Source organism: Lontra canadensis, unplaced genomic scaffold (assembly GCF_010015895.1).
Source record: "Lontra canadensis isolate GAN:19392208 unplaced genomic scaffold, GSC_riverotter_1.0 scaffold117, whole genome shotgun sequence".
Lineage (NCBI taxonomy): Eukaryota > Metazoa > Chordata > Mammalia > Carnivora > Mustelidae > Lontra > Lontra canadensis.
This window is the reverse complement of record NW_022631111.1, coordinates 1970877-2091462: the sequence shown is the minus strand read 5'-3', so window position 1 is coordinate 2091462 and position 120586 is coordinate 1970877. Positions and strand designations below refer to the sequence as shown.

Sequence of the window (120586 nt, the reverse complement as noted above, 5' to 3'; positions counted from 1 at the left end):
CATAAATACAGTATCTTTCTCTTTCTGGACAATGTAGTCTCCTAAAGTGATTCCTTGGAAACTCAGCAGCCATCAGAGGCCAGGAGGGGCCTGAGCATGAAGGTAAAGCTGGTGAGCAGGAGGCAGGGAAGATTCTGGACATGGATGATATCATCTCACCTCTGCTTGCCTGGTGCCCACATCCCATTTTCTCTTTTTTTCAACTGAAAACATTATGACATATAATGATAGATCTCTCTCCCTCTCTTTTTTAAGATTTTATTTATTTATTTGAGAGAGGGTGAGAGAGCAAGCAGGGGAGGGGAGGGGAGGGGCAGAAGGATAGGGAGGAAGGAGGCAGGAAGGGGAGAGGGTGAGAGCAGGGGGAGAAGCAGGCTCCCAGCTGAGCAGGGAGCCCAACACAGGGCTCAATCCCTGTGATCATGACCTGAGCTGAAGGCAGATGCTCAACCAACTGAGCCACCCAGGTGCCCCAACATACAATGATTTCTAAACACTCCTCCAAGTGTGAAATGTTGCACAGGAGCTTGTTAGAAATGCAGAATTTCAGTTCATCCCAGAACTACTGAATCAGAACCTGCATATTGATAAGATACCCCGGAGATTCACAGACACATTAAAGTTTAAGAATCACTGTACCAATGCCCTACAACTACAGTTGTTTTCAATGATCAATTATTTAACCAATTCGTTTATGTATTTCGCATTTATTTTACTGAGAGTTTTCGGCGAGCAGAATACAAAGGTATTGCAGCCTCTGCCAAACTAAATCCATGAAATGGGTGTGAAAACAGGCACAGAAACTCTAAACTATAAGCATCAGCTTCAGAAGCAATGGGGAACAGATAATTTCCTTGCTTAAAACTCCTCGATGTCTTCACACTGTATGGAAAAGAAAATGTAAAATCCTTATCACAGAAAAGAAAAATGTTTGCAAGGCTCTCTAAGATGTTACTTATGACCTTCTCTCTCCACCTTCTCCTTGCTTCTTTGCTGCACACTACCATCTCCCCAACCCCTCCCCCCACCCTGTGTGCTCCACCCCTCCACCCCACCACATCCCCTTTGCCTGGTGTGGTGGGTTAAAGCAGGCTGAAAATTCTGACACTCCTCTCATGGGGTCCCTATACCCTCCCCTTGAATGTGGGTGAGTCTGGGTCTGCTTTATCTGCCCAATCCAGTCCTGCCTGAATCTCTGATCCCAACGTTCATGAGAAATAATAAAATGGTTGTGATTTCAAGCCTACAAGCTTTGGGATAGATATAGCTACAGTGATAAATAACGAGAAACTTGGCTAATTCCTACTCAGCCTAAGGATCTCTTCTTTGGAAGAGATCTTCTTTGGGGCTTTCCCTGGCTCCCCTTTCTAAATCAGGCCCTACCCCACCATCTTCTCTCCCCGCACTGGGTTCTCTCCCTTCAATGCGCTTCCGCAGAACGTGGTTCTAGACCAATGGGGCTGACCTTTACTGAACTATCAGTTCTTCACTGAACTATCCGTTTAGTAGAGGATGACTTGTTCATCACTGTATGCTCATCACCTTGTATACTGCCTGGCACATGGTAGAACTTCCAAGACAGTTGTAGGATAAAGTCGTTAATGAGTTATGCCAAGTGAGATCTAAATTTATATACAGGTATACATGTATGTGTGTGTGTATGTATAGAATTGGAATACGGACAATATATTCATATGGTTCAAAATCTGAAAAGTAAAAAAACTCCCTCCTACCCCTGTCCTTAATCACCAGGTTTCCTTTCCCAGAGGCAACCTATGTTGCTAAATTCTTTTTTTTTTTAAGACTTATTTATTTATTTTGAGAGAGTGAGAGTATGTGCACACATGGCAGCAAGGCTGAGGAGTGGAAGGAGAGAGAGAATCTTGATCTCATGACCCTGAGATCATGACCTGAGCCGAAGCCAAAAGTTGGACTCTTAACGAAGAGTCCCTTGGGCACCCACCAGATTCTTATTTGTCTTTTAGTAATATATTACACATACACAAGCCATTATACGTATGCTTGCATTTATAAGAAGTTCACCCCCTGTTTAAAAGCCCAAATAAGGATGCCTGGGTGGTTCAGTCAGTTAAGTGTCTAACTCTTGATTTTGGTTTAGGTCATGATCGTAGGGTCATAAGATTGAGCCCCATGTTGGGCCCCATGCTCAGCAGGAAGTCTGCCTGAGATTCTCTCTCTCTCCCTCTGCTGCTCTTCCACCTCTAAAATAAGTAAATAATTCTTAAAAAATAAGTAAATTAAAAATAAAAGCCCCAATAGCTCACCCTTCTATTTCCTCTTTTCTTCCACTTAAAAATATATCTGCATAATCATTCCATATTTGTGCATGAAGTATTCTCCTCATTCTTTCTTTTCTTAAAGATTTTATTTTATTTTTTTAAAGTAATCTCTACATCCAACATGGGGCTTGAACTTAACAATCTTGAGATCAAGAGTCACGTGCTCTACTGATTGAGCCAGCCAGGCACCCCCTTCCTTGTTGTTCTTTTCCAGCTGCAGAAATTCTATAACTCTGTAATCAGTTTGCTATTATTGAATATTGAGGTTGTTCCTGATCTTCTGCTATATAAACAATGTTGTAATGATTTATATAAGTGCACGTGCCATTCCTATAATCTTGTACATACCTTCATTCATAGGCATGTGAATATATCTATAGGAAAAGTCCCCAGAGTAGAAGTGTTAGGTCAGAGGGTCTGTGTGTTTGTAATACTGATTAACTATTGAGGTTGCCCTCAATGGCCTTTGCCTTAATTTTACTCCTACTTATAATGTATCAAAGGACTGGTTTCCTTATGACCTCACTACCAGAATATATTATAAAACCTTTATGTTTTTGTCAGTCCAGTGGGTGAAGAGTAGTTTTTCAGTATGGTTTTGTTTTGTAGCTCTCTAATGATAAGTAAAACTGAGTATGCTTTCATATATTTACAAGACATTTATGTTGCCTATTCTGCAAGTTCATGTCCTTTACTCATTTCCCATACGGTTCTTGATTTTTTTCTTATTGAATCACTGGAGTACTTTCTGTATTACAGTCTTTTGTTGCAAAAAGTTTCCTTAGCTTATCATTTGACTTTGCTCTTAATGGTTTTTGTCTTTTAGGATTTTAAAGAAATATTATGTTGTATTCATTGTGTATTGCTCCATAAAAAAGTACCTAAAACTTAGTAACTTAGAATTATAATCCTTTGCTCTTTCATGGTTTTTGTGGGAAGGGAATTCAGACAGGGCACAGCAGAGATGGCTTGTAGACCCAAAAGCTGGGAGGTGGACTTGTCTGAAGGCATCATTTGGTGGTTGATGCTAAAGCTGTCCGCTGGGGACCTAGATGAGTCTCTGGGCCAAAATACCCACCGGTCTCCTGGACTTTCTCCCAAAATGTTCACTAGATCCAAAGACAAGTTGGAGAGAGGAGAGAGTCAGGCATAAGCTAGCTTTATGACCTAGCCTTGAAAGTTGTGCAGGACCACTTCCAACCTCATTCTATTGGTTGAGGCCATTCACAGATCCACTCAGGTATGGACATCTGGGTGGCTCAATTGGTTAAGCACCCAACTCTTGATCTCAGCTCAGGTCTTAATCTCAGGGTTGGACTGGCCTGCCCTTGGCCCCTGCATAGACTTGTAGGGGCAGGCCACTCCAAGATGGGCCACTCTGGCATGAAGATTATTTTGATTTAAAAAGCAAACAATCAATACCCAGCAGATCTAGGAAAAGCTCTTTATCTTCCCCTCCTACTCCCTGAAAAGAATGTAGATAGAGGAACTGGTCCAGGAAGGGAGCTTATCACCATAGAGAACTACATTATACTATGAACTAGGTATGGCACGCAGGGAGGGACCCAGCAAGGCCTGTTTGATCAAAGTCCTCTGGGTCCCCTTGTTTTTGAGGGGCCCAGCAAACATTTGTTTACTAAGAATTTACTTTTTCATCTTCCTGTGAATTGCTTTTCTCCCCTTTGAAGTCCTTGACCCCTACCCCCCTTCTTAGTTCAGAATGACATATATAACTTATTTCACCTGTCTTAGGAATTTCTTGTCTGTGTGGATTCCCCAAATACGTGATATTAAATTGGACTCTCTCCCGTTCATCTGTCTCGTGTCCACTAGATTCTTAGTCCAGCTAGAAGAACCTCGACAGGCAGAGTAAATTCTTCCTCCCCAGCAGACTCCACCTCTCAATGGAGAAGTGTCAGTATCTTAAGAGAGTACCACATTCTCTGTTCTCTGGCACTGACTATGCATGGGAGGGTATAGAACTGCTATAACCATCTTGCTATCAGCCTGAGCTTATTCAACTCAAGGGAAGACTGCGCCAAGAGACCCATGCACAAACAGAACCTGAACCATGCATGAGTCCACCTTGAACTATGCTGTCTCTGGACTCTCAGTCACGTGAGCCACTCTTCATCCCTATCACTACCTCAGCCAATTTGAGCTGGTTTGTCCATTACCTGGAGCCAAATGCATTTGAAGTTGTCTATGCAGGCCATTTAATTGCACTGATTTTTTTTTCAACCTTGTGATAATGCTGAAAGATGGATATTATTTACCCCATTACACAGAAGAGGGTGTTAGCCCTGGAGGGCTTAGGTAACTGCCCAAGGTCGCATGGCAAATTGATGCCTAAGTCAGGATTTGAATCCAGGTTTGTTTGCTGCCAGCATTCTTTTCTGTATGCCAAGCCAAACTGCCTAATCAGGCAGAAATGTGGGGGCCTCTGGGAGATCGGGGTACACCTGATCTTTCTTTGTTCCCTCCAGTGAAGATAAGGCCTTGGGAACACTGGCAACATTGTCTTTCAGATAGTTTTATTTGCTCTCCTTTATTTGATCTGTCTTAATGATAATATTTCATATAAATATTTAAAAGGATGCTGACAAATGGAGGAGGAAAATAAGAAAAGTAAAGGAAAAATTGCTTTCCTAAGAGAGCCAGCCTACATTTCCAGAGTGTAAACAGTGAGCTGGACCATAAAAACCTCATTAAAATGTCAGTGTTATACCTTTGTACTTCAGCACTGAATAGGAAATCATGCTTGCCCCATTATTTATGGCTCATCAATAATACATTAGCTGGGTTCCAGAAAAGCTCACATTCAAGAGAGGACAGACCTCTTTGTTTGGTTTATTGAGTAGCTGAAGGGGCAGAGCAAGTTCATTTCATTGGTGTGGTCATATGGTGAAGGTCTTAAACCCGGAGACCCAGGGACAGCCAATTCCTCACTCCCAATGCTGTCCTCCACCCCTATCCCCAAATCAGTCCTTCTGTTCAAAAGTTACTTTCCCTGGAGAAGCCTTCCTTATGTGTATGCCAGGGGACATTGTTACAGGTGACAGAAATAGATTTAAGTGACAGAAATAGATTACAAGTGACAGAATGAATTCAAAAGTAAAAAAGTTAAAATTGTGTCTATCTACCTACCTATTTTCTATCAAGGGAGGCTTCAGTCACAGCTGCATCTAGGTGCCAGAGATGGTGTTAGGATCTTGTCTTTCTTAGTCTCTTGTTCTCCACTCCATGTTGGTTTCATTCTCAACCAGGACTCTTCATGATGTGGGAGGGCTGCCATCTTGCTGCTAGCTTAGTATAATGCTCACGCATAGGTTTTAGTGGTGCCACTCTTATTGGCGTAGCATCAATCATGTGCCCATCCCTGAACCAATTACTGTATTAGCTGGTGGTGAGGCCTCTCCTCTCCTAGGTCTGGGTCATGTGCTCATCCTGGGGTTGCTGTTGGTAAAAACCTCACCCAAGCCACAAGTTCTGAGAGTAGGGGAGGGGAAGGGAAGATCCTTGTACCAGAAGAAGGGGGAATGGAGGCTGGCCAGACACACCGACAGATGTCTATTAGATCGAACCTTATAAAATTATCAATATTGAAATATATTTTACCTATGAGAATGGTGACCTCATACATTAACCCGCAAGGTTGAGTCTGGTCCCTCGGCACAGGCTCCCATAGAATGTATCATAGTTTACAATCTCGTCCACCATACATTCCGTAGTTGCTCACTTCAGCCCACCAATTGGTCTGTTAACTGTGGGGTTATATAAATTTCAGAAGCCTTGACCACCAGCCTCCATCATCTTGCTGGGCCTCCTGAAAGGGGTTGCAATTAAAGTACCCCAGGCTTTGTGTAAGGGGCTGAGATCGCCACGGGCAATTGCCCTAGGCTTCCATCATTCTGGCAGGGCCACCAGAAACAGAATAGGCACTCAATGAATATTCATTGAATGACTGTGCTTAATTAGTTCTCTAACAAGTGTTTATTGCTCCTGGAAAAATGCAAAAAACTGATTTCATGTTGGAGAAGTAATTGAAAATAAAATCTCTAGTCAAGCAGGTGAATCTTCGCCACCAAAGGAAGAAAAGAATGACTCGGTTTTATTATTAAACGTTAAACCAGCCTGAGATGTACATCACTGACAAACCACAAAAGAGATGGCAAAGACAAATAGAAATCTCACCCTTTTATAGAGCCAGGCACATGCAATCCCTTACACACACAAGTTAATTGTCTTTACCCAAAGGGAAAATAAGACTTCTCCTATCTTTTTGACAAGTAGGAAATTACAACTTGGAGCCAAGTGTCTGTGCTAACCTCCCACAGTGACAGAGAGCTGGGGCATCCCCGAGCCTTGGTATCCGTTTTCACAGACATAGATCCACTGCCTTCAAGAAAACCATTCCCAGATTCAAAACTGGTAATAGGTTCATTTTGCTTTTAAAAACATTTACATACATCTCAAAGAGACAGAGGTGATTTCTAATTACCAGTTTTCTAAAGGAAGTGCTAAAAAAGAAGGAAGAAGAGAAAAGATCTCTTTCCCTTCAGGCACCAGAGATTTTTCAAGTTTAGCTTTTGCGGGATTGTATTGCAGGGGAGGAAAAACTTTTTACCCCTACCCTTCAGAGTTCAATGGCTGAAGCTTGCAAATCAATCTGATAGAAGACAGGTTAACAAAAGCGAAAGCAGTTGTAATGACCTGCTAATCCACTGGAATTTCACAAGGAAATGAAATTTGGGGAGGTGGTCAGATGATTGAAGTATAGATACTATTTTAGGTTAAACAAAGGAACTAGAGGGTTGGGGGCTTCTGGGCTGGGGAAGCAAGTTATGGGAAGGGGAGAGGGAAAATGTATGATGAATAAGGTTTGTCTTGTTATGCGGGTGTCTCTCAGGTGATAGGAGTTGTCTTGGGGCATAACTCTCTTCCAGGTACAGACTTTTTTTTAGCAAGTGAAAATTTCCTTTATAAATGTAAATTTTCTTTACAAAAAAGCGTATTTATACTTTATCATTAGGCAATCGGAAAGGGGTTGGAAAAGAGCTTTTCCTATGGCTGGTAGTTCTCAACAGCTTTTTCGACTCAAAATAATCCTTACACCAAAATGGCATATTTGAGGTCACACATTCTGGTACCCATCAGAGTTATGCCTCACTGGGGTGATAAGAATATCTATATGAAACCAATGGAGAACAAGTTACCCTGGAACCAAATAGAGGATCTTCCATCCTCAGGGTAATTTCTAAACTACTGTCATGAAAAGGTGAACTTGCGTTTGGGGTGTTCATAACTTAGGTTTGTATGTCCCACTCTACATGCAGGGGTAATAGGAGAAAAGGATTAGAATCAAGACGTAGATAGAAAGTCATCAAAATCAAAGAGATGGGGCACTCGAGTGGTTCAGTTGGTTAAGTGTTTGACTCTTGATTTCAGCTCAGGTCATTATCTCAAGATCCTGGAACCGAGCCCTGGGTTGGGCTCCCAATCACAGGGAGTCTGCTTGAGATTCTCTTGTTCCCTCTGTCCCCCACTCCCACTCTCTCTCTAATTGGTAAATAAATCTTAAAAAAAAAAAGAGAGAGAGACGGAGAGATGGCCCCTCTCCATCACTCATGGGGGTTATAATGAAGTTTAGAGAGTGTATACTTTGGTATTTCCCCCCAATGATCAAAATGGTATTTATGGTTTTACACGCTCTTCCAGAATCTTCTCATTCTCTCATCAGGAGGTTGAGTCTATGCTGCCTTCCCTTGATCTGGGCAGGCTTTTGTCTGGATGTCAGTGAACCCTCTTGCTCAACTATAGACCCCAGCAGTTATAACCAGAAATAGTCAAGACCCCTTAACTCAGCTCTAACTTAAAACCATTGTGCTTATTTCTTATCGCACTTTCTTGAGGCATTGACAAGATATTTTGCAATAACTGGAATATTTCAGTCGCCAGAGCAAAAAAGCCCTCATAACAATGGAATACCTAGAAGACCACATCCCACACTACCCCTTCCCCACCATGATCGTGGGTTGAACACATATCAACCCTCACCTATGACCACTGCTCTCTGCCAGCTCTGTTGCATGCACTTCCCCCCCACCCCCCGCCATAAGCTCTCTCTGTAAGACTCTAGATGTCCATCTTGATGTGGAGAACAAAGGCAAAAGAATAGTAGATAAAATTACATTTCCTTATAACCCGCAGCCCATGGACAAATACTTGAGATAGGCAGAGTAGGACCTTCCTCCAGAAACTCCTAACTGTCTTAATGTTAATACCTTGCTACAGGAAAACAACCTTAGCTTGACAATAGCCAGGTCTCCAGGATCCTGTAAAGTCTTCTTTCACGTATGAAAGTCCTTTTGGAAACTTCCTTTGTCTCCCAGCTTAAAAGCCTATAATCAGTTGCTCCTTAAAATCCCAGAGCAGCTCTTTCTGATCACGGGTTCTGTCCCTGTGCTTTAATAAAACACTTTTTTGCACCGAAAACATCTCAAGGATTCTTTCTTGACAGTTTGCTCCCGTACTCAAACATCAGATCCCATCACATCTTGTGGGCTGGGAAGACCGGTTGTTAAGAATTGAGCAAGCCACCTCCCTGCACTGCAGGCAGTCAAAATAAATGTCTCCCTTTCTCTTTTCCAAACCCTCATCTCTGGAGTTATTGGCTCCTCTTGCACACAAGTTTATCTTGAGTTGGTTGAGAAGCAATGTGGGCAAACCCAGCCAGGAGCTCTCTCCTTTCAATCAATTTGTCCGCCCATCTTGTGATCTTCCCCAACAGCGTCCACTCCCCCCACACCCCGACCCCACCAGTTGGCAGTGGAGCCTGCCAGGGCTCACCAGTTCCTTTTCTGAGTTAGTGACAATGATAGATTGGCAATGTAGGCAATACAAAGCAAGAGAAGCAGCCCTGGGGGATTTCCAGGGCTGGGTCATCAATCACAACATCAATCACAACACAAAAGTTTCCTACTCGATCTTGGGATGCACACCTTTGGGATCATGAGCCTCTAGGAAGCTGCCTGTCACTGAGACCAGGTGGAGAAAGCACACAGACACAGCAGGAGATACCTGAGGAGCCCCAGCTGCTCCAGCCCCAGCCATGCGACCAAGCGCATCTCAAGGTAACTCTGGTCCTAGCCACAGTCTGACTGTAACCTTGGGAGAGACTTAATTTTTTTTCAAGATTTATTGATTTATTTGAGAGGGGATGAAGGAAGGTGCAGAGGGAGAGCGAGAGAGAGTCCTAAGAAGAATTCCTGCTGAGCACGCAGCCCTACTGGGGTTCAATCCCATGACCCTGAGATCTAAACCTGAGCCAGGTTGCTTGCTGCTTGCTGCTTTACAAACTGAGCCCCTGAACTCCCCCTGGGAGACACTTTGAATAAGCACTGTCTGGCTGAGGGCAGTCAACCCCCAGAGCTGTGAAATGATAATAAATACTTGCTGTGGTTTTCCATCACTAAAGTTGGGGGTGATGCGTGGGGGATGGAAACAATTCAGGGCTGGGGATCAGAAGACCAGAGTTCTGGTACCAGCAAGGCAACCTCCCAAATGTGGGATTTTGAGCTACAGCTTCATCACATCTCAGTGTCTTCATCTGTTCAATGGGTGTAATATTTCCAAGTGGGGTTATTCTCCTTTTGCCTCCTCCCTCCCAAACCCATTTTCTCCCTTCTTCGTCTGACAGGTAAAGTGTTTGGATAGTTCCTCTCTCTCATCTGTCTGCCTTGTCTCTGACATTGGGTTGTGTTCAACCAATGAAAGACATAGCCAGGAGATCAGTGGACAGGAGAAGGGAGGTGGGGGTATTTATGGTACCACTTGACCCCTTGTCAGGGCCATAGCCTTGACAGTGGCTGCTTCCCTTTATGGTTAAGTTCCGACGGTGACTCCAGGAAAGCTCTTGACAACTTTTGGGACACTGCTTTCTCTCCTTGCCCCTTGTTAAGGAAAACATTATTCTGACACTTGCTAAAATGGTAAGGAAGACTTTGTTCAAGACTGTTACTCTGGGGGTATTGCAACAGTGAAGAAAAACCCAGCTCAGCTTGGAACACAACAAGGACCAGTGGAGATTTATGGCCAAGGAGCAGGGTGATGGGGACAGGGGACAGAAAATCATTAAGAGGAGACATCAAGGGGCACCTGGGTGGCTCAGTGGGTTAAGGCCTCTGCCTTTGGCCCAGGTCATGATCTCAAGGTCCTGGGATCGAGCCCTGTATCGGGCTCTCTGCTCAGCAGGGAGCCTGCTTCCTCCTCTCTCTCTCTGTGTCTCTCTCTGCCTGCCTCTCTGTCTATTTGTGATCTGTCTGTCAAATAAATAAATAAAAATCTTTAAAAAAAATAAAAAGAGGAGACATCAAGGGTGGGAGATTCTTGCTAGCAGGACTTAGCAGGATTCTTGCAGAAGGCAGGCCAGGATTGAGACACCAGAGGTGGGAGATGAGGAACTTAATCAGAAATCAAGGATGGTCATCTATCAAGAGATGGAAGGGGGAAAAAAATAGAGTTGGAGGGATTCTCACTAAGCTGAGGATGGTGGGACTCTTGCTGAGACTGGGCTGGGCAGGCCAGAGACAGAGGGGTCCTGGCCTAGAAGAGAAGAGGGCTCTGAGGAGTTGAGCTCAAGTTTCATCAAAGAGTTTTTGCCATCCTTTTCAGGTTCGTCATTGCTAGTCCCTGGCACCTCACTGTTCCTTGTTGGTTCCCTTAACCTTTCCCACACCCCCGAACCTCAATGATTCTTTCATTAAACACTCTTCAGTGAAACCACCTGTGCAAAGTGTTCTCCCTCTCCTGCCAGGTTATGGCTGCTGGTCCTGCCACCCCCACAGGGCTGTTTTAAGGGTCAAATAAGATGATGCGTACCAAACACTTTGGAAGCTGGAGGGTAATAAAGTCATCTTCATAATGGAAAGGAATCCTAGTACAGTGCAAAAGATAAAGGCAGAGGCTTTGCCCTCAGTCCTGGGTTCAAATCCTGCCCCTGCCCCCTTGTTAGCTGTGTTATTGGAGGTGAGTACTTATCTTCCCTAAGCCGTGAGTTCCCATCTCATTGATCAAGGAAAGTAAACATCGCTCATACAATCCTGGAGGACTAGCTATGGTAACACACTCTAAATGCCTAAAAGGTTCTCCAGCTAGCACCTGGCAGGTGCTAACTACCTTGTTAATTCCCTCCCTCTTTCCTTCCACCCCTATTATGAAACTGTTTTCTCAGATAGGTTTTCTAAGGCCACTAACTGCATCGGTGGCTTGTAAATGGGCTTCTCATGAAACACTTCAGACCCTTTTCTCAACGCTCTGAGAGGCAGAGCCTCCCATGTAAGGAAGAATGGCGTGCCACAGGCCAGAATTTATTAAATGTCCAGAACAAATGTGGTTCTGCTATTTCACCGGAGATCATGAGGCTCTGGTACAGAGCACAGATTCCATTTTTGTATTGTTTTCTTGACATTTCTTCCTATCAAAAAAGCAATACACACAGTGGTTACAGAAAATATTTGAGCAACACGAAGTCTATACAGTAAAAATGGCAAGTCCCCATGGCATGCGTTTCTGATGTACATTTAGGGAGCAACAACATTCTTTCCAGCCTGAGTCTTGAACCATTTAAGAAATAAGCTCAGTGGGTTAAGCCTCTGCCTTCGGCTCAGGTCATGATCTCAGGGTCCTGGGATCGAGCCCCGCTTTGGGCTCTCTGCTCAGCAGGGAGCCTGTTTCCCCCACCCCCGCCTGCCTCTCTGCCTACTTGTGATCTCTGTCTGTCAAATAAATAAATAAAATCTTAAAAAAAAAAAAAAAAAAGAAAGAAGCTCAAGACAGATAAGGTCAAATATCACTTTCATGAGCGATAAAGCTGATCTTGGAGTATGCGTTTATACCTGTGGGCAAGCGGGTTTTCTGAAACTGAACTGCAGAATTACTTAGACCACCTTGTCACTGGTGATACTGGATGAACATAGGCAGAGCCTTGACCAGCCTTGACCTGGGGAGGATGATCCACTTATAGGCTTTCTGCAGGTGGGGGAGCTATCAAAGGAAAGGTCTGGGCAGGATGCAGAACCTCATGCCAGTCCTTACCCCAAATGCGTGAGTCACATAGAGCTCTCCCCACCTCTGCATGTGTGTGTGTGTGTGATAGGGGGAGGGCCTGAATGAGGGGGTACAGAAAGGTCAGGAGGATTATACTAATGGCTGCACTCAGGGAGGAAAGAAACATCAAGGGTGGGGCAGTGTGTTCCCTTTCCACAGACATCACCTCCTATTCTCCACTACCATACTCGTGCTTCCACAAACATCCTTACACATAGTGCATTGAGTCTTTGGGTGAGTATTTCCGCAGCAGAAGTTCTTACAAAGGAGTTCATGTTCATATATACTTTAGGCTGATATATCCTGGGCATTGACTGTGGACTTGAGAGCTGAAAGCAGTTTTTCCCCCTTTTATTTTTGCTGCGATCTGCCAACCTTACCTTATCAATAGCCTCTTCAGGCAAAGAAGGCTGCTAAGGGCTAGAATATGTTGCTTTGAGAGCAAGTTAGCTTTAAAAAATAATAATATTGTGGTGCCTGGGTGGCTCAGTGTGTTAAAGCCTCTGCCCTCAGCTCGGGTCATGGTCTCAGGGTCCTGGGATCGAGCCCCACATCAGGCTCTCTGCTTGGCGGGGAGCCTGCTTCCCCCTCTCTCTCTGTCTGCCTCTCTACCTGCTTGATCTCTCTCTCTCTGTGTCAAATAAATAAAGTCTTTTAAAAATAATAATAATATTAATAAAATAAAATAAAGGGTAGATTAGGCATCTGACCAGAGGTCAGGCACAGAAAATCAGGGTATCAGGGTTAGCCAGGCTTTCCCATCTGACCTTTTGAGTTCTGGGGACCCAGCAGCATCATTGACCATCCTGCACCCTCAGTGCCCTTTTCTGTCAAGCAGGCATAATGTCCCTAAGGGGATTGGGGGGAGCTCAAGTGGCTGATGTGTACTTAAAGTGTTGGGTCCCCAATGTTGGGTCCGCCAATAATGGGTCTGTGATTAAAGGAGCGAGACTGATACAAAGCGAAGGTCAAGCAAAACTTTATTTCGCGCCAAGCATCAAGGACGCACCTCTTACAAGAGAGGACGACCTCTCTCTGTTTCACAGGCTAACTTTTATAGAGCAAAGGCCATGGGGTTGGGCCTGGCCACACACAGGTGGCCAATGAGATTGTAACACACAGAGAAAGCTGCACAGTCATGTTAGGTCACACAGAAGTGACCAATTGAATTACAATTTACCCTAGTAGACATTTGAACCAGCCTATCACCTTGGTCAGAATTGGCACCCAAAAGGTGCCCAAAGGGCAGGGCCCATACTCCTTGGTAGCTAAGAGACAGTTTGGGCCCCCACTGATTGAATACCTCCACCTGACCTGGCCCACCCTTGTATTTGGACTTTGTTACGTGGGGCTGGTTTTTAAGTAAGTTCCCCCGGGGGGGGGGGGGGGGGGGGGGGGGGGGGTTGGCTTAGGCAGGGTCAATTTAAGTTCTACAGCATAAACAACAAAATGGGAGTTCAACCAGGGTGGGGCCGCTCTGGCTAAATAGGCCCTTACAAAAGTGCGGGGAGAAAGGTCAAGATGGAAGAGCCAAGAGGAAAGGAATGGGCACAAAAACAGAGAAAGAAAAAATTGGGTCTGTAAGAGCCACTTAAGGGTACCTTGTACTGAGAGGCTAAAAGCCAGCGTCCAAGTCCTCGGGCACTCAGAGTAGGGAGACCTGCCTGAGGACACCAGGAGCACAAAGCCTCCAGGGGTTCATCTTCAGTGCAGCCCCCCCAAAACGCCTGGGTGTCCCACAGGATCCACCTGGGTCTCACCTGATCATTCACACCGCCTTGTGCGATGGCACGCATGGGAATGAAAATTTTCTAGAATGAGCGGGTATGACTTTAATAATGAAACACAAAATGAAAATTGGAGATGGAGTGCCACGTCGCTGTGCCCCCCGATAAATGCCAAGGCATTTACGGAGCAACCTCTATGTCTGCAGGGCCCTGGCACAACCTTCTTTTAACCTGAATGTGGGTATCAATAGAGGCGAGACGCGAAAGGTGTCATCCGTCGCTCATCCGCGGGCAGCCAGGGTGAGGCAGAGCTGCCCCGGAACTTAGCGCCCTTTCCGGACTCCGGGGTGTTGCAGCATTGAAGCTAAGGCAGCGTGCCCTCTCCTGGTCCCCTCCGCCCGGGGGCTGAGCCTGCGGGAGCCGGCTGCGGCCCCCCCTCCGCGCCCTCCCTCCTCCTCCTCCTTCTCCTCCCCTGCGCTCCTGGCGCGCTGTCCCCCTGCCAGACGGGGCCGGGTGGAGGAGCGCCGGCAGCGCCGCGCGTCCTTATCCATGGGCTGGGCGGCTTAGCGCGCCGCCACCTCTTCCGAGGAGGAGCAGTCCTGGGGCTCACCGCGGGTCGGGTGACCCACCCATGGCTCCTCCGGACGCGGCGACCGGCCGGGGCGCGGGACCCCGCGGAGGGCGCTGAGCTCCAAGGCCGCGGGGTGCGCACAGGTGGGCGGCCGTCGAGGCGCCCCTCGGGGAGCGCGCCGGGCACCATGCGTCCCCGCTTGCTGCTGTGGCCGCCGCCACCGCTGCTGCTACTGCTGGCCTGCGCTGCGCACACGGTGAGTACCGCTCCCCTCCGCGGGTCCCACGCGAGGTGGGCGTGGGGGAGTCCCCAGATCTTCCGCCGAGCAAGGGGAACTCTTACACCCCGTTGCCCCCCCCGCCCCCAGGATCATCTCTATCAGCTCCTCGCCATATAGCCTCGCCCCCAGAGTAAAACAGCAAGTGCGTAGGGCAAAGGGAGTCCTAAGATAAACGCCATCCCTTCCTTCAGGCTGTGCCTCGACGGAAACACTGGAGACGCCCCGGGCAGAGCCCATTGTGCGCTGGGCACTCTGCCTCAATTATTTCATTGAAACCTCCTGATCGGCTGTCCGGGTTGATATTGTCACCCCCTCTCTTTATGAACTAGGAAACAGAGACTCTAAGAGACCAAAAAATCTTGCCCTAGGGAAAATTGATTGGAACCCAGGTCTGTCGGTCCCAAAGCCTTGACATTTTCTCTCTCTCTCTCTCTCTCTCTCACACACACACACACACACACACACACACACACACACGGTCTGCAGAAAAGAAAACCTCAGAAAGCTCTGGCTGGAACATCTCGGGTCTGTCTATGGTGGGACCGTTTGCAGCTCCCTCCCTCCCCTTTGGGATCTGGCTCCCTAATGTCTGAATGTCTGGGGGCTCCAGGGAGGAGCTGGAAAAGAAGAGAAAGGCAGAGGGGGTGGCTTGTTTTCCTTTCCCACTGGAACTCCTTGGAATCCAGGGCCTCTCCCACTGGGATCTGTGAATGAGTGGCTGCACCCAGACAGCCAGGATGGAAGGAATAGGGAGGGGGTGGTGGTGTGGGAAGTGTGCGTGTGTGGAGGGGGGGATGCAAATTCCAGAACCACTTCTTCCCACCAGCATTCCAAACTGGCCCTCAAGGCCTCTGTCCCAAGAACCCCAAGAAAAGTGCTTGGGGACCCAATTCAGAGTCTCCAGTCTCTGTCCTGGGTGAGTCCTTCCTGGTGTCCAATGACCTTGCCTTCCTGTAGTCCTCTCCTGGTTGATTATAAGAAAAATGTTCCCTCCCAGAGCTAATGGGAGTGTTGATACTCACAGCTTGGTGACATTCTAGCAGCTATAGTTTGGAAAAGTAGAATTTAGGACCCTCATTCCCAGGTCCCTTGTAACCCTGGAGCCTCTTCTCACCAGTGGCAGGGCCTGGTGGTTGGAAGATGCTAGAACAATAGTACCCACTCACTAATCTGAACTCCCAGTGTGGGGAAATGCCACCCAGGACACTGGGGACAGTTCAAAGCCTCTGGGTATGTTGTTACTCAGTGCCCAGGGATGGGAGAGCTAATAGTTTCCTCCTTATCACCTTTCCCTCTCCTTCCTAATTAAGTATTTGTAGTAACCCTGAGGTTGTCAGAAGAAATCACCAGGTGGCTTGGCCTCAGGACTGAGATTGTACCTACATTTTTAGTCTCAGGGGGACCCCAGGTTATGTCAATAATAAGCAGAGGGGGAAATGAGAGCTTTCACTTGGTGTGAGTCTTCAGTGTGCCTTGGAAGGCTTCTTCCTGATCCTCTGGTTCAATTCCCTTGTTTTACAGATGAGCAGATTGAGACCCACAGAGAAAAGAGAGCTGCCCTGAGCCAGCAAGTTAGCAGCGGAGCTGGGGCTAGAACCCAGATCTCTTGATCCTGGTCACCCAGGGCACTCTCCCTTACGTTCTTGGTCTTTACATGTCATTTTCATACACTCATGTCCTGCCTTGTATTATCACAAGATGGTTTTCCTGTGTCTAAGTCTCCATCCTCTGGGTATTTTATGGGCTTATCCAGACTTGAGTTCTTATGCTTCTTGGCAAGAACTCTTTTAATAAATAAGAATAGAACTGACCTACTTTGGTTGGAGTATTTCCCAGCCTTTGAAACCCTGTTTACCTTCTGTTTCTTTGACTCAAACACTTGATTTGGAGATTTAAGGACATTTGAACAATTTTTTATTCATTCGGTTCCCCCATTGAATGAGGTTATAGGCATCTTCCTAACGAGGCATCATTAGGCCAAATTGCTTATTACTGCTACCCAGCCTACCCCCTTGCCTTTCCACACAGTGAAGTGTCAGGAAGGTCACTTGTCAATGGAAACCAGAAAGTGACTATGGCTGAAGGGGCCAGTTTTCTGAGACCTCCATAGGAAACGTGGATCACGCCTCCCTTTGCTGTCCCACTCCCATGAATCTCATGAGGACCTTTAATTGGAACAAGATCAAGATTACTCACCAGCACATCTGTCCCTGTCCTGCTCCCCAGTACGCACACTTTGAGATGTTGTCTCATTCATCCTCTCTCCCTAGAGCCTGTCACAGTGTAAGGAGGAGCTCAGTGAGCATGTGTTGGTTGAATGAATGAATGAAATGATGACATCCCAAAGGAGTGTCCTAAACTGGGGCACTTCCATACAGTGCCAAGTAATAAACAAGGACATCTTGAAGGCAAGTTGCTTAGAAAATTGTACATAAGTGTATCAGGCCAATGCAAAACAGTCACTCAAGGTAGGGCTTTTTAAAATCCTTGGCAGCTGGCAAACCGCCAGCTTGATAACCTTAGTGAATTAAATGGGGTGGAGAGGGCTGCCTTTTCCTTCAAGTGAGGTTTCTTAACTTTGACACTGTAACCCCGGATATTAAATCTGGGCTTTCATCAAGGGGTGCCAGGAAGGGAGCTCGGCCCTCCCTCAGCATAGAGAAAGCCATAGGGAAGAAATAATAGGGATACGGAAGAGAGGGGAATCACAGATTTCTTTGTCATGGGGGACTTTCCCGTGAATTGTGTACCATCTAGCACCATCCCTGGCCTTTGCCCACTAGAAGCCAGTAGCACTTCTCCATGTCGTGCCCACAGAAAAATGTCTCTAGACGTTGCGGAACTCCCCCGGTCAAGAACCACTGTCTTAAAGCTTGTCCTGTGTCAGGGGAAAGGCACAAGCAGAACTAGCAATAGTGGTTTATTGCATGTGGGATTCAGGACCATGGGTTTGGTGACAGGGAATCGGAGCCAAGATACCCGATGAACACCCACTTGCAGACAAAATGGCTTGTGCAACAATGGGCTTGATCTTCTCCAGCCTCCTTCTCGCTTTCCCTCCTCTCTCTGTCCTGTCTCAGTGGATGGCTCAGAGACAGAAAAAGTCCTGGCTTGGAGGAATAGCCCATGATGCTCCTGCTTCCAGGGGCTGACAAGCTCTGTGACAACCGGAAGCAGAATTTCAGGAAGACCAGCAAGGGTCACCTGAGGAGCTGGCTATGGACAACTCTTCAGAGGAGGCTCTCTGGGATTTTTTTGAAAGAATTTATTTATTTATTTGACAGAGGTAGAGCGAGCGCACAAGCAGGGGGAATCGCAGGCAGAGGAAGAGGGAGAAGCAGGCTCCCCTCTGAGTGGAGAGCCTGACTCGGGTCTCGATCCCAGGACCCTGGGATCATGACCTGAGTCAAAAGCAGACACTTAACCCACTGAGCTACCCAGGCCCCCCTGGGATTTTTTATATTCCTGAAAAATCATCTTCTCTTTTTCTGGGGAAATATTTGTGGATTTCTTTTGGAATTGTTACTATCTCTAAGATAAATGTGAATGATGAGGAAGATGATAAGGACTTCCTTTATCCAGCACTCCCGTCACCAGATACTCAGCCAAGTCCTTGCCCGCAGCATCCAGCTTTATTCTCATAACCCTCATTGTGCAGAAGAAGCAGCGGAGAGTCAGAGAGGTGAAGCCATTAATCAGGGCCGCCCGCCCAGACGCCCAGATATGGTGTGAGGACACAACTCCGGGATTCCTAACCAGCACCGGCATCTCCCAGAAGAGGCCTGCGCTGGTCTCTATCCCCAAGGGGCTGTCACAAAATTCTCTCCCAATTCACTCTCAAAGTGACATTCATTTCTGTTTAATTTAATCAATTTACAAAGATGAATTACACCAGCATTTTATTAAAGGGGCCAGAGATGAGCTTGAGGTCACAAAATCAATCAACCAGGTGGTGCACTTCCCAGACTCTTTAGGGAGCTTCTTCTCTTAGCTTTGGCATCATCTTTCAGTGGTCCCATGGAGTCCGCCTCTCCACCTGGTCTCCTGCCCTATGGCTTCCTCTAGCTGGCTGCAGGGAGGAGGGAGGGCGGAGCTCTCTTCCTAGAACCCGTCCTTTTTTTTTTTTTTTAAGATTATTTATTTATTTGACAGAAAACACAAGTAGCCAGAGAGGCAGACAGAGAGAGAGGAGGAAGCAGGCTCCCCGCCAAGCAGAGAGCCCAACGTGTGACTCAATCCCATGACCCTGAGATCATGACCCCAGTCGAAGGCAGAGGCTTAACCCCCTGAGCCACCCAGGCGCCCCCTGGCACCCGTCTTTGAAAGCCCCTACTTCATAACCAGGGTGAGAGGGACACCACCACAGTGGCGCTCTCCAGTGTCCCGCGACTTGCTCCTCGCTTCCCTGCCTTTATTTAGCAAGCCGAGGTTTCTCCCCACTGACCTTCACTCGGGCATTGGGACAACCTGCAGCCCAAGATAAAACCCACAACACTCAGATCCTATCTACTTGCTTACATTACAAACAGGGCTGCTCAGCCTTCCTGTGGACTCCAGAAAATAATAATATCCTGAGGCCCAGTCAGCCTCAACATTCCATGTCCAGAAGATTCCAAGGGGCATTTGGGGAAGGGACATCTCTGCGTGGCCATGTCCTGAAGTCCCAGCACACCATGTCCAGCATTCCCAAGTTTTCCTGTCTTTTCTAGAATCCTCTGGATGTCCAGCATCGATCCCTCACTGGTGGGCTCTCCCTGATATCTATGTTCCTGACCTCACCAACCCCTCTTTCATTTTCAATAGACAAGCTTGTCTCTTATTTCCTGAGAGTCAGAGAATGAACTTCCTCCGACCAACAAACATCTGGTTCTTATAGACGTATCTAAATTGCACCCTCCTGGGACATCTGGGCAGCTCAGTCTTAACCTGTCTGCCTTCAGCTCAGATCATGATCCGGATCCAGCCCCTCATCGGGCTCCTGCTCAGCAGGGAGCCTGTTTCTCCCTCTTCCTCTGCTGTTCCCCCTGCTTATGCTCTCTTTCTCTAAAATAAATAAGTAAAATCTTAAAAAAAAATTGTACCCTCCTGTTCCCTTCCTTCCCATCTGTGTCACTCAGCTCTGGCTACTGTAACAAAGTACCACAGACTGGGAGGCTCAAACAACAGACATTTATTTTCTCACAGTTGTAGAGACTGGATGTCCCAGATCAAGAGCCGGCAGAGTTGGTTTTGGTGAGGGCTCTCTTCCTGTTTTGTCCTCACTTGACCTCTCCTCTGAGCGGGTGCATAGAGACAGAGTGTGAGCTCTCCATTGTCTCTTCTTATAAGGACACTAATCCTGTCAGATCAGGGGCCCATCCTTATGTCTGTGTTTAAACTTCCTTACCACCCTCCAGGCCCAATCTACAAATACAGCCCCATGGACGATAGGGTTTCAGCATAGGATTTTGGGGAGTGGGAGTGGGGCACAGACATTCAATCCCTAGTATCATCGGAGTGGAAGAGAGGCACTTCTCTGGCTAGTCTGGCCAGTCCCTGCACCTGTGCTCCCAATCCTTCCACTCCAATCCACAAGGATTCCTGTCCTGAGAGGACACAGCCATTGTGCCCAGTCTTTACCATTTTCCACTAACTGCCTTTCCCCACCAGCTGGTCAACTTGCCCAGGTCTGTCCAGCCCAGGTGGTGTACTCTGGGCCTCCCGGCCGCAGTTCCATCTCTGCCCCTGACGGCCAGGTTCTTGGAAGAAGCATCCATCATGCCTGCCTCCACCTTCTCTGATTTCTCAGCCCACCACCACCCACCCCACCACGCACTGAAATCCATCTCCTGTGTAACTTTCATTTTGCTGTCTTCATTATACCCTTTCTGCTCTGGTCCAACCTAAAGGGACCACACGATTTATGAGAGAGATGGGAGGTTGTAAATCATGATGCTGAGACTGCAGGCGTACACCTGACAGTCTTTGGCAAAGTGGGCGCGGGACCCTGGCGTCTCGAGACATCTGGTGTGGGACCCTCCTTCCCACCCCTCACTCTCTTGGCTTCTGCTCTTCACAGGTTTGCAGTCGCCATTTGCACTCTGTCTTCTCGGTCCTGGAAGGATCTCCTGCCCAGGCTTGTCCTTGCTCTCCTCACTCTTACTGTGTGATCTCCCTCAGCAGTCCTATCCTGTCATAAATCCAGCCTTCCAGACTCATCTTACCCCAGCTCCCAAGACCTCTTCTCTTTTCCTTGTTTTTCCTGTTCTTGAAACTAGGGAGGCACCCAGACCAGCCTCATGGGAGTCACACTGTCCTCTGCCCTCACCCTGACATTCAATCCACTGCCCACTGCTGGAGAATCTGCTTGCCCACTGTCACATCCAGGCCCTTTTCTTTATGGGATGTTCTGGTACTGCTGTTCTCGGTCAAGTGATTCTCACTTCTTCCCAAAGTGCTGGAGTCACCTCCTGGAGGGTCGGTCCCTTGCTTCCAATTTTGGTCCATTGCCATCTGGCCGCTGCCTTCCTTGTGTACTTCAACAGTTGGCCTCTCTGGACCCCTCAGGCCAGGAGCTTCAAGAGCAGCAACTATGTCCCATCTTCGTGTCCCCAGGGATGAATCAATTGCTGGGTATAGAGTAAGTGCCCAATAAATATTTGATGAAATTTTGCCTTTTGAGCTGTTTTTTGGACAATGTGTTTCCTCTTCTTAGTTCTTCTTGTCTACACTAGCTAGTATCACAGCTCTTTTTATTTCCCTCTTGAAGCAATTTCTTTCCAGTCTAAGTTGGCAGGCAAGTAATTATATCATAAAGTGTGATTGGCAGAGTGACGTTGATTTTCTTCACCTTTTTCAGAATTCAAAAGATTTTTATTTTATCTCTTCCCAGATTTTACCTTTTCAGATTCAAGAGTCCAAAGTTAAACTAGCAGAACTCTCTCTTGACATCTTTCTTCTCTCATTTTGTGTAATTATTCTCTCTCTCTGCAGTCTGAAGCTTTCTGAAGGATAGAATATAGCTGCCCCACAGAGTACGTGCTTTAGGAATGGGAGAGATTGACCTTACTCCCCCTTACAATACCAAATATCCAAGAGAGGCAAGCACATTGTCCCAACTTGGTTTTTCTCCAAAGGTCTGATCATTGAGATGAGACCTCACAGCACACTTCAGGGCAAAGGGGTCTTCTCAGAGAGGAATTGTTGGCTAACAGGTTGAGCAGACACTTCAAAATATGTCTACCATCTGAAAAGAAAATCCCCCAAAGAAGGGGATGGTGGGCTAATCACAGAATCATGAAGCAACAGGTATGAACTTGGACACTGTAGGGACTACCTGTAGTGTAGTGTAGTGAACTTGGTTGAGTGGACAGTTGACCAGGGGACCAAGGTCAATGCTGAAGTATCAAAGAGTGATACTTGTACAGAGACACTACTAGATACACAGTCTTAGAAAGCTTACAACTTAAGTGCCTTACTTAAAAAGAATTACTGTAGGTCATGCCTAGCAAAGGCAAAACTGAGTCTAAAATATGGGATACAGGGGTACCTGGCTGGCTTGGGTTAGTAGAGCATGTCACTCTTGATCTGAGGGTTATGAGTTCAAGACCCACATTGGGTATGGAGTCTACTTAAAAAAATTAAGATAAAAAAAATAAAATATGGGATACAAAAAAGTGGAATTTGTCCAGGATGGCCAGGAACAGATCAGTTCCATGGTTCTGAAACAGAGAGGTTTTAGTCCAGAAAGTCAAAGGACTCTTTGAAGTCAGTTCCAGAAAGCTCCTTGGCAGAGCTGCTCTATTCAGAACCATGGAGTCCAACCATGCTCTGCAACTGATAAGGTGAAGGCCTATGAATTTTGTGATTAACAAGAAAAAAGAGAGCTAATTGAAAATTCCAGGAAAAGACAAAAGGTATATGAAAAATTTCATGATACAAGTATTCCTTTTAAAGTTTGACATAATTGCAGCAATATTTTTAAAACTCCAGATATAAAGATGGCCTGGACTCAAAATTGGAAACTGAAGAGGAAAAGTCCTGTAATGTGTGTTTTTGTGTCGTTAATTACAATAATAAAGAAAAATACCATTTAGCAAAGTTCTTTTTTCTTACACTCCCTTAGGGAATTTAGGAGGAATACATATCTTTAACTGTACTTTTGTCCGAGGTGCCTTTTTTAATACCAAGCAGCATTCCGTTCTTGGTACCAACGATTTTGGGATTTTCTGCTCAAAATATTTCACTTATGGTGCTAAATATATGTGGTTTTTCCTCACATTGACAGCCAATCCTCCAACCCTGCAGACACTAGCTGGGTGTTCTAAAATTCAGTTCAGTTCCGGGGCACCTGGGTGGCTCAGTGGATTAAGCATTTGTCTTCAGCTCAGGTCATAATTCCAGAGTCCCTGGGTTGAGTCCTGGCATGGCATCTCCAGATTGGGATTGAAGCCTGATGTTGGTGGGAAGTTTGCTTCTCCCTATCCTTCTGTGCCTTCCCTAGCTCATGTGCTCTCTCTCTCTCAAATAAATAAATAAAATCTTTAAAAAAAAATCAAATTCAAGTCAGTTCTGACTCTACCCACCTGGAATCAGCAGAGACCCCATGGGTTAAGGACACAGTCCACAAGACTGCTCCTACTTTAAATGCTGAATCACGAGCCCGGGTCACCCATACTTCTGGCTGATCAGCTGTACGTTGAGGGTTCCCATGACCTCCTCCTTCGATTCGGTAATTTGCTAGAAAGGCTCACAGGACTCGGGAAAGTATTTTATTTGCCATTACTGGTTTATTATAAAGGCCACAGCTCAGGGACAGCCAAGTGGAAGAGATGCAGAGGGTGAGGAAGGGGGAACATGGATGCTCTCCAAACTTCTTGTGTAGGATATTTATGTAGGTTTCATGACAGGGGCACGATTGACAAAATCACTGACCATTGGTGACTTACTCAGTCTTTGCCCTCTCTCCCATCTCCTGTGGTCAGAAGGGCAGTTGGAAGTTCCGATCTCTCACCACATGGTTGGTCTTTCTGGTAACCAGCCGCCATATCTAGGGCCCCCAGCCGCCAGTCATCTTATCAGCATATACAAAGTCACTCCTCACTTTGGAGATCTCAAGGGTCTTAGAGGCTCTTGTATTAGAAACTGAGGCGTAAGACCCAATATTATAACAAAAGATGCTTCTCTCACCCCTAATGCTCAGGAAATTGCAAGGGTTTTAGGAGCACTATGCCAGGAACCAGAGATGAACACCAAATATACATTTCTATTATATTTGAGTGTTACATTAGGACGTGTAAATGTTACATTAGGACAGTTTCAAATGACAAATTAACCTCAGGTGTTTATCTACTCTGTCCCTGGGAGCATCCTTAATGTGCTAGTAAAGGAATCACAAAGGTATAAACCCACAAAGTCAAAGGGAACAAGACGAGACCACAATGAAGCAGAGATAAATCTTGGGGAATGTACAGCGAATGAAGTAGAGGTAGCAGTGGGGGGGGGGAATACCAACCTACATGTGTTTGCCAGGAAGAGGGGGATTGATGACCAGTGGTCCCATTGGACTGCAGAGCCCTGGAAAGGCTCTGAGCATGGAAGAGAAATATAGGTCCCGACTGTGGGGACCCACTCAGCCTGATTATTTATTGTACAGCAAAGGCCACTAACTGTTCATGCTCACTGTGGTTCTAAGGATCCCATTAGTGCTTCAGTCTTAACTATGGCATTGAGCACAGCACAGGCACCATAGCCAAAGGGACTGTGATGGTAGCCACACTGGAGGAGAGCTCAGCATTAATGAATAGATTTGTGGAATCCTTATGTTGTGCACCTGAAACTAATGTAGTGGTGAGTGTCAACCATACTTCAATCATATACATGCACACATATATGTTATATATATTATATACATATATATCACATACGATAATATGTGTGGGTGTGTGTGTGTATCTATGTGTATATACATATATACATATGGCACTGAGAAAGTCCTCCAATGTGAAAGCAAACAGAAGGAAAAGAGGAAATATCCACCATGCAGAGAGGAGAAAAAGGTCACATGGTTACAGTTAATGTCCTGAAATACAATCCTTTAAAAAGGATGCCAGATGTAGGGGCACCGGGGTGGCTCTGGCGGTTAAGTGTCTGACTCTTGACTTCAGCTCAAGTCACGATCTTGGGGTCCTGGGATTCAGCCCCGCATCAGTCTCCACGCTCAGTAGGGAGTTTGCCCGAGTCTGTCTCCCTTTCTCTTTCTCCCTCCCGTTGTTCGTGCTCTCTCTCTCTTAAAAAAAATAAATAAATCTAACTTTAATTAAAAAAAAAAAAAGGATGCCAGATCTAAGAATAAAGAATGTGGGAAAGAGGGTGTTAGAGAAAAGGAATCACCAGAGAATAAGAAAAGCTGTGTAGAAATTAAGTGTATGATGACAAAACATTTATTAGGAAACTCAACAGGTGATGTTAAGGAGGTACCTCCGAAAAAGAGCATCTGATACAAGGGTAGGAGAGTAGAGAAAGGTGAAAAGATTAGATGGTCAATCTGGGTTGTCCACTATTCAAATAATATGAATTCTAGGAAGATGGAATAGAGACGATGAAGGGAGGAACTAACAAAATAAATCAATAACATTTAAAAAATTCCCAGACATGAAGAACACAAATCTTCAAATAGAAATGTCCCCTGAGTATCTAACCAATGAATAAAAAAAGAAGCATTTCCGCAAGGAATTTAAAAGCAACTAAAAAGAAAAGTCCTGAGTATTTCTACAGAGAAAACAGAAGTCACGTACAAAAGGCTTTGAAGCCCAATTGGATTTCTTACCGATATTGGAAGAGAGAAGGAGAAATGCCTTCAAAACGTGGAAGGAAATTTCTTTTCAACCCAGAATTCTCTGCCAAATTTGATTAATTATCAGATTAATAAAAGCTTGTTCATTCCTGCCGAGATTTCAAACTTTATCTCCCACACATGCTTTTGTAGGAAGTAACTAGAGACTGTGCTTCTGCAAAACAAGGAAGCGAAGCAAGGAAAAAGACGTGAAATCTATGAAAGTGAAGACTAGTTAGAAAAGTGGGGAGGGGTGCCTGGGTGGCTCAGTGGGTTAAGCCTCTGCCTTCGGCTCAGGTCATGGTCTCAGGATCCTGGGATGGAGCCCCGCATGGGGCTCTCTGCTCAGCAGGGAGCCTGCTTTCCCCCTCTCTCTCTGCCTGCCCCTCTGCCTACTTGTGATCTCTTTCTCTCTCTGGGTCAAATAAATAAGTAAAATCTTAAAAAAAAAAAAAAAAAAGAGTGGAGGAGAGGGTACCCCAAACCACAGCCAGGCATCAGGCCCAGATTGGAGCGAGAGGAACCAGGGCCGGCAGAGAGGTCCCTAGAGGTAAAACAAATAAAACTGTTGATAGATGTCTCTTGAAGCAGTCAGAGCACTTAGAAAAATTAGCCATATGTAGAGAGAACACTAATCAAATGAAAAAAACAAAGTAATTATTGACCTCAGGAAAAACAAAATGTACGAGAAGAGACATAATCATTTTACATGGCTAGACTTAGCAGTGAACGATATATCACAGTCAAAACAAGACATTATAAATATAGACCATTTATTTAACTAAAAATTAAATCAAATATTAAAATTCAAATTAAATATACATATATAAATATAAATTAAAAACTAAATATATGGGAGACAGAATGAATGTCCTATGTATGTAGGAAGATTTAAAAACATCTAAATCTTTGTCTTCCATAACAGAGAGTTTTAAATAGTGTCTCTGATGAACAGACCAAGAAGTAGCAGTGTAAGAATATAATTTTAAAATATGGAGGGTGCCTGGCTGGCTCAGTCAGAGAAGCATGTGACTCTTGATCTTGGGGTCATGAGTTTGAGCCCCACGCTGGGTGCAGAGATTACTTTAAGAAAATCTTAAAAACAATATGGAGATAAAAACCAAATGAACCGCTAAAGAGTTGAAAATGGTTGCCTCTGGAAAGTAGGTAAAGCTTAGGGAAGGAAACTGCTATTTTTCATGACAAATTCCTTGGTTCTAGTACAAGTAAAAGATAGAAAAAACACATATACACAAATTTGAACTTTTTAACTGTTTAAAGGTATCTTTTGAGGACTAGTAGCTCTTGTTTTAAGGACAATGTTAGCAGTTCTTTCATCTTCATTTGTTTCTCCCTGAATTCTATTTATTTATTTATCTATCTATTTATTTATAAAAATTTTGTTTCTTTATTTTAGAAAGGGACAGCGAGACCACAGAGGGGAAAGGCAGAGAAAGAGGGAGAGAGAATGCCAAGCAGACTCCATGAAGAGCTCGGAGCCCGACTTTGGGCTCCATCTCAGGACCCTGAGATCATGACCTGAGCCAAAACAAAGAGTTGGACACTTAAATGACTGAGCCACCCAGGTGCCCCTCTCCTGTGAATTTTAAGTAAAATTATGTTTAATAATCATATAGAAATATACATATAAATACACATGTAGCTTCTCCTTCCCTTCTCTAGGTTAATTTAGATCATAAGGGGGCTTGTTTTCCATTTATTCTCCCTCCAGTGCCTCTACTGGGTGGTTGCTCCATTGAACACAGTCCTCCCAGCCTCTCCCAGCAACCCCAAGGGCTTCTTTTCTCTTCTTTTTTTTTCTTTTTAAAAGATTTTATTTATTTGTCAGAAAGAGAGAGAGCACAAGCATGCAGAGTGGCAGGCAGAGGCAGAGAGAGAAGCAGGCTTCCTGCTGAGCAAGGAGCCCGATGTGGGGCTCGCTCCCAGGATCCTGGGATCATGATTGGAGCCGAAGGCAGCCGCTTAACTGACTGAGCCATCCACAGGTTCCCCGAGGGCCCCTTTTCTTAACTGCAGTTCACCGTCTGGAGCCATGGGCTCAGTCCTTTCAGTAGAATGCTGCTGCTGGCATGCCACTACAACACAGAATTATTTTGGTTTATTACATTTTAATGGAAGGATCGGGGTAAAAGAAATGTGGAATGAGTCACTTCACACCCACCAGGATGGCTGTTACTAAAACAAAATATAAAAATAGGGGCTCCTGTTTGGCTCAGTCAGTAGAACGTGTGACTCTTGATTTCAGGGTCCTGAGTTCGAGCCCCACATTGAGTGTAGAACCTACTTTAAAAACATATGAAGTAAAACAGGGGTACCTGGGTAGCGGGGCTGGTTAAATCTCTGACTCTTGATTTCAGTTCAGGTCATGATCTCAAGGTCGTGAGACCGAGCTCCATGTTGGGCTCTGCAATCAGCGTGGAGTCTGTTTCAGATTCTTTCCCTTCCCTCTTCCTGTCCTTCTGCTCCTCCTCTCTCTCATTAAATAAATAAATAAATAAATAAATAAAGTCTTTTTAAAAATATAAAGTAAAACAAAAGAATAACAAGGGTTGATGAAGATGTGGAGAAAACGAAACCCCTGTGTATTGCTAGTGGGAATGGTGCAGTAAAATGGTGCAGCTGTTGTGGAAAACCCTTAAGTGGTTCCTAAAAAAGTAAACATAGAATTACCACATGAGCAAGCAGCTCTGTCTCTGGTTATCCACCCATAAGAATCAAAAGCAGGGACTCAGATATTTGCACACCCATGTTCATGGCGGCATTATTTACAATAGACAAGAGGTGGAAGAGACGCGAGTGTCCATCAGCAGAGGAATGGAAGAACAAGACGTGGTGTATACACCCAATTGAATATTATTCAGCCTGACAAAGGAATGCTATTCTGATAGATGCTACAACATGGATGAATCTTGAAAACACAGTAAGGGAAGTTAACCAGACATGGAACACATACCACGATTCCACTTACATGAAATACCTTCAATAAGCAAATTTGTAGAGTCAGAAAGTAGACCAGAGGTCATCATGGAAGGAGGGAAATGGGTAGTTCTTGCTTAATGGGTACAGAGCTCCTGGTGCAATGTTGAAAAAGTTTGGGAAATAGTGATGATGGTTGCACAACGTTGTCAATGTATTTAATGCCACTGAACTGTACACTTAAACGCAGCTAAAGCACTAAATTTTATGTTATGTATATTCTACACTGATTTAGAAAAAGGAAACGTAGGGTAAGAAGAAAAAGTTTAACTGTCCTCTGATTATTATTTTTTCTGTAGTCCAAGGGGAAAACACCAAGGAAGCTGAACTTTTCTTGGAGAGATATTCCCAGCCCTCTCATTTCTAACCTTCCTCCATTTTTTCAAGAGTCCTCTCTGCAGCAGTGACTCTTTCTTGAATCCCACAGTGCAAATCGCCACCTCTTGGGGGGAACTTCACTCCCTAAATGGCACACTTCACTCCCTAAATGCTGCCCTAGAATCTGTTTCCTACCCTGTGTCAGTCAGCTATGCTGCATAACAATCATAAACATCTCAGTAGTATAGAGCAATAGGTGTTTATTTCCCTCTTTGTTTGCAAGGGAGCTAAGGTTTGATTGATCCAGCTGGCTTGGCTCCAGCCCCCAGGGTTAGGTTCAAGTCTGCTGCATGTGTATTATTCATTCTTCCAAGACCAGCAGGGTACCCCAGGTGGCAGAAAGGCAAGAGAGCAAGCATATCTGTGCAAACATATTTCAAGCTTCTCTTCATATCACATCTACCTAGCATCCCAGTGCCAGTCACATGGCCAAGCCCACACGAGGAAGTATACTCCATCCGCCATGAGGTCATACGTATAAACTCCCATAGGGAATTGAGACCAATGATTCTAATTAGGATAATGCCTCTTTCCTTGTCCTTGGCAGTAAATCTCCAAAGTCTGTTATGAGTTGTGTTGTCTATATTAATACCAAAAGGATGCTGTGGCATGTAGAAGTTCACCAGTGCAGTCCAGGATGGAATTTGTCCTCTGAATCTGGCAGGGGAGTCAAGCCTGAAGTGTTGCCCTCCTCCCCATGATTGAATATGGCTTATCACCGTATCCACACATGAAAGAGGGAAGCGTGTTCCTTTCCTTTTAAAGGCAAAAGATAGCATTTGTACATGTATCTTTTGCTCTAATCCATTGCTAGAACCTAGTCATGTGGGCACGCATTAGTTGCAGGGAAATTGGAAACTCCAGTCTCCAGATGGGCAACCATATGCCCAGTTAAATTCTGATTGCAGTGGAGGAAGGGAAGAATAATTATTAAGGAGACAAAGAGCCGTCTCTGCCAGAGAGGTTATAGCTGGAGGTAGGAATGGGAATGGAGACATGGAATGAAGTGTCTACCTTTCTCTATATTTACATATTGTTTTAAAAATTTTCTGTAATTTTCATAATACTTTCATGTATTCTCTTCAAGGTTTCCTCTGAAAATATGGTACATCGTACATCCTTACAATCATACTATGTATACAACTTTGTGTCATGCTCTTCTCATTTAATATCTTGGTGTCAACATCAATAGTCTATACTGCTGAATAGTCTTCTGAATTATCATGGCTGAAACTATCACATTGAATGTAATTTCAAGATTATAGTATTATATGGGTGCCTGAGTGGCTCAGTTGGCTAAGCGTCTGCCTTCAGCTCAAGACATGATGTCAGGGTCCTGGGATTGAGCCCTGCATTGGGCCCTCTGCTCAGCGGGGAGTCTGCATCTCCCTCTGCCTCTCTCCCTGGCTTTGCTCTCTCTCTCTCTTGCTCACTCTCTCTCTCTCTCCCAAATAAATAAAATCTTTAAAAAAAAAGATTATAGTGTTATATATCATGTTGAATGTTAGTTGAGTGTTCCCTTGGGTATTTAGATTGTCGCTTTTCAAGATTTATACTTTTAATTTTGAGATACTCATAGACCATAAGAAATAATAAGAAAAACTCCCCCCTTCATAGCCTTTTGTCAATTTCTCCCAGTGATAAAATCTTACAAAACTATAGGTAGTACGGTATTAAAACCCCAACACTGACACTGATACAGTCAAGATACAGAACATTTCTATGACCCCAGGGATCTTTCACAGTGCCTTCTTACAGTCACAGCCACTTCCCTCCCACTCCTACCCATTCCTTAATTTTGATAACCGCTAATCTGCTGTTTATATAACTTCATCATTTCAAGAGTTACATAGACAGAATCATACAGTATGGTAGGTAACCTTTTGGGATTGGCTTTTTTTTCCTTTTTTTTTTTTTTTAAGATTTTATTTATCTGACACAGATCACAAGTAGGCAGAGAGGCAGGCAGAGAGAGAGGGGGAAGCAGGCTCCCTGCTGAGCAGAGAGCTCGATGCGGGGTTCGATCACAGGACCCCAAGACCATGACCTGAGCTGAAGGAAGAGGCCCAACCCACTGAGCCCCCCAGGTGCCCCAGGACTGACTTTTTTCATTCAGCGTACTTCCTTGGAGATTCACCTAGGTTGGCCCATGTATCAATAGTTTGTTCCTTTTTATTGCTGAGTGGAGTTTCATACTACGGTTTCACCATCATTTGTTCAATTATTCACACTGGAAGACATCTGGATTGTTTCAGTCTGGGGCTGTTATGAATAAAGCTGCTATAAATAAATATTCATGTACAGATTTTTGCATGAATATAAGTTTTCATTTTCCTGGATAAAGGCCTAGGAGTGCAATGGCTGGGTCATATAAAGGTTGCATATTTAGCTTTTGTAAAAATACTGCCGACCTGTTTTCCAGAGTGGTTATATCATTTTACATTCCGATCAGCAATGTATGCATGATCTAATTTCTCTACAACCTCACCAACATCTGTTGTTACTATTTTTAAAATTTAAGCTATTATGATAGACTTATAGTGATAACACATTGTGGTTTCAACTTGCGTTCACTTAATAGCTAATAATTTTGAAAACCATTTCATGTGCTTATTTACCATTTGTATGTTGTCTGTGAAATGTCTCTTCATTTCATGTCTTTTACTTATGTCTAACTAGATTTTTTGTTTGTTTACGGTTGAGTTTTGAATGTTTTTATAAATTCTAGATACCTGTCCTTTCTTGAATATGCATCTGCAAATATTTTCTCCCAGTCTGTAACTCGTCCTTTCATCTTCTTAATATGGTATTTCATGAAACGGAAGTGTTTTTAATTTTTAATGAAGTCCAATTTATCCATTTTTCCTTTTATGGGATTGTGCTTCTGCTGTCCTGGATAACCCTGAAAATCTGTTTATTTTCTTTCTTTCTGGATTATTCAATTTTTTTTTAAATTTTACTTTTTACTGAAGCTCCAACATGGGGCTTGAACTCACAACCCTAAGATCAAAAGTCATATGCTCTGCCAACTAAGCCAGCCAGGTGCCTTGAAACTTGTTCATTTTTATTTTTGGTTTATTCTCCGTGTTGTTCAGATTGAGAGATTTGTACTGCCCTGTCTTCTACCTCAGTGACTCTTTCCTCTGTATGTCCCCCCCAATGCCACCACCATTCTGCTGAGCCCTTCTACTGAGCTTTTTACCTCAGTTATTGTCTTTTTCAGTTGTAATATTTACATTTTATTTTTTGATATCTTCTACTTCTTTGCTGAGACTTTCTCTTTTGGCTGAGGTTTATATCTCTACATTTGTTTCAAGTATACTTCTAATGGCTCACTGAAGCATTTTTATGTTGGCTGCTTTACAGTCTTTTTCACATTGTTTCAGATCCCTGTCTTTTCAGTGTTGGCATCAGTGGATCACCCCTTTTCATTCAGTTTGACATTTTCCTGGTTCTTAATATGATGAGTGATCTTTGACTGAAAGCAGGACATTTTGTATTGCTGTTAGATTGCATCTTATTTAAACCTGCCTTAGTTGGCTTTTCCCAATGGGGGAAGGGGGTGGGTGCTGCCCCATTTCTGACAGGTGTAAGTAGACTTCCAGCTGCCCCATTCTGCCTTACTGGACACTGGCAAGGAAGAGAGGATCTTCCCTTACTGCTGAGTGAGGGGTGGGAGTATCAGCTTCCCACATGATCTTATAACACAGCAGTGGATGGAGTCTTATCACCATTGCTGGTGGTGAAAATTGTGAGTGCCCACTAGGCCCCCCTCTGTATTTAGAAAAACTTCTTTTAGCCATTCTTTGAGGGTAGGGTGCTGCAATGAATTATTTTAGTTTTTCTTATCCTTTAAGAATGTCTTGATTTGGGACCCTGGGAGGCTCAGTCCTTAAGCGGCTGCCTTCTGCTCAGGTCATGATCTCGGAGTCCTGGGATCAAGTCCTGCATCGGGCTCCCTGCTCAGTGGGAAGCCTGCTTCTCCCTCTCCCACTCCTCCTGCTTTTGTTCCCTCTCTTGCTATGTTTATCTCTGTCCAACAAATAAAATCTTTTAAATTAAAAAAAATGTCTCGATTTCCCTTTCATTTCTGAAGATATCTTTTACTGAGTATAGGATTCTGGGTTGACCATTCTTTTCGTTCAGCACCTGAGACAGCACCCCACTGGGGAATGGGAGGAGCACCTCATTACTTCTGGATTAGGGTGGAAGTTCAGTTTCTACTAACATCATGGGCTGGGGGGACCTTTGCTAGCGCACAGCAGGGATGAATTTTCAGCTCCCTGCTTGGCCATCTGTGCCACCACCTTGGCAGGGAGGTTGGGGACCGGTTTCACAGCCCAGGGAAGGCAGGAGTCCTGGCTCCCCAGCTGACCACAGTTTTTTCTGTGGTGTTTGGCTGTTGTGGGGCAGTTGTTGTCTATATGTTTTCTGTCTTGCTACCTTCCCTCCTTCCTGGTCCTTGGCTTGAGAGAGCAGGCTTTTACGGGGGGGAGGGGGGTTTGGTCTGCCTCTGGCTGCATTTTCTTATTGCTAACTTATTCAGCTTTAGTAATGGGTTATACAAAGAGAAAAGAAACTTTAGGGAACTCATCACTTCCTTGAGTCAGGAGGTCTTTAGCCACTTTGCCTTCTTTCCACCTTCCAGAATCTTTTTATGCTTGTTTTGTATATGATGTCCAGGATTTCTTGTTGTACTTAACGGGAGTAATAGAAAAAAGGTACATGTACTACATCTTCCTGAAAGCTGAAGTTTATCTCTTTGTTTCTACTAAATGTAAAGCTGCAATAGAATCTTTCTATATAAAGCTTTTCCCATAAGGGGTGAATTCCTAGAAGTGAAGTCAGTTGGCCAAAGGGTATGAACATTTTTGTGACACTTAATACATGATGACATTTAAAAGATTGTACCTGCTCACACTACCTCCAGCAGTCACTCACATTTTTAAGGGTAATGTTAGTTTCAAAGTGGCACTGAACAGAATGTGTGCCTACTTGAGATCCTTGGTGAACTAAAGGCAGCCTGGAAACCTGTAGGTGGATTTTTCCACTGAAACTCTTCTACTGCCTCTGCCAAAAAGCCAGAGGCTGCTGGTGATGATGAGCTTCAGCAAGGACTGGGCAGAGCCCCACAAGGGGACAAGAGCATGAGTATATGGGGCTTCCTGCTGGTTCTCCTAACAATGACTGTTTTCTTAGGGAAGCCACTTCCCTAAATATAAGAGTCATCAAAACAATGCTATGAAGTCATTTGTTATGTTGTCAGGTGTGAGATGGAAATGTAGGGGAGATGACTGGGGAAGGAATGAGCACAGTATGATTTTAATGCTGGGTGGGCACAGGTGTTCCTATGGTAGCTTTGTTGCAGATGATCACAGGCTCTGGGCCAGGGGATGTGATGTGTGTGTTTCATGGGCATTACAGACCCAGTCGCTTGGTATCAGGGAGTAGCTGGAGTAGAGCATTTGCTGACAGCTGATAGATATATATTTTTTTTTCCCGAGAGAGAGTGCCAAGAGGGGGTAGGGGGTCGGGCAGAGGGGGTGAGAATCTCATGCAGATTCCAAGCTCAGCACGGAGTCTGACACAGGGCTCCATCTCATGACCCTGAGATCATGAACTGAGCCAAAATAAAAAGTTAGATGCTTACCCTACTGAGCCACCCAGGCACCCTGCAGATAGATACTTTCTGACTGCATTAGTGAAGAGTGTGGAAGACCCAAAATAAGAGATAATCAGATAATTTATGTTTGTCTTTGGAATCATTGGAAGACAGTGCTACCTTAGCTGCCCTTCTTTGGCCAGATCTTTTGTTGATTTGTGCCATTTTAGAGCATGGCCTTGTCCCCAGGGACTTCTCTCCCTGCTCCATTATGTTGACATTTCCACCTGCAAAGCACTGGTGCAAGGTCGACAGGAGCATATAAAAGCTGGCCTTTGACTTCTTGGAAGGCTGGTCTCTGAAATCAGGAACCCTGGGTGTCAGCCTTTGGTCACATGCCCTAACCACAATGGGTTTCAGTTGCCTTTCCTGGGTCTCTTTACAGAGTTATTTTGAGGATTAAATAAGGTAATAATGTGTGTGAAAAGACTCTAATATTAAAATTCCATACTCTGTAGAAAGTAAAGTAGGAGTCTAATTCATTGATCTTTTCACTTGTTCTTTTGTTCATTCATTCATTCATTTACCCAATCACTCACATATTTATCAAGTGTTAGGCATGAATAAAAGAAGCGAGCCATGTTCTGGAAATCTACTCTAGGAAGAGCTGGGAAGCCAGGACTGTGTGCTAACCCTTCCTGTCCAACTCCTCTGTCCATCGCTGTCTGCCTGGGGTGGCCATAGATGCTCTTCTAGGGAACTGGGACATAGACAAGCATAGCTTTCAAAGACCTTCAAACCAAAACCAAACTTGCCAAACCTGAGAAATAAACACTGTTGGAACAAATGAAGTCTTACAGACTAATAATGGTAAGATGCCCAGAAAGCAAGTAACTCACTGGGCTCAGGACTCTTGGGAAACCTAAGAGCAAGATTTTCAGTGGACAAGCTGCATTGTGTTTGAGTGTCCTGGCTGTCCCAGCCCTGGTCTGAATTCTCTTCGAGGAGTGGCTGCCTCCACCTCACTGTGAGGAGCTCCTTCCTGGCATGGATTTTGTTTTCCTCATTTTGAATCCCCACTGTTTGGCCCCATTCTCATGCACAGAAAGTCTTTTTGTGGTACACAGTAGTTAGGGGCCGTGATGAGCAATCTGGGTTTTGGACTTGCAGGTGGGTGCCCTCCCTGGATTGTGTGATGTGATGCGGGTGCTGCAAGAGGAACAGGACCAGTGCCTACAGGAACTCTCTGAAGAGAATCCAGGAGACCTGGGCACAGAGCAGCCAGGCCCAGGTATGTGACCCACATAGTCCATGCTTGGACTAGTCCCACTAATCCCGCTAGGGTAAGGGAGACTGGGCTGGTTGGGGATGGAGGGAGCTAGACCAGCTGTATTCATTCAGATAATCACCTGATGGGTTGGAGAGGGCCTGGAATGATCCCAATGAGCAGTTGACACATACCCAAAAAGCCAGATCATCACCACTCACTGTTCCTCGGGGTTTGTGGATATAGTCTGTGTTTTTAAGGCAGTGTACCTCTTATCCATTCTCTCACCTCCTCTGCCAGTTTGATGAGTGAGGTAGTCACAGAGTCAGCAAGGGGTCAGAAAAACCTGGGGTCCAATGTTGGCTTCCACTCACTGGCTGTGTAACCACGGACAAGTTATTTAACCTGCTGAGACTCGGGTTCTTGATCTACATAATGGAGGTGATAATATCTACTTTGGGATTATAATGATGAAATGATAAAGTGTGTTAGGTACTGTTTAATTCTTAAATATTATTCATTTAAACATTATTATTAATCATTTAAAAATAACATTAATTTGATATTTAAATGTTAATTTTATTTTTATGCTGCTTTTTAACTCCCCCCCCATCTAAGGATAAGGAGGCATGTAACATTAAGAAAAGAATCCATTACAGGTATTCAAACAAAGACTTGTACACACGTATTCACAGTGCCACTAGTCTCAATAGCCAAGAGGCAGAAACAACCCAAGTGTCCATCAGCTGATGAATGGGTAAGGAAATGTAGTCTATACACACAATGGAACATTACTCAGTCTTAAAAATAAATGAAGTACTGATACATGCTACAACATGTATGAATCTTGAAAACATGTTGAGTGATGAAAGCTAGTTACAAAAGGCCATGAATGGCATGATTCCATTTATATGAGATATCCAGAACAGGCAAATCTATACAGACAGAAATTAGATGGGTAGCCCCCAGGGGGCAAGGGGAGAGAGAATGGAGAGTAATTCGTAGCTGTTCCCTTTTGGTGTGGTGAAAATATCTTAGATTCAGATGGAGGTGAGGGTTGATGATACTCTGTACCAAATTCCACTGAATCGTACACTTTAGAATGGATAATGGCTAATTGTATGTTATTTGAATTTTTAAATAGACTTTATTTTTAGAACAATTTGCTGCAAAATGGAGCAGAAAGTGTAGAGTTCCCATATACTCTCTCCTCCCTACCCAAACATGACTTCCCCCACGAACGTCCTTTAACAGAGTGATACACTAGTTATAATTGATGAACCTACATTGATCAACATTACCACCCAAAGTCATGGTTTACATTAGGATTTGCTCTTGGTGTGCAGTCTGTAGGTTTTGACAAATGTATAATGACGTGTGTCCACCATTATAGTATTGGACAGAGTAGTTTCTGTGCCCTAGAAATCCTCTGTGTGCTACCTATTCATCCCTCTCTCTCTTCCCAAACCCTGGGCAGTTGCAGGATTATATGGTAATTCTATTCTTAATTTTTTATTTTTTCAGGGTCTGGCATACTGCTTTTTTCCATAGTGATTTTCCTATTTCACATTCTCACCAGCACATGAGTTCTAATTTCTCCACATCTTCACCAACAGTTGCTATTTTGTTGTTTGTTTGTTTGTTTGTTTGTTTTTTATAGTAGTCATCCAAATGAGTGTTAGGTGATAACTCATTGTGGTTTTGATCACATTTCACTGATAATGCGTGATGTTGAGCATCTTTTCATGTACCTGTCGGTCATTTGTACGTCTTCTTTGGAGAAATGTCTATTGAAGTCTTTTGCCCATTTAAAAATAGCGGTGTTTACAATTTTTGCTGTTGAATTTAGGAGTTCTTTGTATATTCTGGATCTTACCCCCTTTTCACCTCTATGATTTGTAAATAATCTCTCCTCTTATATAGGTTGCCTTTTCATTCTGTTAATTGTTTCCTTTGATGAACAGAAGTTTTTGAGTTTGATAAAGTGCAATTCATCTATTTTTTACTTTTGTTTTCTGTGCTTTTGATGTCATATCCAATAAATCATTGCTAAATTGAATCTCACAAAGCTCTTCCCATATATTTTATCCTAAGATTTTTATAATTTTAGCTCTTACATTTAGGTCCTCGGTCCATTTTGAGTTCCTTTTTGTTTATGGTGTCCATCTTCATTCTTTCATATGTGGATATCCAGTTTTTTCAATACCACAGGTTGAAAACCTTTTTTCCGTTGAATGATTGTGACACTGTTGTCAAAAATCATTTAACCATATATATGAGGGTTTATTTCTGAGTTCTCTATTCTTTTCCGTTGGTCTATATGCCTTTCTGTCAGCGCCACACTGTTTGTTTTGGTTACTGTAGTTTTGTAGTAAGTTTGAAATCAGAAAGCATGAGACTTCCTACTTTGTTCCTTCAAGATTGATTTGGCTATTTCCAGGTTTCTTGAGATTCCATATGAATTTTGGGAAGGATTTTTCCATTTCTGCAAATAATGCTATTGGGATTTTGATAAGGGTTGCATTGAATCTATAGGTTGCTTTGCATAATATCAACATCTTAACAATATTAAGTCATCTGATCTATGAACACAACACGTCTTTCTTTTTATTTGTGTCTTTAATTTCTTTTAGCAACATTTTTTCATTTTTAGCATGCAAGTCTTTAACTTCATTGATTGGGTCTATCCCTGAGTGTTTTGTTTTCCTATGCTATTGTAAATTGATTCATTTCTCTTTTCTTTTTTTAAAATTTAACTTATTTATTGGAGAGCAAGAGGGAGCACACAAACAGGGAGAGTGGTAGAGGGAGAGGGAGAAGCAGGCTCCCTGTTGAGCAGAGAGCCAGACATGGGGCTTGATACCAGAACCCCAAGATCATGACCCGAGCCAAAGGCAGATGCCCAACCACCAAGCTACCCAGGCACTCCTTGATTCATTTCTTAATTTCCTTTTCAGGTTGTTCCTCATTAGTGTATAGGAATACAACTAATTTTTGTGTGTTGACTTTGTGTCTATCCTGCAACTTTGCTGAGACCATTTGTTAGCTCAACAGGTTTTGTTTTTTTTTTTTTTTTTTGAATATTTAGGATTTTCTACATATAAGAGTATGTTGTCTGTGAACAGAGATCATTTTACGTCTTCCTTTGGATTTGGATGCCTTTTATTTCCTTTTTTTGTCTAATTGCTATGACTAGGACTTCCAGGACTACTCTGTACACCCATGATGATAGCAGCCATCCTTGCCTTGTTCTTCATCTTACATGAAAAGCTTTCTGTCTTTCACCAAAGAGTATAATAGTCACTGTGGGCTTTTCACATATGGCTTTTATTATGTTGAGGTAGTTTCCTTCTATTCCTAGTTTGTTAGGTGTTTTTATCATGAAATGTACTGAACCTTGTCACATGCGTTTTCTATGTCAGTTGAAATGATCATATGGTTTTTGTTCTCTGTTCTGAATGTCGTGTATTACACTGACTGACTTTCATATGTTGAGCCATCCTCGCCTTGCAGGAATAGATTTCATTCGGTCATAGTGTATAGTCCTTTTAATGGATTATGCTGTTCAATTTCAATTTCCTGGTATTTTGTTTAAGATTTTTGCATTATTGTTCATCAGGAATATTGGTCTGTAGTTTTCTTATCGTGTCTTTGTCTGACTTTGGTAATAAGATAATGAGAGCCTCCTAGAATGATTTTGAAATTGTTCTCTTTTTTCTCCTTTTTGGGAGTGTTTGAGGAGGATTGGTATTCATTCTTCTCTAAATGTTTGGCAGAATTCATCAGAAAAGCCATCTGGACTTTTCTTTGTTGGGAAATGGAAATTTTTTATGACTGACTCAATCTCTTTACTGGCTAGAGGTCTGCTCAGATTTTCTAGCCATTCCTGCTTGTCTCAGTAGGTTGTGTGTTTATAGGAACTTACCAATTTCATCTAGTTTATGCAGTTTACTGGGGTATAGGCCATACATAACTTTTTGCAAAAGTCTTCCTTCCATGTCATGGCCTTTGTTCTTGAAATTCTTGATCTGTTGGTTATCCAGTTTCCTTTTTTTTTTTTTTAATTTTTATTCATTATTGGGAGAGGGAACACAAGCAGGGTGAGTGGGAGAGGGAGAAACAGGCTTCCTGCTGAGCAGGGAACCCACCGTGGGGCTTGATCCCAGGACCCTGGCATCACGACCTGAGCCGAAGGCAGAGGCTCAACAACTGAGCCACCCAGGCGTCCTGGTCATCCAGCTTCTCACGGTGCCTCATGGCCGGGTTGGGGACTCCTTCCCCTGTCCAGCACCAGGTGACACAGACACTCTCTAGAACTAGGCTGTGCCCCAGCAGCTCTGCCTGCTACACAATACTTTTTCCCTCCTCTCACCTCCTCTGCCTCAGCTTCCTTCTCCTCTCTCTGCCTTTCCCATGTCACCTTCACAGGGCACCTGATTACTGGTGGCAATGACTGTGGAATGTGCTGTGAGCTCGAAGGGAAGGCAGCCTCCATCTTTGTTATGCGAATTTTACCTCAATGTTTAAAAAGAAAGAGGAAGAGGAGGGGAGAGAGGAGAGGGGCCCAGGCAGACTGGGGGTGCCTGGGTGACTCAATCACTTAAGCATCTGACTTGATTTTGGCTCAGGTCATGATCTCAGGGCTGTGAGATCAAGTCTCTCATTGAGCTATGTAAGGGCTCCATGCTCAGCAGAGGATCTGTTTAACATTCTCTCTTCCTCTCCCTCTGCACCTCCCCTCCTCCACCCTGCTCGCTCTGTCTCAAAATAAAATAAAAATAAGTAAATAAATTAGACAGACTGTGTGACCTTGAACAAGCTACTTAACGTCTCTGGGCCTCCATTTCCAAATGTTTTTTATGAAGTTGATGTGAAATTACAAACGTTCATTCACGAAATATAGCACTTACTGTTATGAGGTGGGAATGATGAGGACAAAGGATACAATGGTGAGAAAAAAGGACCTCAGACTCCTCTTTAATCACCGAGGGATGTATTTTTCCACATGTAGCAGAAGCTTGCTAGGCTAGCTTCATCAAATAGGAGTTGGTTTTGTTTTTTTTTTTGTTGTTGTTGGTTTTTTTTTTGTCCACGTTACAGAAACTCAGAACTGGTGCAAAGTTCCAGGGTGTCACCAGATCTCAGATTCCTTCTGTCTTTCTGCTTAGTGTGTGCTGTTTGCCTCATGGTCATAAAAAGGCTGCCATACCTCCAGGCGGGAGGGAAGAATACCTGTTTCTGGCAGGAAGAAGAGTTACCAGAAGAAAGGGTGAGATGTACTGGGAAGTCTGGAAGGTGGGTTGTAGAAAGACGGAGGGATATTCTGAGACACCCACTGGAAAGCTAGTGGTCCGGGCAATAGATAATGGTCATCTGGGCTCTTGGAAGCAGGAACTGGGAGGAGGATTCAAATGCAAGCAGCTAATTCAGCAGCTACCCCAAGAACCATCAGTGGAGGACTGTGGGGAGCTGAGGCAGAGAAGGGAAGGAGGCCCCTAAACATGGCGTTATCACTATGTGCAATGGTATTCTTTTCGTTTAGTTCTCTATTTTTGCATTCAGGACAGCTAGAACTTTAACAGATGCTCGGTAACCACTGCTCAAGTGAAGATGGTTTTCCATCTTTTCCCAAGGGGCTCAAGTTGGCAGCGTTTGCCACCCTACTGGATACAGGGGGACGGGGGAGAACAGGATAAAGAAGGGGTGTAATGCCTTCCAAACAGGGCAAGCGATTAGAAGCCTGTTGAATGGTGCTAGCTGGCCATTCACGCTGGGGCAGATGGGCTGCATTATTGTTTGTAGTCCCGTGGAGCCACGTTAGGAGCCAGCTCAGGACACACGCCTGGGGGGCGGAGGGGACAGAGGAGCTGGGATATTTACCCACCAATTCCCCATCAGTCAGAACCTGGGCTGCTTCTGGGGGCGGGGAGCATTGATTCCCCTGCCCTCCCAGCCTGCTGTCCTTGGGGGGAAAGTAGGCTCCAGTGGCTGGAGAAAGCCTTCAGACAACAGGATTCAGGGGCTCACAATTTGCAAATGAGGTTGGGGTGTGCAGAAAAGATAAAGACCAAGGAGATACAAGCAAGGTCTGCTTCTGAGGATAAGTGGAGGTGGAGAGGAGTGGACACATGAAAGACAGGTCTGGATTGTAACCCAGGCAAGACGTGATGATGAACAGCTTTGGGAGCAGGGTGCGAGGGGGCGTGTCCAGGATGACTCCTGAGTGTTCCACCTGCGCATCAGGAAGATGGGGCCAAGGAAGGCCAGGTATTCTGGGGGGAGGAGAGACAAAGATCAGGAGGTGAATGTCAGCCATGCAGAGCTGCAACTTCAGAGAAGAGCTCAGGGCTGGGGAATGCCTCTGTACAGGTCACACAAGGTGAGGGGGTGAGAGGGGAGAAGAGGTGGCCAGGCGCCGGCCTCAAGGTCCCCAGCACACATTATCAGGAGCAGCCAAAGGCAGGAGGAAAATCGGGGAGTGCTGGGCAATGGAGACAAACAGTCGGATGTTGCAACGTGCTTTAACTCATTCGCTGATCTGTTGCACTAGGGGCAGGGACCAGATAACCTTCTCCCACAGTCAAGCATTTCCTTCCTCTGCTGGCTTTAAAGCTGCTCGTAGGAAGGCAGACTGTGGTCTTGCAGTGCTCACTGGGGGGCGCCATTGAGCCTGAGCCTCCTGCTTCCCTGAGTCCTCCTGCTACCCCAGACACGGTGTCTGGAACCAGACAAAATGAGGTACCCACAAGGCCAGACCTTGGTGCTGCAGAGCTGGCAGCTGGCCTCTGCCTGCCTGTCCCCCAAGGAATACCTGAAATTCCAGTGACAGGCCATGGGTCTTTCATTCAGCCCTGAAAACTTCAGCTCTTACTAAAAAGTAAGGGATGCTTATTTTAGAAGAATGAGCATGTGATGTGTTTGAAATGTCCCCGTGCTCTTCAGTGGTTCCAGGATGAAGTCCAGCGCCTGGCTTGGCCCTCATCCATGCCTTTATCTCAAACATTTCCCTTTGGCTCAACCACACTGTTTACAGTTTCCTGAAGATGTCATATTCTCTGTGCCTCCAGGCCTTTGTACATGCTGATCGCTCTGCTACAACACCATTCCCTCTTCCTCACTGCCAAGCATTCTGCTTCTTAGGCTTCTCTAGGAATGATTTCCTTAATGCCCACAGCTCTGGTGCAGCGACCTCTGCCACCGAAGGGTAGGCTCTGCTTGGGCCCTCTGCCCGCCTGCTTGCTCAGCCATGCCCCGGGAGACTCCTTTATCTATGAACTGCTAGCCAGGCGCCCTATGGATGCCCACCTCCCCTTCACAGGGCTTGGGGTGGTTGTGAGTGTGCCCAGGCCCACGTTCTGGGCTGACTGATCTGGAGTCCGGGCTGGTCATCCTTTTTCCTTAAGGCTCCCACGTGGTCCTGATTGTGCACCCAGGTCTGAGAAAGCTCATGAGGGACTCTCACCCTGGTTCTGCCTCTAACCCCCATGGGAAGCCGTGGGGAAGACCCTGAGCCCACCCCATCTTCTGGAGAAGGCTTGGGAGTTAGTATGGGAGGAGGGCTGTGCAGGGTTTGGAGTATTTAACAATGTTTGGCAAGGCCTGGGCAGGTGAGTGAGAAGGAGGCCAGGCTCCTCCCACACCCTCCCTACTTCTCCCCCTCCCGCCACCACACAGGGCTCAGCCTCTTGGATCTGGCACGTTGGACTTCCACAATTTTCATTTAGGAAAGGGCATCTGTTGCTTTGAAAGCCTAATCTAAAAGCCCTAGAGGCAGATGTCCGAGTACCCAGCCGGCTGGAAAAGTCTTCAGGTGCGCTCTGCCGAGCGCTTGAAAACACAAAGCAGAGCATCCATCATGGAGTTTGGAATGAATGTGTGGCCCAGGTGGGGGGGACAGCTCCCTCCCAGATGGAGGGAGAAGAGAAACAGCAAAGGGGGCAAGCTGTTGGAGCGGTTGTCCACATCAGAACCAGGCCAGCCGAGGGCTGGGGTTAGGCCGCCTGCAGGCTGGCCTGGGGCCCTGCTCTCAAGACTGCCCAGGTCCCTGGACCACCCAGGCCTATGGGCCACCAGGACCTCCGGCCCTAACAAGGGCGCCTAAAGCAGGCGCCTAAAGCAGGAGGGGCCAGTGGGACTCTTGGCTAGGGGCACGGGGTTAATGGTTAAGCTGTCCCGTCCTCCCCAGGGGAGGAGGTTAATGTTTGATCCCCAGACGAGTCACAGGAAATGCCACTCTTGGAGCTGTCACCGAGCCCAGCACACTTATCACAAATAAAAAATTAACTCTTCAGCTATTCCGGGTTAGGTGGCCAAGGCCTTCCCAGCATTTTGTGGGAACGTTTCAGGGTCACCCTAATAGCTGTGTGGACTGCTCAACCGGACTATTTATTGCTGTTTACAGAAGCTGATTACCGCCCCCCCCCCCCCCGCAGAGCTGCCTGGTGGAAGGGCTTTGGCTCTCCGTAGGGAAGAATGTTCCAGAGAGTCGGTGTCAGGAAAGGTGTGGGCTCCGCGATCACAAAGACAGGTGCATTCCTCTGTCTCTTAGGGGCTGTGTGACTTCGAACAATACACTAATAGTCTCTGGGCCGTAGTATCCTTGCATTCCAAGTGGGGACATGACACGCCCTTTCTCTTCTTGACTCTGCTAGCTGGTTGCCCAGTCCTGAAGAACATGGGCAGCAGGGAACAGGCTGATTTTTTTGGCAGGAGGGCTGGGGGGAGAGGGGGAAGGGGTGAATGAGATGAAATTCACATAGTAACTTGACCATTGTAGAGAGAACAATTCAGTGTCATTCTGGACATTCACAGCCCTGTGCAGCCAGCCCCCCTCCAGTTCCAAAACATTTTATCACCCCAAAAGAAAACCCCATACCCAATAAGTAATCACTCCTCCTTGCCCCCCTCCCCTGCCCTGGCAACCACGATTCTGCTTTCTGTCTCTCTGGGTTCTCTGACCCTGGATTTCTAAGCAGAATCTTACAGTAGGTGACCTTCTGTATCTGCCCTCTTCCACTGGGCAGGTTTCCGAGGTTCATTTACGTCGTAGCCTACACCAGTATTCAGACATGCTGGCTTTTCACACAATGTTTTCTAAAATTTGTTTTAATTTTTTTTTTTTTAAGATTTTATTTATTGGACAGGGTCCTGGGATGGAGCCCTGCATCAGGCTCCCTGTCATGCAATGTTTTCTAGCAAACATTCCCAGCTCCTCCTTTTCTGGATTCCCTCTGGCTCCACCCCCAGTGCCTGACACGCCCACCTTGCCCACAGCTCACCACCCCCCAGCTTCTTTCCTGGGCACAAGAGATCTTGGCTCATTTTTCAGAAACAAGTAACTTAGGCTTGTGTAACTTTTCAGGCTTTTTTTTTTTTTTTAGTTTCCAACTTGTATAGTAAGTACCATTATTAAACCCATTTCACAGATGAGGAAAATAGAGGCACCGAGAGACTCAGGATCTCCCAGAACTGAAACAGGACTCTCAGCCCCCATCTTTTGATTCTAAATCCTAAGGATTTTGTAGTTTGCAACTCAGACTGAGTTGTGAGTGACTGATATTCTCACTCTCCCAAGAAGGGATTTAAGAATTAGAAATCAGAAAAAAAAAAAAGACTGTTGATGTCAATTAATCTTTTTTAAAAAAAGATTTTATTTATTTATTTGACAGTGAGAGAGATAACATAAGCAGGGGGAGAGGGAGAAGCAAGCTTCCTGCTGAGCAGGGAGCCCGATGCAGGGCTCGATCCCAAGACCCTGGGATCACGACCTGAGCCGAAGGCAGATGCTTGAACAACTGAGCTACCCAGGCATCCCAGTGTCAATTAATCTTTAATTAATGTAAGAGGTGGCATGAAATGAAGAGCTTCAGGCCAGGTGAAGAAGAGTTATCGGGGTGGATGAGGGGGATTCTATGGGGCAGGGTACAGTTGCCCAGTGCCTGGGAGGGGAAGGGCTCAGCATATAGTGCTCAACAGCTTGCCTCAAGGAAAGCAGCCTTTAGCCTCGGGCTCAAAGGGTCCTTCTTCTTATCTCCCGCAGCCTCCATGCAATGTCTGAAGTATTTATTTCCCAGTCTGCTAATCCTGTTCCCCTCTCTGCTTGCATACTTTTAGTGGTGGGGAACTCACTACTCCCAACACATTTTATCCCCTGAAATGGCTTCGTGGTTTAAAAAGAACCCCCCCGCCTGACTGTTCAGCTCTTCTTCCCTGTGCTGGGCTTTGAAATGTCTTTGCCACGTGGGACTTCAGTCCCACTGATTCTGTCCTGACCACTTCCTTGTGTGGTCCAGCCACCACCAGGAGGGCAATACCTTTCTTGACTTAATGCTATAGATTTCTATAGATTTGCTCATTAGCAAAGCCCAGAAAACCTCACCAGGTTGCCCCTTGGATGGCCGGGGTAGCTGAGAAAGGCAAAGGGAGACAGGATGAGGCCAGGGAACAGGCAACTGCAGGAGTCCCTGAACCACTGAGGGGTCTCAGGGAGGAGACAGGTGAATGGCAGTGAGCAAGGACGGGGGGCAGGAGGCACCTGGGAGATGGATATGGCAGCTCTAGGTAGGAGGAGAGGGTTAACACAGAAGTAGAAGCTAGGGGAGGACCAGAGGGGCAAGGCGTGGGGAACTTGGGTTCCCTGGTGACCTCCATTAGCCGGCACAGTGAGCAGCGGGAGGTGTGCAGGGAGTTTGGAGGGATGGAGGACCCCCTGCTCACCCCAGCAGGGCCCTGGGGGGCCTGGCTTGGCCCTGGCCCCATGGCACTGCAGCCTGACACATAGCTCTGGGAATAGTCCCAGGTTATCGTCAGGTCATCTGAGCTCATTTATAAATAAGTCAAGGACAGATGCTCCCCTCTGGATGGACACAGGGCAGACATGCAGTTAGCAGAGGGCTGGCTGTATGCCAGGCACTGGGCTGGGTGGGGATGGAGAGATGCCCCAGGCCCGGTCCTGCCCTCTTGGATCACCTTTACCTGCATTCCAGCCCCCTCCCCATCGCCTGACCTGTCTCTGGGGCCACCTCTCTATGGCACAGGGGGTGATGCAGGACAGCAGGACTATGGAACAGAGGGAGCAGAGGTCACTGAGCCTTTGCTTGGGGCCTGGCCCAGTGCTGGGGGCTTCACAAGTATAAAGGAGACCAATCTTTGTCTATCAACTTCAGTGGGCAAAAACAACTTTCTCCGTTTTCTGGAACTTTCATTCTGACTCCACTCTCCTAGGACAGGGGATCACCTAAGCCTTGGTATTTTCTGGATCTTCCCCACAACTTGGCTGGACCCTCAGAGATTCACATGGCACCGTGGAATCTGGGGGAGCCCAAGTGGTCTTGAGCTTGGCTCCACAGAGCGGTGGCCAACAGACTTCTGGGCTCCTCTGGGAGGCGTGGGCTCTGCGAGGCTGTCCGTGGTCCTGCTGGTCCAGACAGGTCCCTACAGCCATTTCTCCTCTGGGCTACCCCACCATCCAGGGCTGGCGGGGCAGCAGGGTACTCAAGTCTTTCTCTGGAACCTTATAGGTCCTGCTCATTGCATGCCCTCCTTATCTTCCCAGTCCAAGGGAAGTCTTGCTCCTTTTATGTTTCTTCCCAAGCATTTTGTTTATACCAGAATTCTTGTCCCCACCCCACCCCCACCAACTCACCACCCCCACCCCACAGCCTTTGGAAACCCAAGCCAGGAAGATTCTAAGTTTTTCTGTCCACTTCTGAGAATGTGAGCCAACAGGCTGAGGAGGAAGGACAAAAAAAGTGGGGGGGCGGAATGGAGATTAATAGATCAGAAAATATTCTCCTGCACACACAAATCATTTAATCCACACCAAAATCCTGGGGAAATGTTACTATGCCCGTTTTACAGATGAGGACACTGAGGCCCATAGAGGTAAGGGGCATGCTCAAGGGAGATTTGTGTCCAAAACTCACTCTATCTCCACCACGACACTGCTTCAGCTCAGGCTCCAGTGCTGCCCTCTGTGGCTACAGGCACTTGGCAGGCACCTCCTGCTCCCCCAGATGGCATTTGTGGGCCAACATTGTCTTGTCTCTCCACTCAGAACATCCCTGGCCTTCCATCCCTGCCCTCCAGCCAGACAGTGTCCATCAGCGATGGTGGAAAGCTGCCCCTCATGCTGCGCTGAGCCCTGCTTGCCCACACAGCAGCTCATCTGTAGGCATTCCAGCTCTGCCTTTCTGGAGGCAGTGACCCCTCCCTACTGGCTCAGTGAACAGGAGCCCCATTTACAAAGCTCCTCCATCCCTTATCTCATTGGACACCTCCTCACCCCCAATTCAGGCAGCAAGCTCCGGGGCTCAAGATCTAAACCCACCAGGAGCACACAGCAACCCAAGTTCTGAGCCCCCAGAGGAGCCCCAGAAGGGCTAGTGCCAGGACACCCTCCCCGCCTCCCATCCCTGCCCCACCTGTGCTGGCCTTCCCCCTACTCAGAGCAGGAGCCTGGTGGGAAGTGGGAGCTGAGGCCCTCCACTCACACCCTCCACTCACACCCTAGTGCAAAGCAGGTCCTTGCAAGCAGCTAGGAACCACGCAGTACAAGCCGACTGCCCTGGCCATGGTCCCTCCAGCCCAGCACACCACCTGTACTGCCTGCCTGAATGTTTTCTCTTTAAATCAATTGACTTTGCTTTTCATCATGTCGTGCATTACATCTTAGGCTTATTCATCTTTCCTAACCGCAACTTCGTACCCTCTGGCCAACATCTTCCCGTCTCCCCCCGACCCCAGCCTCCCGGTGACCATTCTACTTTCTGCTCTGATGAGCTTGAATCTTTCACATCCCACATGGGAGCGAGATCACGCGGCATTTATCTTTTTGCGTCTGGCTTGGCTCATTTAGCGGTGTCCTCCACGTTTATCCGTGTTGTCACAGGGGCAGGATTTTGTTCTTTAAGGCTGAGTAATATTGCACTGGGATCCTCCTTACCCATCATTGTTCGATGGACACATAGGCTGTTTGCACACCTTGGTGACTGAAAACGATGCTGCTGTGGACGTGGGAGTGCAGAGATCTCTTTGAGGTCCTGATTTCATTTCCTTGGGTATATACCTAGAAGCAGGATGGCTGGATCACATTGTAGTTCTGATGTATTTTTCGAGGAGCCTCTGTGCTATTTTCCACAGCGGCTGCACCAGTTTGCATTCCCCCAACAGTGTACGAGGGTTCTTTCCCCACTTTTTTAAAATTAATTTTTTTTTTCAAATAAAGAGAAAGAGAATATGAGCAGGGGGTAGGGACAGAGGGAGAATCTCAAACTGACTCCGGGCTGAGTGCAGAGCCCAACATGGGCTTGATCTCCAGACCCTGAGATCATGACTGGAGCCGAAATCAGGAGTCAGAAGCTTAACCAACTTCTTTAACTAACTAGTTTTTAACTTAGCCTCCTTTTATAATAATATATGTAATATTATATATATAATACTAATAGCTATAAAATCACAGATGTGATATGCTCATCTTATAACTGCTTAATACATATTAAATTCTCTCTCTTTTTTTTTTTAACAAATGTGCAACTGTCAGGGTGCCTGGGTGGCTCAGTTGGTATAGCGTCTGCCTTTGGCTCAGGTCATGATCCCAGGGTCCTGGGATCAAGCCCTGCATCGGGCTCCTTGCTCGGCAGGAAGCCTGCTTCTCCCTCTCTCTCTCCCTCTGCTTGTGTTTCCTCTCTCACCATCTCTCTCTGTGTCAAATAAATAAATAAAATATTTTTTTAAAAAAAGTGTAACTATTAAAATGAAAAGCGTTCAACCACGTACCAGCTAGAAGAGCATGCCACCAGGGATGGGCTTCTCGCACTGGGAACGCTAGGTCTATTCCCAGCATCAAGGCTGGGAGAGAATGTCGCCCCATCACAGCATGCTACTGTGTTCAGGACATGAGCAATGTCACGTGGAGGCAGAAGCACCAGGTCTACTGCCACCAAGGGTCAGCCCGGAGGGTGTGATACCAGCGCCACGGGTATCAGCTCTGTCCCCCTGCGCCTATGTCCCTTGACCTCTTGGAGTCTGGATTCCTCATTTCCATCATCTCTGCCATGGGGCAGTGACCTTACCCCACCCCTGCAGGCTCCACAGTGTCCCATGCGCCTCCAGCCTTTTCTCTCTGCAGGGTTCATACAGAAGGCGTGACAGTGAACTGGCTTTCAGGGGACCCCACTCACCTTGAGGAGAGCCTTCTCCCCCTTGCCACCAGCCCCTCTTCGGCCACCTTCTGTCAGCACCAAGGCAGTGTCCCTATGAGCCCAGCCTCACATGACCCAGGTTAGGAAGCCTGCCATCTGTCTGGCCAGCTGGACGGGGGCTATCTAGCCTCACAGGCAGGAGCCGTGGACCCCCATTCCCTGGCTGACCTGGTGGGGTTGACCCTGAATTCATTGCTCCCAAAGTGACGAAAGAGACCCCTGAATCCTTCCAACTGCTTCTGATAAGACATGTGGCTCCTTATAAATGAGGCAGCCTGCTGTCACATGGAGACTTCTGCAGAAGGAGCAAGGACAGCCTCATCCTTCAGGCTCAAGGGGCTAGAATAAGTCAAGTAGACAGACACAGTGGGTCACAGTAGGCTGGTGTTGCCATCCCAGGAGCATCTGGAGAGGCCAGAGTCGTGGAGACCCTGCAACCTCGGGCAGTCCCTGCTCAGGTCTGGGGAGCAGCGTCCACGGCTGGAATGTGGACGACCAGCTGCCTGGATGGTGGCAGAACCCTACCTGGGTGCTCTGGGGCACGCTCAGACAGAGAGGTCCAGCTCCTCCTCTTTCAGGGCTCACTGTGAGAGTCGGGGTGAAGGTGCAACGACATCCTAGGGGCTACTCATCTCCCATGTTCCTCAAGGGACACAGACCCTGGTCCTCAGTCCCAAGATGCTTTCACTGTCCTGGGGGAGCCCCGTCCAAGCCCTGCCTCTGTGTGCAAGCTCTCTCCCATTCCATACCAGCAACCTAGCCCCGGGGCCACAGTCTGTCTGTCACTCAGGGGCTGCACTGCCTCCAGAGCCCCGCATCCTGACCTCACATTTCCTCTCTCTCTCCCCCCATCCCTCTGGGGGCAGGCCCCCTGCAAGAGGAGAGCCCCAGCCTGCCTTCAGCCCCTCTCTGCATCCTCCTTCTTGCCCTCCTGGGCCAACCCCACCCCCTGGATCCCCACCAGCTCCTGGCTCCTCTCCAGTTCCCCTAGCCTGGCTCCATGAGGAAGGCTCTTGGAAGCTGGGGTTGGTGCCCCTAAGAGATAGGGCAGGTGGCTGAAGCCTGGGAGGTGGCACAGAGCAGGGTAGCTGGACAGCCACTTTCCAGCCCCTGCATTTCCCCGCTGTGTGACTCCAGGAAACGCTTCTCTTCTCTGTGTTACCGCTTCATTCATAAAACAAGGACAGGGCCAGGTGCCATGGAGCATTGCGGTGGGTTAGATGAGCTTACATGTGCGAGAGCACAGGGTGACGGACTCCCACTAGCGCCAAACCCCAGCTGGCAGGCAGAGGACTGGAAGGCCAGGACCTCAACAAGGAATCCAGAAGTCAGTGATCTGACCAAAGCCTGTTTCCAAGGAATGTGTTTGGGGAACGGCCCAGCCCCCTCCCAACACCAGTTAAATCAGGATCCCTGGATGCAGGGCCCAGTTCTATGTGTTCTGATGCCTGGGTGGCAGCTCAGTCGGTTAAGCAAATGCCTTCAGCTCGGGTCATGATCCCAGGGTCTGGGATCGAGCTTCAGGTAGGGCTGTCTGCTCAGCGGGGGAGCCTGCTTCTCCGTCTCCCTTCTGCTGCCCCCTGCTTGTATTCTCTGCGCGCGCGCGCGTGTGTGTGTGTGTGTGTGTGTGTGTGTGTGAAATAAATAAATCTTAAAAAAAAAAATAAAGCTCCCTAGATGGTTACCCTGTGAGGCCAGGCCAGAGCCCTGCTGTCGAGTCTAATGCAACCTGAGGGCAAGAGGTGTTTTGTCTTCTGTTCTAGAGAAATCCAGAGCTGCCCTGGTGAGTAGTGAGGCTTATACGAGATAATGTGTGTTCTCTCCTTCCTTCATGCCTTCAACATGGGCGATTACTGTGTAGATGCCAAAGATAAAAGGGCACATTGGACCCCACTGGTTCCTGATCTCAAAGAGGTCCCTAATGGGAATGGCTAGCAGGCTAGAGTGCTGGGAATGGTGACAGGCAGAGGGGGAGGCCCTTTGCCCATGCTGGCTCCCTAACACTGCTGCTCCTCTTGGCAGGTTGTAAGGGGCTGTGGGACAACATGAGCTGCTGGCCATCCTCTGCAGTGGGACAGATCGTGGAAGTGGGATGCCCCCAGTTCCTCCGGATGTTCACCGGCAGAAATGGTAACCGCTCAGCCCGGGGGTCTTGGCTGCGAGGCAGTGGGTGACCCTCTGGCTGGGGCCTTGGCCTGGAGGCCAAGAACCTCTGGGGACAAGCAGTGAATGGAATGGTGAGAGGTGGTCCTTCCTGAGGACTGAAGGCCTGGCTTGGGGGTGTGGGGTGGGCTTGATTCAAAGGGTCCCAAGGAAGGGGGCCAGGAGGCAATGTGCTAGGAAGTGATAGAGGAGACTGGGCTTGCTTCTCTCAACCCACATCCCCATTTGGGCTCCCCTACTTCCTTCTATGTTTCTGTCCCCTTAGCAACCAGACCCCTTGCTCCAGCCCCCACGTCTGGGTGCCACTGTGGCACAGCCTAGCTTTCCAGAACACTTCCTTTCTATGTGCCCATTCTGCCAGGCCCAGCTGATAGACTGTGCCCTCTCTGAAAGCCCCTCGCCTCCCAGGTGATCTTTTGCCTGAGGAAAACTGTAGTTTACGAGGATTTTCTTAATTTGAGGAAGGGAGAAAGGGAGACTGTCTCAGACAGGGGACGTTCGGAGACGAACTTGGGCTCACACCCCACCACGTGCCAGTTATTTTTATATACATGGGCTCACTGAACCATCACAAGTCCCCTGCCAATGACAGACCGTGTCTCCTCCTCTTGACCCAGGAAGGAGCGACAGTAACAGGGAGTTAAGAGGAGTTAACCCTAGTACATTGCCTAAGCTTCACAACTAGAAGATGGAGAAACTAAGATTCAAACCCAGATTTGTCCAACTTCAAAACCAGTACCCTGTCCTCGATGCCATGGTCAAGGTGGGACTTGTGGTGGGGGGTGATGCTGGGTGGAGGCAAGGTAATTTCACGGCCTTTGGCCCCCGTCCTCCATGAGCTCATTTAAAGTCTAAAGTCTGCCACTCCCTCCCCCCATCTATGTGGGGCAGGAAATGCTGGCTAATGAAACCAGAAAAGAGGTCTTCACACTAAAACCCACGAGCATCTCAAAGCCAGGTAAGGAAAGGATGGGTGACCAGCGAGGAAATCAAGACCATGCAATGTGGGAGAGGAGTGTAAATTGCTCGCTCCATAATTCTCAATTCCACAAACACACTCAATCTGGGGAGCACACTGAGGTAGCTCCCTGTCCCACTCAGTCTCATAGATGCACCAGGGAGACAGGTCTGAGTCCCCATTCTCCACTTACTGCTTGGATAATGCCCGCTTGCTGAAACAGACAGAGGTCCCAAATCTCAAAGCCTTCATACATGCGTACAATGTCTGCCCACCTAACACGCAAACCAGCTGCTCTTGAGTAGCCCCAGGCCTGAACGAGGCCTGTGAAGGACTGTGCTTCTGCCCACATGGCCTCTGCCAGAACTCAGTCCTGGTGACACCAACCTGCAAGGGACGAGGGAAAGTGTGGTCCAGCCAGGTGTCAGTTTCCAAGACCTGAGAGCCCAAGCTACCCATTCTCAGCCTTGATTTTCTCATCTGTAAAACGGGGAGCATAAACAGGACCAGTCTATAGAGCTGTGCTTGGAAATGAATTTTATTTTATTTTTTTTAAATATTTTATTTATTTATTTGACACACAGAGATCACAAGTAGGCAGAGAGGCAGGCAGAGAGAGAGAGGAGGAAGCAGGCTCCCTGCTGAGCAGAGAGCCCGATGTGGGGCTCAATCCCAGGACCCTGAGATCATGACCTGAGCTAAAGGCAGAGGCTTTAACCCACTGAGCCACCCAGGTGCCCCTGGAAATGAATTTTAAATATCTTCCTTCGTCCTTTCTCTTCCTCTCTTCTCCCTTCTTGCCTTCCCCCTCCCCACCTGCACACAGGTGCCAGCAAACTGACCAACAGTCTTTTTCTCCCACCGTAACCCTTCCATGTCTATGTCTGTGGTCCATGGAGCTCCCAACACATGAGATTAATCCACACATGACTGACCCAAGGCAACATGTCGGTCAGGTTCGAGGACAGGACCAGATCCTGGACTCCCTGTCCAGTGCTCCTCCCTTGCTGACCAAGTTCTCCAGTTGGAGGGACTTGAAGCTCTCCTCCTTTCCCAGTCTTCCCTTCACAGCCATCCCAAAGCCGAAGTGCCTCTGCATCCCCCATCAACGTCCCTTCTACCTTTCTTCAGAAGAGCCAGCCAGAGCCTTGCTCCTAGCCAAATCCTCCCCAATCAACTGCTAGAACGCGTATCTGCCTCATTAACTAGTAGCCCACTGACTCCCTTTTGAGGACCCCCAACCCTTTAACTGCTCCAGACCCACGGTGTTCACCCAGGGGTGCAGTCCCACTTTTTCCTGCTGTAGGGAAGGAAGTTGGGGTGGTCCGCCTGCCACTGCTGCAGTTTCTTCTCCCTGCCACACGGTGTCGCTGTGGAGCTTCAGGAGCCTCCTGTCTGCCAGTCCACAGGGAGACCCGGCCTGCTGAGGGTTCTGAACTTACTGAGGGGCAGTGTCCCCGCCCCCCAACCCCTCCCGCGCCACTCTATTCATACCCAGCCCCCGGCCCAGGGCACCAGCCAGCCCAGCAGGACGGGTCAGGACCAGTCCAGCCTCAGTTAGTCACCAAGAATCATCTTCCTACCACCACCTTCCTTCCCCATAGATCCCAGATCCCTGGTCTCCTCTCCGGAAGGAGGGCTCCCCTCAGTGGTGTCCCACAGGACCCCAGGGCTCCCCATCCCAACCCAGGGAGGAGCGCCCTGTGAGGACAGTCTGGTGTTTTGGACCGACCCTTCCTTTTGAGAGAATAAAATAATAATAATAAATTAATGATTTCCCAGGGTGCCCACTACGGGGCCCAGACAGAATGGCTGTCTAAGTGACTCCCAAAACTGCAGGCTTGAATCTGCCCCCAGATATTTTTCTGTGTGTGCCAAGGTCTAGAATGTTCCTTCCAGGATGCATTCCTTTGATTCTTTACAGGGCACTGGTCTTCCAGAGTCCCTTGTTAGAAAACACGCTTCCCAGGCAGGGTCAGGCCTTCTATCTTGGGATTGGAGCCTTAACACAGTGGGGGTCCCTAACCTGATTACGATCCTGGAGCCTTTTGAGAATTGTGTAAAATCTTCGGATGTACAGATGTATATGCACAAAATATTGATTGTACCTTCAGGGGCCCTTGAGGTGTACACTGCCCTGAACCTGGGTAAGGAAGGGCCCCTGTCCTATTAGGAGTGAAGCCCAGGGCAAGGGGGTGGGGTTGAAGGGACTCCAGAGAGAGCCCAACCCTCGTCTCCTCTGCAGTTCTGCCAGGAGCCTGGTCAGCAAAGGGCACTGCTTCGTTAGCCACACCGGGCGCCCGGCCTGGGTCACATGCAGCATCTGTCTGGAGAATCCCACTGGGTCAGTGAGGAGAAGGCCCCAAAATGGGCAGCCCAGCCCAGGCCAGCCTCTAGGGACACATGAATAACTGGTTCTGGGCTCTGGGGAGTTTGCGTTCCCTTAATTCTATTTTCCATCCAAGCAAACTGAAATTGGACCCCCCTGCTTTCCTGTCTGACACGCTAGCTCCCTTGACTGAACTGTAGAAGTCTTGCACCCCGCCCCCTAAATTCCATGTCTCCAAGCCCCACCACCGAGGTCTATTTTGGAAAGGCTGAAAGGAGGAGGGAGTCACATTGTGGGGCTCGCTGGGCCAGGCACCAGGCTGGGCACTTACTGGTGCTATCGTGTTCCCTGCTCAGTCCTGCAGTGTGGGTGACTATTGTCACTGGGCACAGAGAAGTGAGGCATCGAAGCTCACACCCAGGTGACCAAGGGTGGGGGTGCTGAGTTTCCCACTCAGATCTGGCTACTTGGAAACCTGTACTCCAGGTCTCAGAGGCCTTTGGGGGCCAGGCGGACCCGAATCCAGAAGGTCAGAAAGCCAAGGTCTCCTGGTGCTAGAAGCTGCCCCCAGGGGCCAGGGCCAGGTGGGAGGGAGGCACAGGGAAGAGTCACATCCTGGCTGGACTCTGGTGCCCAATTCTGGGCCTTGGTTTTCTTGTCTGGTAAATAAACCAGCCGTGCCTCCCTCCCTGAGTGCTGGGAGGATTAGATCAAAATCTGGAAATGAGCATAGTGGCTGGTTCTAGAAATGCCAGCCATCATTCTTGAGTTCAGTGGAACCCATGTGACCCTGAACCGTGTGAACCAGTGGTCCAGACCCGAGGCCTGTCAGAAAGGAGCATGCAAGGCCAAAGTGGGGTGGCTGAGACCCCTAGAAAGGGTATGAATTCGAGCAGAGGGAGTGTCAGAATTCCTATCTCCAGGGGTGTGACCAGCCCCCTATGTGCCTGCCACACCCGCAGCAGCCAGATGCAGGGGTGGGGGGTGGTCCCAGAGCAGAGGATGCAGCTGGACCCATCAGTCCATGGAGGGCGCCTCCTCCTGGTGCCTTCCTAAGACTTCTTGGCTGGCAGCTCCTCTTCCCCAGTCTTCGGGCTCCTGCTCTAAAAGCTCCTCCCTGGAGAACTTACCTATTCCCTTAGAGAAGAATTTAGTGTGGGCTCCTCATCTCCACTGTGTTGCAATTCCAGCCCTCCAGATAGCGGACAGATGAGCAAGGGCTTTGGGTGGGCACCCGGAGCCCTCGGGAGATCATCAGGGACTAGGCGAGGCGGGGAAGCCAGCCACCACTGTGTGAGGGACTTGGCCTTAGCGGCGTGGGGGAGGAGAAGGGCAGCGAGCTCTGTGGGAGTACCAAAGTGACCCTGTGATTTACAAGACAGAGAAGCTTGGAGGTGTGGTTGGAGGACTGAGAATGCCTTCCTTCCTTTCCAGCCCCTGGAAGGTCTACCTCAGTGCTGGTAGTCAGCTCTGTGGGTGGTTTTCAGGTGCTGGAGAGCAGGGTGTGAAGTGAGATTTGAAATCGAACTTCCTTGGTGTGAGAGCAGCACCCGGAGCCTGAGGACATTTCCCGATGGGCATGACCAGGTCCTTGCCAACCATGTCAGTTTCTCGGGAGAACCCGCCCAGTAAAGGGTGGCACGACCTGGGATGGGGATAAGCAGGAGGAAGAAAGGGGATCAGTACACAGTGTGCAGCTGAGAGTGGGGTCCGAGACCCCAGGTTAAAATCCCACTTCCTCCATTTCCTGTGTTGTGGTCTTAGGCAGATTATTTAACCATGGCATGCCTCAGTTTCCCCAACAGTAAGATGGCTGCACTATTTACATGTCATACTATGTTTTACTATAAAAGTAACTGCCTGGTTCATAGTCTTGTTAGGGTTAAAGGAGTTCCTGCCTGCCACAGGCTTAGAACGGTGTCTGGCGCATAGTATAATCACTGCGTATCATTACAGTAGAGCACAAGATTTTATAATTGAACAAGTACATAATCCTTAGAGAATGAGATCGGTGGTTTTTTTTTTGTTTTTTTTTTTTTGGTTGGGGATGTATAACTAAAGTCGCTTGGGACTGCTGTCCTTGAGCACAACGCTTGGCCCCTTGCGTTTTATGGGACACTGTAATCCCTTTTGAGAGTACTGGTGTCCTACCCACGGGAAGGTTTATATTTATCTCCTGTGAACACCCAAGAGATCAGGGAGCAGCCCCTGTTTTGGGAAAACCCAGAAAAAGCCAGAAGTGGCCCCTCGGCCTGTAGGGTTGGAGGATGGGCAGGGGAAGTCCCCCCTGGAGCACTGAGGGAACTTGATCTGAGATGGAGCCCGGGAAGGGTGGGTGAGGGGAGAGGGGAGGAGTGGACAGGCCCAGGGTAAAGCTGTAGTGCTCCAGGGCCTGAGAGACCCCTGGATGGGGGCTGGGCCTGGGGGCAGCCAGCTGTGCTGGGGAAAGGTAAGGAGAAGCTCTGCAGGGGTGGGGACACAGAGTCCAATGGAGGAGAGCTGTTGGGACCGGAGGGTACTGTGACATATGTCCTGCCCTCTCCCCTGTATGTGGAGCCCTGTGTCTGGCACGGAGGGACATGGGGGTGGGCTAGGCTATGGGACCCCAGGGGGAGGGCAAGTAGTGCTTGAAGGCTAACAGGGTATTTGTTCAGAGCTGGGCTGGTTTGTAAATCGAGGCCTCGGTGGTCCACAAGTCTGTCTCTCTCTCACCTGTGCACACACATCCGCACCTTTGCACTTTCTAGGGCTATCTCCCTACTTTCCTCTTCCACCACTCTTATTTTTTTTTTAAGATTTTTATTTATTTATTTGAGAGAAAGCAAAAGAGAGATCACAAAGGGGAAGGGAGAAACAGACTCTCTGCTGGATGGGGAGCCTGATGCAGAGCTTGATCCCAGGACCCTGAGATCATGACCTAAGCTGAAGGCAGAGGCTTAACCGACCAAGCCACCCAGGCATCCCTTTCCTGCCTCTTCTTACTGACCCTTACAGAGTCTTCAAGGATCAGCTGAGCTGATTGGGAGTGGACTGTGTGGTTCAGAGAAAGGCAGCCAGGGCTGAGCTATGGGGAAATGCCAGGCCGCCCCTAAGGCGTGGCTGAGGGTACCTGGGACCCCAGGCCGTCTGTCCCGTGTCCCCAGTGCTCACCTGCAGGATGCTTGGCTCCCACAGGTTCCATGTTTCGAAATTGCACACAGGACGGCTGGTCGGAAATCTTCCCCAGGCCTGACCTGGCCTGTGGGGTTAATGTGAACGACTCCTCCAACGAGAAGCGGGTAAGCCTGTCTGCAACTAAGAAGATAGAATGGAGCCAGCCCTGGGTCAAGATCAGGGGACCGGGAGCTGCTCTTGTTACCCACCCCACCCCGCTCATCATCCGGGGCTCCCTCGGCCTACCTCAGTGCCGTGGTGAGACAGCCCAGAGATGGTTAATGAAGACCTGGGCACAGGCACAGTAAGAACTGCCCTGTGCCGCCACGAGACTGGGGGTGATTTAGTCATGAAACCCATAGAAAAGCAACCCGCTGATTAAACGCCTGGAGTCAGGCTGCTGAGTCTGAACCCTGACTGTGACCTTGGCGGGGGTTGGGAGGACTTAACTTCTCTGTGCCTCAGTTTTTCCATCAGTGAAATGGGCTGATCGTGGTTCTGACCTCACAGACTTGCCAAGGGAACCAAACGAGGTAATCCAGGAAAGTGCTGAGAAGGGTACCCGGCCAGAAGAAGTGCTCAATAAATGTTGGCTCTCAGGGCTCCTCAGGCTCTGAGGGGAAGGATCAAGCTGCATGCTGCTGGGCAGGCCTGGTTAGAGAGAAGCCACTGAGCAGTGCGCTGAGCTTCTCCAGGTGCCCCCATTAGTATCAGAGCCTTGCATCCTGACTTTCCCTGCCTGATTCGTAAGTGTCCTTCAAGACTCCGCTCTAGCCCACTGACTCCAGAAAGCCCTTTCTTCCCACCTCCCCACTCCCAAGAAGGGCTCTCTCGATATGCTGTGTTGGTTTCCAAAATGTTACCTGCTACGTTGAACGAAATTGTCGTCATGTGCCATGGGCATCCATCTCGCTCACTAAAATGTGAGCTCTTCAAAGCCATGAACTCACTTAACAAACATGCATTAAGCGCCGACTGTGGGCCAGGCATGGGTCTAGATTTAGAGATATCACAGGAACAGATCAGAATCTTCCTCATTTCCAGGTCCCCAGGCCCCAGCACAATGCCTGGCACTTAACCAGTTGCCCAACGAATGTCTGTTGTTGTCTGAACACCTGCCATGTGCCAGTTCCTGGATACATGATGACACTAAATCCTCAGACGGATTCATCGTAAGATCGTTTTCTCCATTTTGCAGATGAGGAGACTGAGACTCAGAGCCATTAAAGAACATGCTCAGAGACTAGCAGAGGCAGGAGTCAAACCTAGTTAGTACCCAAAAGAACCTGAGTCCTTCCTCTAGCTCTTGCTGCCCTCCCCCTGGTATGGTGCGTGTCCCCTGGGAGATGGGCTTTTGCAGCCCCATGGGCTAAACTCCCCAGTGGGAATCCTGACAGCCTTGCTGGTTCCTTGGAGGTTGGGGTGAGAGCATGTGAGAGAAGCATGAGGCGGAGCAGTAGAGGGAAGGGAGGGAGGAAGGATGAGGTTGGGAGACACACCATACCCACTTCTGAGTTCTTTTCTAGGACTTTCTCCGGCCAGTCAGTCCTGCTCTGTACAAGCAAGACTGGGTGAGGGACCAAGGTGGAGACTTGGGTTTCTTCCCTCCTGGGGTTTGTCATCCAATTGGGGGACACATGTGAGGTCTTCAGGTCTGGTCAGAGCAGGGTACTTTCATAACGAGACCCAGCAAGGATTACTCAATGGGGACAGAAGGTTTCAGAGGAGTGGATGGGCTCTGACCCCTGCAGATGACCATTTCCATCACTGACTTACACAAGGACAGGAAGTTTATGTGATCACATTGGCAAAATCCATAAAATTAAGAGAGAATGTTCTAATGATGGATGGCAGCATAGAGGTTCAAAAGGATGCTCTGGGCTGCAAGAAACAGAAATTTGCAACTTGGGTAATAAACAGATATGGCTCATGTAACTGGGGGTGCAGAGAACAGGCTTCAGAACTCTTTCATAAGGCAGCACTCGGAAGCTGCCAAAGGACCGGGTTCTTGCCATTTCTCCTCCTGCTATCCTGGTGGCTTCCTCTCAAGGCTGCCACCTCTCGATGTGGGTGCCATTGGCAATGACAGCCACATATTCCCCCATGCCTGCTTGTCCAGGTGGAGGGAAAGCCTGACTTCCTTTGGCTCCTTCCCAAGAGCAAGAAAGCTTCTTCACCCAAACCCCAGCAAGCTTGTCCTCCCATCTCACTGGCCCAAAGTGACTTGAGCCTGCCCACCCCTGGACCATCCCTGGCAGAGGGATGGGACACAGGATTGGCCTCGGCCAGTGGTTCTCAAACCTTTTGGCCATTGGACCCTTTTACATTCTTAAGAATTATTGAGGACCCCAGGGAGACTTTGTTTTTGTGAGCAGTGTTTACTGAAACCACATCGGAGACACTGTCAGCTTTAGACTCATCAGCTGGGGAACAAAACCCAAGGCCTTAACCATGATATTCATCCAGGGCAGAAACTGTAAAATCCCAAAACAAGGACCTGAATTTAACAAATGTAAATGCAAAGTTTGGACTTAATTCAGAATAATTATTGGCCAAAAATAGTGGAAAGGAGAACTACCTTGGCTTCAGCTCACATAAAAAATTTTAAAAATGTAAAAAAAAAAAAAAATCCCTAAGATCAGAAAGGTTTTCAAGCCATGTAATTTACTGGTGCCTAGATGCTGGTTCACAAGCTTTGCTCTCAGAGATCTGAGTCATCCTGTCTCTTACTCTTGAAATGTCTTTTCTCTTCTGATCAAACGATGATGGAAATGAGCACTTGTTGGCTGTCTTTTCTTCAATTTCCTTATTGGCACGCGCTGCTCTATTCACCAACAAAAGCCCACAACAGTGCACACAGATTGGCAGAAAGGACCAGGCTGCTGCTTGGGTAAATAAAATGGGGCTTGCTTACCTAGAGTGGAGGTTGGCATCCTGTGGCCCTTGAGCCAAATCCAGCCCACCACCTGCTTTTGTAAATAAAATTTTATTGAGACATGGCTATAGCCATTTACACCACAAGAGCGGAGCTGAATATTTGCAAAAGCCCAAATGGCACCCAAAGTCTAAGATGCATATTATTTGGCCCTTTACAAAAAATGTCTGCTGAGCCCTGATCTAGAGGATGTAGAGGGAAGGTGGCCCGGTCAGGAAAGACAGCAGAGAGAAGGGCAATGTGATCCAGGACAGACAGCAGTGAGGCTCCTGGCCCCCAAGCCCTCCTAGGGTGAGTCCCTGTTGCAGATGTGGAGGGCAGGTGCACTAAGGGCACATCAGGCCTCCTGGGACCAGGGCTCCTTCTGGATCAGAACTTACACATATAATGCAGGGATAAGTGCGGCTGGCTGGTGTCCTGAGGGTTCCCTGGCAGGCAGTCAACCCAGCCACAGGACAATGTGGAGCATTCAGCCATAACACCCCATACTGTCACCCCGTGCCTCCTCGTGCTGTCACAGACTGGTCCAAATCTGCTTCTGAACTGAGAGTGGCAAAACCAGGGGGTCCTATGAGTGAGGCTTGTGCCCTCGGGGCTGGGGCTCTTCCTGCTCGTGCAAGATTATAAGCTGATGCATCATGGAACCTCTTATTTCTCAACATTTGACTGCCCTTTCATGTCCCAAAGTCAAGCCACCATGAATCTAGGGCAACCTACTGTCCTTTTGGCTCTCTTCTTCATTCCTGAGAGGTGGATCCTGGCTTCTGGGATCACCATCATACCAGTGGGGAAGCTCAGTGTCACATGGCAGTCATCCCATCAAAGGTTGCCTCTTGCTCTCAGAAAATCTTTGGTCACTCTGAGTCAGACTTCTTTTTGGTAGCTCCCTCCCCTTGGAGCCCATACAATGGGTCTTAGGCCTCTACCTGTCAATTGTTCTAATACTTTTCTTGCCTAAGTTTGTTCGCTTATTTCCTCGGGGTGTAATGTACCCAGTTTTTCATGCACTCTTCCCTCCTCCAGAAATGTTCCAGTTTATTCCTGTGCCTCTTAAAATAGCACACCCAGAACTGGACGAAACACTCCAAACGTCCCCATGTTGCCTGCTGTCCTACAGCACTCCATTATCATAACTGAGAATAGGTCTAATTTTTTTTTTTAAGCTGCTCCTTTATAACTCATACTTCTTACTGCGATCTTGGATCCGTGACTCATGTTGAAGGGTGGGTGATGGGGCTGGGGGATGGAGGTGGGAAAAAATCAACATCTTCTGAGTGTCTTGTAAGTGCCAGCCATTGTCTAGATACTCTACCTCATACTTTATTTGTTCTTCCAACAAGCCTGCAAGGTAGATATTACCCCCATTTTGCAGATGAGGAATCTGAGGCTCAGAGAAGTTAAGTAATTTGCCCAAGGTCACACAGCTGGTGAGTAACAGTCCTGGGTTTGGAAACCCTGTCTCTCGGCTCTGAAGCCTGCATTCTTTCCCTGCAGTAAACTTCTTAATACCATGGAGCTTGGGCCATTTGAACCTCAAGTCATTCTCATAGGAACAGCTGTCAGCAAGGTTTCCCCAATACTATTCTTGTGCCCCCCCTTTTTTTAATTAATTACCTTTTTCTTCTGGTTATAAAATAGTACTTATCCACTGGAAAGAAATGAAAAGTATAGAAGAAGTACAAATAAAAATAACAACTCTCTCCACAGACTTATCATCCAAAGTTAACCATTATTAACATCTAACACATCTTTTTAAAATCTTGTGGTCTATGCGTGTATGTGATTGAACCACACAAAATAGCTGATATTCAATCATCTGACCTACAAAAAAAGGCAATTTCACGTAATTCAACTTAGTATTTTTTTTAAACAGATAGCAGGAATCACACTGTACCTAGAAAATTTGTATTCTTCCTTTTCGCTTAACATTACATTCTTAGCACAAGCTAACATCTGTTAAAACTCTTGGTAAACACCATTTTAATGGTGGCATACATCAAAATAATGATTTAAGATAATTCAGTTAATTGTTCTATTGTTGGACATTTAAGTGTTTTTCATCACACATCGTTCTGTGATGAACATCTTGATGTATAAATATGCTTTTCCTCTTGTGCTTATTTCTTTGTGTGTGTGTGTGCGCATGCTAACGTCTTAGAATTCCCAGAGGTAGAAAGGAGGTCAACAGGAATGCATGTTTCAAAGATTCTTGATAATGCTACTTTTCATTTTTAAAGATTTTTTTAAATTTATTTGTTTGACAGAAGGAGAGATGGTAAGTAGGCAGAGAGGCAGGGAGAGAGAGAGGGGGAAGCAGGCTCCCTGCTGAGCAGAGAACCCCATGCAGGGCTCAATCCCAGGACCCTGAGATCATGACCTAAGCCCAAGGCAGAGGCTTAACCCACTGAGCAACCCAGGTGCCCCTGATACATGCTACTTTCAGGAGAGACTGAAACCATGTTTGCTCCCGCTCTACCCTCAGCTGCATAGAATACTGCCTTTAAATATTTGTTCATTTGGTTGGAAACAGATGGTATAGCATTATTGGTTTAATTTTCATTTCTTTGATTCTTCTTCAGGCTGTCGTGCAATTTATTTTTTGCACCCAGGTTTTACATTGCAGGTTTTACATTTCTCTTTATATGTGGTCCTCTCCCATACCATTGAGATTCTTTCCAAATCAAAGATGAGTCAGTAATGTGAAAACTCATTAATATGAGTTCAGTGTAGAGGAGAGGGAAGGCGATGGTCCCACTCTACTCCTTCCTGATCAGAGAATATACTGGAGCTTTCCAGCTTTCAGTTCTGGGGGTCTTATTTAGGAAGGCCATTGCCAACAGAGCATGTTAATTGAGCAGGAGGGTGAGGGATCGTGGAAAGAGATTGAAGACACAGAAAGAAAGTGTAATGCTGAGACTATATATGAGAGACAGGTGGGCAGAAAAGCTGTATTTTTTTTTAAGATTTTATTTATTTATTAGTTAGAGAGAGAGAGAGCATGAGCACAGGCAGACAGAGTGGTAGGCAGAGGCAGAGGGAGAAGCAGGCTCCCCGCTGAGCAAGGAGCCCGATGTGGGACTCGATCCCAGGACGCTGGGATCATGACCTGAGCCGAAGGCAGCCGCTTAACCAACTGAGCCACCCAGGCGTCCCCAGAAAAGCTGTATTAAGAAGAGACAGATCTGGGGTGCCTGGGTGGCTCAGTGGGTTAAGCCTCTACCTTTGGCTCAAGTCATGATCTCAGGATCCTGGGATGGAGCCCCACATCGGGCTCTCTGCTCAGCAGGGTGCCTGCTTCCCCCTCCCCCCCGCCAGCCGCCTACTTGTGATCTCTCTCTGTCAAATAAATAAATAAAATCCTTAAAAATATATATCTTTAAAAAAAGGACAGATCTCTCTGTGTGATATTTGCAACCCTTCGAGAACTCTGAAACCATTCCAAAATGAAAGTTTATTAAAAAAAACCCAAAAACCCTCTAAGCATTCAATTTATTTCAAGCGGCTCCAGACGTGGGTATTGAAAAAGAACCAATTTAAAAGTCATAGATTTTAGATCCTTTTGTAGTTCATAAGCATGATGATTGGGTGTTCACGCTCCTGTGTGACATGTACCACCCTCAAACCTTGTTATGACCTTGGCACATTACCCATCTGATATGAAAAAAAAAAAGTCATAGATTTTAGCTTCACATGAGAAAAATTATTTGATAGTTTGCACCCTTGTATACCAGATGACTTCTTCAAAAGGCAGTTAGCCTACATCCCTGGAGGGATTCAAGTGAAGGCTTGGATTCAGGGTGATGGTAAGGGGCGCTATGCACGGGGTAGAAGTTTGAGTTGGCATCAGATGATCCCCGAGATCTTCTCCAAAGCCAGGGTGTTCCTAGTCTATGAATTGAGGTCCAAAGAGTCTGATCAGCATAGCCAGCGGCATTGAAAGGTTCATTGAAAAGTTGCAGCTGCCTAAGCAGGCGCAAGAAGCCCAGCCGCTGGGTGGGCGGGGCTAACACACCCCTCTCTCGCAGCACCAGTATCTAATGAAGTTGAAGGTCATGTACACCGTGGGCTACAGCTCCTCCCTGGTGATGCTCCTCGTCGCCCTCAGCATCCTCTGTGCTTTCCGGTGAGAACACATTGCCAGCTCTCTGTCTCCCCAGCCTTCCCCAGGCACAGAATTTGGGTCTCTTTAAATTGCTCAGGCCAGAGAAAGGAAGGTGGGGGGGGGCACTTAGTGACCTCTTGATCTAGACCTTACTCAAGACAAAACACCGATGTTCCTGTGACTTTGTTCGTGTTTTTATTCATTCACAGTTACTGAGCATAACGAGGAATTCACTGCAAATGTCCTAGTTGTCATTTTCACACAATGCTATAAGATAGGTATCATTATCCCCACTTGCAAATCCTGGTTGCAAGAAACAAATCCCCTTAAAACAGTTTAAGAAAACCAACGTATCCTGACCCACATAACTGACAAGGTCAGGGGTGTCTGTCTCTAGGAATGGCTGGATCTAGGTGCTCAAACGTATCGGCAGAACTAAGTCTGTCTCCCTCCCTCTCTCCACTCTCCATCGGCCTCATCCTTAGGCAGGCTCTCCTCAGGGGTGGCAGAGACATCCACCAGCAGCTATAGGGGTACACTCCACCGGCTCAGCCACCAGGACAAAGAGAGCCTCTTCCCCTTTAGTTGCAGTTAAAGTCCTGGGGCAGGGGTGGGGAGGTTTCTATACGCCCGGCTTGAGTCACAGTCCCAACCTGAATGTCACTGCAGCCAGGGGTGGAGTACTCCGATTGGTTGGGTCTATCAACAGGGTGGGAGGATGGAGTCACCCCAGTCCCAGAGCTGGAATAGGTTCCCCGTAAGAAAGCCTGCTTCTGGCACCAGCAGCTGGGGAATGGGTAACAGACCTCTGATCCCTCCCACAGAGGAGGAGACTCGGGTTCTGGGAAGGTGTAAAGGCTTGCTCGAGGTCAAGGTTACCTGGCTAAGAAGTGGCCAAGCGCCTGTGGCTCTGGGCCCCATGGCCTTGCATTCTCTCCCTCCAGGAGGCTCCACTGCACCCGCAACTACATCCACATGCACCTTTTTGTGTCCTTCATCCTGCGTGCCCTGTCCAACTTCATCAAGGACGCGGTGCTCTTCTCCTCGGAAGATGTCGCTCAGTGTGATGCCCATAGGGTAACATGCCTGCGTGTGAGAGTGTGGCCAGGCTGCACACCTTCCCCAGCCCAACTCGGGAGAGGGTGGTGGTCCCGTTGCTCTTTCTCCAAGTCCCACCCGAGGCTTCACTAAATGCCTAGAGTACAGGGACCAGTGCTGGGGCTGGGCCAGAGCATCCAGGGAGAGTCCCATGTCTCCACGTGCACAGTCGGGGTCATGTATGAGAACAGCTTGTCGGGAAGCCCCTGGGGGCTGCCCTTCAACTCCCAGCCACTCTGGCAATTAAATACATATGGAGGGCCATCTTTTCCCTCCACCTGCCAAGTCCCAGCTATGGGCAGATGGCCAGCTCTGAAGAGGGTTGAGGGTGTGGGGCAGAAAGAAAAGTGGGAGCATATATGTCTGTGTCTGCAAACATAAGTCTGTAGTAAAGCAATCGTTTAATTTAATCTAACCCCTTTCCTCCTTCTGAATGCTCAGATGACTCTTAGTTCTTTGCAATATTGCTCTGTGTATCAGCTGCGGATCCGTTTTGCTGCATATACCAGAAAACCATACATCAGTGGCTCAGATGGAGTTTGTCTCCCACATAAGCAGTCCACAGATGAGCAATCCAGAGGTGGCACAGTGGCTCCGTGATGCCATGGTGGACACAATCCTTTTCCCTCTTTCTGCTCTGCTGTGCTTGATGCCATACTTTATACCGCTTTTTACAATATGGCTGCTGCAGCCCCAGGCTTCACATCCCTGTTCCAGTCAAGAAAGAGAGTCAGGGTTAAACAGTTTTTATCTTTGGGTAGCTTTGCCTTTTTAGGGTGGGAAAGAATACCTGCCCCCAAGACACCTATCTACATCTCATTGCCTAGAACCTTGTCATGGGACCACACCTTACTCTAAAGGAAGCTGGAGGATCGAGTTTTTTTGGCATCATAGTCACCATAGCAGAGGCAAACAAGGGAGAAAAAGATGGCAGACTGAGATGGGTTTGGTCAACCTGCCTGTCACTTCCCACCACTCCCATCTGTAATCCCTTACAGATCTGTTGTTTGTGTTGTTTATAGGTGTGTGTGTGTGTGTGTGTGTGTGTGTGTGTGTGTGTTTTCGGACTCAAACTGAATCTCCCTTAGGGAGATTGGCAGGACAAAGTATGAGTAGTAGAGTGAGAGTCAGAAGATGTAAATTCAGGGCCCACACCTCACTGACCAGTACTGGAGAAGTCCAGCAGTCCCCCACGGGGAACCTTCTTGGGTTCCGGTAAACATCAGACTCCTGAGTCAACCATAGGCTCCGCCCAGAATCTGAGTCTGTGGGTGGCCGTAGAGCAGAAACCGCAGCCCACCAGCAGGGCAGCACTGGGTTACCTGCAATGTGACCTCCACGCAGCCCATGTAGCAGCCGTCAGTCCATCCCAGAAGCTGTCCTCTCCCCAGGGACAGCTCAGAGAAAGGAAAGGGGACCTTGTCATGTAGGAATGATTGCTGGCACAGAAGCTTCATGCCCCACGAGTCCCCAGGCACAGCTTCTGGTGATCCCTGCTAGAGACATGCCTCTAACAAGTCACTGAGTCAGGCAAGGCCAGCACTGGCATCTCCATCCGGTAGTCAGAAGTCTCCAGAACAGAGGCGGTGTACCAATCAGGGACCATTTTCACTATAATCAATGGTGCCCTCCTAACATAATTGGTATGTCCCTTCATCTGTTTCCAGGGAAATAGCTTGGAAGGGATCTTGTTAATCCTTTGCTCGGAAATCCCTTTCCTTCTGTCCTCCCGTGTGCTCATCTGCAAAGGAGGAACTTGGGAACTGGGCCCTATCTGACACAGCTTCACTGGTGGCAGCCAAGTCCCGGGTTTGAATGCACTTCTTGCTTCTCTGATGGCCCGTTAGCCTTCTTGCCTGAGCCTGCTGCCATGTGGGCTTCCACTTTCTAGAGAACTCTGTGGGCCTGGGCTTCTGAGAGTGGAAGGTCACAGGGGATGGCCAGGAGCCCATAGAGACTTGCTCTGCGACCTGACCCCTACCCCTACCTGTAGCTTCGTTCGGGAGGCAGGGGCGGCTGGCAGAGAGGAGCTCACTGTTGCCCAGCCTGGGGCTCACCTGCCTCTCTCTGTCCAGGTGGGCTGCAAGCTGGTCATGGCTTTCTTCCAGTACTGCATCATGGCCAACTACGCCTGGCTGCTGGTGGAAGGCCTCTACCTTCACACGCTCCTCGTCATCTCCTTCTTCTCGGAAAGGAAGTGCCTCCAGGGATTTGTTGCCCTCGGATGGGGTACGTTTCTCCGTGGGTGTAATGGCTGGAGAATGTGGGGAAAGGCACTGAGCCAGAGGACTTGGTTTCTAGTTGCAGCCCCACGCTCAGTTAAGTTAGCTAACCATGGAATCTTAGGCAAGTTGCTTCTTGTTTAACCCCCTGGCTTTGGTTTATTTGTACATCAAGTAAGAATTCACAGTTAAAATGTAGCCCCAATTTTGGCCATCCAAAGTCTCTTACCATTTGACACCACCCAACTTACCATTTGATACTACATTTGTTGTTTCATCTTCCTTAGACATTCCATTCATATATTTTCATTCTTGCTTCCTTTCTCTATTAATTAGGGTACTTTTGACTGTAGCTGTCAGAAAATCTGGCTTAGATCAGCTTTAAACAAAAAAGAAAGCAATTGGGTCATATATCTGAAAAGTCCAGGGACTGCCAAATTCAGGTGAGGTTGGATCCAGCAGCTCAACAGTGTTTTCTTTGTGCCTTTCCACTTTACCTTCTGGAACATCAGCTCTATCGTTATGCTGGTGTTCCCAGTGTAATTGCCAGCAGCTTCTGGGGTACCAGCTTCCTTGGTATTTCTAATGAGAGAAAAAGGCCATGTCCCAGCATTCCCAGCAAATACTCTGAGGTTCACTCTTGATAGGACCAGCTTGTCTCAGACACATCCCTGAACCAATCCGAGACACTGATTGGCTTAAGGTGCTCAAACCACATGGCCTCCCAAAGGAATTTCAGGGTTCATTTGTAGGAAGGAGGGGAAAAGTAGCCAACTGCAGGCCCCATTCCATCTTCCCCCTGTCCCTTCTGATCAATGAAGATGATAACTCCACTTTTTGAGCACTTACTATGAGCAGAGCATTTACATGCATTTTTAATTGCCACCACAATTTCCAGAGGCCTTTCAAAAAAAACATGCTCAAAGATGGGATGTAATATGTTCACACTATAGACAAGGGCAGACCCAGGATTCAAACCAAGGCTTGTCTGTTTCCAAAGGTCCCTTAACTCTTATTCTGCCATTAACAAACATCCATCCATCCATCTATCCATCCATGTACCTGTCCGTCCATCCATCCATCCATCCATCCATCCATGTATCCATCTATCCATCCATCTGTGTACCCATATGTCTGTCCATCCATCCATCCATTGTTCATTTGATAAACATATATAAGTTACCCACTAGGTTCTAAAAAAATAGCCACATTCCTCTGACTGACTCATACGCTTACATGGATAGATATGTGTACTAGCCATTAATTTCATTTGCTTTCTTCTTAGTGCCTTTAATTAAGAAGTGCCCCTGCCAGGAAAGCCCTGTCTGTTCTCCTTGTCTAAATCCTTCCATGCAAGGGCCCTATCGACTCACATCAGGGAAGTCGCCAGAGCTGCCAGAGCACACAGAGCCCTCCTATAGACTTTGGCAGCCTAATTAGCACATGACCCTTGGCCAGCAGGAGCTGTGGGGCTCTTCGGAGGACAGTAGTTCCAAGAGTACTGGGGGACCAGGGACTTGCTTTATGCAGTTGACTCCCAAATAAATACCCACTTTGGAACCTGTCCATTGACCTTGACTCTCAGATCTGCCAGGATCTCATTGTATAAACATAGGCAGTTTCTTTATCTGTAATATCAGGATCACAATTTATTCTACTTTCTTCAAGTGTTTCTTTGCGCTCGGAGGGGCTTCTAGAGATTACAGAAACAAAAATAGTTCCATCATTCAAAGATGTCATAGTCTAGTGGGGAGACAAAATTGCATTGTGACATCTCCATCACAGATTTTTAGGAGAGCTTATCTTGTTTTATTATTTTATATTTTTTTATTTTAAAAAGATTTTATTTATTCATTTGAGAGAAGAGAGAGCACAAGCTGGTGGGGAGGAGCAGAGGGAGAAGCAGGCTCTCCACTGAGCAGGGAGCCCACACTAGGCCAATCCCAGGACCCTGAGATCATGACCTGAGCCAAAGGCAGATGCTTAACTGACTGAGCCACCCAGGCACCCCTCAGATTGTTAGGAAGGGTTTAAGTGAGATCATGAGAGCCTTCCTTTCTTCCTCAAATGTTTATTGAGCATCTACTATATGCCAGGCCCTGGGGACAGAATAGCACATGAAACAGTGGTTCCTCCCCTCCTGGCCTCTCCGCCTATACAGCCCCAAGGAGACCTTGAAGGGACTCAGGAAGGCCCAGAGTTTTCTGTCTGGGAGAAGCCTTTCTCTTACAAAAGCAGGGGCCCCTCCTCAGTTTGTACGCAACTTGTTTCCCCAGAGACAGGTTGCTTAAATGAGTACACGCTCACTGTAAGACTGAAAAAAAAAAAAAAAAAATTAAGTAGAAAAAAAGTACCCTGGTCTCATCTAACAAACATTTTTGGGGGTTTCCTTCCAAACTATTTTTCCTACTCAGTTTTTCTCCACAGTGTTGTGGTCATTCTTTTTTTTTTTTTTTTTTTTTTTTTTAAGATTGTATTTATTTATTTGTCAGAGAGCACATGTACAAGCAGGGGGAGCTACAGGCTCTCTGCTGAGCAGCAGCCCAAGGCGGGACTTGACCCCGGGACCTGGGATCATGACCCCAGCGGAAGGCAGACACTTAACTGACTGAGCCACCCAGGCACCCCTGCTGTGGTCATTCTATATGTAGAATTCTGAATCCTGTTTCTTTCCATTAACACACAAGTGTGCTCTGTATTCTTCCACCTCTGCCATAAACATTTTTTAACTAGTCTGTGGATGTATTTAACCAAATACCTATTATATGGACATTTAGGTTGTTTTTAATTTTCCACTACTATAAATAACACAGTGATAAATGCTTTTATGAACAAAGCTTATTCCCATATGGAATATGGAATCCTAGAATTGGGATCACTGAATCAGAAAGAGTGGACACTTTGAAGGTCTTTATATTTATTTGTTTGTTTATATTTAGGTATTTTTTGGTTTTTTGTTTTGTTTGTTTGTTTTTTAGATTTTATGTGTTTATTTGACAGAGAGAGACACAGTGAAAGAGGGAACACAAGCAGAGGGAATGGGAAAGGGAGAACCAGGCTTCCCGCCGAGCAGGGAGCCCGATGAGGGACTTGATCCCAGAACCCTGGGATCATGACCCGAACGGAAGGCAGACACTTAACAACTGAGCCACCCAGGTGCCCCAACTTTGAAGGTTTTTTACTTTTACAAGGATGTTGGGGTGTCAGTGTGCACCCTGAAAAGGGTGACACCTCTGGCTCTTCTGGGGATGAACCAAGGTCCCACTCACTGAGTTGGTGGCTCTCCAACTGGAGCCAGCGTCAGAGTCACATGGCGGGTGTGTCGAGCCCAGCTGGGTGGAACCCACTCCCTGTGCCTCTGAGCCAGTTGGCCTTGGGTGTAGCCAAAGACTCTTCATGTCTGACAAGCCCCCAAGTGACGCTGATACTGATAGTCTGGGGACCACACTAAGAAACCCCAACTCCAGCCATTATTGGTTTTTCCACTTTCCACCAAGTCTGTTAAAGATGCAAGACCATAGGCGGCCCTTAAGAGCCCATGTTCTTTGCCCAAAGCACCCAAAATTGAGGCAGGGATTTAAAAAAAAAGAAAAGATATATAATTTAAAGTCATGCACATACTTGGTTTAAATAATTAAATAGGAGGGGCACCTGGGTGGCTCAGTCGGTTAAGCAGCTGTCTTTGGCCCAGGTCATGATGTCAGGGTCCGGGGATCGAGTCCTGCATGTGCCCTCTGCTCTGAAGGGAGCCTGCTCCTCCCTCTACCTCTGCCTGCCACTCCCGCTGCTTGTGCTCGCCCTCTCTCTCTCTCTCTGTCAAATGAATAAATAAAATCTTGAAAAAAAAAACTTATTGCTGAGCCACATGGTGTACAACGATTTTACTTTCAATAGTTAATCTTTTGTTTTTTATGGAGTCGCTTTTAATTGACTTATTTGTTTTATGTTGCTGTCCTTAATTCTCCCCAGCTCTCCCATGGAACTGAAAAACCCTCCAGTGCTGTTTCCCAAATCAGCCCACGCCAACAGGAAATCTGTTCGTTCCTATCTGTTTGGTTTCTTCCCGCTCTGTTTCCTATGGGCTGCCGTAGACAAGTTGCCACAAACTCCGAGGCTTAAAACAATAGAAATTTTGTTTCTCTCACTGTTCTGGTGGCCAGAAGTTCAAAATCAAGGTTCTGGCAGGGTTGATTCCTTCTGAAATGCTCCACGCCTCTGTCTCTTCCAGCTTCTGGCCGTTGCTGGCAGTCCTTGGCGGGTTTTGGCGTGTGCTCGCATCCTTGTGATTTCTCCCTCCACCTTGACACGGCCTCCTTCCCTCTCTGTGTGTCCTTTCGTGCTGTGTCTCTCACAGCCTTCTCATGAGGGCGCCAGTCATATTGTATAAAGGCCCGCACATGACCGGCTTTCTTGTAAGTATAACCTCTTCTTAACTAATTACACCTGCTAAGACCTTATTTCCAGAGAAGGTCGCACTCTAAGGTTCTGAGTAGATACGAATTTAGGGAGGATGCTTTGCAATCCAGAAGAGCCACCAATGGTCTTTCTAGAGCCTTCTGACTTCTTGCAATGTTTAGGTTGGTTGTTCTCTACGCTTGCTAAATTTCCTTATCCTTCATGCTGAAAATTTCCTTCATTTCCCTCTATAAATCTGTTCTTTTATTTCTTTTTTAAAAGATTTTATTTATTTACTTGAGAGGGAGCACAAACAGGGGGAGGGGCAGAGGGAAAAGCAGGCTTCCCTCTGAGCAGGGAGCCCGACGTGGGACTCAATCCCAAGACTCCAGGATCAGGACAAGAGCAGACGCTTAACCAGCCGCGCCACCCAAGTGTCCCTGCAGTGTTACTCTTCTTCCCTGAGCATTTTGACTCATCTCCTTCTACATAAGCTGCAGCATCTTCTCTCTGGCCCCTGAATTTTGAAATGCCCAAGGGAGGTGCCCCCATGCAAGCTGATTTCATCCTTTTTACCGACATCCAGCAGTCCTTTCATCTGGAAACTCACATCCTTCATTTCTTGGACCTTGTTCTTGTATCACCTGTTTGATTTCTTTCCCTTTGGTTTTTATCTTCTCTTTCTGAAACTTTTAATCAGATGGAGCGCATCCTGGAATTGACCTCTGATTTTTTTCGTTGTCTTTTCTCCTCTTTTTCATCCCACTCTTTGTGTCCTTCTTTCCGGGCGATGCCTGGTCTTTATCTTCCAACCTTCTGTGGAATCTTTTATCTTGGTTATCATATATTCCATTTCTAAGCTCTCTTCCTTGCTCTCAGACTGCTCCCTATTTTCGGCATCCTGTTTGGGTCTTGCAGATGTAATCTTTCCTCTTATCTCTCAGACGATATTCCTTAGAGTTGTTTTGTCCGAGTTCCTCCTGCAGCCTGCATGGTCTGTTTCCTTTGAGTTCCTTCTCTCTGATTGTTTTGGTCCTTGTCTTTGATGTAATCAGCTTTCCTCAGATGTCCGTGACCTTGACTGTCTGTTCATGTTTAAGAATGAGTCACTTCAGAGCGGACCGAAGTCCCCATGTATGGGGGTAGAGGGGGTGTGTATGCGCACGGCATGTCTCTCAAGGGAGACTGGGCTGGAAGTGGCCACTGTGTTGGGGGGTCCCCAGCATTGCCATCTATAGGCCCTTTGTCTGGGGCTGTTGGATTCTGCCAGAGAAAAATCCTTTAATCTTCTGCGTGGTTGTAAACCCGGCTGCTGGAGGTCTGAAACCTGAGCAACCTTGGGACGGGGTTACCATTTAGGTGCGGATGATCATGTCCTCTAGAAACAGAATGAGCCACATACATATCCTAAAATCTTCTAGTAGCTACAGTAAACACAATAAAAAGAAGCAGGTAAAATTAATCCCAATAATCTATTTTATTTAACCTGGTATAAAAATATTGTCACCATATAGTTAAATATAAAAATTAGCAGATTTCACACTCTCTGATTCCTACTAAGTTTTCAAGAATTGGGTGTCTTGCATGTACAGCACATCTCCAGTGGGACCAGCCACAAATATCAAGTACTCCATAACCAGCTACGTGGGGTGAGTGGCCACTGCCCAGGACAGCACAGGGGTAGACCATCATTTCTCCCTTCTTTTCCCTGCAGAGTTTCTCCCCCCAGTCTGCCCCAGGCTCCCAGGACAACCTGAGACCCTCGTGGCATTCAAGAACCATTTGATTCTGCCTCAGTTCCCGGGGCAGTCTGGGTACCCTAGAAGCAGGAGGCTACCCGTTTGCACAAGATTTACAAGGGGGTTTCCATGGTACCTGCTCACTTCTAGGCTAGGCAAACTGCCCCCGTTCCCATGTGGGGGGCTATTGAAAATTGAGTCCCCACTCCCCTCTCCCTCCCTTTATTTTTACTCTACAGGTTCCCCGGCCATTTTTGTTGTTTCGTGGGCTATCAGCAGACACTTTCTGGAAGATGTCGGGTAAGCCGTTTGAAGGAGAGGTAACAGGAGTGTGTTTTATAATGTCCAGTTCTTCAAGCAGGATGGAGCAATCTAGGAGAGGCCTGTTTCTCAAACTGTGGGGGACATAGGCGAGTACTCTGGAATACTGGGCTGGTGTGAGGTTGCAGAGAGGTGGGGGGGGTGGCCTTCATTGCACCTACACCCTCCTGGGCCTGCCCATGCCCTCAGCTCTGTGGCAAGAGCAGGGGCTGGGCAGAAGCTGTGATGCTCCAGGCAGGTGCCACTCAGGGAGGCAGCTCAGGGCCAGCCCAGCTTTCCAGCTTTTCTTTCCTCCTGGGATCTCCCTCCTCTACTCCTCCCTGCCTGTACCGCCTCCCCACCCCCCACCTGGGGCTTTGAGACTCCAGCTGAGGTGGGCACAGGAGAGGGGCAGCCACATTCCCAGGGACTCCTAATGGGGACAGAGAGATCTAGTCTTGTTCTCTAAAGCTGCCAGGTGCTAGGGATGGAGGTAAGCCCAGGGTCACCTGTTGGGAAGTAGGCCCGTGGAAAGAAGCCGGGGAGGAAGTGAGGCAGCAGTGGGACAGAGCAGAAGTGGTTTCTCATGAGCAAACTGACATGACCAGCCCAGGATGTGGATGAGGTCCAAGGAGGTGTGCCAGTGTCCTGTGGTCCGTCTTTGGCCCCAGATAATAATTTCAAAATAATTATTTTAATTGGGTGAATTTGATGTTGTGTAAAATCTGGATTTTTAGCTCCTCTGGAGAACATGGGAAGTTCTACCAACATCTCTCAGTCTCCCTTGTGGCAAAAATCAGCCGAAGTCGAGTTGTGGCTGCCTTGGGTCAGGCACATGCTCTCTAGCTTGCCCGGTAACCCTCCTGTGCAGGATGTCACAGGGTCCTGAGGCAATGTATCAGTCACCCAGCCCCTTCACTCACTGATGTCACCTGCCTGGCCATTGTTGGCAGTTGAGTTTGTTACAGTGTCCGCTTTGGGATTCTGGGATCTTCTGTCGGTCAGGTGCCAAACAGGTGTGCACACAGAGCGTGCACAGGAGATGGGGGTGCTGCTCCAGTGGCCTCAGAAGTGCTCCCTGGCAGCAGGGGAGGGTCCATTCTAACAGTGCTGGGCCCCCAGCCCCAGAGCTTGGGGCCACCAGCATGGGCCCTTCATCTGAAGAGCGCTTGCGGGATTTAGTCCTTCCTCGTCCCCTCAGTTCTCCACTCCTAACGAGGCCTGGCTGTCCCCCCATAGGTGCTGGGACATCAACGCCAATGTGTCCATCTGGTGGGTCATTCGGGGGCCTGTGATCCTCTCCATCCTGGTGAGTGGCCGTCTTGCCAGGTTGGGCTCCAGTGCGAGAGGTGGAAAGAGTGACTGGCCTGGACTGAAGGCCGAGGGAAAGCGCTAGCATGGCCCCCTCCAGGAGCCAGGAGGGAGGGATAAACCAGGGAGCTTCTAGAGGTTGGCCAGCACCAGGAGGGTCTAGATGGTGGATGGGAGAATGGGGGGATGGGGGATGGGAGTGGGATGAGGTGCACTCAGGAGACAAAAGTTTACAGAACTCTCTTAGGTCCGTGAGCAGCCACTAAAATGTGGTGAGCCGAGCTCCTTGCCCTAAACTGCAGGGTTTTGTGCCGGCCTGAAATTCCCCCGTTCTGATCTTTGGGTCCTGATCTTTTTTTCTAGATGTTCCTCTTGTTAATTGGAGAAGAGTCACTGAGCTGTGATCATGGACTGGGGAAAGCTCAGTGAGGCTTGGGGTGCTGTTGGTGGGGGTTGCAGTCCTGGAGGGGTAGCCCCCAGGGAGGAGATACAGGACTCTCATGGAGAGGGAACTCAGAGCGTCTTTCCATTGGGCTACCCTTCAGAATCACCTGCGGTTTATTTGTTTAATTAATTAGTTCTTTTAAAAATTTTGTTCATTAGAGAGAGAGAGTGTGTGTGTGTGTGTGAGAGAGAGAGAGCACATAAGCAGGGGAAGAGGCAGAAGCAGACTCCCCACTGAGCAGGGAGCCGGACCTCAGGCTCAATTCCAGGACTTGAGCCCAAGGCAGACACTCAATGCCTGTGTGCCCAGTGGGGGGTGGGGGGGTTGAGTTCTCTGGGTTCGGAGGCCTGGAGCTGAGCCTGTGGGTACAGACAGGAAATAGGAGGACAGAGGGCGGGGGACCTACCAGGGTTGTCTCCTGGGCTGCAGAAAACTTTGACAGGAAGTGCCCTTCCTGGGCTCCCTGGAGAGGGAAAGGGGGCAGCCCAGGGCAGCAGCCCCAGCCCCCACCTTTCAGTGGCTGGTTGGTGACCTTGGTGGGGGTGGGGGGTGGGAGAAGGGGGCCATTCCAGGACCTCCTTGTTTTTAATTTTCTTCTTCTTTTCTTTCCCCCAAATAATAGAATGCAAGTTTAAAAAAAAAAAGTTGGAAGATACAAAATGTGTTTTCCAAAAGGGAAAAAAAAAATCACCCATACTTTCAGCACCGAGACACACACTGGGAATACACATATGCTTTTACTTCCTTTTTTTTTTTTTTTTAAAGATTTTATTTATTTATTTGACAGAGAGAGAGAGAGAGAGATCACAAGTAGGCAGAGAGGCAGGGGGGGGGGGGGGGGGAAGCAGGCTCCCCGCTGAACAGAGAGCCCAGTTCGGGGCTTGACCTGAGCCGAAGGCAGAGGCTTAACCCACAGAGCCATCCAGGCTTCCCGCCTTCCTATCTTTTTTTTTTTTTTTTTTTTTTTGAGCACATATCCTTTTTTTCAAAATGCCTAATATAGTTTTGTATACTTGCTTGTGTTTCTCACTTAGTAGTAGATGTGAGCTGTCCCGTGGCCTTTGAAATGATCTGATCCACCGATGTGCTCTGGCTGCATAGTACTCCCAGGGTCTTTCCTTATTTAGTTAGGCCAGTTTCTTTGCTGTCATTCTGGGGATCTGAAGGCCCAGCCCAGGAGAACCCCAACAGAGAGACGATGGGCCCCCAGGGTCTTGGTGGATTTCACCAGACTGTGATCTCTCTAGTGCTGTTTGGGGGCACTCTGTTGCATAGTATCTCCCAATAGGGGCCCCTCACTGGCTGAATTGGAAAAGCATGCACTCTTGATCTTAGGGTCGTGATGTCTTAAATAAATAAGAACTTAAAAATATCTCCCAACCAGTAGCTCATGGGGCCTAGAATTCCACCATTTAGGACTTTAAGATCTTGAGATTTTTTTTTTCTTTTGCCCTCAGGTGCTCCCTATAAAATTAAATGTAATTCTAAGGCCGAAAAATAGATGAAACTAAAATAACCTTTATTCATTTACACCATGCATAGCCAGCTCCAAGCCAGCAAGATGCATAAACAAACAAGAAGCTGAGAAGCAATTTTCCTCAAGAGGCGGCTAGGCTAGGAGTCCTGGACGGACCACTAATCCTTGTCTTTGCGCCAGCGTTCCCAGGCCCCAGACTGGTTGTGGGAACAATGAGGGTACCTGGCAGGGCGATTCCACTGATCCTGATTTCCCTAAATGGTGCTGGAGCTGGTAGGTGGGTGAGAGAGGAGGACGTGAGCACCTTTATAAAGTCCTGGGCTTGGGGGAGGGGACACCAAAAGAAATAATGAGAGGGCATTCCTGTCCTTTAGTAAGTTATGATTGAATTGGCAGATAAATAGACACACAAGTTTGACAGATGCCTGCATTTGGTTTGGCCTCTTTCAAATATTTCACGTGCTTACCCAATAACATGATCCCTAACTGCCATGTATCAGGAAGGAGAGATAATCAAGGGTGGCTTCCTGGAGTTGGTGATTCAACTGCAAAATGACTCTATAGGCCTTTGAAGCAGTGGTTCTCGAAGTGTGTCCCCCAGACCAGCAGCTTCAGCATTACCTGGAAGCTTGTTAAAAATGCAAATTTGGGGGCCCCACCCCAGATTTACTGACCTGGAATCTCTGGGGGCGGGAACCCGCTAATCCGCACCCAAAACGTTAAGAACCTCTGCAGGAAGGAATCCTTGTCACTCAAAGTGTAGCCAAGGGCCAGCTTTTGCATTATCTGGAGCTTGATAGAAATGCAGACTCTGGGATGCCTGGGTGGCTCAGCTGGTTAAGTGTCTGCCTTCCACTCAGGTCATGATCCCAGGGTCTTGGGGTCAAGTCCTACATGAGGCTCCTTGCTCAGCAAGACTTGCTCCCTCTCCCTCTGCCTGCCACTCCACCTGCTTGTGCTCTGTTTGGCAAATAAATAAATGAAATCTTAAAAAAAAAAAAAAAAAAAAGAAGAAGAAGAAGAAGAAATGCAGACTCTCAGGTGAGTGGTGATCTGCCTTTTTACAAGACCCCTGGAGGATGCCAATGCATTCCAGTGTGAATGACCCCTGCCACAGCTTAGCAGCCCTTAGAGCTCCTGCAGCCCAGGATAGGCGCGGGTACTGGGTCAGACATCACCTCCAGACAGCCTGTTCCCCCAGGACTCTCTGGGGCCAGGTGGAGGGTGGAGTGTCTCAGCAATGTGCAATCCCGGGTGTGGTCTGCAATGACTTCTCTGGCCCCAGGGCCAGGGGTCAAGGCCAGGAGAGGTGGCAATCACCTTCAGCCCCTTCTCGCTCTTGTGTTTTGCAGATTAACTTCATCCTTTTTATAAACATTCTAAGAATCCTGATGAGAAAACTTAGAACCCAAGAAACCAGAGGAAATGAAGTGAACCATTATAAGTAAGTGAAGGGCAAAGTCGGAGGCCCACTCAGTCAATCAGCAGGTATTTACGAGTGCCTATGGTTTACAAAACTGGCCCTGGTTCCAAGGAGGTTATGATGTAATTGGGAATGAGGGTGAGAAGGAGTAGGTCCCACGGGAAAGCCTTAGACACTGCCCCTGTGGCCGGAAGGTAAGAAATCTCTCAGGATCCCAGGGAGCAGAGATCTGTGTTTGGGGCAATGCTAGGGAGTCTAACGATGGGCTTCGGGGACCCAAAATCAGAGAAATGTGTACAGGTCTGTGTGCTTTTCAGCGGAGAAAGGCGCTAGCTTTCATCAGATTGTCAAGATGTGTGATCCAAAAATACTTTAAAACCTTTAAGATGTTAAAGGGAGATACAGTATTAGTCGGTAGGGCCCCATAGCAAAAGAACCACGACACATGGGATGGCATGAAGAAGAGAAATTTATTTACTTGGAGTTCTGGAGCCTGAGGTCCTGCAGTTAGGGCTTCAGTGGGTGAATTTGGGTGGGGGAGACGTAATTCAGAACTGTTAAAGACCAGTCAGTGTTCAGTGAAGACTTTCTCTGTGATGTTCTGAGCTTTGAGAATCTGGCAGTGACCTGGACTGCCTGGTGACAGGTTCTCCAGAACCTCTTTAGGGCAGTGGGTTCCACAGTACAGTGGAGCTGGGCATCCAGGATCAAGTTAAGTTGCAGGCTAAAATAGAGGAAGCCCAGCTCAGTTTGAATTTGGGACAAACAACAAATGGTGTTTGTCAAAATATTTCTCAAAAAATATTATCCGTTGTTTATCTGAAATTCAAATTGAACTGGGCATCCTGTATTTTCTTTGCTAAATTTAGCAATCCTAATCTGGGATCTGGGAGGAAAATGAAAGAACGTCTCCTTATGGATATGTATTATCCAAAAAAAAAAAAAAAGAATGCTGGTTTTGTGAATAATAGGTTCAATGACACATGCACGTAATTTACAAATAATAAAGTTGTTTGGGTGGATACGTGTTCACATTTTTTTCTTCCTGGTGGGGTGCGTGATCAGAAAGTGTAGGGGGCTGGCCCTGGGTGATGAGTATGTGGGGGTTGGAAATTCTCCAGAATAAAAGATAAAACCGCAAAGGTTTGGGGCACCGCTGCTGGCCTCTGCAGTGGGGCAGGTGGGGGCTCTCGGAGCTGTGCCCATGGGGAGGGGCAGGACACCACAGTGGGTCTGTGTCTGCAGGCGCCTGGCCAAGTCCACCCTCCTGCTGATCCCCCTCTTCGGAGTCCACTACATCGTCTTTGCCTTCTCCCCGGAGGATGCCATCGAGGTCCAGTGGTTCTTTGAATTGGCCCTTGGCTCGTTCCAGGTAAGCTTTGGGGACTGTGACCCTCAGGAGTTCTCTCTTTCCTTCGAGAGAAACGGGAGCCATAGAGACAGCAAGCCAGGTCTCCCCAGAAGGGTCCAGCCTCATTGGGCACCCACGCAGGAGGAGGTGGGCAGGACCTCACTGTGCTGTGGGACCCTGAGTGGGACCCAAGTCTCCCACCAGTCAGCTAGGGGGTGGGAGATAAAACTAAGGAGAGAGAGACTGACTCCAGGGAAGACAAAAAGGGTGTGTAGGGAATCAAAATGACATCACCAGAGGGCTATGGCTGAGCCATCAAAAAGCAGGGCAGGAAGATGAGCATTGTGGGAATGGGGGAGGGAGGGCATCTGAAAGAGGATAAGGTCCTCCTCTTCATTCTGGGAAGTCCGTGAAAGGGCCCCAAACTGAAAAATCCAGAAGGAGCGACATCAGCATATTATTCAGAAGCAGCGAAGATTCCACATTCCACGTAGCTGCCTCTGAGGCACAGGAAATGGGGGCAGGGCTGTTCCGAGGTGGCTCTCCTTTCCTGAGGAGAATCACTGGACTCTGAAACTATGGGCACACACAACGTGTCAAAGATGAAAACCAACTTTAAAAAAAAGGAGAGTGAGGGCAGAAATCACTGACCTCCTGATTCATTAAGATGTTGTGAGGCTTCAAAAACAAAGAGTAAAAACAACCACCACCACCACAAAAATAGTAAACATGTTTGGACAGAAGAAGTCTTCACATGAATCCCAAACTTCACAATATTATTTGTTTACACTCTCATAGCTATCTCCTTCCAAAGATAATACGATGTAGCTTTCAGGAAGCCCATACAGAGGACAAAAAAAAAAAAAAAAAAGAGATGAACGATCAGTGAAAAAATGAAAGTCAAAATTGAGTTCAGACAGAGAAGCAAATTCAATAGAGTACTATGAAGGCAGGAGAGATGGGTCATACATTTGGTTTGGAGCTTCCCAGTAGCCAAAGCAAAGACAGAAATGCAATCCATTCCAAGATTTACAATATTTGTAAATGGGAACAGCTAATTCTTGGGGAAAGCCTAGATATGATAGGCTTTGGGGCCTGAGAGAAATTTCTCTCTGGGGGATTTTCCTCAAGAAACCAGCCTGTCCTCAACAACACTGATTATCCTGCAAAGTCCTCCTCAGCGGGTAGGCTTTGGTCTCAGGAATGGGGCTCAGAGTCTCCCTCAGTCCCTGAGTTCGGTTCAGGGTCAGGGGGTCCGGTCAGGGTCACCCTCCTGTCGCTTTCAGGTTCCAGAAAGGACCCATCACTGGAAGCACATTCTTGAGTGGAGTCCAGTCTTGTCCTAACCCTGCCTTCAGACCCCACTCCAGGGCTGTCCCCTCTGCCCTCACTGGGCATCTCCCGTGCACAGCACTCCCTGCCAGGGCTTCAGGCCTCCAGAGAACCCAGCCTCTTGTGTAATCTTTGTTTCTGGACCAGGGAGCTTTCAGGCCCACCTGCTCCTGTACCGTGCGGTGAGGCTGGGCTCACACAATGGTCCATTTAGCAGGGGTGGGGGTTCCAGGTCCACAGGAATGGAAGACCTCGACCTGGCTTCCAGAAATGGACAGTAACCTCACTGAGAGCATGGAGACTCAGGTCTGCCTCCCCACATAGAAAGGGCACTTCTTGTCCCCTGGAGTTGGGGCTGGTGGTTGGGGCCCAGGCCTGCCAGTGAAAGCCATTTGGCTTCTAAGGAAATGATTTGTCAAGAGAAAACCAAAAGCGCTTTTCCAATGTTCCCATAGAATGTTTACACAGGAAACAGATCTTTGACATTTTTTAACCTTTGTTCACATACAAACATATATACCACTTTATCATATATTATACATGAATATTTTATATTTTTATTTTTTATATATTTTATATATTTTTAAAATATATATTTTATAATTATATTTGTAAAATATATTTATATAATATATAAAATTAAAATATATCTTATATAATATATAAAATATTTATAATATGTATTTTATTTATATTTAAAATCCTTTATTATAGAAAATGTTTCCCATATATTAAAGCAAAGAGAGTAGTCGTGAACCCCATGGGACCACTGCCTACTCCAGGCCTGGCTGGTTCCATCTCTGGTCTCCAGCTGCTCCCTTCATACCATCCCCCATCATTTTAAGCATATCAAAGGGATGGTTTTACTCAAATGTAAATATTCTAATATGCATCTCTAGAAGACAGGGGCTTAAAGAACAACACACACAGAACCACCATATATTATCACTGTCACAGGCTTCCAGAAACTTCCAGAAAGTTGATCTCCTTTTTCTGACTATAGAAATACTTACTGTAGAAAATCTGAAAAATAAGGAATAGTTAAAAAAGGTAAGAAAAAATCATCCGTAATCTCATGACCCCAGAAATAACCAGTTAAAGTAATGGTGGGTTCATGTCTAAGCTCTAAGTCTCTTTCCTACCCAGGAAGACACACACACAAGGACACAGCCCATTTAACTGAGGCTGCACTGTGTGTGTTTTTTTCTGTCTTGCTTGTTCTAATTCTGTCTTACCTGTTGTGAACATTTCTCCACGTCATTAAAGTTCTCTCAAGACTTCATTTTTTTAACAAGTGTATAAAAACTGGAATTTCTTAAACTTGCTGGCCTATGGATACTTGGCGCACAACTAACTTTCCCTCCCTCGAGGCTCCTACCCTCACCTGAACTGTGCAAATGTGTCCCAGGACCTCGGAGGCCAGGTACCGCTGGGCCTGGTGAGAGGGGTGGCCCCCACAGCCAGCAGCCAGACCACCAGCTCTGGGCCGAGCACATACAGCACCTGTCCTGCTGAAACCCCTGTGACTCAGTTTCTTCCCGCATGAGACAGGGATCTTCCCTGTTAGGACTTTGGCAAGGATTAAATGAAGCACCTGGAACCCAGAACCCCCCAAGTATGCAGGCCAGGCCGCCTCTCAAAGGCTTTCACACCCTCCAGGCAGTGGTTTCCACCTGGGAATGCCCATTAGAACCATCTAGGAGTTTCCAAAGCTGGTGTACTTACATCATCCCCAGACATTTGGACTCAGGGCCTGGATGGGACTCAGAAGGGGGTGTTAGGGCCTCCTCAGGTCAGAGCTAGGCCACCCAGGCCTCTGAGTGGAGGGGTGCTCACCAGCTGGGGAACCCTCAGGGCAGAAGGAAGGGCAGGGGGGTTGGAGGAGGGTCCCTGAGGAGGCGAGCAGGACCAGCACTGCAGAGACCCTGCCCATGGCTTATGGTCCCCAGCAGGCCTCTGGGCCTCCAATCCTGCATCTCAAGACTGGAGTCCCTGCCCTAGCAGAGCTCCATGCCAGGACTAGGGGACAGGGGAAGGCACTCCTGGGAAAACAGGAGCTCCAGGTACTAGGGAGGGAGGGTCCTAGCAGGCACTGACCCCTACCCAGTAAACTGTATACAGCCTCAGGGCCCCTAGCCAAGGTGATGTAAGCAGAGAAGTCACAGCCCACTCCTCACTGGCCAGAGTCTACACTCGGGCTTGGTCCCGACATCATGCTCACACATCCGTGTTTCAGTCTGAACTGTTGCCCGTGTCCCGACTTCCAGCTTATCTGGAAAGTGAGCCCACCCACAGGGGGCACAGGGTGTCCCATGGGCTGGCCCCACCCCCTACCTGAGGGACAGGTGCACATCGGGGGCTGCCTCTCCCTGCTTCTCCCAGATGACCCACCTTACTAATTCAGGTGACTTGCCCAGTCCCCACGGGCCCAAGTTAGCAGCTTCTCCTCTGAAATCCCCCGTGCACGAGGCTGCCAGGCTGGACCCAAGCCCCACCCCAAGGAGCTGAGCCCTATGAAGCCAGCACAGCCAGGGGCACCATGGCGACCCCAGAAGAGGTAGTCCCAGCACCCACCCACCCCCACGACCACTGGGGGTGAGACGTGTGGGAAGGTTCTGGAGTGCTGGAAGCGAGCCTGGGGCTGGCAACTGAAGGACATGGGAAGGAGGTTGGAGGGAGGAGGCCGGGTGCTGGAGGGCCTCCCCTGACCCCCTGCCGCCTCTGACCCCTCTCCAGGGCCTGGTGGTGGCGGTCCTCTACTGTTTCCTCAACGGGGAGGTGAGTGAGCTCGGCTGCCTGGAAGGAGGAGCTCCCTAGCCATGGGATTCCTGCTCAGAAGCTCCCTGGAAGGGGTGGTGGGGAGAGATGGATGTGTGGCTGGGGGAGGCCTGGGTCTCCGGAGCTCACTTCCTAGGAGCCCTAAAGCACCAGGAGGCCCAGTTAAAACAATTGCTGGGCCCTACTCTTCCCCACCCTGGCCCTATTTCCAGTTCTGCAAAAGAAGGATTCTGTATGTCTGGGTTGGAGCCTGAAAATGTTTAACAAGCATTTAACAAGGCGATTCTTATCCTTGAGCAAGTCCATGAACTAGAGACAAGTGCAGGCACCCCAACAAAAACCCAGGCTCCTGACTGCTCTGCTGCTTGCCTGATGGGGGATCCTGCTCACTGTCCTTCTCTGGGCCTCAGTCTTCCCATCTGTTAAATGAGAGACTCAATAATGCCATCTCTGACACTCAGTTGCTCACTGAACCTCACAGGAGTGTTGACTTCCTGAGAGGGCTGCACACTTAACCTTGAGGTCTCTGCCCCTACCCAGAGCATTTCAGTTGGGTGGGGACACACACAAGCCATGTAACCCACATTAGTCAAATAGTGCCTCACCCAAGGCAGGCTTTCCTGTAACAGCTGACCATTTATCTGGTTCACCACACTTGAATGGGAAGAACATCTTGTTTTCCAAAAAGTCTAGCCTGAAGCCTGGCTTCAAAGGTTTGGGTTGTTACAGCTGGGGACTGTGAAGGACAGTTCCAGAGAGCAACTCCAGGGTCCCCAGATAATGTCTGAGCTAGGGTGGCTGTATGAGAATGGGTCCCATTGTCCTGGATGATGATCTGGACGTTGGGAGTGCTGGAATTTGTGAGACCACCCCAAAGCCCCTTCGTCGGGACACACGCTGTAAGGTGACAGGTGGAGGCAGTGTCCAGATGAGAGGGGGCCCTTGATCCCTACTGGACATTGAAGCTAGAAATTGCCCATCTGAGTGGCCTGTGGGAGAGGGGAAGGCAGGACCCCCTGGGCAGGAGAGGCAGGGCCCATCCCAAGGACCTGGGTGCCTGTCTCCATGGCTGACGTCTGGTCTCTGGGGCAGGTGCAGCTGGAGGTTCAGAAAAAGTGGCGCCAGTGGCACCTTCGTGAGTCCCTACTGCGCCCCATGGCCCTCAGCAACTCCTTCAGCAACGGCTCCAGCGGCCTTGCCCAGAGCACCAAGGCCAGCACCTCAGAGCAGAGCCGGGCCACCTGCAGGAACAGTGTCATCTGAGAGTCTGGAGCAGGGCCATCCATGGGACAGACGCCAAGGCAGGTCAAGAGGAGGCCAGACACTGCTGCGGGACAGTCCCGGACCCATCTTCTCAGCAGACATCACCTGCTTTCTCCTGTGACCAACCATCTGCCTCCCCTGAGCCTTGGGATGGGGAGGGGGCTCTGCTGATAAGGTTCCTTAGAACTGAAAGGAATGAGGACACATGGGGCAGGAAGAGGGCCCGAGTCAGGGGCTCCAGAAGAAGACAGGGAGATAAATGGTAGCTGGGACAGGTTTGGTCTGTAACTGCCCACTCTTTTGGCCCTTGAGACAAAAAGTGAAGGATGACACTCCCACTCACTTCCCTATTCCTTCCTGGAGTTTCCAGGGTAAGTTTGAAGAACAGGAAACAGGAGAAATGGAAGACCCTTGGCCCTAGGTGGACCCTCCCTACAACTCACCTGTCTAGTAGCTTGGACCCTACAACCTCAAGACAACTAAATTCACCTGACCAAGTCAGCGAGGCCAAGAGAGCCCCAAGACCCCCGGCTTCTTTAGTAACCCTAGCATGGTACAAGGCACCCTTCTCCTCCTCCTGCTTTTAGTTATCTACAGCCCTGGGGGCAGAAGAGCTGGGAATGGGACATGATTCCATTGGACAGAAAAGAGAAACAGGTTCACCAAGGTCGCATGACTTGCCTCAGATACTCAGCAAGAAGGGGCTACAGTTCAGTCCAGAGCCTTTGGTTTCAAATCCCTGCTCCGAGGCTCCATCTGTATCTTCACTCCTGGGCGGGGGACAGGGGCCTGTCTCCCTGTCTTATGGAGATCTGTCTCCCCTTTACTCTCTGGATCTCAGTTCTTTTGACTGTGAGCACTCCCTCCCCACCATGTTAAGGATGAAAGTGAACTGAACATTTGAACCTTTTATAAAACAAAGCCTCCCAGTGTTCGGTGGGGAAAGCATTCTGGACAGAAGCCTCAACATAGAGAAGGCATCTTGCTGGCGGGTGACCGTGGACAAGTGCCGTCCCACTTAGGGCCTTGGCTTCCCACCTCTGTACCTCCCCACCGCAGAGATAAGAAGCTCACCCCTTTGCACTTGTTGAACACTCCTGGAAGGAAAAGTCAGGCGCTTATTTCCCAGGGCAGAGAACCCAGCCCGTCTGGTTGATGAGTTCCGCTCTCTGAAAAACAGGTTGGCCCATGACACCTTTCTACAGTGATCTCCATGGACTCCATATACACTTAGGAATCAAAGTTTTTTAAAAACCCCCAAGAGACAGACAGGAGCACCAGCCCAGGAAGGGGAACCTGCAGTGACCAAGGCGGGGCAGAGACCAAAAATCCATGGTAGGAGCAGCCACCAGAGCAGATCCGGTGCAGGGGGAAGGCACTAATGTGGAATGAAATGGCTGAGGGCAGAAACCCCAGCTCCGGGGGCAGAAAAAAGACACTGGAAAGGGGGCAACTGGTTACCCAGAAATGCACATCTGAGGGCGAGGATGGAAATCTCCACTGGTCCCTGGTCCCCTTCACCCTCGCTCATCCCCAGGACGGCTGTTAATCATTACTCAAGGCCTGCCAAGGCCCCTTGACCCCCCTGGAGTTCGGCAGGCCCAGATATGTGCTCTTTGGAAATGTGCTCTGCAATCAAAAATGGTACCTGATGCCATCTTGGCCCTTATCAAAGCCAGACACGCACACACCCTTGCCTTGGGAGGAGGCTATGGGAAGTATTGGAAAGCTAGAGGGCTGTCCTGGGAAGCTTGCTGAAGGGTTCGGGCAGGATTCCCAGACGGGATAGCTGGCTGCTGGAAGCTCCAGTTGTTCAAGGATTATGCACCCCCTGCCCCCCACCAGAGGGCAGGGTTCAAATCGCATCAAATGGTTTGAAAACCCAGCATATGCAAGAAATCGAGGGAATCCTGAGTTCTGCGTCCCTGCCACGACAGAAGCTACAACAGGGAAATGTGCCCTTAAGGCCCTTTGAGCTGGTGGAAGAAAAGTCTGAGGCACTGCCTAGATACGCTTCGCTGGAGGAATGATCCACTCTGGGCAACCCCAGGAGACCCCAGAGCCCGTATCCCGGCACAGTCAACGAAACAAGTGGGGGCCGCACTTAGCTCTGCAGCCAGCCCAGGTACCAGTTCCTATGATGCTTGCAAATCTATTCCCATCCTGGGAAGAAGGATTCAAGAAAAGGGTTTTTTAAAACGTGTTACTTCTTCTAAAACCAACATCCTACTAACTTGGCTAAGCCCAGGCAGTTGGGGGCACTGAAGCACGGTCCTGGCCTCTGGCCCCGTAGGCCAGCTGCAAAGGCCCCTGGGTTGATTCTGGCCAACCACCCGAAAGGTTATTGGCTGAGAGACAGCAGTTTCAAGGTTATTGCCCCACCCTCCCGCCCCTCCCCCCCACCCCCACCGGAGGTCTCATGTTGGAAAAGTCCCATCTTGACCATACTTTCTTGCAGAAACCAAAGTCCTCAGATTTAGGAGGGGGCCCTAAAATTTCCTTGGTTGGCCCCAGGGGTGGGTGATGCTGCTTAAGTGCAGGCCACTGATGGCATTCAGAAAGAAGAGGAAGGAGGCCGTGAACTCGCACCAGAACATCAGGGTGAAGCCAGTGAGCGTGACATGGTTCCAGAGGAGAATCACGAAACTCAGGAGGCCCCCGGAGGAGAGGATGAAGGAAATGAGGAGGACGACAGAGCCCATGGCCCACTTGCGCCGTGAGTGGAGGTCTTCACACACCTGGGACACCATGAGGAGCTCTAGGCCCAAAATGGCAGCCACCACGGCCAAGGCGCCCACGCTGCGGGCCAGGACCATGCCCATGGCCAGCCCAGGCACACGTGCCTGACTCAGGTCTCTGAGACAATGTGTCCCCGTCTGGTTGGAGGAAGTGCAGAAGTGCCAGAGCCCGAAGAGGCGGTCTCCATCCAGCAGCCAGTGGCCATCGCAGATGGAGACGGAGGAGAGGACCAAGGCCAGGGCAGCGCAGACAATGATGAGGGCCCGGATGAAGGATTCCAAGAAGGGCCGCTGGGGCCTCCTCTGGGCCAGCAGCCTCTGGGCCTGGAAGACATCACGGAGGGCATGTCAGGGAGAGGGCCCTGCTCCACCCCTCCAACCTCTTCAGGAAAAACCCTTGTCCATGCCCCCAGCTTCCCAAAGCCTTAATTTCTGCTGTAGTCGCCTTCAAGGCCCAGAATGCCAACCTTTGCAAGTAGCTTCCGTCCCCCCTCCTCCTTACCTTTCAGCACAGACCCACCTCCTTAGGGAGCCTTTCCCCCATTCCACCTGCTCCCTGTCCTCCATTCAAGACCTAGAAGCACCGACTGTCCCAACTATTCATCAGGCATGAAAAGTTCCCTGACCTTTCTTTAATGATCTCCACAAATAAGAGACCCAAATTCCATTGACTAGCAGGTTGGCAGATCCTAGTCAGTTCTGAGTTCAGTAAACTTGTCAGGCCAGGCTAGTGTGACCTTGAATTTGCAGTACCCCCTGGGTTTCTTTGTACACAAAGCAAGAATCTGAGCACCGGATTATAGTATTTTTTTTAATTAGTATGCTAATACAAGCTACATTCCCCCTCTCCCAGGACTTCCCAGTACACTTCAGTTTTACCCTAATCTCCACCCAGCTGGTTCTGCACGTACCAGACTCCATGTTATTACCTTGTTTTCCTCAGTACTGAAAATGATGTTTGCACTTTGCCCTTCGGTCTTGTCCAGCCTGAACCTGAACCCCACCCAGAGTTTGTCAATCAGTATGTCTGTCTAGTAGCTTCTCGGCGTGGAGAGGCCGCTGAGGCTCTTTCCAGCCCTGAAGGGTGCACCTGCCCCTCCCTTCTGGCAAACTGGGCCAGGCATCCAGCGAGGTGTCCCTTATCTCACAGCCCTGGGACACTACCAGGTATGGGTTCCATCCCCAACCAGAAAGCAAAAGAAGAAAAATACTGCAAAGAGTCAAACTCCTTACCACTGCCCACAAGCCCTGCTCCTTCTGCCCTGCCTCCCTCTCCCACTTCTCCCCCCAGCACACTCTTCCTGGCCCCTTTGCTCAGACGTAGCAGACCCAAAGACAGACCCAAAGACCCAGACCGAAAGACAAAGCCTAGAACTTTGTTCCTCAGACCTACTGGCCCCTCCACCTAAAAAGTTCTTCTCCAGGCTACTTCCTTTTCTCCAGTCTTCACGTCTCTGTGGAAATGTGCCTTCCTCACAGAGAGCTTTCCTGCCTCCCCAACCCCACCCAAACCAGGTCTCTTCCTGTCAGGGGCTCTGTCTTCTTCACTGTTCTGACCACCAGTCATCCACTCCCTTCTGACTTGTACTGATTATATATTGCCTGTTGCATGCAGACACTGTGTTCTCCAAGAGGGTAGGGCCCCTCAGTTAGGCATCCCTGGTCCATTGCGCAGAGCCTGACCTGGGCATTCAGTGAGCGTTTGAGTGGAGCCTCAGGATGAATGAACAGTCATCGCCACCACTGTCTCTGCCATCTGAAGCTCCCTCTCAATGAGTCTCCTGCCCAGTCATAAGTTACCCCCCTTACAGCATATATGAAAGCAACCCAGGCGACAGCCCAGTCTGGGAAGCAAGCAAAGCGGGGAGTCATGCACGGGGAAACCGGACAGGGACTACGTACAGTGTGCTCCCTATACCATGTGCGAATGGAGGCTTCCAGAAGCAATCGGTGGTAACAGAAAGCAAAGCCATGCTCCAAGGAGACTCTTGCTGTCACAGCCCCAGCAGGAACATCAGGTCGGTGGCTAACCTGCCCACCCGAGCAAGAGTCACTGCTAAATTTCAGCCCAAGGGATAAAAGAATAAGGACCTGGTTTGCTTTCATCACTTCTACCAAAGCAGGGCCCTATTTTACTCAAACCTGTGAGACTGGTTGAGTAGGGAGCTCCACCGGGGGTGCGTAAGGAGGGAAACTATGTCACATAGAGGTCAGATGACCTCCCCAACATCACTCACCTAAATCACAGTAAAAAAAACCGTTACGGCTGCCTGCAAAACCGTATATTGTACAGGGCGTGGGATGCGTCCGGCCAACACATAGTGACCCAACACACAGTGATGGGGGCCTTTGTGTTAGGGGCTCAGTACAAATGATGAGGAAGAGGAGTAGACAGTGCAGAGGGATGCCCAAAGCAGGGTCAGGGCCCCAACTCACACCCCCAGACAAAGGCAGCCTGGGATGTTATAAAGAACACTCCAGTGGAGTCGGCTGTGGTTCTCAAACGAGGACCCCTTGCTTCCTAAGCGGCTTCCAGGGGGCTGAAACGGGGACAGAGGACGCTGAGTGGGCCACGTACGACTGCTTCCCTACTTTAACCACAACAGGCCCTTCTTATCTGCTGGAAACACTGGGAGCCTAGGAGTCTGTGCTGGATTTCATCAGAAAACAACAACAACAACAACAAAACCAAACCAAACGGCTTTTCTGCTAAGAAACAGACTAAGGAAATGTTGAAACTTCTGTGTCTACAAACCATTAAAGGTGTCTGTTCTTGGGTTTGTCCATAGTATTTCTCTGAGCCTCTCTGGCCCTCGGGTGTCTCATCTACAAAATGGAGTTGGCGACCCCCGAAGGAGACCAAGTGCCAGGAAGTTACCTGGCCGGGTTAGGAGAGGCCCCTAGAAAGTCGATTGGTAAGGTCGGGAGATGGGAAAGCCCCAGATGCAAGACCACAGTCAAGTCACGAAACACAGATCCCAGGACCCAGAGAACAGGTATGTTCTGTGCCCCGCTCAGCCCCACCTGCCTTGGGCACAAACTGGACTTTAGTCTCCAACCCTTCAGACACCACACTGGGATCAAATAGAAAACAGCTCAGGTCATTTCATCTCTTTCCCCTCTCACCTCAGTGCAGGCCTTCTTGTAAACTCTCTGATCACCAAGAAAACTCCCAAGGATTAAATGAGATCACGTATCTAAAGGTATTTGGGGACCTCTGATAATACGAGCAACAAGAAGAATGCATATTGGAGTTTTCATTCCGTCCTGCCCACACGCAGCTCTTCAGACTTGCAGTGACCCAGGGCCTGAAACCTCCTCCCGGAGGGCAGCTTGCAGCAGTGTGCTCAGCCGAGGGCCAATGGACGAGAGGGAATCAAGGCTGTCTAGAGCTGTCCCTGCTCTGCCGACCTCCAGCTGTGGGACCTTGGCCAAGGCACTTAAATCTCTTTTCCTCTGCGAAAAAATGTGTTTCTCTTTTCCATCTCTAAACCCAAATGATTCTATGTTCAGGACTGGGTCACTCGATATTCCTGCACCACCGAGTCCAAGGGCAAGGTCTTCTTTTCCTCTATACCCCAGGACCCCACGGCTCCCCTCAACCCCAGAGGCCCTGCTCACATCCTCAACAACCTCTCCCCCCACCCCCTTACATGCCCACTCTGTACAGGCCCAGGTCAAGCCCCCACCATTATTAACCAGTAACTTCTTAGCCAGCTTCCTAAAGACTTGGCCTGCACAGCCCCATCGAGCCTGCTTTTTGCTGTCTGTGCTCTGGCATGCATGCATCCCCTCTCTCGGGGGTTTTCTTACCATAAAGGAAGATACAGCGGTATTCCTCTGGGTAGGGCAGGAAGAAATTATCACAAGAGCTAAAAACAGCCCCTGGCACAGCTTTAAGGGGCTCGGAAAAGAGCAGCCACAATCAGCATCTGCAAGGGACAGCGCCCAGTGCGCCCACCCTGCAGGGCAGCCTGTGCTGAGGCGCCACCCTACCCATGGCCCTCCCTGTCTCTCCATGCGCTAACGAGGTCCCTCACCTGCTACCAGTCTTCTGGCCCCTCGGGGCCCAGCACACAAAGCCCCACCCTATTAATCCAGCCAGCCCATTCTGCACCTCTTAATTTAGCACTCACTTCCTCACAGGTCTTCTAAATCCTTGTTTACAAGTCTCTGTCCGCAGTGGACCGCGGGGCTACCGGAGGCTGCTGTGTCCTGGCTAGATGGGGTTTGGGGGGGTGGTGACTGGTGGGTAGGGTTTCTCCTGCTAGTAAAAAGCAGAAAGGGCAAGTAGGATTCGGAGCCAAGAATTCCTGCTTTGAATCTCGATTATGTCGCTTAGCCGGCTGCAGTGGGCTGGCTACTTCACCTCTGAGCCTCAGTTATTTTGTCTATAAACTGGGCAGAACAGCATCTACCAGAGTCAGTGTTGGGGGGCGGGGCTTTGGGCATCCGCATGCAAAGTCAACGAGCCTCTCCAATAGTTAGGATTGTCCCGCCTTTAGACTCGCCTGAAGACTCGGGACCAGGCGAGCTGGTAAAATGCCTCGGTGGAGAAGTTCGCTCTCAGGGTAGCCTAGGTCCCGTCACTGAGTTGCCTTTGGACAGCAGCGTGCCCGAGGAAGGGGGCAGGAACGGGTAGGTTCTCAGCCAACAAAACCATCTTTCATCAGCCTGAGAAATCAAACCTTCGGGGATGCGGGTACCTCCCCTCGCTACAGCCTTCTCTATGAATAAAGTATCCGCGCGCACCAGAGAGTGCGTCCCTGCGCCAGCACCCGAGACGCGTCTGGGAGGTGGGCTTTCTAGCCCCTGCCCAAGAAAGTTCCCGCTTCTCCGGAGACGCATCCTCACGTTACATAAGACTTGCCTCACTTTGCAAGCGGACTATGCCCATTCCTCCACCCCAGACGCACCCCTCCCTTTTAAAAAGGCTCTGGTGAGCCTCACCACGGTTACTGGTGACCCCAAAGAGAAGCAGAAAAATCCACTCCAAGAAGCTTGGGAGCCACGGGGGCTTGCGGGACCGCAGGAGACCTCGCGCAGGAGTAGCACTGGGCTGGGGGCATGGGGGGGGAGGGCAGGGCGGGGGCCCCAGGTTGCTTCCGGCCCACCTTCCTCCGAGCCCCGAAAGCTCGCAACAGAGCGCTGGCACTATGGGGCACTCCCGGCACCCCGTCCTCCCGCGCGGCTGGGTCTGGTGCTCCGCGCAAAGTCCCCTCCGGCCTCCCGGTGGGGCAGAGCCCCGGGGCGCTCGGGGGCAGCCGGCTCAGCGCCCCGCCAGGTCCCCGGGGTTACCTGCACGGCGATGGCAGTCATGCTGCGCCGGACTCGGTCGCGCGGTCCTCCTCGCGCCCTCCAGCCGCTCCGCGGCCGCCGCTGCTTTGGGTCCGGACCTCTCCCCGGGGGCGGAGCAGGGAGGCTGGAGGGCGGGGGAGAGGGACGGGGCAATCAAAGCGTAGCACTGGAGCCCGGGGCGGGCGCGTCTGGCCCCGCCGCCCTTTGCGGCTCGGTTTACGCTGAGTCAGCGCAGGCGGCCGGGAGGAGCCCCCGGGCAGGGGCAGGGGCAGGGGCGGGGAGGGGACGGAGGGCTCCAGACTAGGGGGCGCGGACCAGGCCTGAGCCGGCTAGGGTCCCCTCTCCCACCCCTACCCCCCACCCCCACCCCCCAGTCAGAGGGAGGAGGATCCGGCACTCGCGGGAGAGCTGACCCGGCTGACTTCGACGCCGGGAGTTAACTTCCTTGCTCCTGAACCTAGGGGGGCGACTACTCCTGGGGCTCTGATTCCTTAAGGGAGGGGCAGGCCGGCGCCACAAGAGCCGGTTCCAGTCCCAGCTTGTCCGGAGGGGGCGGTAAGGTCCAGAGAGGCGAGGTCCGCGCCCGGGCTCTGCTGCCTTCGTCACCCGCTGTGTGGCCTTGGGCTGCTTGTGTAACGTCTCTGAGGCAGGGTCAATAAATAAAATATCTGTGAAAAGTCGGGGTCTTCCGAGCCCCGCAGTAAGTATAAACGTAGTGGAACTTTCTGGGGGCAGTCCTTGCATCGCTTTTGTCTCCCCCAAAGGGGGATATACAAACTGGCTACTTCCTGGCCCCAGGGACCACTGAAAAGGAGAACAGGACAAAACAAAAGTCATCAAAGCCTCTCAGGTTGAAGTCCAGCGGAGAGCCAGGAATGGACATAATTGCCCATCCCAGTCCGGGTTTCACTTCTTTCCACGCTCATGCACCAAAATCACTCGTGGGGGGCGGGGGAGAGTACTTATTAAAATCAGATTGCTGGGCCCCACCCCCAAATTTCTGATGGAGTAGGTGGAGGGCAAGACCCCACCGTGTGTGTGTGTGTGTGTGTGTGTGTGTGTGTGTGTGTGTGTGTTTCCAACAGGGGGCTGTGGCTCCTCCTGGTCTGGGAGCCACGAAAGGAGAATCATTGAGCTAAGCAAAGGGCAGCTGGCCAGACCCAGCCAGGTAGGCCCCTCTCTGCTGGAGGGGAGGTCTTCCCTCCCTGGCTCTCTCACCTGCCTTCTCCTCCACTTGCAGCCCCCAGAAGCCAGGCTCTCCTTCCTCCGGAGCCCTAGGCTCTAGAGGAGGGCCTCACACAGGAAAAGAGGACCTGGCCCTGTTGGGGTTCCCTTTCCAGAGCCCTAGGATGCTCTGTGGAAGGGACTTTCTGGGGTTTCTGGGGCCTGAAGAATTTCACTTGACCCAGAGGGGAGTGCCTGGACTCAAAATCAGGAAGAACTGTCAGGATGGCTGACCCGTCCCCCACCTCGTGTGTTCGCACGCCTTCTAAGATTCCATGTGTGGTCAGGCGTGTTTGGGGATACATTGCCTATTATGCTTCTTTGGTAAGAACAGAAAGTCTTGAATCAGTGGAATTTAGAACATGTCTCATCAGCAAGATTACTAGAGAAGAGAAATGGCTTAGAAATCATAAGGAGGAAGTGACTGTCATTTTACTGTCATAGGAAGGCCGGGGCATAGCCAGGAGTCTGGGTGGAGTTTGTGCTGAGAACCAGGCAACAAGTCTGGGAGCTGGTCACCTGGGCTGGTCCTTTGCATTCTAAAATCCTGGAGTTTACCTTGGTGCCCAGGGCTTGGGGCCAAGTGGGCACACAGCACCCCCTTGGGGTATCCTTAATTCCTGCTGAGATGGTGAGAGAGGCAAATAACTCTCCAGGAGATGACCATCTGGAGGGGCAAGGAGTTCCCCATGCCATGGGGGGCGGTAGCAGGGGCAGAGATGAGGGGTGGGGTGATGGGGTGGGTCCCCCAGGAATTAAAAGCAGAAAAAGCATGGGGACAGCACAGAACTAGCCCTGTTCCTTGACTTTCTCTGCCTTTCCTCCAGGCAGTGTGACAGCTTCAATACCTGTCCCTCCCAATTCTCTGCTTCTAGGCTGGGCCAGTGTTGGAAAAAGAGGGATGGCATAAGGAAAGGAAGGAAGTGACTCCCATTCCACCCTGCTGACAACTCTTGTTTGGGGAGAAAGACCGAGGCATTGTTCTCAGAGACTTCCAAGGCAGAGACACAGGTACTGATTAATAAATCAACAAGTAACAGATCTACTGGTCAGTCAACAAGCACTCCCCACCTCTGGGCCTTTGTACTTGTTGCTTTCTGTCTGAAATGTACTTCGTGGGGTGCCTGGGTGGCTCAGTCCTTGAGCGTGTCTGCCTTGGGCTCAGGTCATGTTCTCAGGGTCCTGGGATCAAGCCCTGCATTAGGCTCCCTGCTCAGCGGGAAGCCAGGCTCTCCCTCTCCCACTCCCCCTGCTTGTGTTCCTTCTCTCGCTGTCTCTGTCAAATAAATAAAATCATTAAAAAAAAAAATTCGTTTGAAATGTACTTCCTCAAAATAAACACCTGTAAGGCTCCCTGCCTCACCACTCTTTTGAGGTCTAGGCTTAGAGATGACCTTGTCAGGGAAGCTTACCGTGACCACCACATCTAAAACCTCTAGTCACCAATCACACACACACACACACACACACACACACACACATCACCTTTCCCCCTATAGCATAAGCTCCAAGGGGCCAAGGACTTTCCCATGCACACTGGTTTATCCCTGGTGCCTAGAACAGAACCAGGCATACAGTAAGTGCTCAATAAATATTCGCTGAGTACATGGATGAGTTGGTTGAATACCTACCATGTACCCACCACTGTCCTGGCCAATGAGGGACAAGGGAGAAAAAGACAAAGTCTCTGTCAGTGGTAAAATGCTTGGGTTTAGGGTCAAATTCTGCTTCCCCTTTTTTTTCTGCTCCTTCCCTGGCATCCCCAATTCAGGCCACGTTGTCTATCCCCATAGTCCCTCACACCTTGGATCCAATCCATCCTCCCTGCCATGGGCCCCACCATCTCTGAGCCTGCGATGTCTGTGGACCAGCCTCCTGCTTGGTCTCCCTGCCCCACTCCCCACCTCCTCTATTCCTTCTTGCAGCTTCCTAGCCCCTTTTCCCAAAGCCCATGAGGCTGGAGTTATTTGATCCTTGCCTACTTCCCTTGCCTTGCCTGGTCTCAGGGCTTCCGTGCTCACTGGGTTCTCTCTGTGTGGGAGGCCCTCCCACTTCCCTGCTTCTAGGGTGTCTACTGGGCAGGGACGTCAGCTGGGCCCAGGCCTCGCTTGACTTCCCAGCCTAAGTAGCAGCCTCCCACCCCCCACATGCTTGCCCCTCTTGACGACCTTTGTATGCTCTTTGTCATTAGCTCAATTTCTCTATTTGCTTCTTGGATTTTCTGTCTTCCCCTCTAAAAAGCCCCCTGAGACCCGGGACTGTCTCTCACTGCTGCATGCCAGTCCTAAAAACAGGGACCCTCAGTAAAGTTCAGAGTGCACTGAGCGGTGGACCAGGCTTCAGATGCCTTCTGGGCCGATTACTTCCCCTCTGGAAGCCCCTCTTTGATGTCAGATGGGAAAACTACCTCTCCTGGTGTCATGAGGGTCACAGGAGGCAACTGTTGTGAAATGCCCTAAAGACTGTCTGGCAAACCAGTGCCCGAGGTCCTGTGGTCTAGACCTCCCAGTGTCCCCGATCCCAGGGACCAGGGACGCTTAGAGGGGAGACGGCTCCAGCCCTCCTGTTTGGGAGTGTCAGCCTGCAGAAGGAGATCTCTGCCCTGGAGTGGTCTCCTTTGAGGGGTTGGGGCTGGGGTCTAAGGGGCAAGAGAGGCAGACCCTCCAGTGACCCGGAAGGCACTCATGGAGTCAGCCCTGAGCTCCGCGGTTCACTGAGCAGCTTGAAAGCTGATGACTAACCCAGTCTGCCCCTCGCCTTGTACTTGGACCTCTCCGACTCTTGCCTGCTTTCTGGCCTTGGAGACAGAACAGCATCACCCTCTGCCTCTCCCCTCTCCCTTCTCGCCTCCGTGCCTCCTCCCCTGGGTCCTGCTTTCACCCACAGGGTCTTCCTCTTCTCCCAGCTCCCTTCCTCTGGGCCAGTCCCTGTCCCTTCCGCACCAGGCCTCCTCCTTGCCCTTTGCCTCCTAGGCTGTGCACTCCAGCCCTGCATTCTGACCTCCCTGTCGCAGGCTCCATGATTGCGACACACAGATCTTGTTTACCACATTCTAGTGTGGCTGGGGGCCACGGGGCTCGCCTCTGTCCCTTCTTCCTCCCAGGCAGGCCGCAGGTGTAAGGAATGAAGCAGGAACCACACACACACACACACACAGAGGCACATACATGTTGAAAGTGGCAGGGACTGATGTCAATGGGACCTCTGAGGATGACCTTTCTTTTTTTTTATTTCAAGGAAAATTTATAAGTTTATGCTGATATTTTCAATTCAACATTAAGATTCCAGAGAGTTACTTAACTTCTTTGATTTTTAAAATGTCCTCTCAGGCTAAAAATCTTGTCTCCTAACCAGTTTAACAGAATCGTTTGCTTTATCCTATAATATACCTATAATGTCTCAAAATAACCATACCAATAAGGAACTCAGATTTAAATTCCTCTGAGGCATTTTTGTCCTTAGAACATTCTATAAAGAATACATACCCAAAAGTGTGTTTTAAAGGCAGTTGAGCCAACAATTTTCTCCACGTTGTGATGCCACCGGTCTGTGAAGGTGACCTTTCTGAGGGGGTCTCTGCTTTCTAAAGCAAGTCCTTCCTTGAGATGGGAGGCCCCCAGGTCACAGGGACCCAAGGATTTCCAGGCAGACTTCATACCCATGCTGGGGACACTTCTAGCACTTTCTTTTCAGACGGGGACACCGGACTTGTTGGGATACTCTGAGGCAGCCGGTCTCTTGGGGATGGTCCCTACTAGCCTAGTACATTCAGAAGTCGCATAGAGCAGACTGCCAGCCCAGCCATGAGAAGAAGGCGGGGTTCTTCCCTAATCTGGGCACCCCATCGAGATCAAAGTGTTCAGAAATCAAGATTAGACCACAGGAATGGAGGGGAAATTAAGTAGTGTAGACAGGGCTTTGCCTAAGCTCTGGGGAAGCCCGGGAAACACCCCTCTGCCCAGGTTATTAGATTTGATGTTTACAAGAAAAACTGGCTGGGTCAAAGGATCTGGAAGGAGTGATAAGGGAGACAAAAATCTCTAGGGAATTCACTGGGGAGGATTTGTCTCCCCAGGAGAGGGGCAGTGGCCTCTGTGTGCTCACTGCTTACCATCCTCCATCCATGGACACGTTTTGTCCAGTGTTTCCTGAATAAAAGCAAAAAAATTGTCAATCCAAAAATTGGAAGGCTGTCTACTAAATCCTTGATTTCCAGCTTTTCTGAAAACGCAACATTTTGGAACCCTGAGGGTCCTTTTCCTGGCCACTTTGGGTGAATGCTCTTTGGACAGACTGGGCTCTGATGGCCCCACTGATCTTACCCCGGGCTCTGTCCCCTGCCTGGCCCTTATAAGAATTCAGTGTGTAAGCCCAGCTCTGCGTTGTGCTCCTAAAGTAACCCAGCCGTGTTTTCAGTGTCTGCATATTTCTACCTCCCCCCGCCCCCACCACGGACTTCTCTTCCTTGGCCTTGGTTTTGGTTCCCCATAACTCTGGCCTGCCTGAGACCCACCCCAGTCTTTCCTGCCCAAATTCATGACCGTCCTGCAGTGGCTCTCACTCCTCTGGTAGTGATATCTCCCTTCCATGTTCAGGGTCTGGAGACAGAGTCCCCTCAGTCCAGGAGAGCCAAGCTGGTCAGCTTATCACTATTATTTTTTAAGATTTTATTTATTTATATGACACAGAGGGAGAAAGCACACAAGCAGGGGAAGAGGCAGAGGGAGAGGGAGAAGCAGGTTCCCCGCTGAACAAGAGAGCCCCATGCAAGACTTGATCCCAGACTTGATCCCAGGACCCTGAGGTCATGGCCTGAGCCGACGGCAGGCACTTAAGCAACTGAGCCACCCAAGTGCCCCCCTATTCATTTTAAAGAGAACCTAGCAGGCTAGTGCTGATTACTCTGGGGCTAGGGCCCACCCAGTCCAGAAAATCTGTGACCAAGGGCTGGGGACAGGGTCACATGGTATGAGACATGGTCCCCTGGGCAGCAGAGGCTGTGGGCAAGGAAGGGATGGGAGCAAGGCAGGTATATATGCTGACCAATCATGCCTCCAATGCTCCTCTGTGCAAGGTTCCAAGCCCACCACCTCCTTTACAGAGGGCATCTCCTTGTCGATGGTGAAAGGACGCTTCGACCTCGCTTCCAAGTTTGCCCTGGTTGATATTTTGTCTCTGACCCTTATAAACTGATTTTATTAATGCATTTCAAGAATTCTAAATATGGCATTGTCCAGCTCCTACGTATTTCTAGAGATTTATGTGATTCTCCAACTTTTCAGCCAAGAGATGGATTCCCACCCTAGCTCTGTTTTGTCCCCCGTTGAGGGCATCATCAGCCATTCTGCTCCGGGCCTGGCACAGTGACAAGATCCTTGCACTCAAGATCCGCCTGACATTTACCTTCTTTTTGTTCATACCCCTGCTGGCACCCCCTTTAATGTGTTCACTATGTATCCTTAACTATGGGCAGATCCGCCTGTGCGCGCGCACAGACGTGTGCCTTTGGCATTCCTAAGTGGCATTGGGCTATGAATCTTCTTCTGTTTCCTTTCCTTTTCTTTTTTTTTTTTTTTAAGATTTTATTTATATATCTGAGAGAGAGAGAGAGAGCACAAGAAGGGGGAGACTTCGAGCAGACTCGAGGTCTGTATCAGGCTCCTGGCTCAGTAGGGAGTCTGCTTCTTCCTCCCCCTCTGTCTGCCGCTCTGCCTACTTGTGCTCTCTATCTCTCTGTCAAATACATAAATAAAATCTTTAAAAGAAAAATGTTTGCTGGGTTAACTGGGTATTCATATCATTTGTCTTCTCTCTCTCTCTCTCTCTCTCTCTCTCCCTGACATTAGCCTCAACCGGCAGGGCTTGAGGTTTGAGCAAGGGGCCCAGAAGACAGAAGGTGCCCCTGTTCTATTAGGGTCAAAGGAATAGTGGGCCAGACCCAGCTCTAACTCACCGAGAGTCTGACGAACAGCCCTGGGCTTTCTCTGGCAGAGGACCCCGGGGGCAGAATGGGTCAGCAGTGGGAAGCCCCATCAAGATCACGAGTATCAGATGTCTTGTATGCTTTGTGTATATTTAGTTTCATAAATAGTCTGTGCCCCTGGGGAAATGTAACATACCGGGAATAGTTCGCATCTTCTGCTCCTTCAACCCCTTTCTGTCTATATTCCCGGTACCATCTTCTGGTCTGTCTGTTGTGTCCTATCCATCTGTACTCAACGCCTTCTGAATTTCATCCTTCCCATTTTTCTGGCAGAACTGAATGTTCTTGAACAATTTAGCAAATGCCTGTGACCTGTTCCCAAGATGCTGGGGCACGACGCCCATGTATGTACTTGAATATGCCAATGTGCCTGTCGCTCTCCAGAATGAGTCCTCGGTGCACACCAGCACCCACAGCTGTGTCAGCTGTGTCTCCCCACATCCTTGTTTACATCTGATTTTATCCTCTTTGTTAAAATTTGCTATTTTGATGGGTATAAACCATCAAAGTTATGTTTATGTTAAGTTATGTTTATGTTATGTTATGTAAACTTAACTTATGTTAAGTTATGTTTAAGTTATGTTAGTTAAGTTATGTTTATAACTCCAAAAAATTTTCAGAGTCCTACATGATAGTTTCTTGATTGGGAAAAGTACACGTTTGCATGTGGACTCCTAGACATGCACTGCAAAAGGCTCTTCCAGTTCTGCCTCCTATGATGATTGGTGACCACTGGTCCAAACTATTGACTGTATCGAAGAACTGCTGTTCTCAATTTTTATTAGTCTGAAAACCTGCTGATGCGCTCTGTGGGGGTGGTGGGGTGACAAGTACATGGTAAGGACTGAGAAGGTCCCCAAACTCCAACTTCCTAATGGACTATAATTCATGACAGAGGTATATATTACACATTTACATATTTATTTGTAGGTATAAAAAGGTTTTCCTAACCATGGAAGTACTTGGAACCAAGTAGGTTCCAAACTTTCTCCCCTTTTGTTTTCCAAACTTTTTTTGGGTGGGGGGCAAGGGGAGCAGAGGGTAGTTTCCTGCTTTGACTTGGTTGTGCCCCTCCTAGAAGCTGGTTATCCGTGGCGGCAAGGTGAACAGGCCTGGCCCATTAGAGCTGTCTAATGGCCCCAGGGCTGCCATCTTGGAGAACTGGGGAATAGGAGGGGAAAAGATATTTTTTATCATTTTCCCAGGAAAAAAGCCCAGGTCTCACAGAGGTTAAGGGTTTCATGTTGAAGTGATTCAGAATTCACCACTGGGACATCAAAACCCTTTGGAGCTCACGTTGTTTGAGAATAGGTTGTTGTGTTTGTATGTTTCTTTGTTTTTCTGATCTGCCTTATCCACCTAAAAGCAGAGCTTCAAAAGAACTTGAAGGGAAGGAAACACTGTTTTTCCTCTACTCATCTTTGGGTCATTGTCTGGGGCCCTGTCAACTGGACTGACAAAAGACGGATACACAAGAGAATAACAAGTAAAAGTTTGTTAGTGGGAGTATCACCCACAGACACTGGGTTCGGGGTAGGGAAGCAGGCACTCAGTGATTAGTAACTCAAAGAAGTGGGTTAGAACTTGCCCCTCAGCATTTTAATAAAAGAATATTACAGTTATTTTATGATTTTTATTTATTATTGAAATATAAGTGACAATGTTAGATTAGTTTGGGGTATACAACTTAGAGACTGGACAGTTCCATGCACTGCTCATTGCTCACGGTAAGTGTATCCCTCTGTCACCACACAATATTATTACAATATTAATGACTCTATCTATCCCCTCAGCTGTGCTTTCCATCTTTGTGATTTATTTAGTTCACTACTGGAATCTGGTACCTCTTAATCCCCTTTCCCTATGCCATTCATTTCCCCTCCCCCAACCACCAGTTTGTTCTCTGTATTTGAGTCCCTTTTTTTGTTGTTGTTCATTTTTTTTTTTTCTTTTTAGATTCCACATACAAGTGAAAAAAAAAATGGCAAGACAAAGGAAAAAGGCTGAGTTTCCAGGGCAGTGAGTCGTGGGGAGGCAAATCCATGGGGGAGATTAGTGGAAGGTAAGGGCCAGTCAGTAAGCTTGTGAAGTGGCTTCCTCTGGGGCCATGTCTGGGCTGGTAGGGGTCTTCAGTTGTCCCCTGTGATGAAGTTTTGTCCTTACTGGTAGAGAAGAGAGGATGGACATCTTGGTAAGTTTATGTTCTGCTTTTAGGGAAATAGCGAATGGACAGAGAACTTCTCTTTTTTTAATTTTTTTTTATTATTTTTTAAAAGATTTTATTTATTCATTTGACAGAAATCACAAGTAGGCAGAGAGGCAGGCAGAGAGAGGAAGGGAAGTAGGCTCCCCATCGAGCAGAGAACCTGATGTGGGACTTGACCCCAGGACCCCGAGATCATGACCTGAGCCAAAGGCAGAGGCTTTAACCCACTGAGCCACCCAGGTGCCCCAGAGAACTTCTCTTGTCTCTGCTTGTTCTCAGTTGTCTTCAGCTCAAAATAATCCTTATGACAAAGTGGCATATTGTGGGATGGCATCTTCTGCTACCGTTTTAACCCAATCGTCATCAATCCGCTCCCTGGGAGCAACAATGGAAGATGGACTCTTATCGCTAAAGACTAAAAGTCAGCATCCCACCTAAACAGACGTTGTCACCATATCACATCTCCCATCTGCTCTCTGAAGAGCCTGTTGATCTTTCCCCAAAGTCATTTGTTTTCCCATAAGTGCCGTTTCTCTCCTACTTCCCCTATTAAGAAGTCATTTGCTTTTTTCAAGAGTATCTTCTTCCCCTCTCCTTTCTCTATTTAGTGGCATAGAAGCACCAAATTCCAGCTCCTCTTTCAGTCATGTTTTGTGTGTGTGTGTGTGTGTGTGTGTGTACACTCCTGTTTGTACGTGATTAAACTCCGTCTTTGTTCTTGCTAAGCTGTCATTTGTCTAATTCACAGGGCCATGATCTAACGTAAGAGGGTGGGGGAAAACTTTCTGTTTCCCAACAGTATATTCTTTCATTACCAGTCTGCTTCCTGGTGACTTTCTCCCCATATACCAGTGGTCCCCAACTGGTTTACTGTGGCTGCTCAGCTGATGGAAGTTTAGATTTAATGATCTGGGCTGCTCAGTTAAAAACATTGTCCTAGACTCTAGAATTGTGGCTGAGGCACACCCTGCCCAGGTCCCCTCCCTAACGTTCTCTACTCCCCTTTCACCAGCTTCCTTCCTTCATTGACCTGGAACTCAACTGGGTGTGAGGAACCATTAAGTTTAAGTGGGTAAATGGTCAATTTACTTCCCTCAAGGAAGTAAACTTTTAACATGCAGATATATACTGGTATACCAAGACAGATCCCTAATTTGAACACTACCAGGCCTTATAGAAAAGTGGGACTACAGAGAGTTTTTAGGCTGACGCTAGACCCTAAACCAGGATTTCCAACCAGACCTGCACACTAGGATCACCTGGGGAACTTGTAAAAAGACACCCAAGACCAACCCCCACCCCAGACCAATCAACTCAGTGTCTCTGTGGGGCTGCGGATGGACATTCTTTCTTAAATCTCCCCAGATGAATTTTTTAAAAAGATTTTATTTATTTATCCAACAGAGAGAGAGAGGCGAGAGAGCACAAGCAGGGGGAGTGGCAGGCAGAGGGAGAGGGAGAAGCAGGCTACCTCGGAGCAGGGGAAGCCTGATACGGGACTCAATCCCAGAACTCCAGGATCATGACCTGAGCAGAAGGCAGTGGTTTAAGCAACTGAGCCACCCAGGTGCCCCAGAAGATTTTAATATGCAGCTGAGATTGAAAATCTCCGTCCTAAGGGCTTTTTGCTTTCCTTAGTTTCTCACCTACCTTCTCTTCTGGGTTCTTGAGAGGTTTTTTTTGTTTTTTTGTTTTAAGATTTTATTTATTTATTTGACAGAGAGAGACACAGCAAGAGATCCCTCTCACACAAGCAGGGTGAGTGGGAGAGGGAGAAGCAGGCTTCCTTTGGAGCAGGGAGCCTGATGCAGGGCTCGATCCCACAACGCTGGGACCATGACCTGAACCGAAGGCAGATGCTCAATGACTGAGGCACTCAGGTGCCCCCAGAAGATGTTTTTGTTGAAGGATAATTGGAAGGCAGGCAGGCAGGAACAAGGGAACCCCACCCTACGAGGAAACCACCCCCGCCTTATAAAAATTTATTCATTTGAGAGAGAGAGAGAGAGAGAGAAAGAGAGTGAGAGAGGGAAAGAGGGAAATAGCACCAGCAAGGGGGAGGAGGGAGAAGCAGATACCCACTGGGCCAGGAGCCCAATCTGGGGCTCAATCCCAGGAATGAGAGATCAGCACCTGAGCTGAAGGTAGATGCTTAACCACCTGAGCCACCCAGGCACCCACAACAGAAAACTACCCTTAAAAAAGGATTTTACCCCACCCCCTCCCGCCCCGCCCTGCAAGGATCCCTCCCTCCTGTTCCATGTGACAAAATCCTGATTAGATGACAGGCACAAGGAGGGTTAATCACATTAAAACAGCCTGCTAAGAAGCCCCTAAAAACCCCTAAACTTAAAAACTCCCGTGGCAACCCTTTCAGGTCCCCTCCCTCCTCAGGGAGCTTTGCACCATCCCTTAGCTATTGCTCAATACACTTTGCTTTGCTGCCCATCCCTCTAGTCTACCTCTTTATTCTTTGAAGTGGTGTGACCAAGAACCACAGGCAGCCACGGAGGAAAAAAAATTCCTATAACATTTTGACCTTAGAGTTCTGCTTGTGTGTCTGCTTCACACCACTTACAAAGCAAGGTGGGTTCCGAAGGGCAGGGTGGGTGTTGGCTCTTCGTTTTGGTAAATGTTGTAAGTCAGAGACCACACGTGTGTAGGCATGTATGGTGTGGAGCTACACGGCGACACCTGTTTGCACATCTCTCTCGAGACGCAAAAGTCCTTGCTTATCCATTTACTCAGCAGTGTCTCACGTCTCAAACACAAGCGAGAACCGGGAAATCAGCCCTCCAAAAATTCCCCAACAGTCAGAGTCCGGGGAGTTAGTACTGAATTCACTTACTACACTGCTCCATGTTCCTATGTGCTCAGGTCAATGGAAAAAGTTTAAGAGGACAAGGAGCCCATAAGGGACTTAAGAGACTTAAAGTCACCTGTCCCTCACAGGGCCAGCTGCAAATATTTGGAATCTGATTTATGTACCCTCAGATAAAAAAGGTATTTGTGTGTGGTTTGTGTTAGAGGTGCAATAATATAGTAATATTTGCCAAGCACTTATGTCCTAGGTCCCATGCCAAGCATGCTCTAGTGAATTGTTTGATTTATTCCTCTTTTCCCCCTTTTAAGGCATTAATAGATATAATGGATATAATGATTATATCTATTTGGAGGGAGGAAACAAGCTCAGAGAGGTTAAGCAACAGACCTAGGCACACACAGATGGTAATGGATACCATTTTGAGGGTTTAAACCCAGGCCTCTTTGCAAGGTCAGCACTCTGAACCTCAGCATGTCACTCTCAACCCAGACTCACTGCTCACATCCTGGGTGCTTGGAAAAGAGTGCTTATTTAAAGAGTCTCCTAAGTCTACCATAGTATTTTCTAGAGCTTTCCAGAATATTCTAGGTGGTGAGCAGAGATGGCAAGTAAAGAACCTGGAAATGCCTCTCTTTGGGCAAAATGTCATTGGAAAGTGGACCAGGCAGGAGGACTGTGTGTCTGTGGCTCTCAGTCTGTCCACCCCACATCCTCCTGGGCAGGGGGTACTGGGCTGAGCTGTTCTGCCACTTATCCCAGGTCACACCACTCTGGGGGTTTAGAAGGAGTCACCCCAAGATGTACCACTTTGCCTTACAAATTATTTCAAGCTGAAAATGATCAAGGCCCAAAAGACTTAGGAAGAAATTCAAGCCTTCCCCTTAACTGCCTAGAAGTATGTAGGTAATGGACGCAACTGTTCCAGGAAGGGAGCTATGACCATAGAGAACCACAGTATGATTACGAACTGGGGCTAGTGGACGGGGAGGAATTCAGCAATGTCTGTTTGTTACAATGCCTCTCTGTCTCATTGTTCCTGAGGGGACCCAGCAAATATTTGTTTACCAAATATTTACTCTTTTCATCTTTCTGTGAATTGTCTTCCTCCTCTTTGAAGCCCCAGACCCCTATGCAAATCTCCTTAGTTCAGGATAACGTGTATTCCTCATTCTGTGTTTGGAATCTTGTGTTTATGTAGACTCCCCACAGGTCCATAATTATATTTGATTTTCTCCTGTTAATCTGTCAGTCTAATTCTTGAACCACTAGAACCTTGAAGGGTAGATGGAAATGTTTCCTCCCTAATACCACCAACAGAATCGTCCCAGCCGGGCACAGAGTTGGCTTTCCAAGTCGTGTCTCTGGGCCCCCGGACTCCACAAATTCCAGAAAAATCACAACATCTCCCTCTGCTGGCCTCTGCCTGAGATTACAGTCAATGGATCGATGTATTATTCCCCCGCCAAAACATGGTGCCCAACCGCCTTCCGTATACACACACACCACCCGGTTACAGACCTCTGGGCTGGGCCGTGGGGACAGGCTCTGTCCCACTGTCCATGTCTCTCCATTCCAACAGAGTCACAAATCACAGAATCCCAAGGCAGTGACAGCAATGTGCCTGATGGGTGGATCCATAACCCAAACAGGGCAGTCCTGGGTGCGGCCTTAAAGGTATATGCTGTGAAAGACCCCTTTTCCTGGGGTCTCCCGGAGAGGAGCTGAGAGCCTGGGTTCCCTGTGGGCTTGGCTCTCCTCCCACATAATAAGGAAGCTAGGCCACCCGCTGTAAGGCCAGTGCCCAGAGAAACTCACTGGGGACAGAGCAGGAGGCTCATAGGAGTTCCTAGACCCAGAGAGGCCTGGTTCCTTAACGGAATGCAGGCTTCACTGTGAGAATTGGAACCAGTGGAGGTAAAGGCCCCCCAAAGGAGGAAGTTAGGGGTTCCTTGGAGGGTTTCCCATCTTCAGACTTCCCTGGGATGTGGCTGGACCAACTGGCCATGTGTTCCTGGGAGAACACTCAGTCAGGGAGAATGCTGCTTGTTAGCATTCATTGAATTGGTGCTTTTCAAACATTTCTTATGTGTGTCCTTTTGTGTACCCCTCAGTGAAAATGCCAAGTTCTTTCACGCTCTCCTGAGCTGGTGAAGACGCTTTCCTTGCTTCCAGGGGTTCTGGTCCTGTGTGTTTGAACTGGGAAGGCCTCAAGTGAAGCCTCAGTTTCTGAGGTTTGGGGCCGTAAGGCAGGAGCGCCTCTCCTCTCCTCTCCTCAGGTCCGCACAGCTGCTGGCTGTGACACGGGACCCACAGAGGCAGGGTGTCCCACAAAGGGCAGAGATTTGACTTTCCTCGCCCTCAAGCTCGTGTCCCAGACGCAGCAAGGCCAAACAAAAGAGTGCGGATTCTATCTAAAGCCTGCATCATTTCTGCATTCTGGGATGGTGGCAAAAGTCTTCCTCAGGAAAAGATTTCTTCCTTTCCTCCCTCTCCCTCCCTCTCTCCCTTCTTTCGTCCTACCTTCCTTTCCTCCCTCCCTTCCTTTTCTTTCCTTCTTTCTTTCTTTTCCTTCCTCCTATCTTCCTTTCTTCCCTCATCCTCCCTCTCTCTCTTTCTTTCTTTCTTTCCTCCCTCCCTCCTTCCTTCCTTCCTCCTTCTTTCTTTTCTTTTCCTTTTTTCCTCCCTTTCTTTCTTTCTCCTTAAGAATAAATTATCTTTTATTGCAGAGGTTGAGCCAATGATTAATTCTGAATTTCTGGAAATCCATCTAATGTTAACCTTCTTGTTTTTCTCTCCTACTCTTCTCTGAAAGGTTTGGAACAAGGGTTGTTGTGGCAAGACATATCAGGGCAGGACCAAAATGGAACCTCCCCTTGGTGGGCCCAACAGCAATTTCTACAATGGAAAGTAGAAATATGGTGTGGGTTTTTTTTTTTCCTTTTCCTTCCTTCCTTCCTTCCTTCTCCTTCTCCTTCTCCCTCTTCCACTTTCCCTTCCCCTCCTTCTTCCCCTTCTTCTTCTTCTTCTTCTTCTTCATCAGAAACAGAATTTTTTTCTCACATGTCAAAAAAGCTGGTATTAGGGCCTCTAAGTTTGACGCAGCAACTCCACATGCCACTGTGGGGCTCAAACTCCTTCTTCCTGCTTGGCCGGTTTTAGCAAGTGTGTTTGGGTCTCAAACTTGTCTCTTTGTGGGCCCGAAGTAGCCGCTCCACCTTCAACATGGTGTTTCCATTCTGGGCAGAAAGAGAAGGCAGAGCTAAGAACAAAAGACACATGCCATCCCTTTCTCAAAGGATTTTCTCAGCTGCCTCATCCCACAACCTTGGCATTTCCATATTCAGAACTGGCCATTTTTAGCTGCAGATGGGACTGGAATTTGTAGTTTTTCACTCTACCCGGCTTCCTCATGCAAAATTGGTGTCCTATAGCAAGAAGGAAAGGGGGTGTGGATATCAGGTGGGTGATAAGGGCACTGTCTGCCACGGGACCACACTTGGTTGGTGCTGGAATGTTCTGAGATATGCATGGCTCCTGGAGTCTCCACTTAATGGCTCCTCCTAGTATTAGCATTTATTTCCATACTCTGTGCTGGTCCCAAATACAGACAGATTTTATGCAGGTGGCTGGATGGCATTACTGAGCTGAGTAACTTATGTACGGGAGACACAGGTACAAGCTGGTCCTCCGGATCTCACACCCCTTAGGAGGGCTGCTATCAAAAAGGCAGACAGCAAGGAGTATTGGTGAGGATGTGGAGAAATTGCAGCCCTCGCGCATTGGTACTAGGAACATCAAAGGGTGCGGCTGCCATCGAAAACAGAATGATGGCTCTTCAAACAAAAATAGAATTACCATATGATCCAGCGATCCCACTTCTGGGTGTGCACCCCAAACAATTGAAAGCAGGGTCTCAAAGAGCTATCTGCACCCCCACGTTCACAGAAGCATTATTCACAACCATGAAAAGGTAGAAGCAGCACAAGTGTCCACCAACAGATGAGTGGGTAAAGAAAATGAAGGGTATACCTACCATGGCAGATTGCTCAGCCTTTAAAAGGAGGGACATTCTGACACACACTGCAACATGGATGAAACCCGAGGACATTAGGCTACGTGAAATATGTTTGTCATAGAAAGACAAATACTGCATGATTTCACTTATAGGAGGTATCTAAAATAGTAAAATTCTGCGATGCCTGAGTGGCTCAGTCAGTTAAGCATCTGCCTTCGGCTCAGGTCATGATCTCAGGGGTCCTAGGATGGAGCCCACATCATGCTTCCTGCTCGGTGGGGAGCCTGCTTCTCCCTCTCCCACTCCCCTTGCTTGCGTTCCCTCTCCCGCTGTGTCTCTCTCTGTCAAATAAAGAAATAAAATCTTATAAAAAGTATGAAGTGGTAAAATTCCTAGAATTGAAGAGTGGAATTGTGGTGTTATGGGATGGGGTTGGGGGGGAGGTGGGGAGAGGGGGATGGTGAAGTGGAAAGTTAGTGTTTAATGAGTATAATTTTGCAAGATGAAAAGTTCCAGAGATGGACCGTGGTGACGGTTGCACGGTGCTAGGAATATACTGACACGGAATTGTATAGTTAAACATGATCAAGATAATACATTTCAAATCATGTATATCTTGTATCTTACTACAATTGATCTGATTTGAGGAAATGTCTGTAGTGTTCAGGAGTGCCTTGGCCACTGATTATTCCTGAATGTGTGTCCCTGGTACTCCAGCCACCCAAGTGGGGTGGAACTCCAGAGGAAAAAGATCAATTCCTTTGCTTACTACGCTCAGACACCATGTCAGTGATCTGATCGAGGACAGGAACTAATCATCCACTGTCCCTAGGTAAGAGATATCCAGTAAAAACATTGTATCAGGGCACCTGGGTAGCTCAGTCAGTTAGATGTCTTCCTTTGGCTCAGGTCATGATCCCAGGGTCCTGGAATGGAGACCCGAGTTGGGCTCTCTGCTCTGCAGGGATCCCTCTTCTCCCTCCTCCCGCTCTCTTTCACTATCTCTGTCTGTTTCTTACTCTCTCTCTCTCAAATAAATCAATAAAATCTTTAAAAACAAACAAACTAAAAACCCCAAAACATTGTACTGAATGTTTGTCAAAGCCGGGGTTTTGTTCCGTTGAGGGAACATTTTGGGACCAGTTACTCAGCAGCCTGCTCCTTGAACCCTTCTGAGGTGAATGAATTAATCTGCTTTAGGATTCTTGAAAGAGTCTGTCTTTCCAGGTGTATTCCCAGTCACCCACACCACGGCATCTATACCGCTGTCACCAGCGTGCCACAAAGAGGGGGCACACAAGGGCTGTGTCTTTCCACAATGTCAGCTTGATCCATTCAAGGTTAATGTAATTGCAAAGCAGATCCAAGATTCCAAAGTCAATGACATTTCACACCCATTTAACTTGGCTTCATACAGGTCACACAAAGCAAGCACAAGACAAAGTCACACGACAGTGAGATACGATAAGGGGTAAGACGTTAATGATCCAAACCTGCAGCAAGTTCCTGAGCGTGGCATGGTGGGGGTGAGGCCCAGATCAGGAGCAGTTGGGCTCAGCTCTTGGAGGCTCCCAGAGTTGGGGGGTGGGACTGGATGGACACACAGGGTGGAGGAACTCTGTTCTATTTAGAAGTCAGTGAGGAAGGGTCAGCATCTGGAGAGTCCCACAGCTGGCTGCCAAAGTGCTCCCTTTTTCAAGGAGTTCAGTCAGTCTTGGGCCTTTGCAGACCTCCTCTGGTGTGATGGTTACTGCAACGCCCTTGGCAGTTGCATGACTCACTCCTTGACATGACTCACTCCTTGACTCCATCTTGCTCTCTACCATCATCTTCAAGGAATCTTCTCTGAGGCTCTGGGGGCTGCAGCAACTGGCTTGAAGTGGGTTCCTGAACATTACTTCAAACTCCAGAAATACGTAAAAAGAACCTCCAGCCTAGGAGAAAACTGTGAGAATTTGGGAGGTTTTAAGGAGCTGGCAAGATGTAATTCAAGAATGTCCAATCTTGATCTCTTTTGCAAATCAGAGCCCTCTGAGAATCTCAAGAAATCCATCGTGACATTTTGATTTATAATAGGAAATATATATTTGATCTTTGTTCCCATTCTGGCACAGAGCTCCTAACACCCTTGAATTCCCTAAGGGATAAGAGTGATAATGGTGTCTTTTGTTAGATTAATAAGTGAATTTTAGATGCAACTATGGATGGGGGCTGGTTGTAAGGGGGTGCCCAACTGTGTGATTGGAGGGTTGGAACTTTCAGTCACACCCTCTTGCCTGGGGCGGGGAGGAGAGAAGGGCTGGAGGTTGAACCAGTTACCAGCGGCCAATGAATTAATCAAGCATGCCTCCATAATGAAACTCCTGAAAACCCCAAAAAGACAGATGGGAGAACTATGGTGTTTGTACACAGAGGGAGGTGTTGGGAGGGGAGTGCCGCCAGAGAGAACATGAAGCCCCCTGCCTTTTCCCCACATTTCCCCACGCATCTCCAACATCTGCTGCTGCTGACTTATATATCCTTTCATGAATGATGCGGCGGCGGTGATCTGGTAAGTAACATGGGTCTCTGAGTTCTGCAAGCAGCTCTAGTGAATTAATTGAACCTGAGGAGGAGGTTGTGGGAATATCAGATATACAGACAGGGATCAGGAGCCCAGGGGACAGTCTGGCTGAGACTGGCATCTGAAGTGGGGCGTCATGGGGGGCAGTCTTGTGGGACGGAGCCCCATGGAATCTGATGCTGTCTCTGGGTAGATAGTGTCAAAGTTGAGTTGAACTGTAGGACCCCCAGCTGGTGTCAGAGAATTACCTTGAATGTGAACCTCCTCCATCCTTCCACACATTGGAATTGGATGCAGAACACAAAATATCTGTGCACTCTCTAGTCAGATTAAGACCCAAGTGTGCAGGGGCGCCTGGGTGGCTCAGTGGGTTAAGCCTCTGCCTTCGGCTCAGGTCATGATCTCAAGGTCCTGGGATCGAGCCCCGCGTCGGGCTCTCTGCTCAGCAGGGAGCCTGCTTCCTCCTCTCTCTGCCTGCTTTGTGATCTCTCTCTGTCAAATAAATAAATAAAATCTTTAAAAAAAAAAAAAAGACCCAAGTGCGCTGGTTGTCCATTTTAAGGTGCTCTTCTGGGGGGTGAAGTGGGTCCTAGGTCCAGTCAAGCCCAGGTTAAGGGTTTGGGCTCCAGCTTCTAAACAAGTGTTGCACAGACGGAAAGTGTGTTTGTTTCTCCTCAGTATCAGGGAGGCGAAGTTAAGGAAGACAAGCAGAGTGCTCTCTATCAGGAAAGGGTGAGCAAGAGATTAGGGGGAGTGGGGAAGAGAATCCTGCCATGACTGGCTGCGCTGCTGGCCCTCCAAGACCTCTAATCTTTAAAGCTAGGGTCACTATGTCCTCTTCTTAGGACCAGCCTTGTCTTACCCATGAGGATCAGGAGCCAGAGCCTGCCATGTTCCTGTGGCCACGTGTCATAGGAATGTGTCTGAGGCCGGTCCCCCACCGCTGCGGCTCCTTGAGAGACCTAGCTCTCTTAGTCAAGTGTCACTCCAGACCCCTCCCCCTCCAGCTCGCATTCTGACTTTGAGGGCTTGGAATATCGCAGTCGAAAGATGACCAGTGATACAAAGAAAGCCAAAGGTCCAAATGGTGTCACTTAGACCAATGTTACCACATCCAGCTAACACTTAACCTAAACACAGATTCAACCTCTCCCAAAAATGTAAATCTTAAGTTGCCGATCAGGAATTTTCTGATAAGCACCCCAGGAGGTAATCTGTCACTTGGTCCCTCCCCATCCCCTGACAGAAGATGAGATAATCCACGGAAGGTGAGATAATCCACAGAAGGTGAGATAATCCTCGGAAGATGAGATAATCCAGGGAACACACCCTTGCCTGTCCCCCTAAGATGCGCAGTGCTTGGCATTTTTGCAAACACCAATTTTAAGCTTGTCTTCCTCCCACCTTATAAATTATAGGTCATAAGGTTTGTGGCTCGTTCAAATCCAGGATCCGTCTGGAGAAGGGGGTGGGGAACCACCTGTGGTCCACTTCTGGGACAAAGCAGAAGGCACCAGAGAAGCCCACAGCAGCTTAAAGAGGGGTTATAAGGATCAGAGAAGGTGAACTCTCTCCCCTGAGCCCCAGGAGAACACAGGGCTGTGTTCGAGTCCCATGCTTGGTGAAAGCCATCTGTGATTTCTGGCCTGGGCCTGGGCACCTGCTAGTGAGCACGGAGTAAGGAATGGCTCCTAACTTGGCCACTGTCCACATCAACCACAAAGCCTCCACGGGCAGAGCATCCTGTCCTCCTGGTACCTTGAGGGCTCGAGGTACCAGGAGCCTCTGCGCAACACAGGGAGTGCTCAGAGTTGCCATTTCCTGCTTCACCTGAGCAACCAGTTTCTGTCAGGTACCACAGGACAGGTGCTGGCCCATGCAGTTACAAAGCACCCCATGCTCCGAAGACCCATACTTGTTTCACTGCTGTGCTGTTACCACCTTGAAATTATTATTTTTTAAAGATTTATTTATTTATTTGACAGAGAGAGTTAGAGAGAGAGAGAGAGCGTGCACAAGCAGGGAGAGTGGAAGAGGGAGAAACAGGCTTCTCACAGAACAGGGAGTCCGATGCAGGACTCGATCCCAGGACCCCAAGATCATGACCTGAGCCTACGGAGCCACCCAGGCGCCCCACCACCTCGAAATTCTTAATAGTGTCTGAACAAGGGGCTCTGCATTTCCATTTGGCTCAGGGCCTGTAGCCTAGGCAGCCCATCCTGCTCGGGTAGGAGGAGTGGGTAAAAGGGAAGAGCAGCACCCAGAACCAGGATGGGGGAGCCGGGGAATCCAAATCTGCCCTACCCATCCATTTTGCAGAGGAGAACATGGAGGCTCTTAGGGAAAGAGATGGTGGGGAGTTTGGTCAGGCACAAAAGCAAGGCTCTTCATTTCCACACCAGACTCCTCGTGGCGGGGACAGGACAGGTGGTGGGCTGAAAGAACTGCACTGGGGTTGTGGAGAGCAATTGATTTTAGACTTTGGGGTTGGGGGAGGTAAGGACAAAGGGAGGTTTTCAAAAGAACTTTCATATGCTAAAGAGGACCTACAGGATACAGGAGGCTTTGCCATTGTCAGGTTAAGGTTGTCTTTTTCTCTCTAGCAAGGCATTAACATTAAGATAGTTGGGAGCTTTGGGGGCCTGGGTGGCTCTGTGGGTTAAGCCTCTGCCTTCAGCTCAGGTCATGGTCTCAGGGTCCTGGGATTGAGCCCCACATGGGGCTCTCTGCTTGGCAGGGAGCCTGCTTCCCCCTGCCCCTTCTGCCTGCCTCTCTGCCTACTTGTGATCTCGCTCTCTCTGTCAAATAAATAAAATAAAAAATCTTAAAAAAATTGTTTTTAAGATAGTTGGAAGCTTCCTGGAAGAATGTCACACGTGTCCCACTCAGGAGTGGGGGTGGGGGAGGTTGCTGGGTGTCAGCTTCTGCTCTCTCTTCAGCTAGCCTTCTGCTCACTCATCACAGGGACTCTGTGAGGACTGGAAGGGCTGATCACACCCTATAAGCCATTTTGTAAGTGTTAGTTCACCTTGCTCATTCCTCCTCCTGGATGGCTGCGGGACCCAGAACATTCAGTGGGACTCTGGGACTCTCAGCGTCTGGGCTGGGTGGCCTCGTCCAGGAGCGAGCTGGGTCCTTGTGCTGTAAAGTCCATTTGCTTGTGTCTTCCCTCAACACCTCCTGTCTAGCAACTGGGACAGGTGTACAGAAGTGGGCATGGTGGAGCTGGGCCCTGGAGGTTCCTCACTGGGCTGGCCTTTACCCTTCATCACTGGCTGTTGAGGACCCTTCAGAAGGGAGGCTGTAGGGGCGGGGGCCAAGGTACCACTAAGGGGATGAAGGAAGCTTCCATTTACCGGCTTGTACTAATAGGAGGAGTTGAATGAATGAATGAATGAGTGAAGAACTGAATAATGCCTGGAAGGAGGAAAAACACATTCCAAATGCTTTCAGGCTATGGTTTGGGGCTTTGGGGTTTAGGTCCATATTTCAAATGCTGAGCAGAAATTCCTTTGAGGCCCTGTATGGAGGGGCGTGGAGCTGGAGGGGTCAGGAACCAGGAACCTTTGCCCAGCCTTTGTGGGTGTTCCCTAGACTCTGGCAAAGTCGGCTACCTGTAGTGCTTAGGAAAGCATTAGCTTATCAAATCCAGCCCTCTTTGCCCCCTGGCACCAGAGAGTTCCCGCCCCAAGCTGGCTTGGTTTCTTCCTTCCTGCTGGGCAGTTGCTGCGGGATGAGTCAGAAAGAGGCAGTGGAGTATAGAGCGGAAAGTCTCAAACTAGTTCTCTGTAGTCTGGCTCCAGGAGGTAAAGATCTAGATGAATATATGAAGGGGTCACAAGTCCATGAAACCCACACGGAAAAATGGACCGTCAAGCTAATGTTCATCATTATTTTCTCAGGTTTCCATTAATACTAATTTTTTCATCTATTTTTTATTGGTTGCCATGAAGAAAAAGTATATGGGCAAAGCCCTTAACATTGAGAACATTCGGCACGCCTAGGTGGCTCAGTTGTTAAGCATCTGCCTTCTGCTCAGGTCATGATCCCAGGGTCCTGGGATTGAGTCCAGTGATCCCCGGATTCTGGGATCAAGCCTGGCATCCGGCTCCCCGCTCAGCGGGAAGCCTGCTTCTCCCTCTCCCCCTTCCCCTGCTTGAGTTCCCTCTCTCGCTGTGTCTCTCTCTGTCAAATAAATAAAATCTTTAAAAACAAAACCAAAAAACATTGAGAACATTCTACTCATCAACTTGGGAGAGCCGTGTTACCTGGTGGAAAGACCATGGGCCCCTCGGGAGTAGGCTCAGGGTGACCAACCGTCCAGGTTTGCCCACAGCTGAGGAGAGTTTGCTTCTCAGGACAGGGGACTCTCAGTGCTAAAACCAGGACAGTTCTGAGCCAACTGAATGAGTGGCTGGCCCCTACAAGCTGCTTCTGTCCTCCAAGCAGGTTGTGCTCACCTGCTGAATTGCTGCGCTTGTTACATGAACACAGGTAAGTAGGGGATGCTCAGCCAGGGCTCACTGTTAGCAACTGGGGGGCAGCCCTTGGGTTTGGCTGCGCAGGCATTGTCACTGTTCTCAGTGTAGTCAAGGAATGACTCGGTTACTTACAGAATTCAGGAATTCTGCCTCCTCAGGAAGTCAGGGAGTCAGCTCAGGGTGTTAGGAGACACAGAAGCTCCTGGCTTCCCTAAGAGCTGCAGGAATTCAAGGAAGATTCAATTCCTGATGGTGGGAGAGGGCTGGTTCCACAGATGGGGGGATTCAAGCCTGAGGGCTGGGCTGCAGATAGGGTCATTGATTCTTCACATGCCTGTGCCCTTAGACTTCTATTTTACATGGTAGTTTTGGAAATTTCTACACAGAGGCAGAGATAAAACCCCATGTACCCATCACCTCCCTTCTGCAACTACTAACTCACAGTCACTCTTATCTCTGTGACTACCTACTCTCCTTCCCCCGTGATTTTTTTAATTACTAAGATTATTTATTTATTTGACAGAGATCATAAGTAGGCAGAGAGGCAGGCAGGGGAGGGGGGAGAAGGAGGCTTTCTGCTGAGCAGAGAGCCTAACGTGGGGCTTGATCCCAGGACTCTGAGATCATGAGCTGAGCCAAAGGCAGAGGCTTAACCCACTGAGCCCCCCGGGTGTTCTTTCCCCAGTGATTTATAAGTGAATACATCATATTTCATATATATTACTTCTGTGTGTCTTGTTAAATGTAAACATAAGAGTTCTTACAGTAAAAAAGCATAACCCACTATCATTATCACACTGCCACCAAAATAGTAATTCCCTAGTATCATCCAATGTCCATCAGTATTCACATTTCCTAATCATCTCATCACTTTTTTTAAAAAAGATCTTATTTATTTATTTGGGAGAGAGAGAGAGCACAAGCAGGAGGGAGGGCGGAGGGAGAGCGAGAAGCAGACTCATCACTGAGCAAGGAGCCTGATGTGGGGCTCCATCCCAGGACCCTGGGATCATGACTTGAGCTGAAGGCAGACACTTAATCAACCACCCCAGCACCCCACATCACTTTTTTTTTTTTTTTCAAAGACTTACTGTGTTCACATCAGGATCCACACACAGTCCACGCATTGCCCTTGGTCGATTTGACTCATTGGGGTCCTCCCTCCCTCCCTCATTTGGCCCTACCAGGCATAGTTTGGACAGAGCTGGGTTTCTACCCAGTGGCATTTGCCCATCTGGATTGTGCTGGTTGCCTCCCTCTGGAGAGGTTTACTGGGCTTCTCCTCAGTCTCCCACACTGCTTGAAAGCTGATAGCTCCATCTGGAGTCTTGGTGAGATGGAGGGGAAATGGCTTGGTGAGAAGAACCCGAGGTGGAACAGTGGTTCCATGTGCAGTGTCCTCTGGTGACTGGGGACTCTGGAAAACAGGGGCAAATCGGATTTAGTGGGGTGAGGCAGGATCTCTGCCCACCTCTGTGTCCAAAGACCTGGCCTTAGCCCATGCCCCTCACAAGGCGAGAGCCTGGCCTCCCCATGTTTTAGGGCCCTGTGCCCATCACGGCCGAGGGCCCTCGAATCCCCTCTCCTGGTCAATGTGATGCTTGAGTGGGCTCCACGGCAGCTCTTTCCCAGACCGTCCCTGCCCCCAGGACAGACTGAGGTGGGGACAGGAGGCCTTGTAGAGGCATCATTTCTATTTCGCCCCAGGGAGGAGGTCAGGTGGAGTATTAGGGGCAGGGCTCTGGGGCCAGACACCTGGGTCACAACCACTCCGCCCCTTATACAATTTACTGAACTTTCTGGATCCCAGTTTCTGAACCTGTCAGGTGAGGATACTAGTATCTCCTCCTGTAAAGGCTCAGAGTAGCCTTGCCAGGGAACAGCTGCTAAATGCTCCCAAGATTGGTGATCCATCTCGTGATCAGCTCTTCCATCTGCTTGAACACCCAGGCAAACCCCTCCGTTGGTGCAGGTGGGAGAGAACCAGTGAGAGCTAGGCCGGGTGGGTCCCCAGGAAGGTGAGTGACATCACCCAGACACAGCTTCCTGGGCTGTCTGATGCTTGCACAAGTGAGGAGTGAGTCCCCTCTTGGAGTTGAACATTGCTTTTGTCCTCATCTCTCCTTTTGAAAAGCAAGTGTTCCTAGACAGCATTAAATCCCAAGTAATTTCTGGAGAAAGTCTGAGAGGAGGGGGAAAAGCCCAGAAAATGGAGACATGGCAGGGAGTGTCTACAA

The 120586-nt window shown here is 48.4% G+C and overlaps 2 protein-coding genes and 1 non-coding gene across 5 annotated transcripts; 2 read left to right on the top strand and 1 right to left on the bottom strand.

The window, feature by feature from the left end:
• The first annotated feature begins 14662 nt into the window (after window positions 1–14662).
• On the top strand, window positions 14663–87293 carry SCTR (secretin receptor). Of its 2 annotated transcripts, XM_032840880.1 has the most exons (13): window positions 14663–14961; window positions 35946–36066; window positions 52266–52373; window positions 58868–58971; window positions 65807–65904; window positions 66828–66960; window positions 69057–69210; window positions 75577–75637; window positions 76877–76946; window positions 80223–80314; window positions 81539–81665; window positions 85713–85754; window positions 86847–87293. In XM_032840880.1, the coding sequence occupies exons 1-13, from the start codon at window positions 14893–14895 to the stop codon at window positions 87015–87017; spliced, it is 1350 nt and encodes a 449-aa protein (XP_032696771.1). In that variant the 5' UTR covers window positions 14663–14892; the 3' UTR covers window positions 87018–87293. The 2 variants fall into 2 exon arrangements, with proteins under 2 accessions (XP_032696771.1, XP_032696772.1); XM_032840881.1 differs by lacking the exon at window positions 85713–85754.
• LOC116857094 lies at window positions 65335–65438 on the top strand. Its single transcript, XR_004380692.1, has one exon. It is a non-coding gene; the product is annotated as a small nucleolar RNA U13 (small nucleolar RNA).
• A 1895-nt stretch (window positions 87294–89188) lies between the features above and the next one.
• Window positions 89189–95174, bottom strand: TMEM37 (transmembrane protein 37). 2 transcript variants are annotated; one of them, XM_032840882.1, is made up of 2 exons: window positions 95054–95174; window positions 89189–90079 (listed from the first exon to the last, which is right to left on the bottom strand). In XM_032840882.1, exons 1-2 carry the CDS (start codon window positions 95072–95074, stop codon window positions 89507–89509), a joined length of 594 nt encoding a protein of 197 aa, XP_032696773.1. In that variant the 5' UTR covers window positions 95075–95174; the 3' UTR covers window positions 89189–89506. The 2 variants fall into 2 exon arrangements, with proteins under 2 accessions (XP_032696773.1, XP_032696774.1); XM_032840883.1 differs by lacking the exon at window positions 95054–95174 and adding an exon at window positions 94870–94888.
• Between the last annotated feature and the right edge of the window lie 25412 nt (window positions 95175–120586).

Bases quoted from the DNA above. Each gene is read 5' to 3' on its own strand.
- SCTR (XM_032840880.1), top strand. From the start codon at position 14,893: ATGCGTCCCCGCTTGCTGCTGTGGCCGCCGCCACCGCTGCTGCTACTG. The intron at 66,961-69,056 runs GTAACATGCCTG...CTCTCTGTCCAG, and splicing joins CTCAGTGTGATGCCCATAGG to GTGGGCTGCAAGCTGGTCAT. The intron at 76,947-80,222 runs GTGAGTGGCCGT...TGTGTTTTGCAG, and splicing joins CTGTGATCCTCTCCATCCTG to ATTAACTTCATCCTTTTTAT.
- TMEM37 (XM_032840882.1), bottom strand. From the start codon at position 95,074: ATGACTGCCATCGCCGTGCAG. The intron at 90,080-95,053 runs GTAACCCCGGGG...GATGTCTTCCAG, and splicing joins TGACTGCCATCGCCGTGCAG to GCCCAGAGGCTGCTGGCCCA.